At 39.6% G+C, this 134,999-nt stretch overlaps 7 protein-coding genes, 1 non-coding gene and 2 pseudogenes across 12 annotated transcripts; 3 read left to right on the plus strand and 7 right to left on the minus strand.

The window, feature by feature from the left end:
* Positions 1 to 622: 622 nt before the first annotated feature.
* Positions 623 to 6,497, minus strand: LOC139133021 (rRNA-processing protein UTP23 homolog). Its single transcript, XM_070699404.1, has 3 exons — positions 6,031 to 6,497; positions 4,392 to 4,580; positions 623 to 3,255 (listed from the first exon to the last, which is right to left on the minus strand). The coding sequence occupies exons 1-3, from the start codon at positions 6,202 to 6,204 to the stop codon at positions 2,866 to 2,868; spliced, it is 753 nt and encodes a 250-aa protein (XP_070555505.1). The 5' UTR covers positions 6,205 to 6,497; the 3' UTR covers positions 623 to 2,865.
* A 301-nt stretch (positions 6,498 to 6,798) lies between these two features.
* LOC139133020 (eukaryotic translation initiation factor 3 subunit H-like) lies at positions 6,799 to 22,436 on the plus strand. Its single transcript, XM_070699403.1, has 7 exons — positions 6,799 to 6,919; positions 13,535 to 13,691; positions 15,672 to 15,839; positions 16,223 to 16,322; positions 18,794 to 18,940; positions 20,669 to 20,804; positions 21,564 to 22,436. Exons 1-7 carry the CDS (start codon positions 6,869 to 6,871, stop codon positions 21,777 to 21,779), a joined length of 975 nt encoding a protein of 324 aa, XP_070555504.1. The 5' UTR covers positions 6,799 to 6,868; the 3' UTR covers positions 21,780 to 22,436.
* An 8,891-nt stretch (positions 22,437 to 31,327) lies between these two features.
* LOC139133023 (SPRY domain-containing SOCS box protein 3-like) lies at positions 31,328 to 33,308 on the minus strand. Its single transcript, XM_070699405.1, has one exon. The coding sequence runs from the start codon at positions 33,116 to 33,118 to the stop codon at positions 32,444 to 32,446; it is 675 nt and encodes a 224-aa protein (XP_070555506.1). The 5' UTR covers positions 33,119 to 33,308; the 3' UTR covers positions 31,328 to 32,443.
* A 12,342-nt stretch (positions 33,309 to 45,650) lies between these two features.
* Positions 45,651 to 45,847, minus strand: LOC139134173 (U2 spliceosomal RNA). The gene has a single exon (XR_011552748.1). It is a non-coding gene; the product is annotated as a U2 spliceosomal RNA (small nuclear RNA).
* Positions 45,848 to 47,538: 1,691 nt separating this feature from the next.
* Positions 47,539 to 47,742, minus strand: LOC139134170 (U2 spliceosomal RNA; annotated as a pseudogene).
* Positions 47,743 to 49,179: 1,437 nt separating this feature from the next.
* Positions 49,180 to 49,383, minus strand: LOC139134171 (U2 spliceosomal RNA; annotated as a pseudogene).
* A 2,368-nt stretch (positions 49,384 to 51,751) lies between these two features.
* Positions 51,752 to 64,391, plus strand: LOC139133024 (uncharacterized). 5 transcript variants are annotated; one of them, XM_070699410.1, is made up of 8 exons: positions 51,752 to 51,848; positions 52,805 to 52,884; positions 53,093 to 53,411; positions 58,637 to 58,782; positions 60,835 to 60,977; positions 62,315 to 62,564; positions 63,233 to 63,303; positions 63,590 to 64,391. In XM_070699410.1, exons 3-8 carry the CDS (start codon positions 53,257 to 53,259, stop codon positions 63,860 to 63,862), a joined length of 1,038 nt encoding a protein of 345 aa, XP_070555511.1. In that variant the 5' UTR covers positions 51,752 to 51,848; positions 52,805 to 52,884; positions 53,093 to 53,256; the 3' UTR covers positions 63,863 to 64,391. The 5 variants fall into 5 exon arrangements, with proteins under 5 accessions (XP_070555511.1, XP_070555508.1, XP_070555510.1 ...); XM_070699407.1 differs by having other exon boundaries at positions 52,805 to 53,411; XM_070699409.1 differs by lacking the exon at positions 51,752 to 51,848 and having other exon boundaries at positions 52,686 to 52,884.
* A 13,950-nt stretch (positions 64,392 to 78,341) lies between these two features.
* LOC139133025 (zinc finger protein 729-like) lies at positions 78,342 to 85,370 on the plus strand. The gene is made up of 2 exons (XM_070699412.1): positions 78,342 to 79,303; positions 81,031 to 85,370. The coding sequence occupies exons 1-2, from the start codon at positions 78,566 to 78,568 to the stop codon at positions 85,228 to 85,230; spliced, it is 4,938 nt and encodes a 1,645-aa protein (XP_070555513.1). The 5' UTR covers positions 78,342 to 78,565; the 3' UTR covers positions 85,231 to 85,370.
* A 5,978-nt stretch (positions 85,371 to 91,348) lies between these two features.
* LOC139133026 (disks large-associated protein 5-like) lies at positions 91,349 to 120,761 on the minus strand. Its single transcript, XM_070699413.1, has 19 exons — positions 120,468 to 120,761; positions 118,210 to 118,430; positions 117,620 to 117,736; positions 117,327 to 117,431; positions 117,026 to 117,077; positions 114,650 to 114,884; positions 110,678 to 110,784; positions 107,557 to 107,775; positions 106,793 to 106,942; positions 105,554 to 105,994; positions 104,387 to 104,527; positions 103,849 to 104,009; positions 102,278 to 102,388; positions 101,453 to 101,660; positions 97,170 to 97,375; positions 96,564 to 96,777; positions 95,796 to 95,872; positions 94,003 to 94,111; positions 91,349 to 92,497 (listed from the first exon to the last, which is right to left on the minus strand). Exons 1-19 carry the CDS (start codon positions 120,667 to 120,669, stop codon positions 92,352 to 92,354), a joined length of 3,222 nt encoding a protein of 1,073 aa, XP_070555514.1. The 5' UTR covers positions 120,670 to 120,761; the 3' UTR covers positions 91,349 to 92,351.
* An 11,255-nt stretch (positions 120,762 to 132,016) lies between these two features.
* LOC139132702 (submandibular gland secretory Glx-rich protein CA-like) lies at positions 132,017 to 133,511 on the minus strand. Its single transcript, XM_070698969.1, has 2 exons — positions 133,366 to 133,511; positions 132,017 to 133,088 (listed from the first exon to the last, which is right to left on the minus strand). The coding sequence occupies exons 1-2, from the start codon at positions 133,509 to 133,511 to the stop codon at positions 132,017 to 132,019; spliced, it is 1,218 nt and encodes a 405-aa protein (XP_070555070.1).
* Positions 133,512 to 134,999: the final 1,488 nt, after the last annotated feature.

The following is a 134,999-nucleotide window of genomic DNA, read 5'->3' on the forward strand; positions in this document are numbered from 1 at the left end:
TCTGAACAAGACTGAATAAGAGTAACACAACTATGACTTTTTAAACGTGTTTAAAGCCCATACATGGCGTGATCATACATCAATACGGCAACTCAATCCATCATGTTTAATTTGTCGAAGAGATGAGTTGTTGAGAACGGGCGGCTTTGAACTGCTTGATCCCGAAATTCACCAACTATGCCATCCCTTTTGGCCTCTGTGTTTTTCAACGTAGTCCGGCAGGTTGGTTTACCGTAGGTGGCGCTATGACAGCGAACCACCATAAACAACGATGCTGAAGTTGGACTCAGTTTCGGATTCGGTTTCGGATTCGGATTCGGATTCGGTTTCGGATTCGAATAACTGAGAATAGTTTTATATTTCCAGCTTAAGTTATTATTTTTTCGAAGGATATGTTAACTACTGATGCACAAGGAGATATTTTAACTAGATCACCTTACTGCACATGTAGCATGTATTTCATGACATTATTGTTGCGCACATAATCATAATTTATACAGTTTAAAAAACAAAATACTTTTGGCAGTAGAGCAAGAAACTATAGTGCATGAATACACCAGACAAAACTGCTGAAAAACTAGTCAAAAGTTACAACTTATGAGCAATAATGGGCATTATGCAGTTTAGACTATTCAATGCAATCTTTATTATACAACCTATTAACTGATAGTTTAGTCCTGCAGTTTAGTATTGTACATTCAAAATGAAATCTATGTAGAACAACATCAACCAAAACATCAAAGTAATACAACACATTAGCATTACACCACGTGACACACATTGTGACATATAAAGAAATTAAAGTATAAATTGTTTTTGTAAACGTTTTCCTTGCTCGACACTTCCTTTCGACTTCGAATTGAAGTGCTTTGGAGTTTTCTGTAATTTCTATTTTTTACCTATTTTAATTGTGAACATGCACAGAATTTATGCTTTAAAATATATACTACATTTGCCAGCAGGTAATCCAGTAAAAACTTGTTCTCGACAACACCTATTTATCTTTGCATACGAAAGTACTGCGGACTATATTTTATTTTCACTGGAATTTATGTTAACTGAAAACAGATTTCTTGCGTCTTATTTTCACTTCTTCTAGTCTGATTGGATTTTATTATAGCTGAAAAGAGTCTAGCGAAAGTAACGAAAATAAATTCCAAGAGAAAATAAAGGATTCCACAGTATAATTAAATTGGCTGTAAATACAAAATTTCTTTGTCACTCGAATCCGAAACCGAATCCGAAACCGAGTCTAACTTCAGCATCGTCATAAACATGGAAAGCACCTCTGCATTTATAAATTTGCATATTTAACTCCAAAAGCAGTTTCTCCTCGACAATTGGTCAACTGCTGTTTTAAGAACAAGTTCCGTATTATAAAAAATTTTGTTTATTTATCTCTTTGTTATGACAAGAAGAAAATCGAAATCATGCATTCTTTTTGAAATCAAATTGCAAGTTTTGAGGCACCCTCATTAAAATGAACATATTAATTTATCTCTGGAATGAAAAATTAACAAGTAGTCATTTCAATTATGGATAAGTTTTCAAGCAGCGCTTATAATGGAATACATAACTGCCTGTTCTAATATGATTTGCGATAGAGAGGGTGACAGTGGGGATGAAATTGGAATGAAATATCAAAACATTGTACTTTATACCTCTTTCAGTTCACTTTTCTGATCATTTGAACTTTATTTTTATTCCTTAAAGACTGTCATGACATGCCATATCCTTCACTGATATGGCTTCTTTTTCGCTACCAGCACTTTATTAGACAAATACAAAACCTAGAAAAGTAAAACCAGGGAAAACCTAACCAAAGTTGTCATTTTAACTTTTTTCCACAGTGCTGTTAAACGTTAACCAAAAACAAAAGGTGCTTCAGAAAATAAAGTTAAAATTTTACCTTTAGAGTTGAGGTCAATTACCAAGAACGAATTAATATATCAATGTGACATTTTGTGGAGAAGACCAAAGTCTGTTTTGAGGTAAATACAACTTAAACTTCTCATACGAGCAAACATGCACATACACACATACACAGACAGAGAGACAGATAGATAGACATATTGACCCTAGTATCACCCTCCTATGTTGTTTGATGAAGCATCCAGGTGCCTGAAATGTGAACTACGCCTTTGGAAAATATGCAGGGCTAAGATATGGGTTGGGAGGTCAACTACTGTACCGTCACTGAGAAAATATTTTTTCTTGGGTAGGGCAAGTGCAGGATGGTTATTCAAGGCATATTGCACCATTGACAGACTGCATTGCCAGGTACGTCTCTTGCCATGAAACAAACTTTGTCATTTGTAACAACAAACTTTCATTTTCCCTGGAAAGGAAAAATGGTTCAAGGATTTCCAACAAATGCACAATCAAAGTCGAAACTATCCCTTCCCTAAATTTATTTCAGACAGTGCAGATAAAGTTGGCAACAGATTCACAAATTCATTTTCATGGTGATTTTAAATATAATTGTGTGAAATTCTGATCAAAGATAGTAAGTTCACAGCTGTTTGTGTTACAGTACAGATGAAGTTAGACTCACAGACGTAGACTCTCCATAGGTACTGCTGGCATCTCTGACTCCTCAATAGGTTGTAGTGAAGAATTGTTCTGTACGTATCAACCAGGTAGAGGTGACGATACAGTCAGACAGATCATTACAGTCTGAGATGCTATGAATATTCATGTTAAGAGTGCCTGTCACATAAGACACTCCAAAACTACCTGGAATACAACAAACACGGAGTTTGTTTACAGAATGGACAAGACTCTGTTAGCTTTGTCTTTTTTCAGAAGTGCTTGCCTAACGTATGTTCATATATTTAAGTTTTGGTGGTTAGATAACCACATATCCTATGTAGTTTCAGTCCTGCTAATTCCAAAGTGTTCTTTGACATGCTCGGCAACGTGAACACGTTTCCGTCTCTTCCTTTTTCTCTTTCCCTCTGTGGCTTTTGAACTTTCCGGGTTGAGTTTCACTTTCTTCTTTTTGCAAGACAGGGGATTAGGACCTCCTTTTCTCTTCCGTTTCTTTCTTTTCACTTCTTCCTCGATTCCAACTGCTTTCTTGAGTTTTTCGATTGTCTCTTTCTCCTGCTCTGAAGGTTTAATTTTCTGGCTGACGTTCTTCTCAGCAATCTCCGTACTTTTCGTAGACGGCTTCTCCAGGACGATGGCGTTGAAATTGATGTACAGCACAGGTAGACCTGGAATTCTGTGGATTTTAACAGTCAACTCTGGATCCTTTAAAAAAAGATATGACAAATATGTTTTATCAAAAAAGTACAGTCTTCAAGTATCATAAGCTGTATCTTCTGATGTATTTAAACTGTATTTTCTTTCAGTTATACTGTATAGTTTCCTATTCTACTCCCCAAACAATGTGAAAATTCCTGTTGTTCAACCTGTCCAGATTACCTGTATGAGAGAAATATCCAACACTAAATAGGGCATTTTGCACATGATGTCATTGTTCTCTCATTAATATGCAAAAATAAATATTTTCCCGCATTTTTAGGAAATATTTTTGGAAATTATGCATGCATGAATGAAAAAATACAACTTAGTGGGTGTCTGCTAGTGTTAAAGTGAATACTAAAAGCCATATTTAAGTACAACACTCTTTGAAGGTGTTACATGTGCAGGCCATGAAGGCACGTGCTGGAGGAGGGGATTTGACTATTTTACAACTTTTCATAAATATGCACTTTGTTGTCAGCTTACAACCAGACATGCAATAACACAGATTGCGGCATAGAATTCTCCGATGCATTTTTTATTCACATTCTGGTTTCATAAACATCAACCAATTTTAATGACAACATCAGTGTCTATGCATGTTCATGGAAGGGAACATTATGCCCTCCATTCATCAATTCAAAATTGAAAGTTTCAGGGGAAGTTACAATTCCATTATTGATACAATGTTTCAAGTTGTGTTTTCAAACTTTACTGCTATCAAAATATGAACATAAAATTGCACCAGTGCCTATGGAAGCCAAACCACAAGTATAATACTGTTATTTTGAGTGTGTACACTCGAGATGACGTACGTCATCAAAGCAGAATGACAGGCAATATATTGACTTTTGAGTGATGGGCAGTGATACCACCAGAGACAACAGCAAATTCACAGTTTTTACACATTTATAGATCACCACTTCATATGGGCTTTTACTTGCTGGCTGTGGTTTTATGTAAAATTCTGCACTTTGGTAACTTTTGAAAGGCAGACAATAGCCTGAAACATGCAATTAGTGCGATCGCACTTTGGAGACAAAACACTGCAACGTTAATTTTATAATACATGTACATACATTTGATATAAAAGTACACATAACTGTTGGAAAGAGTACCAGCAGATCTGCAGGATAACTCACCTGCGTTGCTATGAAATACCGATTACTATTATTTTTGCCGACCAAGCTGAGAAAACAATCAGCTGCAGCCACTGGATTATTTCTGTGCCCACACATTCTGGGTTGAAATCTCTGCAGGATCAGCATGGCACCATAGGCTTCTTGACCGATGGACTCTGCTTCCCTGATGCAGCATTGAGTTGTAAGGAGCTGTAGGGGAATCATTATGAATACAGTTGTTTGAGGTGTTAACAGGTCTTGCAACTCAAGGCAATCTGTTGAATGGCAGAGCAATTGTTTTCCAGATTGCAAGAATTCTATAAGTGTTTTTGCAAAGGCTTGGGACCGTAGATACAATGCTACATGGTTTTTGTAACCATTATTAATTATATGCTTGCATTGGTATACAGTGTACCATTGGGAACCCCAGGAACATGACTTGGGAACCCCTGAAGTCAAATTTTCCTAAGTACTACCCTTGACCAAAACACTTGTAAATACTGAATGCTTCTGCCATTGCTCAGTGTTTTCATAAGCACAACTGGGTATTGATACTTTAATCCACTACAGGTCACCACAAACTAGATTTTCCAAAGAGCTAGCACCATTGTTACTCTATTATCTGAAAGCATATAATTTTAAACATTTTATGATAAATACACATGTAAGTATGCAATGCATTTGAAGCAAATTCTTTGTCGCATTATGTCAAACTGGGCAAACAGTCTTCATGCTGCTCCTGAAAATTGAAGTTTCAAAGAACCCTCTGAGTATCTGCTTGCCGAGAGCAAGGACAGTGCAAGGGTCTCCTTGCAGAAAGAGTGCCAAATGATATTTATAACATTCACTTGTTTACTTATGCTATCTTCTATAAAAGGGGTACCGTGGGAAGAATGTTCATTTCGTCAAACAACATGCTTTTGTAGGCAGACTACAGAATGTTTGTCCTATATCCTCTTGATTCCGCAATGTTTCTGATCCATGTGTATCAGAACTGTACAGACAAATTATGTGAATATGTGAAGGTTTGGCCACAGTCCCTGTGGTTTGGGTTTTATTCTGATGTTCATAAGATTTTATTCTATAGAAAATGTGCTTTGGAAAGGCTTTCATCAAAGTTTGGCCTAATATTTAAAATTGCACACAGAAAATGTCCTTTCAGTTCAAAATTGTAATTTATTAAGAGAGGGACTTTGGGTAGAATATACCTTTGAGTCAGGCATGAACTTAGCACTAGTAATCAGTAATCCGAAATAAATATCATCATCTATTGTACGTGCTAGCTGCAGTACAGTAGCTCAACGTTCTGCCTGGGTATTTGAGTCGGACGGCAAAACCAGTACTGCAGCTAGGAACGTGCATGCTTTACATCTCACCATCAAACCAACATTTGTTGGAATAGGGGTATCAAGGAGCTGTTTCTCAATGACTTAATTCGGTTGTATAATAGATCCCTAGCCGGGTCACATGTCAAGGGTGCATATCCGCATGTACCCACATCCCTCACCATGCATGATGGCTATGCTATTGAGGTGGGAGGTAGAATATTCGAGTAGTACCGGAGGTAACGCTCTACCTCCAAGCATGGAGATGATAGACGGATTCTTTTCTTACTCCACGTCATGACAACCGTCCGATATGAAAGGTTTACATCATATACCTGCACTTCGCCATCAAGATATTTCGGAAGCTGCTCCCTGATGTTGATTTTGTACTTGAGCGCAGCTGTGCAAAACGTGCCATCGATGAGGACTTGGTGGGGTTCCCTGAAGCTAAAGTTGTTGCGGTAAAAACTCAGATATCGCCTTGCATGTTTGTACCGCCTTATCTTCATGATAGTACGTAGGACAAACACATGAAATTTGAGACGATCGATGATCACTAGTGTCTATATAGTACAGTGTATAAACACGTGTTCCACCCCTTCGCGATTGTTTTGAGAAGGTGGCAAGATCGGATAGACTTTCGGAGACGTATAGACGGTTGTTCGTATGCTTGGTTATCGGCTTTTTGCCAAAAGTATATGCTTCGAAAGAAATATTTCCATAATTACGACAAAAACCTATGATCGTTGCGTTGCGTCGACATCTGCCAGGGCGCTGACATATTGAATGTGGACTTGTGGGTAATGAAAAGAATTTAGGACGGGAAAGTGCAACATTTCGCAATAATAGGCAAATGGAATGCTTTGCAGACAATCAGCAGATTGAAGAACACCGAAATCGTATTCACTGACCAACCTCAAGGAATAAAACTTGCATTTTTTTAGAAAAAGGGAACCGATCTTCACCCTTACCCTCGTACAATAGTCCTGACTTGATATGTCAGCCTGGTCTCATATCGCTTTCAATTTAATCAAGATTTCAGAAATATCTACTTTAATAAAATAATAAAATCCACCAATCATAAAAACAAATGTCTTTTGAAGGTCTCTCATCGAAGAATAACATAAGTGATTAAGTGTGCAACGCGAACGAGGCTGAATAAGAACACACAAAATGGCGGCCAGAGATGTTTCCCCAGTTGCACGTGTGCAGATTGACGGCTTGGTAAGCTTGATCTTCACTATTATTTCGCCTGCGATGTGGTTCACAGAATCTTTAGACTGTATATTACGAGAAAAATTCGATTGTGTTTCCGTTAATCGAATATTTCTGAAGCGATTTCGATTAACCGCCTGAGAGCTCCCTGACAGATGTATGAAGTCAAGGCTTGTGTTCAGCTCACCATGGAGGTCTCTACTACCTCCATGAGCTCACAGACGCTGTCTATCGATGTTCAAGCCTTGGTCTATGGTTTTAAAACATAGATGTTGAAGCGGAAGACTTCTATGGTTAAAATTGTTGTACCGGCACCTGTACTCGATGACAAATAATTTTCGAGTTGATCCTTGTTATAAGCAGTTACTTTACTACAGTCCAGAGCACAGCCCCTTGGTGGGCTATTCAGCTCTGGGACTATTCGCCCCATAGACGAGTGTACAGAAGCGAGAAACAACCCAAGTCAGGAAATGAAATGGCTATTTCGTATAGGGATTGTGCCACCATGTCATCTTCGACGTTCGATTTTACCGTGAAAAGTAGCAAGTTCATCTATCATGTAACCGTCGACCGTTCACTATCATTCTCAAAATTCATACCTGGTACTTAATTTGCTTCAAAACGCTCGTTTCGTGTGATTTTCGGCCGAATTCGACGGACACATCGTCAAAAAATAAGCGTGAGCAACATTCCGGTCACCTCACAGTGGACGTTGGGCACCTCCACTTTACTGACGTTAGCGCCGCGTACCCATGAGGGGTGATTGGAAGGTTGTTCATGCCTTATGTTTTGGCGACGTGTCTTCTGAACTCGGCCGAAAATCACACGAAAATTGACAGGGCTTGACAATTTTTCTTCCAGTTCACTTGTCCGTCGGACAAGTGGATTTTCAATTTCACTTGTCCTCTCAAAAATTTTACTTGTCCTCCATTTGTAATAATCAAGACTAAAATACTTGCGACGAATTCCGTTGCGGCTTTCAGGGCTTTCATATTTTGGTACTTTTCGCCGATGTTGACGCCGATTTTTCTCAAAAGTTTACATTGAAGTAGCCTGCGTACGGTCTGTGTGTTCCCGGCGTTATACGGCCTCCACCACAATAGGCCGTATTACACCGGGAACACACAGACCTATACGCAGGGCTAGCATTGAATTTGAAGGTACATATCATACATGGGCTTCCCGTGTTTGGCAAGCATAAATGCCGTCGTAAGTTTCTGTCACTGGTCGTCGTCATTCGGTTCACGCATTGCGAGTGCATGCGAGCGGGGTGTTGGCAAGTGAAACCGTATCGGGCTCAGCGGAACCAACAAAATTTCCACAATCATTGTCCCCGTCACGATCTCATCTGCGATGCGCCAAACAGTCCAAATGCGGTTGACTGAACTCGTGAGACCTTATGGATTCAACGCAAAACATGTCACATCCGTCAAGAAAAGCATTCGCTTTCCAAGTGGTTTAGCAATGGTGGCTATTTGAGACACGAAGTACAGAACATTTTGGAACCGTCATATTTCAACCAAGGCCACTGTGCTTTCCATTTCGGGAGATAACATCTACGGCATTTTTCCTCAACGCTTATGTTTAGGTCTTTTGTCAGAAACATCGTTCTAATCATCACATCAAGTCGTCGATTCTCAGACGATCCCACTCACGCTGGCCCTCGTAACGCCATCGTAAATCATCACAACGTCGTTTCTCAGAGTTACACAATGCCCATCGTCGTAAACTACGCGCCTCTTTACGGCAACAGCTTTGCTTGATTTTTGCGTAAGGTCTGCGGAGCGGAAATTACGCTCTGGCTCACGAAAATGCACAATGCCTTGTTTGCGTTAGTGGAAATATTATCGTAAAATACTCGTATTTACAGCGATCACTCCACAAACTATCTGCCAAAATGTTCGTCTACCTCGCGAGACCGCATAAATGATTTTGAAGTACTGCACGTTCGATCGCCGATAAGCAATATGATTGGGTTTTGCAATTTTTTACCTAATTTGTTGGGGCGGAGCAGTCAGCATACAACAAAGAAATGCTGTTTACGCCAAATTTTAAGCGACTTTTTGAATTGGACGATTAAACAATTTCATGTCGATCATCGAGAAATTGCAACATTGTGTAAGTCGGCAAGTGAATCGCAGAAGAACATCACAATTGTCTCTAAAAAAAGTCAGTGATTGACATTTATTTTGTGTGAACGACGACGCAAATCGGGCGAAACGGGCACAAACCGCAACTTAGGTTCGCGTTGATTGCGCCAGAAGTTGTACAAACAACTTGTCCGGCGGGCGACCAGATTTTATTTTTGACTTGCCCGAACGTAAATTTCACTTGTCCCGGGCGTCGGGCGATAGGAATTGTCAAGCCCTGCTTCATACCTGATACTTCATCTGCTTACAAAATGCTCATTTCGTGTGATTTTCGGCCGAGTTCGAGAGACACCTCGCCAAAACATAAGCGTGAGCAACATTCAAGTCACCCCACATGGATAGGCGGCGCCACCGTCAATAAAGTAGGGGTGCCCAGCATTCAGCGCGAGGTGACCGGAATGTTGCTCACCCCCAGGTTTTGGCGAGGTGTCCGTCGCATTCGGCTGAAAATCACACGAAACGAGCGTTTTTGAAACAGATAAAGTATCAGGTATGAAATTTTAGAATGATAGGAAACGATCGACGGTTGCATGATAGATGAACTTGCTAATTTTCACAGTGAAATTGGACATGGAATGTGTCATGGCGTGGTTTTTATAGCCATTCTGATTCCAGACTTGAAGTGTTTCTCGCTCCTGTACACTCGTCTATGGGGCGAATAGTCCCAGAGCTGAATAGCCCACCAAGGGACTGTGTCCAGAGTAAGGTTATGCGGCAGTCAATGTCAACCCCAGTAGCGCTACTGTGAGGCGGTCGGTGAGAAGATTTTTGGTTTTTGCGACTTCGCTCACCAGTAGCGCTACAATGCCGATGGCCCTGTAGAGGGTAAAATAAGTGCATCCCACTGGACCAGGCGTGTTGATGTGAAATGCTACATATATACTGCATTTGGTCGTACCGATTTATCACTACTGAAGACTAAACAGTAGACTGCTCTAACCTTGTCGTTTATGGGGTTTTGAAATTGTTCAAACACGTTGATCGTGTTCTGAAAACATTTCTGGGAGCCGCCGCCATTACCAACTTCCAGTAATGGCGGCTCCAAGAAACATGGATGCCCCACGCTCACTGTTTATGGAACGCGATCAACATGTTTGAACATTTCGCATCAACACGCCTGGTCCAGTGGGATGCGCTTATTTTACCCTCTACAGGGCCATCGGCAATGTAGCGCTACTGGTGAGCGAAGTCGCAAAAACCAAAAATCACCAACCGCCTCACTGTAGCGCTACAATTTTGCAGCTACCCCCACCCCCACCCTGGGGCATAGTGGAGGATTTGGAAATTAATCTTATGAAATATGTCAAATGCCCCACCCCTGGAGCAAGACAATCTGGAAAATCCCCACCAAAAGCAGGTAAATTCCTCACCCCAATGGATGGGGCATTCTTATATTGTGTATGAAAGTGACTAGGGGATCAATATGAGGCAATTGCCCCACCCCTCGGGCATAATTTCATGGCAAACACTATCTAATTCCCAACGTTTGTCCCATTTCGCCCGACGTGGGCTCGCTCAGGGGATACATTGACTGTTGCATTAGCATTTTACGATGGCAAGATAGCTAGAACATAGTAAAGCAAGTGTATCTGCTGATTTTCTGTTTTAAATATGGTGTGGCAATACTACGCCATCATCAATACAATAGTGGAATATTAAATTGCCTAGGGTTTCCAGTTACATGTGTTGGCACTCAAATGGCCCATAGCATCACCTCTAGCTGTGATTATGCAGCGGTGCTGTGGCGTACAGATCGCGCTCGGGTCAAGGATCAGTGCCACAGAAACCCTTCAAGCCAACCCATAGACTTTTTTGTAGTTTACTACAACAGGGATTGGTGTCGCTGATTTATCTCACTAATTATCTACGACTCATCTCTGACTTCTACTCCTGCTTACTATTTTGACAGTGACAGCATGCATTTTCAACCATTTTTCAGTGAGCTATCCACGGTTTCTGCTTGAATCTGAACTTTTGACCTCCAACGTATTCAATACATTTTACGAGAGAGGGCAAACAGCACGCATTCATTGACGGCTCTCGGGAAAATGGTTGAAAACACATGTTCTTATTGTTTAGGTACATGTAGCTACATGTAGCAGGAGTAGAGAATTAGTCATAAATGATAAAGTGGATACAAATTGATTTATTCAAAGACTAATATATTTCATTATTTTGTGAGCTAAATCAGCAACACCAATCGGTGTCGTAGTAAACTACCAAAAAAGTCTATTGGGTGGCTCGCAGTGGTTCTGTAGTGCTGACCATTGACCCGAGCGTGATCTATACGCCACAGCACCGCTGCATAATCACAGCTACATCACCTCCTGCATGTCTACAGAGTCCTGCATGAATTCGACTAGCGGTGCTGTAGCTTGAGGTTTTGCCTGGGTATGTGGGTCGGACGGTTTTGCTGTCTGACCCACATGCCAAGGCAAAACATGGAGCTACACCACAGCAGCTAGAGTCTGACATTCATGAAGCTAGCCCATTGCCAGTCTTCATGAAAGAATGATGAAGCTTCTCATTTCAAAATCTTTGAAGAACACGATATTTAAGTGTTTGCCCAGGCATGGGAACTAATATACACTCACTGTGGCAGGGTACAGTATACTTGGTGTTAAAGGACTGGCAGTAGTGTATTGTTGATACACTTTTTAGACTACCCCCTTGCAGACCAGCTTTGTCATAAAACCAGTCTCCCTTTCTCCACACTTTTTTGATATTGTCCAGGGCTCGAAATATTACTTGTCTGCCTGTCCCGGACAAGTGAAATTTGGCCTGGGACAAGTAGTTTTGAAAAGTACTTGTCCAAGTGGACAGGTAGGTTTTTTCAGCCTGCAACCAGTATTTCAACCTATTGACTACAGCAAATATTCATAAGTTTAAATTTATATAACAGCGTTTCCGTTACAATTTCAAAACTTGCGTACGATTTTACGCAACTTGGTTCTTATTTGCGTAAAATGTATCGGTGTCGGTGGGAATCGGTATCTGAAGTGAGTTGGGCAGTCTTTTCTGTCGAACTAGGGGGTTTCCTTTAATGCGCATGCTCTATTAACAAAAAACAATAACGTGGGGGGCTTCAAGGTATAGTAGCTGAACGCTTGCAATGCCGTGATGCATGTCTCGTATATGATCGTTGAGCAGCCTAATGACTTCATGTTCAAAGTTTCAAAGAAAATACTTTCTGGCAATGAAATTAGTGTTTTCAAAGGGCCAACAAAAAGCAGATACTGATCAAAGTCCAGCGGGACCTCTCAAGATGCAACCCTACGGAGTGTAAATCATCACCCGTACACACTTTCCAAATAACATGCGACCTAATGACCATGATTAACTGTATTGTGTTACCAACAACGTAGACTCGATGGATTCTCGAATTTTTTGCATCTGTAGTGTCATTGTCTATACAGAACTGATTGACACGATGCTTTGTGATGATGAAATACAAGGTTTCATAAAGAGTTGCCGTCCGCTAAAGTCTAAAATGTTGCAATATCATGATAAATGTCACTTGCAAGCAGGTGCATATGTTCTATTTTTGTCCTGCATTGAACCACGTTGAGGCAATGTAGTGTGAGCCAAGTACGTCCGTGTCATGGGGCGGCATTTCTCAAGGCGTATTAATTAGTTTACGCAGTCATGATTTTTTTTGCGTATTGCAGACTATTTTGCGTAAAATACGCAGGATTTTACGTTAACGGAAACGCTGTTACAGCATATACCTTTTACAATTTGAAAATCATTATTTGGATATTTACCTGTCAGAAAAAAAGTAAAAGAAAATTCGATAATATCTAATCACTGTTTACAGGAGGCAGCCATATTGATTTATCTAAGGTCATATCTCAAATCTCTTAGATTGGGAGATTATCAGAGCTATCTTGACACCGCTGTTACGCCAGTTTGCATATGATACAGGCATGAGTTTGTTGAATTGAATTGAAACTAGTATTGTTTCTTAGAATAAATTATGCCATATTGGACAGGTACTTTTCTCACTGGGACAGGTACTTTTTATTTTGACTTGTCCAGTGGACAGGTGGTTGAAAAAAAGTATTTCGAGCCCTGTTGTCTAAATGGTGACTGATAAGTTGCACGAACAGTGTGCCCTGTAAGCCATTATGACACGCAACAACGCAAACAAATTGCACGTGACGCAAGCAAAGTTTTTGGTTTACATGTAAAGATAGCAAAGCACTGTCCACCAAACATTGACGCATAATTCGGAGAAAGACGTGCTTGTTAGAGGGCACACTGTACACGACTGCAGTGCAGTACGTTACATTCTCTGCTACATTCACCGCTCGCACAATCTTAAGATTGCCCAAAATAGGCTCATATCATTTGCGACATGATAAAAACAAGCATTTTCCGTGTGAAGAAGATTGACAACACAGTAGAAGTGTTAAAGAGCTAGCAGAAGTGAGTTGTTTGTGACAACAGTGTTTCTTTAAAACTCTATTTGCAGGTTGTTCTTAAAATAGTGAAGCATTGTGAGGAGGAAGGTACAGGATGTACGGAACTTGTACAGGGTGTTTTACTGGGATTGGTCGTAGACAATACACTAGAAATCACAAACTGTTTTCCGTTTCCAAGACACACAGACGATGAAGACTTTGATGAAGGTAATGATCACATTATTTGCCGTGGACAATGGTGCGCGTAATTTTTGTGTTTGACCTCTAATCTTCTCATCTCATCTTCTAAATGAGGTGTGGAAGAGTGAAAACATGACAGTGAAATTACGATTTGAACATTCCCTAACATGATAAATCATTAGTTTAAATCTGAGAATTGATTGAGTATCACATACATATATGCAGTTTTCATGGTGTAATTGTGGCAAACAAGTTTTACTTTACACTCAAAAGAGAGCTAAACCCCCGCCCCTCTATCATGCAATCAGTGTTGTTTGCCATGTGCCTTGACCAATCATCCATCATGGCCACTTTGTCCTTTCATCGTTATTATCTGGGGACCAAGGGTCCTCTAACCCTTCCATAACCAGACATTGGTACACTTCCCTTGTTTTCAGTGGCTTTGATGGAACAATGTACAGGCTACGGGGAATTTGAGAGATAAAAGTGTAAAAAACAGCCAATGCCCTACATTACCAAACGCAACAGCAATAATTTTAGGTGTTTCCACCGTTGTTCATGTTTTATTTTGACCTGCTGAAAAATCAATTATATTCTGAATAAATCCTACAAAGAAACAGTTAAACAAAGGCAGCAATATTTTGACAACTGTCATTTCAGATGAAATCACGAGTTTCCTTCAAAGTCAATACTGCAACAAAATTTTGGCATTTCTGTCAATAAAGAGAACTTAATGTTTAAATATAATGGTTAAACTGAAAGATTATCACTGTGTACAGTTTTGATTCTGTAGAAACAAATCATCTAAAATGTACCAAGATTTGAAATCAAAATGGCTCAATTCAATTCGGTTTATTTCAGTACTTATGGCCTCCGGCCAATATGTACAAATAGTAGCAGTAATGTTGCTTACAGATCGCTAGTCAATGTAATAATTGCATCCACAAAAAGAGAGGGAAAAAATGTACCAAGATTTGAAATTCAAAATGGCTCAATACCTAGTGTTACCCCCTATTATGAAAAATGAGATATCCTACATTCAAAAAAACAAGAGATTGAAAAACTTCATTTGCTATGGTGCCTTTGAAATGAATCCAGACGAGCAGTAGACCAGAAAAGTACTGTAATAGTGTGAGTGTCTGAAAAACAGTCCCTCAAGGTTCATTCTACCGTACATCTAGTGTTCAAATTGAAAGCAGACATGATTATTACATTTTGTATGTTATCTAATTAATAGTAGCGCCAGCAGCTTACTGACTACGCAGGCGTATATTCATAATATACTATGTGAGTAACCGGAAGTGTACCCTACTTTCATGGGCGCCGCCATGTTTTTTTGAGTAATCGTAAATAAACAAATATGAAACATGCAAATTATTATTCTATAACATGCCATTTATAAAATGTATCTCTTTTATTAGCCAGTAAGTGTTATTATTCACCTTGTCGTTGATACAAAATATCGTTAATATCATGCATAAAAAATAGAAAAGGGAGAAATCTGTAGTGCATATGAACGGGGGGGGGGGGGGGGGGGGGGGGGGGGCATACGCAAAGAATGCTGGGATTGAATTTTAGAAAAAGCGCCCCTGTGTCAATAACCAGATGTAAAAATTGCCAGTTTTTAGACGGACTGCTATAGTTTTCAGCTTGCAAGTGGAAGGTGGGCAGTGAGGTTACCATTGCAATGATAATGATGGCATAATCCGTCCCTTGTTTAACGCAATAGGCTGTTATCATGGTAAAAATTGCCAATTTTTGTCCAACATTTTTACACATTATAGAAAATCTATACCTGCACTGCTGCAGGGTTTGACGTTGTGTACGTACGGGAACTGCTCAGAGGGAAACTGGGCATAGTTGTCATGAAACTGGGCATAGTTGTCATACAAACGTATATAGCAAGTAACAATTAATTCTTTTTTTCAATACAAATAACATGCGCGACACCAAGGGCTGAGCCCTATATAGTATTATCTTTCTATCATTTATCATGTACCCTTGCAGTACAATACCAGATGGAGATGATGCGGAATCTACGACACGTCAACATCGATCATCTTCACGTCGGCTGGTATCAGTCTACCCTCTACGGTTCATTCATGAACAAAGCGTTGTTAGATTCACAGTTCAACTACCAGCATTCAATAGAAGAGTCAGTTGTCCTTATATACGGTGAGTGGCCCTAGCAGTGACAGATGTCACAAACTTGTCATGACATGGACGTATATGAATAGTCAGTACACCAAACCAGGGGTGAGCAGATCGTTTTCAGATCCAGAAGCTAGTAACCCGAAAGATCACTTGCTCAGACTCAGTGTCCACCCTCCAACTAGTACATATTCATCACAACCTGAATAATTCACCAGTCCATATTTTGCCAGTACAAGCAAAAAAACTACTTGTTATAAAATTACTAGCCCAAGAACTGGTGCTAGTTCATCTTCTCATTCTTATGAGCAGTACCATAGTAATGCCAAAATGGCTTTTTGACAAAGAAGAAAATGTGAACTTTTCTCCACTCTTCACTCAGAGGAATTCTCTGCATTGTTTTTCAGATCCAATCAAAACCAGCAGGGGTACTCTATGTCTGCGTGCGTACAGACTCACACCATTGCTGATGCACATGTACAAAGATGGAGACTTCACTCCTGACAGGTAAATATTTAAAAGGTCACCATTGGTTGGCTGACATTGTTATATCATCCAGGGTTTCCAAGTTTTCAACCAGTCAGGTGGATTGAAACAAATGTTATGGCTTCATTAGTATCTTTCCATGACAAGACATTGAAGTACAAAAGGGAGGGTAGTACTCACATGTACAGATATCAGAGAAAGTATATTGTGCACAGTGGCACTTCCATTACATTTCACACATAAAGGCCCTCTAGAGAACAGCCACCTGTCTTATGTGGTTAGTGGCCACATGTAATCACTCCAGTTTGGTACAAAACCTGTGTTTAATGGTCAGCATATCTGAATCTGAATGACTCTATCAAAAAATTGAGAGTGAAAAAAGGAACAAGTCTATTTTGACAGATTTTATATCTGTGTCATTTATTGTTTCAGAAATGAATGCAGATGTCATAATTTTCAAGAGGTTAATGATACTGAATTCTTATTCACTGTTATCTGTACTTCAATTCACCACTCAGCACATCAAATTTAACCCTTTTCCTGCCGAGCGCCCTTGTCCGTTATCCTCCCAAGTCAGTAGAAAACCGCCCCATAATATGTGCCTGCAAAAGATTGGCTCTCCTGCATGTTATCCTGCCAGGCATTTTGGCAGAAATCGCCCATTTTCAGGGTAGTTTTAGCCGTACTTATACGTGTTAGACTTCGATAATTTCTACATGCCCGTAGACAGGGGAAGGAGCTCAAGGGTTGCTGCAGAAAAAAATTGAGGTCACCGGCTTTGTTTGCCCCTGGGAGTGCGTCATTTTATTGCCGTTTCATGTTTATTTTTTCTGAAATAAACTCCTTCAGTATTACGCACGTCCGCTAGGCACAAACATCACCTCACTCGTCTGTTAGTCAGAGACCCTGAGGGTCGTGCTAGGGGTGCAGCAGCACCGTCAAACCTGTCCTGTTTCCCCAGGGTAGGGTCAATTGAATACGTACCTCCAACGACTTGGCAGTGTAGCACAAAAACTACGTTTTTGCCGTTGTATTAACGACATGGCTGAGCCATTGAAGCACAGCTCAACGTAGTTTAGCCAGCTCAGTTGGGAGTTGGCTTACGAGTGTTACCGTTCATTACTGACTTAATCGAGTGGTCCTCAGTCAGGTACGGGTTTGTACCGACATGGCTTGGGCTGCAGCTAACCAGTGATAACCAGTCACTACCACCAAGTCTTCAGTTCACTTTTGCGATGCACGGGTGCAACGCAATATGCTTCCATTGTTCTAGCCATCGACGTGTCCACATGCCTGGCAGCCATATTGTACTGCTAGCTGGTTTGCATAACAAAAGCAGTCCCTGCTAACTGCAGGCGGTATCCCCGTAGCATATTGACCTTATGTCACTTTTGAATTCTCTGTACGCAAACAGCGTACGTAGTTACTAATGCGTCGGCAAGAGGATACGTTTGCCTGCAAACCAGAGCCAATACTTCGGACGATGGAATAAATAAAAAATCCAAAGCTACGTCCATTGAATGGCACGGCCAGGCGTGAAGGACGTTGCCTGGCTTGAACTTGCAGAGCTGAAGCCCAGCTTAGTACGTCGGACACCAGTTTGTAATGGTATTTCCGAGTCGTTCATATCCGTTCCATCGGAGGAACAAGTCGAGCCGTCCCGTCAAAAATACGTTCTCATTTTCAGTCACGCACAACTGAATAAGTGACTTTCGTCTCGCACCATCGGCATATCTGCCAAGTCGTTTGCAAGAGGTAGCCTTCTAGATTAGCATTGCCGAGTTGGTCAAGTTCGGCAGCAATCTCTATAGTGCCAGGCAGCCAAGTACGTCCAACTCCGCCAGAAAACGTCACCATGCTATCCTGCCAAGTCCGCTAAAAAGCGGGTAAAAAAAACAGCCCCCCTCGGGTGTGGGGGACTGGCGGACAGGTTTCTGCACCTTTCCCTGTCTATCGACTCCCTGCGAACCCATTTCGAGGGGAAAAGGCGTTCCTTGTCAGAAAACCTCTCCTCGGATGACCCCTAAACGCACAGGGGATAGCAAAACGTAGTGCCGTCGACTTGGCAGGAAAGGGGGTACCCAAAAAGGGCCCGATTTCCACCGGGTTGGGAGAATAACGGTCACCAGTGCTTAGATTCTGGCTACACCGAATTTCAAGCGGATTTTCACCGACTTGGCAGGAAAAGGGTTAATACCACACCCACCACCCTCTATAGAAAGGCCACCTCCATATAGGGGCTAATGTGCAGTGTCTTGGAAGCTGTTATCCAATTGGTTGGCTGAATCTTACCGTTGTAATTGAATAATACAAACAGACCGTTGCTGTGAATAGTGACAATCGACCAATCAGGTATAACCTTTCAAGCACGCTTCACATCAGCAGCCTCATATTGGCAACTCTTTCTTGGTTCCATGTGTGACCATTATACACAGGTTTGACTGTATACAATTACAAAAGTTTATGTAACGCACATATTTTTCCTCTGCCAGCATAAGGAAAGCAAACCTCAGCTTCCAACAGATGTTTGAAGAAATTCCGATCGTAATCCGGAACTCGCATCTGATCAATGCCATGCTGTGTGAGATACAGAGCACACAGACTTCACAGCCTGATAATTTCCTGAGTCTGACCACAGGGTAAGTGATATGTAGGCTGAAAACATTTGAACAGATAAACCCTTTGCAAAATCATGGTTTGGCCCAAAGCTTTTTTTTTCAATGGTGGGCATGGACTTTGATACACTGAAATGGGGGTCTGTTTCAGTAGAGAGAGGGGCAGAATGTCTGGTTCAGGGTTCCAGTGAGGAGGAAAGCAGTTTATAAGCCAAAAGAAACTCTTGTAATTTCTCACTAATGCAGGGAAATGTTACATATTAGGCAAGCATTGGTATAGGACTTATGCAAAGAAATATCCTGAAATTCCTAAATGTGCTTTGCTATTTCATTTGTACTGGTACCTGCATATCTTCTGTGCAAACATGGAAGATTTTGAAGATTTGACGTCTGTTTTTGTCACAAATATATACATGTATACAGCGTTATGCAGTGACATTTGTATGTAAATTTTCAGTGAAAAGTGGCAAGTTTTTGATGTGTGTCTGTGCTGTGTGTGAGAGTGTGTTCCAAGAGTGAATTTGTGAAGACATCTCAGTATACCCACTGTCTTTGTCTTACAACTTCCGTTCAGAAATTATTCTCAAAATTTCCAAGATCAGCCCTACTGAAAATTTTCTTTGATCAAAAAGAACACCCCAAGTAGGCTTAACCCTTTGAGCACCAACGTCAATTTTTCTCACCTTTATGAAATATATCACAGTCAATTGTTTTCAGATTTTTGCCAAAATTTTGATAAAAAACTGTAGCCAATAAAACATGATGTCCATTTGGTCTGAATTATGAAAAAAATTCAGAAAAATTTATAAAAGATTTGTAAAATGTGGCACAAAATTTTGGTGGGAAAAATTACAGCACTCAAAGGGTTAGAAGTCACACTGGTAACATGCATGTTTGCTCAGGGGGTGGCCACAAGATTTTGAGGCGTGGTCAAAATTTTTGACAATATTTGCGGCGCAAAAACTGCAACCAAAAACCATGCTGAAACATTCACCTGAAAGTCAGCCAACGAAATTGTGCGTAAATTTAGGAAAGAGTATACATGTTATCTGAAATCTGAAAAAATAATGGTCAAATATTAAAATGTGCAAAAAAAAGTGCCAAGCAGAATCCTGTCTAACCCTTCTAAAGTTCTAAAAGCCCATCCCTTAGTTAGCCATCAAAAATTACATGTTGAAATGATAACATCTACAGTATGAATTGTTGACCAGTAACTTCAGTTTGTTCAAATTAAGTCAAATCTTTCAAATGTGCAATATTAACCCTTTTCCTGCCACACAGTATCACTTCCCCATCAACCAACTCAGTGAAAAGCGGTATTGAGCCAAAACCATACGTATTTCCACCCATTTGGCTTGGTCTGTTTTCCAACAGTTTTAGTCCATAAAAAGTACAGTACTGGTATCATTATTTCAGGGTCCTTCAAATGTTCATTTTTTTGTTAAAATGCACCATATGGGACGTGTTTTGCTTCACTAGTTTTAACAAAATTTACCTGATGGTGAAATATGAACTTGGCAGGATAAGGGTTACGGCTTGTCCCAATTCCAATGCCCAATTCCCTCTGGGACTATCTCTCTAAAGTGTGGAAAATTCATGGAACCTTGCTTCATGCTACAGCTTCTATTTGCCATACTACTGCATGTGTAACTCATTATTTGGTGTGAAGATGCATCATTGGTTGTCGGTTGAGTTTTGTTGATTTACGTTATTATTTTGTCACCAGAGCATCTTTCTGTCTTTTCTTTCCAGTCCTGTCCTTGCCAAGCAGCTACGTCTGTTGATGGACAGTGTGGATGAAGCTAACCAAGACAACAACAAATACATGAATTATCTGAGAAATGTTGCCAAGCAGGAATCGGCCAAGCAACAATACAAATACAAGAGGGTAAGTCACCAGTATGATTTTAGAACTCCTACATTGATGTTATTTAAAGACTGACCCTGCCACCCCCCACTTTTCCATCTTTGGTTCCAACCATCCTGTTAAATACTTCCAGGTCAAAGTAAACGATGGTGGGGAAAGAGTCATAGACTTCTCTGTAATATTGGGACATACGTTCATTCCATAGCAGTGTTTTGCTTAAGATTTTTTGAAGATAACTACATGTAAACGGTGTGGGAACCTCAATACATATCTGTCATTGCGTTGACATTAATAAGAGGAACCCTGGTAAAATTTATCAAAATGTGTGTCTTCAATCTCTCTATACAAATAAGTTACTTGACAATCTAGCCACTGCCACCTATTGTAACAAATTGCATCAATTTTGGTGGCAGTAACCGACTGATTCAGAGTGAGTGAACAGTACACATTGACATACATCTTGTCCCTGATTTTGGACACAAATTCCCTCATGGTTTCAATCGAGAGCTGGATTGTCTGACATTTTCATCAAAAGAAGCAGGGGAATGTCGATTTCATTGAGGTCAAAATGTACTGTTTTGCTGCCCCTGAATATCAACCCTTGATTGAATTTCGGAAAAATTGTTTGTAAACAGAAAAATCGAGAAGTGAAAATGTTCATCCACACATGTAAAGGATAAAGAGAACAACTAAGACTTGTAGTTAACCACCCCCACCCCACCCCGTAAGGCGTTCTAGCCTCTATATCTCTATTTCACCTAAGTTCATTTGTCTCAACAGCAACAAGAGAATGCTGCCAGACAGTCCAGAGGGGAACCACCTCTACCGGAGGAGGACATCACCAAGATCTTCAAACCCATTCAGGTTCCAGCCAGATTAGACGGCCTCCTAATAGCCGGGCAGATCAACCACCACACAGATCAGATCAAACAGTTTGCCGGTCAGAGTTTTGGTAAACTGTTCATGGCAGAAGCTGTACAGATGAAACCTGAATGAAAAAGTTGTAAATGTAAATTATGAATAATGAAATTCAAAAAAAAATGAATGAAGTACCTCTCCCTCCTCCCCCTCTTTGCTGAAATTTGTAAATTCAGAAACAAATACTGTTTTTGTTTCAGCCTATGTTTAACCCTTTCACCACCATGGTTTGTCCCAAATCCATTGTTTTCTATGGTAAAGTTGGACCTGTATACAGGGAACTGGGGGTGAAAGGGTTAAAACGTTCATATTGATATGTCCAATCATTGGACTCCAATGGGTCTACTCCAGAATAAAAAGGAGGCGTACCGGTAGTGTTCTACTTGCTCAGTATTTCAAAGAGATCACATGATGGCGGTACAAACAAACCCACGTGTACAAATGCGTATGGAAATACACGTATTTATGTGTGCATGTGGGTTTGTTTTCACCATGGTTCATTCAAATTCAGGGTTTAACCCATTGATATCAAGCAGTAGACGTCATCTCAGTTCTCGCCGTCCACTCGCTCTGAAAACTTTACACAGGAGGTACACCTGATACTCTCTGCACTGTGGATAGCTACGGCAAGTCCTGCTTTGTTTTGTTCACAATTTTATGGCAAACACCACTCACTCTTTATGTATGAAATGTTACTTCCAAAGGTAAATAAAATGACTAATCATCAACCAAGAATTGGTGTGCATTCAAATTGTCTGCAAATTTTACGCCTATGAATGATAGCATGTGGCTTGGAACTGAGTGATTTAAAAATTTTGCCTCCAAATGTCTTCAGAGAAACTATAAATGTTTCTCTTCCAAAATTAATAATGAAAATCAGTGGTCACAATGCAAATGTTGATATTAGATTAGAGAAACAAATTACTTAAAATATATCAGTATTTGGTATGCAAAATGGCTGCTATTTGTATGTTAACTCGATTGAAAAAAATTTTCTCTTGTCACAAAAATAAGAGTAAGAATTTTACATACTCCCACATGCTCCTTTTTCTGACTGACAAGATGTTTCATATTTCATATTATTGAACACGATTTAGTAAAAGTTGTTAGTAGTAAGTAGTAGCATTACTAGTAGTAGTAAAGTAAAAGTGGTTATATTGGTTATGAATGTCGCGAATGTCAGACGAGGAAAGCCCCCTCTTTAAATATTCCGAGTATTGCTTCTCTTAAACTCATAACAATAGCCTTAACTTCATAATGTACATCAAAGGCTGTAAAGTCTTCCTCCCATCTGCATCAATCAACTTGATATTACATTAGCTTATGTGAAATTCTGGACAGAAATGAAACCGCACTATCATCCCTTCATTGTGGCCTTCTGAGAAAAGATAATATTTCAATGAGTTACGTCTTAGTGATATGTTTCCTGTTATATGCATAACCCAACATTAGAGAGTATAATATTGTATTTTTCGCAGTTCTTGTGATCTGTGGCCTCTCTCCAAGTCATTCATGAAACGACCGAGGCCACGGTAAAGACCTCGTGTCCAACGACATTGAAAGAACTGTCCGTATAAAGAGCGCAAACACAGTGGTAAATTTTACAATTCCCTTCTCTCTCGGAAAAGACACAGTTCACACATTTCCTCTGAAAGGCGCAGAAGTTGTAGCTACCGAGAGATACCATCTTTTCCTTCAAAGAGACCCAATTCAGTGGCAAAGTGCAAAATGGCGAACTCTCTCCATCTATTCAAGTGTGGCTCGTGCGACTGGCCGTGCAGCTGACGAGTTTCCCACAAACCCTGTAACCGATATGTGCAATGCAAGTACAAGGCCCAGACAAAGTTATCGAGTTACAAAGAACAAACGGCAAATTGCCTTGGAGGTGAGCTTCTCTTAGCCCTACACTACATCAAGATTGTCTCGCTAATACACAAATACATGTACAACATTTGCTCAAAGGTAATATCGAACACCGTATCCACGTTGAGTGTGCAAACTTAAAGGGCCAGTAGCTGTAACTTTTGATGGTTTTTCTCTATTTTTTGTTTTTAAAGTTAAGGTATAGATCGCGCCTCGGGGACAGATATATATATCAAACTTTTACAATTCTTTTCTGATCTACCACTTCCGGGGGTTCATTTTGAAGCTCTGGGTGTAAGAAAACTTTTTATAGGCTTAATTTTTCTTAATTCGAAAATTTTATTTTTCTCCATAGAATTAACACAGGGATGACGGCCATTTTGAATTTTAAATATCGGTAAATCTTGGGCTATTTGTTTCTCTAGTACTAAAATTTGCACGGTGACCCCCGATTTTTATCGTTGATTTTGAAAGAGTAAGTAAGTAATTTATTGCGTTTCAAGGCCTTGGGCCCAAATGCAAGGAGAACACCTAGCTCTCAATAAAGTTATCCATCACACAAATACAGACATGAAATAAATGATACAATATTTACAAAATACTCACAAAAATAAATTGAAGATTAAATTCTTCATACTAATAGTTGCAGATGGCTGCTGTTTTCACAGCCATGGCTTTGTAGATATATTTACAAGTATTCATTAATACCTGGGGATCTTTAGAACTCATAAGCCATTTGAATTTATCATAGTTTGGATCAAGAAAGGTACATGGTGGTAAAAACTTAACTCTTATGCTGTCGTAAAGTGAACAAATTAACAAAAAGTGATACTCGTCCTCAACGTCACCGGAGTTACAGATTTTGAAAGAGAATGGTCGAAAGATTCATTAAGGAAAGTTTGAGCAAAAGTTAAAGTCTTTCACTTTCGAGGCGCATAATACCTTAACTACAGTTTCTTGTTCTAGCCCCGGGAACGTCGAGATACACAGTATTCAGTATGTCAACTGCAGTCTGTACATGTGTAGACTGCAACATTATTGTTAACAAGTGAATTCTGGTCCGGTCTAGAATTCAAATGTGAACAATAACAGCTGGTGTATTTTACATGTATAGACACTGTGTTGTCACAAACTGAATAGTAGGTATTTCTACATGTTTCGGAGGGTAGAACAAGAATTTGCAATAGTATTGCAAAAAAAATAGTGAAAAATTCATAAACTGTTACCGCTATGAAGTCGATATACGATCACCACGATTCACTTGCAAGCGCACAAGGGATCGTGGACCATTCTAATACGCCATGACACGCGAAACTTCAATGCGCAAGGAGATGGGGGTTATAGCTCGTATTTCGGTTAACGTACGCCAAACTTGCGCCGAACATATACACCACCGTTGTGCCAATCATAGTTCAGATTCTGCTTGTTGTTCAAACACTAGTCAGCACTTGTCCCACAACCTATTGTAATTTATCATTTTCGTAAGTTGTCGGAGTTTCACACTCCCAAACTTCGTCGATGTTCGTCAATCACGATGTGTTTCACCTGCCATGCGCTTTTTAACAGCCCCTGAGATTGCACTTGAAAATGAAACTGTCCGTGAATCTCAAATAATTCTCGACTCACCCATCGATATCTTCAGTGGGGCTACAATGAAGTTTGCGCACGATATGTTCGTGTTGTGTAATCCCTCTGTATTTCATGGTTCCTTCACCGTACAGCGTTGAAGCCGTCTTACGTGCCGATCCTTCTAGCCCCTAGAATTGTCATCATTATGGTTCCTCTATTAAACACTTAAAAACTAGTTTTTGGTATCAGATTGTAAGCGGGGGATTTCATCCTTCTTCTCTCAGAAGAAGAGACCCATGGACGGGCAGGCAGTGTGATTCGGTGGTTCGAAAAAGTGCCAGTCGGGATTTTGTACTACTTGGGAGCGGGCAACGCGGGTTTTGTTTTGTTGTTGTTGTTGTTTTTTTTTTGGGGGGGGGGGGTTAGCGAAGGGAGGTTAGCTGGGAGATTTCCTGGCTGGTAGGGAAATTTATTTAAAATCGAAGCGGGATGTCAGTTACCGTAGCAACTATGATTTTCCCCTCTAAAATTTGTCGTTCAAAAACACGTTAAATTGTTTCATTTATATGTAACACACCAAATTGGTCATATTTCTCAAAATCGGCTTGTTAACTGCCCCCATGACAGCAAAGAGAGTCGTATAACATGAGAAAGTAGGTATCAAAAACAGCATTTTCGTTTCATACTTCTTCTCTCCCGCTGCTTTCCATACCACATACAACACATTCACACTGACAGCTGCCAGTATACTCTACGCTCAAATTCACCAGTTTAGTGTCCACGATAAACCTATCGCCCTACGCAATGGTGACTGCAGGACAAGGATAAAGGGACCACCCCTTGTTCTGAAGCGTTACATCTCCATTAGAAATAACTTTTTATATACTTTGTTATATTATTATTATTATTATTGTTCTGGTTATTCTGTATTACTTTTGTTCTTGATTGATTATGTACATTCTCAAGATAGTGTCACAGCGCTAACCATGTTCAACTTGCCAACATATAGCCTGCAAGACTAGTAGTGTAAAGTTGAACACTGCATTTGGGTTCTATTGACAACAATAAAGTTTCATCTTGTAGACAATGCGTTGTGCCTGCAAGGCCTTAGTGCCTTGTATTTTCAACAAACTTTAAGGGAAAAAGAAGTAGCTTTTTTTGGATCACAAATATTGAAAATATCATCAAAAGTTACAGTTATTATCCTTTTACGCAGGGCGGACGTCCTCGCTCCCTCGTGGGACTGTAAAATATACACGTGACCCCTGTCCCTCCAATGATCGTCGGACAATAGAGCTGCAATGAATATTCGGAACTTGTAAGGGAAACACCGCAACCACAAATTCGCCGTTACCGTAGTGAACGCACGACATGGGAATTTTCAACGTACCATACATCATACAACGTTAAAATTAGCTGTATTATAGTAAATAAAAAACGTATTTATTTTAAAACGTTTCAAAAGCTGTACTTTTTTTTTGTTCAAGAAAGAACAAAGTCTGGAGTTAAGTAAATGATTGACTTCCCCTTTTCGAGCACCGTATGCTCTCGCAGAGTGTTTTTTTTTCTTTCCCACATTATCAAAGTCCGAATTTATGGTCCTTGAACTCAAAAAGAGGTACTTATGTCCTAATCAAAGCGCCCAATTTATCAACAGCGGGGTTTCCGTGATTCACGTACCTAACACGCGCTGTGCAGCGGCGGGCGAAGCATGGCAGGATAATAAATTGAACAGACTGCTAGCTGTTCAAGCACCTCATTATGCACACATGATATATATATGGCATGAATCACATCAATGTAGTCTAGTGACGAGGTCAAATATTCATAATTCATAGTAATTGCATGACGGGAGTTAGCCTCTTGCAGATTTGCGCAGGGAACTGAATCAATAATCTCCAGTCCTATCCCATTCAAAACAACACAAGTGACCGTGACTGCGTATATAGCAGAATCATGATTTCCTATGAGCGTAGGTTGCAACCCATTTAAATGATAAACATGTTCCTCTACAATCGATATCTTTATTCGGGTTGGTGAGGATCATTTCGTAAACCTTTTAACCTGTACACTTTCATGGTTTAGCGTATACTTATGTTTCTTTTTAATAGTGAGTTTGGGTCTGTGTATGGGGAAATGGGTGGTGTAGAAGGCGTGAGTCTAGGATTCCGATGATAATGTATCAAAAGTTACCGTGTCAGGAGACGGCATCAAACTTTGGCATGATTTTGGTAGTAGCAACATTAAGTACCCCTCTTCTCTATACGTCCACCACCTGCCAATTCCCGTGTTACATGCATTGCCGTGGCGGGTTGAAAACCATCTGGTGTCAAATGTGTACTTGACTGATTCTTGACCCTTGACCTGGTCGAGATATACAGAGAGTGTCATGCGTGTACAATGATGGCATAAGGAGGCTAACCTTTGCAGGAGTTATCCGATATCAAGGAGCGCTAACAGATGGAACCGAAACTCGTTTCCCACATGGATATAGTGGTACTTGTAGACCGAATGATTCGCCTGTGTATGTGTCTCCGCCGGCCCCAACCCCCACTGGGGCTGGAGTTGGTGGATCTTTCGGTCTGGGGTAAATGAAGCTGTTAGCATTCCCCGAAAGCTGAAAATTCAGATGACAAACTCTTACACAGTGATTTAAGGCGGCAATAAATCGATAGTGTCATGGAAGACCGTCAGAAATGAACGACAAACATGGTTATCGTAATGCAAAGATTATCGAGAAACAAAATACATGAGTGATGTTTGTTGACAGATAACCGTTGCCAATGAACCAACCCATGTTTCTGTACACAAAATACGATATCAGACAAGGGTCGCATTCACCACTATGTTGCGATGCAGGCACCCCTTTCCTGGCTTTAAGCGCTCTCTCTCTATCTCTATCTCTCTCTCGTCGTGATGGTTACACCTTGAGTTACAAACACCTTTACTTTAACCTCATTTTGACCTTTTAATACATCATCTAACCAAAATTGTACGATGACTTGTGCATGAAGTATATAACCACCTGTTGATTTGGCTTAATGAGCCGACATGGATAATTTAGCAACTCAAGCTCTACTCAGAGATGCAGATGGGCAGACGACCTTATACGGAGAATTTGTCAATTACAACTTTGTTAAGATACAGCAATAATTATAAACTTAAAGGACCAATGTTTTATCTGTTAATCGTTTGTCCTTGGGAAAGATAAAACAAGAAAGTCTATGAGAACGCGTAAAGTTGTGAATTATTATAAAGCCAATGAACTTGCAATGTTGTGTCAAGTGGTGACGTGGTCTCCAAGTGATTACGCAGAATGAGAAAGCACTCAGAGTTTAAGCATTCACGGCAAAAATACAGCTTATTTGTCACTATAACGGCTAACGCATGGTTTCAGGGCTTGAATTGGCCTTTTAGTAATCTGTGTACTGCAGTGACATATTAATTGGGTGTACAAATCAAGCTCCATTCACTTTACAGGTATCATCACACTTACAATGTGTAGATATTTTGGTTGGAACTGAAATTCCAAGAGGGGAGGGCACTTTCTTCTTGGCGTTATATATATGTTATATATATATGTGTGCATGGGTGTGTATATATATATATATATATATATATATATATATATATATATATATATATATATATATATATATATATATATATATATACACACACACCCATGCACACACATACACACAATTAAAATTTATATTCCGCCCCATGGTGCTAAAACCAATGATTTTTACTTTTCACACGGTGCTATAATACAAACAAGCGTTCTTAAACTGTTTCCATGGTCTTCCCAACCAATTTCTGCCCAGCAACTTCTAGTCGTTGTTTGGTGTCGGGTATTGGGATATCCGTCAAATCGTGGGGTAACCCATTGAGCCAGTGAGATTTTACCTTCATAAGTAAACTTATAGTAACCCCCATAGCAACCTACACTTTCATAGCCAGATCGGGGAGTTCATCACCCTACCAGGGCGACACGGTGTTTGATGACCCCCATACCTAGCGATGTATAGCGGTGCATCGGTCCCCCCCCCCCCGCCCCGTAGCCTGCCGGCCTCTGTCTCCGCTGAGACTGTCCCGCATGGATGCGTTGCGGTAGCTTAGTACACTCGCACCGGAAGAATAACATATTATGCATTCAGCATTGCTGGGGCTCTGTTGAGGCAAGACACGCAAGAGGCCGGGGTATGACGGGACGGATTAAGCCAAGCAAGAAAAAGTGACCAAATAACGTCGATGAAGATAGACACAGGCCTTTATGTTCTCTTCTTTATCTGTCTCTTTGTCCCCTTTTGTTTACACATTACGATTTTCCTGTCGCATTGACATAATAATGGCCTTGGTTTCCGCTTTGGAATACGTGAACCTTTGCCTTCCCTTTATTACCGCGCTTTAGTATCGCATAATGTGTGCATTGTAGTGTGGACGAACTTTTTATTCAGATTGCGGAAGTGAACATGCCCGACGCGACACGTATTCCTATTCAACGGCCCCGCAGATCCAGTGAATACGGACGTTGTCATGGGAGATGCGGACTGTGACATGTTTGTCTGTCGTCTTTGTTATGGAACAACTCGGACAGAGACTCGGCCTACATACCACCTCGGCCTGTATTTAAAAGCTCCATAATAGCTGTAACATTTTTTTATGTATTTCCTTGTTGTTGTTGTTGTTGTTGTTGTTGTTGTTGTTGTTGTTGTTGTTGTTGTTGTTGTGTTTGTGTATGTGTTGAAATGTACTATCTTGTTCTTCTCCTATAAACCATGTCAAAACGCCGCATGTACAACTAGTCGATATAAATATTCACACGTGAGTTGGAGTTCGGAATAAACTTATTTATGAACGTTAACAATAATATTGCATATTTTACACCATGCATTTGTAGGACGTGTTCAATGTGTTACAACATGGAGAAGAAGAAATGATCTTGCTGTACAGAACAAACACGGAAAAAAAAGTAAGAACAGTATAAAGGTTCCGCTGCCTGATCTGCCCACTTTCAATATAATTATCAGTTCCAATGGAAGAGTTATACGACATATCCAGACAAGTCAAAGCCGCTCACAAATTGACAAACTGATGAACTGAGAGGCTAAAACCACACCATCTCACGCTTCGAGAGTGTCTGTGTAACGGTCACGTTGCTTAATTTCGCATCAGCCAAATAAGCAACGAATATTTGAGATTGGGTTACCCGCCGTCCCTCAATGGAGTAAACCATATACTAGGGAGTCGGAAGTACTTCTGTCTGAAGGGGAACTGTGTGTTAGCAAATCAGCATAGTCGGAAACGTTGTAAGCGCTGATCTTTCAGGTCCATCAGTTTGTCTAAACCACGGTTCCTCCACAAAGGAGGGACCGTGCCTGAGCCTTACAAACACTACACATCCCGCAAAAGCTAGGCAGTCACAGACTGTGAAAAGCGTTTCAGTGAGCGCGATTTTATTCTAACTTTATAGTACAATAATTTCGAACACAGGGTCGCTCTTTTGTCGTATTATTATATTCAGGATGACCGTTGGCTAGGGCTCGGTTTCGCCTTCTCGACCAAAGCCATGGTACGCATATAAGCCTCCAGAAATAATCTGAAGCTCCGGACGTTTTACAGACCAAAATTGTTGTCTGGTGTTTCGTGTTTTTGTCAGTTAATTCGAAGTGAGCGTGTATGATCTTGTCGCGTGATTTGCATCACAACAAGAGCAGCGTGCATACGAAATTTTCGTGAGGATCCACTCTCCCGAAACAAAAAACTTACCGGATCGGAGTGAACTCTATGAAATGATTGGCTTCTTTCTCTAAAGAATGACCAAAAAAATTATCTGAAGCTATAGGGGAAAGATATGCTCAAATTTAAACGTCTCCAAAGATCTGATATCAGGGAATTTCATCGCTTACGCCTGGCCTTTGTTTGCCGGGCCATTGTAAAGTATCTGTTCCTTTTGTTGTCAGGATTGCCGTTGGAGGAAAGTAGCGTCAAACAATTACACACGACAAGTGCCATTCTGGTGATACTGACGGAACAAAAGGCAGAGGGTTTTTCTCATGGCTGAATATAGTCGGAGAAGTGATAGGTAAGCCTTTTTGAGCATGCGTACTGAAGGAGAAAGAAGCATTAATGTTTCAGAGAAGGACATGACAGCTTGCACAGTGGAAATAAAGTCAGAAAAGTGGGTTGCGTTTGTTTTCGATTTGCATTTATTCACTTCGGTGAAAGGTTAAAACAAATATAACGGTACAGACAGAACACCGAATTCTGAGATAACGCACGATTTCAAAAACCGTAAGCTTAAATAAATAAATAAATGAAGTACAAAGTTCACAGAAAAACAGGATCTTGTGAGGTAAATGCACAGCGAAATTAAGCTTAAGTGCCAATAATAGAGCATACATAATCGCTCTCAGACTTTAATAAATTGCCGGTCACGTGGTACAATAAATAGGCTCATTAAATATTCAACTGGCATTTAAATGTTATTGAAATGAGGAGTGCTAGATTTGCAGCCCGATCATGACACAGAAACGATTTAGCGTTGTTCTAAATAAAAAGGCACAAAATATATATAAAAACTCTTTGAATCTAGATATCTCTTCTTTGAAAAGTCGGCAGTACAATGTTAGCTTTGGTTGAACCGGTTTATCACAACCGAGGTTTAAAAAGATGAAAAAAATTGAGGAAAAACGAACAAAAGACTGAGCTCAATATGGCGGACGTCGATCGACGCCTGAGCCAAGAGCCTAGATTGTAGTATTAGGTAGAATTTTCGGATTTGGACAGCATGGATGAAGAAGAAAAATGATGAAAATCTCTCAAAGACTCTTGAAAAGTGAAAGCACAGGTAAATACTAGTATAAAAATACAAATTAATGCACGGATGTGGGGCAAATACGGCGTTAACCGTTCACAATAAATACACAAATATATACACTGCTACTCTAAAAGGTTACACTGAAAAATGTTGACTAAAATTGACTTCACAAAATCGGAAAAAATTTGAGATTTTGTTCTTCGTCATATTGCACGTCGTGGGCCTGACAGAGATATGCGACACGAAAGCGCATCTCTTGTTCTTGATAAAAGACATCGATCTTGAAATAATCTATACTAGACAGAAAAAAGGACTATAGTCAAACTGTTCTTGCTAGTCTACGACTACAAAGCTGAGAGCAAAACATGTTTGGTCACATCTGCGCCATATTGGTTCGTCTAGTGTTTTGTCCATCATGTCGGGGATGTTATTTTTAGCCGGGCGCAATATGGTGAGTTGTACAGAAATTTTCAAGTCATAGTTACCATTATTCCATGGCTTCTCTGATGAATTCTACCAGCCTGTTCGGAAGGAAAAGTTCATCGAGTGATTTTTCGTCAGCGATGTTCCTTATAATGACTGCGCGGCAGCGATCTTGTAGCGATGAGTAGCTGCGTCGTCGACGACCGAGCGACATTTCCGTCTTCGCCGCCGTGGAGCAGATAATCGGGTACAGTTCGGAGTCAATTTTTTTGAAGACGTCGAAGGCAACGCCTAGGGGTTCGCCGTCTTTAAAGTAGCTCAGAGTTCCCTGGTTGCTGTCGAAAAGGATGCCGATGGTGGTGGATTCGTTTTCGATAAACGGTTTTGTGTAGTTCTTACTGTCGCCCCTGTGCCAGAGGAGTCCTTTGTGAGACATACCCCAACTCTGGTCGTCTTCTCCCAACATATTGAGGAAAGCATCGATATGGAGACGGGACCGCTTGGTACCGATGCCGAACATCATACTGGTGCCAAAAATCCGCTGCGACACCTTCACTTCCCAGTAATGACGGCCGTCGTTGATATTTCTCGTGCCACGGACACCGGCTGTTCCGTTCGACCAGTTGGGATGGAAAAGAGCTGTCCGGTTCCTCTTGCCGAGCAACTTCACCTCATGCGACTTCTCTCTCTTGCTCCAGCTCCAGTTGTCGTTACAGCTATCCGGCAGTTCGTAAGGCATCCTTCGGTGGTCAGACGCGGCTGGATCACGCACGACGATCTAGCAGCGAAGAGAGACGCTACTGGTCTTCGCTCCTCGTTCATCGATACTGCGATCTCGTTGCCCGGGTGTCTGTACACAGAGGCTGCGCCGCCAGGCACCCGTCGGCACAGGTTGCCTCTCTCATGTGCGTTCAGTGCGCAAGGTGCCTCCCTCTTATAGGGTCTACGTTTCCGTCAGGGCTTTGTTATTCAATCGTTTTCCATTTGTTATTATTGTTTACACTTTTATTGTCAAGTTTGATCGTGGCGTGTGGCAGGCACGCGTCACTGTGTACACATCTCTCTCTGATTGGCCAGACTCGACAATGCAATCAACCAACAAAAGAAAGTGCGGCATACGGGCAATCTCTTTACCTGCTCGCCTAAACAGCTGTTACCCGACCTCGTTCAGGAAAAATCTTGCAAACGAGTAAAAATAACCCTTATCCGTTACTTTATATTTACTCAAGTCAAATGCCCTGTACTTTGTATATTTGCAAAAGTAAAATTCAAAGACCGACTCTGAAATACCAAAAATTTAGCCGGACCGACCGAATATGTAGTGTTGGCGGCCACTAAAGACCAACTAGTAAGCGAACGAGGTGATAACAGTTTGACGGGCTGTGACTCCGTCACTAATAAGGGTTTCAGAAAAGTGAACGATGGAAAAACAAAAACTCGCGTGGCAGTAATAATTGAAATGCTAATTTCACGCCATAATCAACTAACACACAATATTTAAAAATCCGTACTTGTCACAATGGACCGAGCGAAGGGAGCCCGAGCCCCGAACGTCTTTTGCTTTTCTTTCTTCAAACTTTAACACAGTGGACGCAACAGTATTGAACAGGTGCAGGGTCAGAGATTTGCTCAGCGAACCTCATGTTTGTTCTGGGTAAACTAAAACACTTAATAATTGTAGACTTTTGTTTCATATTTGGCCCCCTTCTTCAACTGTGCGGTGTTCCGCTGAGATCTGGCTTCGGCCACACAGGTGCGGGCTATGCGATTGGTCGTGCCCCGAAAACCACCAACTGTTCCCCCTCCCCGTACACACTTACAACACGCAACACGTTGAGTCCAATTTTTTCTGTCGTGGTGACATTTGAACGCATTGAGTGACGCTACCTTCAAATAAATAATGTATGCACGGGGGTGCACCACAGGGCCATCTTCATTTTACCGGCAAATTGATCCGCAATTATTGCTTTCCCTTGGCCCTACATGGCTCCCTCAAACTGTCAGCGATACACGAAAATGTCATACCAACTTTAAGTCAGAACAAAGTGCGCACTTGACTCTACTAAGTAAAAGCCGAGGGTTCATTTAACAGTGTAAAAACATGCAATTTACTTACAGAAAGAAGTTTTGAAGATTCTCACAACTTTTAAAAATTTAGCCTGAGCAGTGAATGTGTAAAATTTACCGAATATCTTTGTATTGAAATTAGTAAGGTTGTCAAATCATGGAGGTAAGTCGGTCTATCACCTGCATGGTCGAATACTATATGTCTTTGTGTTTTTCTCCAATGGGAGAATATAGTCAATTTCCCACTAAAAGTTGTGTACAACTTTCCCCAAATGAAAACAATTTATCAAACACTCTGGCCAAGGGAATCTTTACTGAGCCAGATGACACACATTATCCCTGGCCTCTTCGAACGGTCAGCACGCAAAGGGTAGGGGGTGATCCTCGATAATGGGGCTGAAAACAGGGGTTGTCTCAACTGCATGGAACTCAACAAAGATTGGAGATTATGTGCAGAGTACGTCTAGACACACACGAACGTTTGCAAGGAATTAACGCGATTATTATATTCGTGGGAAGGTTGGCGACGCGGCTTTCCCCAAACAGTTTCTTAGTCTGACACCTGCCCTTTATAAGAAAAATATTTTTACGACGAAATCCTTTCATTTTTCCTTGCACTGCTCGGTTAAGCACAACTATCACGCATTTTAACAACCCTACGTGTCTTTTAGAGCTCATCCCTGTGCCGTCTTCGGACACCTGCCAAAGCAGACTCTATATCCTTCAACTTTTCAAGGAGGTGCTAGCATTTCTTAATCACCTATTATCATCAATGGTGGCACGTGCCACTCTCTGGAATGTTTTCACACCTATTCGATGTTGTCCCGCACTCCGCTGAGGTTTTGTCCCTCGATGTGACATCCGGCGCGGTACTTTCTCGTCCGTTTAACGAACCCGAACAAAAGAGAGAAATTTGAACGTGGTTTCCCACTGGGTATCAATAGTTCGGACAAAAATATCCATAACCGCTACATATGAAATTGTTGCTTCTACACACCGAGGTTTAGACGCTGTGCTCTTGAGTTTCGACCAAAAACCAATGTAGTTGAATTCTCTGTCTCTTTCTCTATCCTGTTTCTTAGCTGCGTTCGCAACTTCTTTTGATGTAAGGCTTTGCATCTATAGCTGTGGACGCGTTGCGCTAAAGCTTGCTATCAAAGCCAGCAATCCATGTTCGCGTTTGACGACAATTTCGGTCAGATGGACTCAACGCCCCTCTTGACTGAAGAAAGGACTTTTGTAAATGTGCTCTTGCCAAACTCGATTGTTTTATTCAGTGAAAGTTTGCCGATCCTGCTCTGTGTATGTATGGTGCGGACAGTAGACATGTCTGATAGTGTGTCGTCGGCTGTCGGCTTGTCTTTTGTCTCCCGGCGACTTCGAATATCGCAGTCAAGTGCTCTCAAAGGCACAAAATGTGATTTCTATTGACCAACTAAGCGACGCCAGGTATCTCAATGGTTAGAACAAGAAGGTATGAAGGTACTACCTCCTTGGTACGAGTCTGTGGTCAAGTCTCTCTTTTGCAAAGTCTTTCAAAGAGTCTTTCAAAGAATTGAAAAATCGGCATCCAAGACTCGGAAAATCTGGTTGTTTGAGACACATGAGGCAGAGTGGATTTGCTCTCTCAGTTACTGTAGACATCTCGGTTACTATAGCATCTCGGCTATAGTAACCGAGATTTACATCTCGGCTACTATAGCATCTCGGTTACTCTACCCGTGATAGCATGGAGCACAGCGGTTTGAGGGATTTTGAAGACACTTCCATGGGCCATGGGCATAATTTCTTAATTTGGACAATGAGTGTACTTGTCAACAGAAACCTTCTGTCAAGATTTTGACAAGAGCTTGCTGTGCTCTGGCGATTCTAGAGCTACGTACACGCAGTGTACTACAGGAGTGTAGAGTGCAAACGTCGGCGAGAAAAAACGGTCGTTTTAATTGAGTGTTTCGACTGCATTAAACCCCGTAGAATTATTAAAAGTCGCACAGTTCCTTTTTTCTGGAACGTAAAAAATGATTGAAAGTACCAAGGAGCGAGAAAAGCGAGATTGGTTCGTCAAGCCTTGGGCGCCTGACAGACAAAGGGAGTCCATAGTGCTCTTTGTCTTCGGTGCCTGCAGCAATTGGAGGACAAAGACGCTTGACGACATAATTCTGAACGACCAATATATCTTTCGAGACGCTTGTTATTTTTCAGCCAGTTTACGGCTTGGCGTGTATCCCGTTGAAAGCGCGAAATGGGCCCCGGAACGTTCTTTCACGTCAGCTAATTATAAGGAGAGAAGAATTTATTTTCGCCGGCTTGAAGATGCAGACTGTTACAATAGATGGACACCCTTGAACGCTACATTGTTTACCTTTGTCACGACTGAGTGGATTTGGGTCATGTCACTGAACTTGACCTGTCAAAAGTGTTCTCCCATGTTGTCGCATTTCACTAAATACTCACGGAGACACGCAGATAATCAAAGTATTTTCACATCTATTAATCACCGTGACATGACTAAGTGTTTTTTTTTTCACTGAATTTTTGAAAATCTTCGCTTTCCTCACGAAGTTTTCGTAACTAATACTTTTTGTCTAGAAGTATTGGGTAACCAAAAGTGTATTCCATCGAATATGGTATGAATGTCCTACCCACATTAATAAAGATGTAATTACTTGACATGTAAAAATTTAATGACACTCACGTTTCGAAATGATGCAGTATAATTAACTTATTTGAGGGTGGGGGGACAGATCTTAATATAGGAAAGCGTACAGTTGAGTGATTTGTTGTCGGGGTGTCTCTGACGTTGAACTGATACAGTTGTCAAATACCTTAGAGCCGGCAGATAAAGGGAAACAACTTATTACCAGGACAACAAAAACGTCTCACAATCTGGTATTAAATAATTGAACTTTCGCCTGGGTTTCTTCTTTATATTTCAGACACAAAGACCCCGCCATCCTTCCATCCACCGTTCAAGATTAGTTGACTACCTCTTCGTGTCACCGTGACTCAACCGTGCTTGAACAAAACTCTCCATACAAGAGCTATTTTAATATTCAATTTGTACTGTTTAATTTTAAACGGTAAATAGCATTTTGTTTGAAGACGAATGTTTTCTTCTTGCCGTTGTGTAACCATGGCAAACAATGAGTGGAGGTTCAAGTAGCTGCCATGGCGACGCGACATTAATGAATTTCTTTGTTCCTCCTGGATGGGTGCGGTTTAAAAATGATGTCACGCGCGGAAATCATTTTGTCAAAGAGACTCAGCAACACTCAAATTAGCCATCACAAATATTGTGAATTTCCTCGTCCTTGTACGGTTTCTAGTACCAACGTACTTTACAGCTAGGTTCTGTCAGACAGTGGAGGTAGCGCACAGACTCGTGGTCTGATTTAAATGGTTTTCGTGTTGTTTATTTGTCCGTTAGCGGACAGTTAGCAAAATAAAGAGACAAGCTGATATCTGCAAACTATGACGTCATATGGCTTCAGCCTGGTTGCAGAAAATCTAGTGATACCTGTACATACACGACTCTTACAGATTTATCTTAGAAGTCGAGAAAAGGTCTTATAACGCCTGCGGCGGAAAGCGGAAGATCGGAAATGGCTGTAGCGACTCAACAATCATAATTATCAAGAGCGACAGAGACAAAAGACAAAAGAGAAGAACGGTACGTTTATCCATAGACAGTGGAGGGGTTCCCCCCTCCACTGTCTATGCTTTATCAAGACTAGGGACAGAGTGAAAGAGAAGACGTTAGAATTCAGTGGTTCAGAATAAAGACCCGTTCTCTCCTTCTTTGTCCAAGATGCGAGCCTGGCGGAAGTGTCCGGAAGACGGAGTACAAAACGCGAGGCAAGCAGAGACACGCCCCGTTGAACGACAACACCGCCGTCGGAAGTTTTTGCGTCATTTGTGGTCCGATTTTTCCATTGTTGTCGCTTTTATGCCCTATTTTCGTCACAACATGTTAGTTAGAAATTAGTTCTTTAACTTCAGACGAGTAACTTGTCTAAGCTGCAGCTTCATAGTATAACTGCTAGGCCTCTTAATTCGGCGTTTACTGTTTTTGTTTAAAACGCCATATCATATAATAGACTAATACCCTGCAAAAAGTTTCCGCAAATCACGTTGGTAAACACTGCGGGTCAGTTTTAATTAAAACTCATTGTTCTGGTATGTAAATTACCATTGACTATTTCTCATGCTACGGGTCAAAGGTTAGTTGCTTATTGCAAAGTGAGTTGTAATAATTCTTTTTACAGTCTCGTGTGCGATGTAAAATCTGGAAAAAGAAGAGAAATCGAGCTCCTCAGCACATTTCCCATATTTGCCAATTCGTCTCTGGAATCTGTATTGAGTGATATCATGCTCAGTGTTTTTGTTCTCCATTGTTACCATACTGCAAATTTTAAATCAAAAACCCGTAACGTAAACGACAGACTGCCTTTAAAATAGATTTTCAGAGATCGATAATTTTGTATAAAAAGGTTTTATTTGGTTTTACCAGACATCTTCGTCAGTGAGTCATGTCTTCTTGGCTGACACCGACGTTGTTCTGTCCAGTGAATATATAGTTTCGATTTCGCTTCTATCTCCATAGTCGGTACAGAGAGATCACAGTGTTCATTGCTGCACCACGCACTAACAAAAATAATCGTGATCGAATTTCAAAAGACCAATGTGGCAAAAACCCGTTATATAGAAAATGACGCAGAATATCTTCTCCAATTTAAGTAGGATTATTCTTGCTGCCATCATAGAGTCGGACAGTAACTAGTCCACTAGGCTACTGTATCGAGACCCTAACATCAATAATTGCTGTGTTCACGGAATTGACAGTAGTTGGCTCGTGGAACCATGGAGCTCCTTTTTTAGCTCCATGGTGGAACAAAGAAGCTCAAGGGAAACTTAAAGAATCGTCACGCCAAAACACAGACGTACCAAAGCATTTTTCGTGAATTGTCTCGCACCTTCAACTTTTCTCGAAAAAAATTGGTCAGGAAGGGTTACTCTAACCAAAAGGAGACCGAAAAGCCAGAGGGGAAAGAAAACTTATGTCAAGACACGTTTGTGGAGAGACCATAGTTACGACCAACAGTGGTTTCTTTGTAATGCATGCCGAATCGGCAATGTTTCAGATTATTCCTTTATAAAAATAGAAAGAAAACCCAGAACTTGATATAAGAGCAAATGACAATACGGTCTGGACTTCTGGCACGAATCTGAGTCAAGGCGAAGTGTCTAACATGAAAATAGAAATGAGTTAGTGGGTCAGTTTCCAGTTGCAGAGAAAGCGTAAGTTTCATATCATGTTATTTGTGAAGCAAACCGGTGCACGGCTAACAATATTCGCTAGAAGTCCGGCCCGGGTGGAGATGTTATCGCTTATGGAAATGGATAGCGACTTGGGGCATATCCTGGACTCCCTTGTCCAGATTTGTGGGGTTTTTTTCCTCGTATATAGGGAGAGCATTTGCGTTTTATCGATCGGGCCTGGTCAGCAGGCGCTCGCGCTGGTGCACAAAGGGGTAAGGACGTATTGTGATGCCGGCCTTTGTGAGAGACCGGTCGTTCTTGTCTTAACGATTAGATCTTTTGGAGCTGAGTATAATTACCATTTGCTGCCTTTGTCCCTTCTTAACATGCAAAAGCCCAAGCCCCTACAAGATGGGGGTTAGGGTTTCCTTTGTTTCAGAGTTGACAATGTGTTTAGACGCGTCGCCCCATCTGTCCCTTTAAATATGGCGGCTACCCCCACACGCTGTCTTCAGGTCGCCTGCGTCGTGGCTGGAACGGCCGATTCGAAATCTGATCCTTTGAATCGAGAAACGCCGTTTTTATAACGACGGGTAAAGAGAAAACAAAGCAACATGGAATATTACGATCGATCTAGCAACGTTGAATTTAGGAGAGTTTGTAAGTCCAATTAACCGAGACTCCCATCAGAACAAAGCAGATATTGGCTGTAAATGGCATTTTTCCCAAATCATACGGCAGTTTGTAAAATCTAGTTAGGGTCAGTGCTGAAGTGGGTCATTACACTTAACGACCTTATATCAAAGTATATGTATAGCGTATCGAACAAACGCGCCGTTTTGATTGGTCCATTTTCCATGTCATATTTCACTGTTACACTTGTACTGCGTGCTTTAACGACAATTATTCTATTGTGCAAGGAGACAAAGGGATTGCAAAGTTGTGTTTTGCGATTAAATTTTTTTCCGTTCATTGCTTAGACGTCGTTCGACAAGTCAGTCTAATAATTGTAAAATCGCACAAGGAATTAGAGCTAGGAAAGTTTTCTCTGGAAAGTTCCTTAGAAAATCAAAACCCGTTAAGATTTTTAAAAATCGACAGTGTTAATGCCAGTGCAAGACGACACACCCGAGGACGGCCGGCACACAATAGTTCTATTGTTACAAAGAACAACTTTAATGCCTGTCTCTTTATTATAAAAATATATTGTTGATTCGGATCAAATTATAGAATGATGGTGATGAAATGTGTTATGTATTTCTATAGGTACAATAGATATTACATTTGATAATATTTTCGTCAGTTCTCGACGACAAGATAATTTTCTTAATATCTCCTCCCTTTCTTAGAGTATACTGAAATACAAAGCACGAGTCTTGCAAACTGAATGCGTTGAGTACATAAGGACATTACTTTCATACATACCGTGCTGAAAATTGAAGACAAGACATTTGAGAGCTGTACAACAAGAAAATGTGTTTTAAAAACAGAACAAAAATGATAATTTGGCCTGCACCTTAATGGTTTTTAATGTAGAATGCATCCGAGAACTTTTTTTCGGACCCAATATTTTGCAATACACAATGATCGGTCTGCTGCTGTGAACCCATTTTAAAGCTTGTAGGGTATATGGAATTTTTTACAACCTCGCTTTCGAAAATTTGTGAGTTTCCCAAGAGAGTTAACACAGAAAATGGCGGCTATTTGGAAATGTACATGTGTGGATAAATTTAAGGTTGTTGATTCTCCAATCGCAAACACCGCACATTTTCACTATTTCCATTTATCGATTCTGAAATTTAATGTTTGAAAGTTCCTAAAACGTTTAGTACTTTCTCTTTCTTAGTTTTGTATCACCTAAAATAAAATTAACCCTTTGAGTGCCGTATTTTTTCCCACCAAGATTTCAGTGCAACATTTTACCAATTTTTATGAATTTTTCTGTAATTTTTCTGATAATTTTGGACCAAATGGACACAACATTTCATTGGCCACAGCTTTTTATCAAAATTTCGGCAAAAATATGACAAAAATTGACTTCGGTATATTTTATAAGAGTGACAAAAATTGACTTTGGCGCTCAAAGGGTTAAAGAGAAACGGATTTGCTTTTTATCCCCTCGCGCTTCAATCAAGTCTAGCTGCGCTGCAACTTTTTAGTTTCACGTTCGTTCGAGAAAAGTCTTATGGGTAAAAACGACGACAGCACTGTATGCATGATGGCACAAACTATTGGATGTGTAGGATCAAGTGTACGCACTTTGCAATTATGAACAGTGACTTTACCTTCGTCATATTGCTGCGACAAGCGAATATTCCTGTTTTTGTTATTTTCATATCTACCTCTATAATTGGATCTTGTGCGTTAACAAACACGGACAATACCCCGCGTCTAGGCCTTATATTTGCAAATGGATCTAGGGTCAGAAAAAAAAATCACGTTTTGCCTAACTTTATAGTTTAATGAACCATATAATATGATAGCACCATATAATATGATAGCACCATCATGGATCTACCCACTTCGATTTCGCTATATAGGGGCCGCTCGCGACCGGGTGCAGGGGGCAGCCGTTCATTGTGAGGCGCAACTTTAGAAACAAGCAACAAATTTAATGACTTCACTTAAATTCGTCACGAATCCACCGTACGATATATACCTATACACCATTATCTCAGGACATTTAAAGACATGAAATATTGAGACAGTCACTGACTTCTGCCAAGAATAAACTTTAACTGTTATAAGTTTATTTTCAGCGGAACAGAGTATACGTGTATATATATATATATATATATATATATATATATATATATATATATATATATATATATATATATATATCTGGTGTTTTATTTGTTCATTCGTTTGTTAGTTTATGAATATTTTTAGCATTGAATATTCTTCACTTTTCAATAACTTGGGCAACTCATTAACATGTTCCTCAGATTCGCCGCTTCTATTTTAGCCGATTTTTGATATTTGTTTTGAAATTGCGGCAAATGTATACGTCCGTATTGTAAATTTTATGGCATTTTTATTGTGGTGCATATTTTTTTCACTTTTTGGTTTTATTCTTAGAGCATGTGGAGCTGCTCAGATTTTTTTCTCTCAACACTGCCTGTGTATGTTATGCTTCTGATATTGCCGACAGTTTGTAAAATCTAGACTCCAAGTCATCAGTAACAATGTAACTTTTGGAAGATTCTGCTGATTGGTAAAGAATTAAAAGAAAATGAATCACTCATCGCCTCTGTAGCTTTGCCAAAAATCCGAGGAAGAATAATTTTGTCTCAAGCCTAAAGGAAGATTACGCATTAAAACTGATTTCACGAAACAATAAATTATGAAGTTCATCATTTGCTAAATTACAGCTTACCTTGAATAATTTGAAAACTCATGAAAATATTGCTTTTCACTATCTCATTTTCACGGAAATCCATCATTAACAAGTTCTGTAGACAGTAGGAGTGGTACAATGGCCGGGAATATCAAGTTCAGATTAAGTTTCGGCCACCACAATGTTCGTTATTTTGTCACTGTAGCACCTGTCGCACATGATTAGGTTTGTTGCTAAATATCGCATCCCATGCGCGATACTCGTCGCTGCCGCGAATCAGACAAATCTTATCATTTAACTGCCTGTATTAATCGATGATATCTTTCAGTCAGAGACCCCGATGTGTGAGTTTGCACTGTCAAAAATTTCTGACAAAAATATTCATTTTTGTATATTAGGTCTAACGGAGAAATGCCGTCAGTAGGAATACTATTACAATAAGAACGGCACAGCGTTCATCTCACCAAAAGTGATATAGCTTCTTAGTAATAATGAACCACCGATAACGTGAATGGTTATATGAGCAATATTTCATACATTATAATGTATACATATAGAGGTAAGAATTTGTCAAAGCAACTGAATATCATTTCTGACATATACACAGAAATGTATGTCCTCGCTAACATATATGTTCTATCTGTTAACAGGCAGCTATTACACTGACCGAAAACGGAGACTATCCGCGAATCTGAGCCCGGTCCGGAGACCCGTAAAGTTGAAGTAAACCTGGCCAACTTGCCTCTTTTTATACTGGGCAAGCAACAGCTTATTAAGACGAATCCTTGAGTAATACAGCCTATATGTCGTTTTCATACGGACAACACAGTCATAAATGAAACATTAATGTGTCAGCTTTCATTTTTGGAACAAGAGCCCGGAGTTATCACTTCATGCACAGAGCCGAAATTTCAATTTTCTTAAGTTCCAGAGAGCTCAAGTTGTGTATCATAATTTGGCATCTTTCACAGAGACTAGCCGACGAATACACTAGAAAATTTTGATAAACAGTTGAAGATAGACTTGGTTCAAGTCTGTGATTTGTTAATGTTTGAGTGGAGTGAACGCAATAATATATATTTTGCTTTCATGTGAAACGCGCGCGAGAGTGGAGTGGACGCGATGAGTCGGATGAACGCTATACAGGGGAGTTTCACCCGGTGAATCCGGCAGAAACTAACTCACTATACTGCGCAGACTCAAAGGTAATGCATTCAATCGCTGTGAAAACCTGGCCTGCGCTACCAAATTCCGAATAGGTTTGTACGAAATAGGGGAGACACAAGAGAAACTATTATAAATGATTTTATTTTTTTTTAAATTCACCGACTTGAACCAAGTCTAAGTTGAAGAGTGTATGTCTTCCCAAGTAAAATAACGGCGATGAACGCCTCAGACTCTGGCTTGATTCAACCAGTGTGACTCAGAGGAACGTAAAGTGCGGAGGACAGGAGTATACATACGCTGTACAGTATGGCGGCCGCGGCCGAATATTAAAGGTATACAGCTGTCACCTGTTCCAACTTTGTCATAGTTACCATGGAAAGAGAAAATCTAACCAATCGCAGATTTTACTCGGGTGGCCGCTTTTTAAAAACAGCGCCCTCACATGGATATTTTGAATACCAAGGAACGCCCCTTTGACAATATAAGGGCATATTTAGATTACAGGTGACTGTATACCTTTAATATGCATGCTTCTTCGACGGCAGGTATTACTGCGCATGCGCACGTCTGTTAAGTGAGAACGTGTCGGTAACGTTGCTCATAAACCCTGCATTTACCCATAGACAGTAGCGACGTTTCTCTACTGTCCATGATTTACACACTGAATAAAAATACGTTATATTCCAATACGTGAATTAAAATGAGATTTTATTTCACACATTGCCGACACACCTCTACACGTTTTTCATAAACTATGACAATACAAAACGAAGAAGTGACAACTTGTTTTTAGTGGGGTAACTTCGCAAATTTTATTCTGTTAAAAAGTGTTTTTCTTTGAAAAAAAAACACACCCAGCTTTGCACGTTCAAATCTAACCCAAAGATCACTAATATTTCGTCAAAAACGTCTCCATAACAAGTCTCTGCTGTTACAACACTTTTAATACGGCGATGTCTATGCTTACAAGAAATTCCAAAAATGACTTCTGCAGTAGCTCTGATCATAGAAACACCCGTACCGTCCATGAATGTACAGGTCGAAGAAGGCAACTATGTGGACTGACTGTCTCGCTTCTTCATTGCAAGTCAATTTGAAAGGCAAAAATTGTACATGCTGAATATTAATCTATGACAAAAACAGCGTGCAACAACAAAGTTGATCAACTCACTTAAACAAAAGTATTTCATGAGAGATTTCACGACTTGTCATTCTGGGGAAAATACTGACAATATGCTAATTGAAATGTACCAAACCTGAAGCTTATGTCATAATTTGTGGTATGTAATAAACGAAAAGTTCGACGCACCGAAGTACGACCGTTATTTTTAAATACCATCATGTGTAAATATGGCAAGAATATTATCCTCTCTCGTGTGCGTTACACACGTTGTCGGATAGACACTCACATTGTACCAGAATTCTATTCTTTGATTGCAATGTTTGGGCCAATATCCCAGAAGTAGTGCAAAACTGGGCTGACCCGTTCCAGTCTGCGTAGAAGCAAGCTTCTACAGTGAGACCGAAATATGGCAAAAATTCACTAGAAACGTGTTGCCATGGCAATACCGGCAGTTACGCTGACCGAGAACAGATACTACGTCACGATCTGAGCCTGAAGGCCCGTGAAGCATAACTGAAGGAAGAACTTGTCCCTATTTATACCAGACGAACACCGACATGGTCAGCGGTTACGACGACGTGGTAACGACATATCAGTGAGTCACAGAGATTACATTATCCTCAAAGGTACACGACAGGTGAAAAGGAAATTCATGGTGTCAGCATTATTTTTTGAAATTGAGAGCTCGAGATTTCGTTGAGGGGGTGTCACTTCATGCATGAATCCCCAATATTTAAATCATTTCAATCTTACAGATTTACAGTGAACTAATTTTAGCATTTATAGCTTTGCCATCATGAATTAGACGGAGTTGAAAATACTGTACGGGGCTCATCTATACTTCCATTTGTAATGGCCTATTGTCATCAGACTTGCATATGTAAACAATGCCGTGAATTCACTTTGATAAAAACGAATACTTAATATTGTGCTCTGAGCATGAGCTTATGCAAAGTGCTCATTTCCGTATTTTGCAGAGGCACGAGTTAGGTGACGTCAAATCATTTGCGGATGCGCATGCGCACAAACTAATTGGGAAATCAACGCTCCAGTGACGTCGCTCGTAAGCCTATTTGCTGTCACCACAAACAAAGAATACACAGTATCCTTTCTTTTTGTATGGAAGGATGTTTTATTCCTACGCTATCTAAGCAATACACATTTATAACAAATATATTCTAATGTATACAATAAAGCAAACATACGAAGAACTCACTGCATCTCAACCTTTGAAAAAAGACCACCTCGGCAAATGAGGGATGCACGGATACGCTACTGTTCCAAAACAAAGCCTCCTTTGCACGTTTTTACCCTTTAGTGACTTGTTGTATGGGGATTTACTTTCTACTATTTTGTCTCGATAAGAAATTCAAACGGTGACATTCCAAAATCGCTGAGAACATTCAGTCACGTCCATGGACGTGTCAGGCAACCTGATTCCTTCAAGTTGTCTGACTTCTCGTGGCACGATAATTTCAAAGAAAACAGTCCGATTATTCTATCTGTCACAAATAGGCCTATACGAAAAAATTAACTAAATAAGAGAATAATGCTTACTTTTTGAAAAATTTTATGACTCGCCATTAATGAAAATATTGAAATCATTGTCAATATATGAAGTGTATGACTGATTACACTATCTATTTGTTCGGAATATATAACGATTAAGAGTAATAAAATCTATAAATAAGACGAATAAAGTAAAAAAAATAAGTAAATGAATATAGATACTTATATAAAGATGACAGGAGTTTGTTTCATTTCCGAAACGCCACATTATGGGGACAAATACTGAATGTATGGGTGACCATGCATATATTCAACCCCGGTTTTAGACACGATACACGAAATCAACGAGTAAATCATGAATTAATGGTCATAACCATTAATTGATTTTGCCATGATTTCATGTATCGTGTCTAAATGTCGCATATGCATGGTCACCTATACATTCAGTATCTTTCAACATGTCAAGCAATATAAGTAGTATCTCGCATCAAACAAAAGTCATAAAAATGGCCGACTTTGTCTCTTTAAGGTTACAAATATTGGCAAATACCAAGATTTCATTAGACTGATAGGAAATCGAGTTCAATTGAAAATATGGCGACACCTTTGAGGTAAGGGACACCTTAGAGGCAGACGCAGGTTACTATAGACAGGTTGGTATTCACATCGTGCCAGAATTCTATTCTTTAATTACAATGTTTGGGCCAATATCCCAGAAGTAGTGCAATACTGGGCTGACCCGTTCCAGTCTGCGTAGAAGCAAGCTTCTACAATGAGACCGGAATGTGGCAAAAATTCAGGTAACAGAAACGTGTTGCCGTGGCAACTCCGGCAGCTGTTACGCTGACCGAGAACAGATACTACATCATGATCTAAGCCCAAAGGCCCGTGAAGCATAACTGAAGGGGACGAACTTGTCGCTATTTATACTAGACGAACACCGGCATGGTCAGCGGGTCCAACAACGTAGTAAAGACGTCGTGTCAGTGAGTCACAGGACACGGCAGAATATACAATGAAGGTATAGTGTCAGCATTATTTGCAGCAATTGGAGCTCGAGGTTTCGTGGAGGGGGTGTGATTTCATGTACGGAACTCAAACATTTAATTATTGAAATTCTATAATTTCATTTTGAACTGAAGTTAGCATATAGTTTGGCCATTTACTATAAATAATCTTCAAGTTCGAATATCGGAGTTGAAATACCTTTCAGTGGGCTATCCTCGGCGCATCATAAAAATAATGTTCTCCACTGATAATAATGCATTGTCATCGACTTTCATATGTTAACAATGTCGTGAAGTCACTTTGACAAAAATGAATACTTTATGTTACGCTTCAAGCATTGTAGGATCTGGAATACACAATGAGGTATTTCTGAAGATAATGACTTCGTAAAGGTTACTTACTGATGCGCATGCGTCAGAGATTATTGAAAAATAAAGCTGCAGATGTGACGTCCTTGGTACGTCCGGCTATTCATCCTAGCAACGAAACAATTACTTTACTGATTTAATAAAAAAAGAAACAACAATAAAAATTCGGTCTTCCACCTTACGTTGAAGGATATTTGATCCCAAGCTACAAAAGCACCTCCAACCATGTGACATATTTATCCAAATACGAAAAACAAACGAAGAGAGTAATAATAAGTTATTTATGTTTTGTTCTGTGGGGAATCTTTATCTTAAAATAACGTGAAAAATTATTGCCTTGCAAACTCAAATTTCGGCCCTAGGGATACGAACATGCCTTCATCGTTTCTACAAATCCTCCCTTGTTTGTGTTTACTATTATATTATATGAAGTACGGAGATCTCTTTCCTTCTGCAAGTGTCCTCTAACAATTTGAAAATAGTCAGTCCCGTCCATGCTCCAACTAAGAGTAATTGCCATTCCGTTTCCTCAGTGATTTATTTCGTGAAAGGAAGCGGTGTTATCATAAAGAATCAGTCCGAAAAGGAAAAGAAATTTCCAAAAGAAAAAGGAAAAAAAGGAAAAGGAAAACTTCAAAGGTATTAGTGGTTACTTTATAAAAGATTACATAACTTTCCTAAGTTGACGAAAATACAAAAAAGTAAATATATGAAGTTTACTGATTGTGACGATGGAATTTTTAACAGAATGATGAAATAAATAAATACTCAAATGCATTATAAAGAAAGAAAGAAAGAAGGATAGAAAGAAAAACAGCTGCAAAAGTCGGTTTTTGAAAACGCCATGTTCTGGCTGCTACAGATATATTACCTAACCCCACACTTGTTATACGTGCTGTGGGATAGGCGACACAGAGTTGATATTCACAATGCGCCGGAATATTCTATTCTTGAATTGAAATGTTTGGGCCAACATCCCAGAAGTAGTGCAATACTGGACTGACCCGTTCCAGTCTGCGTAGAAGCAAGCTTCTACAGTGAGACCGGAATGTGGCAAAAATTCAGGTAACAGAAACGTGTTGCCGTGGCAACACCGGCAGCTGTTACGCTGACCGAGAACAGATACTACATCATGATCTGAGCCCGAAGGCCCGTGAAGCATAACTAACACTGGCGATCTTTACCGTATTTATACCCGCTGAGTACCAGTTTCTCCGACGGTTTTAGTGACGTTGTTCACACGCATGAGTGAGTCAGCAGAATTTCAAGCTGAGCTTGCACTTCACATACGGGAACTAAGAGGCTGTGCGTGACGTCATCACATCAGTTGGTCCGTCAAAGCGACATCTTCAAAATGTCTCAACACATGTAAAATACAGTGTATCATAACAAACTTTTAAAGCGTGTTACGTAAATTCAAATTTTGGGATTTTTTTGGCAAATGTTCACAAAATCACTGCGCATGTTGCATGAATTCAAATTTCTCCAAACGTTGGCACCAGACACCTCAAGGCACTTCAAATAAACAAATTAATGTCTCGAAAGCATCAATCTTATCTTCTATGTCGTCGGTTTTGCATGTGTTATTCCGGACATTCAAGACGCTCCTACCAAGTTATCTGACTCATACCTATCGCAGGGTGCAGTATTTTCCCCATATAATTTTATCATAGTGGCCTTCGACATCGAAATTATAAAGCATGTACAACAATAGCATGATATAAGGGACCGTTCAGTTTTTACGGCTGGGGGGGGGCCGGCAAAATCTTGTCGCCGGTGTTCAAAAAAATGATGACCCCCCCCCTGAATTTTTCGAGAAAAAATGATGACCCCCCCTTTGTCAGACGAAAAAATTTGATGACCCCCCCCCCCCCCCCCCCGCTGAAAAATAACCAAAACCCATATGTCAAATTTACCCGCACGGTTTGGATTTGAACTCCGGTACGCGGCGCACTTTATTCGTGTAGCAGAGATGAAAGTGCACAAACTTCTCAGCCACATCCATGCAAACGTCTGTTAATCAGGACAACTGTAAGGCAATTTTGAACTTCATTTCCATGGACAACTTATGTCCATGGACATTGTACAAAGTAAACTTTATTTGAGTGGTTTACCAAAGGCAGCCCTCCGGTTAAGAGGGTCATGGGCCACTATGTAAAGTCAACTTTATTCTAGTGGGCAACCAAAGGTGGCCCGCTGGTAAAAAGAGGGTCGATCATGGCCATTGCACGAAGTAAACTTTACTGACCATGCATGGCCGCTGAAGGCGTCCGGCGTTAAGATGGTCATGCGGTATTACAATAAAGTCAATTTATTGTAGGCAGGGCCGCCGCAGGCGGCCAGCCGGTAACGAGGGTCGATCATGGCCATTGCATGAAGTAAACCTTCTTGGAGTGGGCCACCAAAGGCGTCTGCCCGTTAAGAGGGTCATGGGTAATACATAAAGTATATATTTATTGTAGTGGGCCGCCGAAGGCGGCCCGCCGGTAAAGAGGGTCGATCATGGCCATGGCATAAAGTGAACTTTATTGTAGGTATTATGTTTTTGAAAATGTGGTGACCCCCCCTTTCCTACCAGTGAAAAAGTGATGACCCCCCCTTCGTGGATTCCAAAATTATGATGACCCCCCCCTGGATTTTGCCGGCCCCCCCAGCCGTAAAAACTGAACGGTCCCTAAAGTTACATATCTTGACTTCTTATAATGTCGAGTCTAATATTACTGTTGATTTGGGAGAGGTGACGAATTAATGTATTTTATGGCCACTCAGAGGAGTAGAGTATGTGCCGATAATTTTATATCTACACTTGAGTTGTAATGTTTGAGCCAATATCGCAATACAACACTTGACTGACCCGTGCCAGGCTGTGCAGAAGCTGGCTTTTTACAATGTGACCGGATCTGGACCATGGCGAAAATTCAGGTGACAGAAGCGTGTTGCCATGGCAGCACTGGCAGCTGTAACGCTGACTGAAAATGGAGACAGTCACGATCTGGACTGAAGGCCCGTTGAACATAACCAAAAGTAACGAACTTGTCCTTATTTACACTATACGATTCAGAACTTTAACCAATTAAATTCTATGACTTTTTGTTTCACCAACCATAGACCCTAAAAACGTTTTTAGGGTCTATGCACCAACGAAGGAAAAATGTAAGATTCGAGTGGCCACGGCAATGGAGTAACATGCAGGTAAACAGTTGTTGAAGTGTGAACTGTACATACAGTAACATACATGACCGATTGACCTTGAGGTCATAATTATTCTCTACAAGTATAGGCCCTACAAGGTGTAATTTCTGTGTCATAAATCACAAACACTCGAAAATGCTTCGAGTTTTAAGTAAAAAGGGAGGCATGGCGGCGCTAAGTTTCCGCTCCTTATAAAACATTTTTGTGATATTAACTTCCTCATTATACCCCTTTATAGCGTCCACAAAGTTATCGCGAAATGAGGAAAGAATAGCCGACGATTATCTTATACACTGCAGGTGGAGAGATAAAACAGCCGTGTTGAATGTATGTACAGAGCTACACCTGTCGACCATATCGTAGTTACGTCATGGAAGCCAACACAACCCGGAAGCTCTGCGCGTAAAAATAGGTGCTAGCAAAGGTTTCTCGGCAGGTGGGTGAGGTTTTTTGATGGTATCAGCGGGCGGGGAAAGGACGGGACGGACCGGTAGCCTATCATCAACAGGTGGGGAAGTTCTTTCTCTTGCTCAGCGGACAACTTGGCAAAAATCCAGCTTGTGGGTAGGGAGTAGGATTCGGCTGTCAGCGGGGGGGGGGCACGCAACCTGGGGAGGAGGGTAAAGCAAATGGTGGGGCCCGGGAGATGGCAGCGGAGAGCTTTCCCTTTGGTAAACTGTTAGACGGGGGAGATTTTCAAGTTGCGGCGCACATGAATAGGCCTACTTCTGTGGTTGTGGGCCTATGTGAAATACCGAAATGTTGAAACTTGTTCAACCTGGCCGTTTTATTGTAATGGTAGCTTACTATGGGGCATTGTCATGTCAGTCACGGCCGCGCCGCGGTCTAATGTTATAAAACAAATTTGATTTAAATAAGAGCGAGTAACACCTTAACCCGAAAATTCTCGCCTATTTTAATCATTTTTTTGAGTTTATAACCATCCACAGCTTTCCGATATGCGATCTAAATTTCGACCTTTGACTATGTAAGCTCTTAACAATTGAACATGAGCCAAGCAAAAATGCACGAAACAGAATTTTTTTGTATCGACACTTCTAAAATAAAACACTACTACGATTATAACTAAAATATGAGCGCTGTACTGCTAAGCTCAGAGAACTAGAGCACGTTTCAGTAGAAAGTCTGTTTGTGTTTTCGATATTCGGCAGTGGGTAGCATTATTTGCGATAGGCCTACTTTATATGCTGGTGTTATCGTGGTGAACTCTACGCACAAAAGTTAATTTCCAGCGTGCCGTAGAGGGCGCTTTTGGCAGTAAGCAAATGACGTCAAAACAAGACTTCCGGCCTCCCCCGAATTAGGATTTGCCGCTTCCCGTAATTCATGAACATATGACTCACACCAACTACTTTGGAATGACTTTTGCAGACAGCGAAGCAGCGACCGACCCACGCCGGTTTCCGATTGGACAGCCGGGTCTGTTTGTGTTGGCAGTGTGTTACGGTCGGGTACGTACTTTCTTGCGTCTGAACGTCACTCAACCATTTCCGAGAAAGATGAGCTGATGTACGTACAAAATTCTATTTTTGTACATCTATGATATAATATAAGCAAAGGCAAGAGAGACCGGGCATACTCAACTCGCACTGTTTTGGGGCGCTTGCTTCGTATTTTTAAAAGTGGAATTCTCGGCTACATCCAATTCTAACTTTACAGGCCAACCCAAGAACATAACCTTGACACAAAGGAACCGCAGGAAGACGGTAACCCAAGAACTCACTGTACTGTCTTAAAAGTCGTGGAAGCGGAACAGACCAGACAACCGGTCAGCCGACAACCGTCTTTCAAATTTACATAAACCGCCTACCGATCTCCACGACATGGGCTCTCTTATTGTCGACCGCCTTGACATCAGTGCCGAAGACGTCGATGCTGTCTCGTACAACAGCTCGGATAATCCGTCCAAAACTTTGAAGTTTGATATCGCTATCGAGGCAGACATGTTCAAGAACAAGGCTACGCAACCACACATAGGGTAAGACAATGATCAAATTAATTAATATGAGCATTTTACATTAAGTATTCCCCAAATACAGGCATATCCAAGGGAAATGTTCGACTATTGCACAGGAAATGTTATTGTTGTCGCTTGCAGCGTTTATCCAACGTTCTACATGTATTTAGTATTTTGTTAGGATGTTTTTCGTAGCATTTTTGCACGAAATCGTCCCATAGTATCCATTTTAATGCACCAGCTGTGATACCGCAATTCAATTCAGTCGTAGAGACGAGGGGAGGATCCGAGGCGCCTTTCACGTTGTTCAACTTCAAGTCTGTTGTTATCTTTAATATAAAGCGGAATCTTGGGTATAAAGGATAGTGCAGTGCCCTGGCTTTCAACTCGCGATCAAGATCAAAATGTAGAAAGAGATATCATTTGTCGTCTCCCAGAACTGAAAGACACCGACATACACACACACACACACACACACACACACACACACACACACACACACACACACACACACACACACATATACCTGATGAGAGTTCTTTTGTAGCCATGCGCCTAGAGCTCTGCGAGATTAGGCACACAATAAATATCCTTTATTATTATTATATATATATATATATATATATATATATATATATATATATATATATATATATATATATATATATATATATGAACATGAACTGTAACTTTCCATGCATTTTGCCAGTATCATTTGCAGTTTACAAAATACAACTTTCACTTCCCCCATATTTAATTCCGTTATTTTCAAATCATCAACACAATCTGTATGATGTGTTTATTTAGTCCAGATTAGCTTTGGTTTGTCAACAATAGCCTTACATTTTTGCCAAGAATTGTAATCTATTTTAGGGAGAGGATTAAGAAAATGTATTTGTTGCCATAAACATAGTTGATGAAAATATGATCAAATATGTGACAGCCACTGTCCCAGAAAAGAGTGAAATCATTAACAGCATATATCAATTGGCTTGATGACAACACTCATTGCATTGTGCAACAGGAAATCCAATCAATCAAATCTTGTGACATCTCTATGTCATGTCATGTAAATAAAACAGGATTTTCCCAGATTGCCCCCAGCTTTAATCTACACTATTGTCTTACCAGCAAGACTGAAATAACAGAGAATTATGTCATCATGATAACAGGTCTAAATGAAAAAAGGATTTAAATTATCATTTGTGTTTACGTTTTCCTTTAGTTTTATAATTGAAACATGCGGTAAATTTTCTAAATACCTTGTGAACAGTGTAAGGGAAATGATTATGGTGAAATAATCATAAAGTTAACCCTCTCACCACCATGGTTTGGCCCAAACCTATTGTTGTCAGTGGTTAGTGTGGACCTGTTTACAGAAATTTGGGGAGAACAAGTCTTAGAGGCTAAATACGAGGAAACTTCCTCGCCAAGTAATTGAACACTCCCGTTTGTCTTGACCATCATATAGATACTATATATATTTCATAACAGTGGCTAATGACTGTACTGATTGGTATTTTTATAAACATTTTATTTTAATTATCATTAATGAAACATAACATGACTGTCATCAATGATAAAATAATTTTACAATTTTGAGTCTACAAATGTAGATTTTTTCAAAATACATGTAATTTAATGTCTGATGGCTGTCAGATATTTTTTTACATGGATATCCAAGTTTCCTTTCCTATCAACAATAGACTATTCAGTGTTCACAGACTGTAAGTCTGTCACAATCGCAGAAGGTTGGAAAGTTTGATGGGTGGAATCATTTGGGAAGGGTGACGCTCGTCATCAATATATTGTGTGTGTAGCTTTCTTTTGAAATTCATAAAGTCACAAATCATCAAATTTCTGTAATTTGACTTCAGCTGAATCTGATGAAAAATTGAAATGACAGTGCTCTGATTTTATGTAGTACTGTATCTGCTTCATATTCACAGCAGATCTAATGAATGTGTAACTGACTCCTTCCTTGTCAGCACACATTTATAGAATGAATGTATACCAAGATTTCACCAGTTGCATACACAGTCAACCTAATACATTCATGCCTTTCAGTGCCAGACAACATAATTGAATCGGCGTAGGCATGATCTAGTTCAGGTTATCAAATAGGCCAACCCACAGTCATTGGAGGACACAGAGGTCAAAGTTCATTCACCTCTGAATGTGGGTGTGTCAGGTGATTGTCCCGTAGTTCATTCCACTTGGTGATAAATTACTCACTAATTTGATCTGCTTGTTGTTAGGGTACTTGATACAAGGAGGGGTATAGTGCTTAATGAGACATATTACTGTAATTTTTGATAATATGTTTAATTTTTTTCTTGAAAATGAGTACATTTATTTCTACTATTTTCCAAAAGTATGTTGAAATACAAGGGTATTACCAGCCTTAAAAACAAATTCTGTAAAAAAAGCCATTGTTGCTTTTGACAAGTGAACAATTTAAGTCCAGACTGAAATTCAGTCGTCTTCAATAAAATTTGACATCTCACATACAGGCTGTGTTTACAAGTCTGGCACTGGATATTTTGACATGATATTTGAAATAGATTAAAAACCTGTATCTTTAATACAAACAATACAATTTTCAGAAAATACATCTAAAGTTACAGATAGTGGAGGTTTAATTGTTGTCATAAAATACTACACCTGATCACAGTGCCCCTCAACAATATCACTTTACATAATTTACACACTCACCATATTTTTGGAAATTTATTTCTTCACACTATGGAAGGAGTTTAATATACTTTGCATTCAGCTCTGAGAATTCCTGCTGTTTTATCAGTTATTATAACAATAACCTTGATCATTACTTAAATTGACATTAGCATACGCAATTGATTTATAAGAACATTGCATGTAATTCTATATGTTTAACATATGCTTTGGCTCGTAAGGGAGAGCGGTGTATATGGTAATTACAATTTTTTATAGTTTTTTAAAAAAGTAACGATTGAATTATGCTGGTCAAGAACATATGTAAGGGAAAATGAAACTTTCACCCAAACAACCCAAACACCCTCAATATGAAATAACATATTGTACTTGATGATGTAATTGGACCACTGCATTTAGTTTAGGGATGAAAAAGTTGAGGTAGCTTGTCTGCACTGCTATGTAGTATATTTATATTCACAATAATATTAATTTTATGTTGTTATTGACTTTATATTACTTTTTTTAATTATGAAAATTGATAAATATAAAAATTATTTTGCAAATGACGCTTGCTTTAATTTTTTGCCTACAGAAGTTAAAATCATATTTTTTTATTCAATCCCCTGATATGGTTAATACTCCACAATTCTGGTAATCGCCCATTTTTAAAGATTATAATAACAAAGAAAGTCCAAATCTATATAACTGTACAATGTATGCTAAATAAACAAATAAAACACAAAGTACAGGTCTTAAAAAGTAGCCATTTAGCTGGAAAGATGAGAAAAGAAATATCAATAGAGTAATATCATTATGCAAATACATCATTTGCCTTTAGTTCTAACGAGGCATGAAAACTTGGTCATAAACATAATAAACTTTGTTCATCATGGTGTAAATAAAATACATTGTATCCATCTGGAAAGATAGCATTTGAGTTGTATATCATAGAATCAAGAGTAACTGAATTTCTAATATTCCAAATTGTATTTCAAATAGGAAGTGATGCAGCAGATAATATCTGATCATCAGATAATATCATCAGATAATATCTGATGTTACATTGTTGTCAATTTCAGTTCCTGCTTGCAGTAATCTAATCACTGTTTTGATTTTGATACTTATGTACTACGCCCTCTAAGTCAGTGCAATACAGAAAACCTGTGGAGGGGCTTGTTAAGGGGCAGGCATTGATTTAAAGTTCCGGTAACTTGAGAAGAAATATAAAGTTACTGAGACCAGGAAAGGATAGGTCCTACTGTGAGCAAGGCACTCAAAATAAACATTAGCTGTTTTAATATTTCCTGGGATTTGCCTTCAAGAGATTTTCCAAAATTTTCCTAAACGTTGGAAAGCGCCGGGAGGGAGAAAATTCTGTAATATTGTTATGATTTCTGGCAGCCTTCTTGCTGCCAGTTGTGAAAAACTTGATGTCAACTCAGTGTTCAATTCCATCTTGAAAATGAAGGGTGATGCATATTGCACACATCTGCCTTGTACATTTGTTAGAGTCGAGACCCTCATAACCTTTAATAATGCTTTAACTTGAGTGGTCTTGAAAATATAATTGTTATTGTTAAGGGGCCAGTGGCTGTGTAACTGTTGATGATTTTTTCGCTATGCTTGTTTTTGATGTCAACTACAGTTTCTTATCCTACTCCCAAAAGTATGTTGAAACTTTCACCGCACATCAACAAAGGATCTGTTATTGTTTACATTTGAATTCTAGTCTGGACCAGAATTCACTTGTCAACAATAACAATGCAGTCAATGTCATGTACAGGCTGAGTTAACAAGCTATGCTATGTGTATCTCAATATTCTTTGAGGAACAGAACAAGTCACTGTAGTGTATATTAAAGATAAAAATAGTGAATAAAATCATCAACAGCTATAGTAACTGGCCGTTTAATGCATTGCATATGTTTATCACATAGGTCACGATATCTGACATTTTTCATGGCAGCGGCATATTTACATAATGACAAATTTCACATTTGTTATGCAGAATCTGACATCATTGGCGGAGAGCTGCATTTACTTAATACTTTAAATAGAATATCCATACACGAATTCAGTGCACTGCACTAAGGAATTCTCCGGCTCTCAGTTACAAAAGTCTGTTTGTTTTTTTATTGAGGAGATTAATTTTCCGGGGACAGCTGGTCATGTGAAAGGTTTGTGAGCGTTGACGTAATGAGGAAACTTAAACCGCTCTGGATTTTCTCACAGGGTGCAGGCGTTGTGCTTTCATTTTGACATTAATATGCTTTGTAAGTAAGAGCTGCTTCTTAGTGTTCTTACTGATGTATGTAGCTTGGGCACAAAATCTTTACAAATTCTCAAAAATTTGTTTTCCTCTGTTGCTGTGCCTTTCACTTTGCCACAGGTCCACTGAAGTTTTTGTTTAAAGTTTTTGCAGATACCGGTGTTGTCTCTGCTTAGCTATTTCTACTCACTTCCTGGTGTATAGCGATTGATAAATTGGTGCGGCTCAGCTCTCGTATAACAATCAAGCCAAAGTTAAATTGTGTCTCATCTCGCCATTTATTGTATTTATTTTGTTTCCAGTTATTGGCTACGTCAACAAGACTTTGTCCCAAGTCGACCTCCGACCTACACAATGAGCCGAATTCAAGACATCCGTGAAGGAGACAAAGTTAATGCCACCCGGAGGACAGAGAGATATAAGAAAATTTTGAACATGTCTATTGATGGTAAGTGCCAGACCTGTGAAGGATAGCATAGCACATGTGTTGAAAATGAAAGTTTTAAACTTTTAGTCAAATTTCCTGAAGAAACATAGTCCCTTTTGCCAGGGTCTATTTTTAAAACTATCCTCTTTCATAGAAGAGAATAAATATCTGGGATCATAACTTTATTTTTTGTTTATTTAGATGATTGAATTACCGTAACTATACTAATATTTGAAAATCAAAAGGACTGCTAGTCAATAGACTCACTCTGTTGCAAAAAAAATTAAATGTATGATTTTTGCAAAAATAAGCCATGGCAAAGAAGAACTGTAACAATTAAAAAGTTCAAATATATGTGCCCAAGATGCATTCTGTCCTAATCCTGTGTTGCTATGGATACAACTTATTCTGTTTACTATGTTGTTGTAATCTGAGGGGAAAACATTGTCACTGTTTTGACCGTTATTCAATTCTATTTTCAATTCAAATAACTAGTGATTTATTGTTTGTTTTGTTCACATCAAACCATACCTGCATGGTCATCAACTGCCTCTTTAATCTATGACACCGACAACACCTATTGCCATTGTGTTTTGCTGAAAATGGCACCACGCACAAGTGACATGACTTCTGCTGACAGAACTTGGGACAATATTTGTCATTTTATGTATGTACATGTATTGTTCCAGCTTGTGGTCTGATCTCTTGATGTATGATTTTATATTTTCAACCATAAAATAGTAGCAAAGTACAAATTTTACAGTTATTTTACAGGTACATGCAGAAGTCTAATAAAAAAATTATGACAGATATTTCCTTGTGCATATTTATGATGAACTGTGACATCACAAGAAATAATCCCTGTACATTTATCATACAATTTCTTATTTGATCCTGAAGTTATGTAATCAAATTACTTACATGCCTGGCCAGTCATCATAGTTCAGTTGACACAATGCCTTGGAATACACAACTCTATGGAAAATTCAGAGATTCATTATTTTTACTAGATTATTTATAAAATGCTGAAAATTTTTGCCGTGAATGTGTCTTGGTGTATCTGTTGATCAGATGGTGTGGAAATGGCACTTTCGTAACTGTATTCACCCCCTTTCTCCATGTAGAGGTCCAATTTGACATAGAAAACAATAGGGTTGTACCATTATTTTGTGGTGAAAGGGTTGAAACAGAGTGTGCGTTGTGTTTCCTCAATGACATTGCAGCCTCACAAATATCCAAATTCCAAAGAAAACCAAATTATCGTACATTTAATTTAATTCTCACTAGCATAGAGTTATCCTATGACTTTCTGACTTGTCATGTGACTTTCTTGGCTTGAAGTGTCAATTTTCTTTTTGTCTGAAAAACTGTCCGTAAAGCATATTCTACTTGAGACTTTATGCAAATGCTACATGACTGGCAAGAATTTCTTTTGAGCCTAGGGCCAGCGTAGAAATCACTCTTCATCCTCAGACACAAGTGACTCAGTATTATGATTTCTACACAGTCTCCATTGATATGAATATTCATGACTACAGTGAGTGCAGGGTGAAATGTTCAAAACGTTTGTAGATTATTTAAGACAGACACCGAGGTGGTATTTCCTGAGAGTATTTTCAGAATGGACTTGATGTAATGATCATACAGCATCGTATTCCATGACTTTACAAGCACATACACGTGAATCAAAGCTTGGAGAAAAACTACTGGGCTGATTTGTGGTGATGTCAAACTCCCCTCATTAATATTCAAAAATAAATATTTGTCTGAAAATTTTGGCAAAACTGTTTGAAGTTAATGTTACAGGAATCATGAAAATGTTACTTTGTTTGACACCATATAGCCAGTGTTCTGAATGAAACTCAAAAAAAATTAAAATGCCTAAGGACAGACCACAGGTAGCTTACACAAATACAGGATTACAATGTTTGTTGGAGTTTCTGTCAACAGCAGAAAAATGTCACATGCATTGATTTATTTTGTGACAAACCCTCAATCGCGATCTTGAGAAAAGTTTCCCACAAAAGATAATATTTGTAATACTTCTAAATCAATATTCATCTTTGATCTCAGAACTAGAGCAGGAGATTGAAGAGAGCTTGGTTCCTCTCGTCACTGACACACACTGTGTAGTATGGAGAGACTGTCTTACTCATGCCGTGCAGTTTTCACTTCAAGATACACTGGTGGCCATCATCAAATACTTTCAACATCTGGTAAGTGTAAACATTCATTACACATTACTTGGTATTGTAATTAGAATATGGAGAGCTTAACAGAGATGTGAAGGGTGATGATTACTTTCCTATGTCACCATACTGGTCGTGGATTAACTTCGAATTCCTTTTCAGTCTGCAATCTATACATGGGTTTTAGAATATGTGGCACTACCAATGAACATAATGCTCTTGGTTTTGACATTTGAGCAGAAATTGTAAATTTCCAGAAGAACCCCAACTTTGATGCCATGGTAACAAATGAATAACTGTATTCTATAGAGAATCAGGCACAGATTTTCACTGTTCAGTGATTGGTGGAAAATCTGATGGCAGGACTCTGTCACTTCTCATCCCATGTGATTATTACACAATCTATTTCACAACGAATATAATTATAGGTGTCAACCCTATGCATCACTGTTCTGTTTTGGGTGGAATTCCTCCCATGCAAATTTAACCTGTTCACCCCTGATTCCCTGTGAACAGGTCCAGGCTCACCATTGATAACAATGGGTTGGGGCCAAACCATTGCAATGAAAGGGTGAACTATCTCTGTGTTATTTGCATTTCAAATGCACAAAGCATGGTAGCACCTAGGGATATGCAGTGCATTGAACAAACTATATGGACACTTGACTAACCTTTTCTGATACCAAGACAGAAATACAAAACAACATTAATTTATAGAATGTGATTAATGTCTGTTGTTGATTGTTAAAACAAGTTTAGGGGTGAGCTTTTCAATGAACATGGACCAATTTTTGGCATAATCATCAGAGTTCACCTGCAATCAATATCTCTTGTCATTTAAAAACCAAAATGTTCTGCTTGTGTTATCTGTCACAACTTATCACAAGATTAAATATAGCCATCATCACGAGGCTGATAAGAAACTTTTATATTGATCAACTATTTTAGAGAGGTCATGGGTCAAAGGTCATAGGTGGATGTAAATATCGGAACACAATTTGAGACTGTAAAGCTGGTGCAGATTACTTGAGTGGGGATTTAAGGTCAACATAACTTGACCTCTGACGTAAGGTCATAATATGATACGTCACATATGTCTGTGTTCTACATGAACTCTGCACCTGTTGTGAACGACATTCTGTTTTCCTATCCAATGATACAGTGTTCCAAGCTCTCTGAATCAGAATTCAAAATTGTACACAAAAACAGCTTTTTTTGTCCAATTTCACTAAAGGCGGACTTCTTTCAAATCTGAAATGTTGAAGTTTGAGAAGAAATGGTGTGATAATTGATAGGTTTAGAAGAACAGAAATTTCAGATAACTGTATGACTGATGAAATTTTTCTGTGTCTGTCATTGCATAGATTTCGACAGCCATACACGTACATGATGTTGATCCAAGTAGACCCCATGAGATACCACTAGAATCACTGGACATGGCCAAGCCTGCCAACCTGAGTTCTGAGCAGTGGAGGAAACTTGTGCTGGCATTGAACTTGGAAATTGAAGAGCCCGACTCCAACTTTGATTTGAGATTCACCACGGTGATTGTGCCAAAAGACCTTAGCAGGGCTGCCCTTGAAGGATATCTGTTAACTCTGCAGGCACTTTTAGGTAAGTCTCTCCCTCTCTCTCTCTCTCTCTCTCTCTCTCTCTCTCTCTCTCTCTCTCTCTCTCTCTCCACCCCACCACCCCCCACTCAGTCTCCAGAAAAAGGAAGTATTCTTCCTGTTCCCATTCTCACATCAGAACAGGAAGTACGCTCCAGTCCCTGAAGAATCATGGAATGACCCAGCTTCCTGTATTAGGTTTCCAAAACAAACATCAAGACAAGTGGATGTTTGAGTCGGAATATTTCCAAGATGTGTAGTAGAGGAAAGTGGCCGCTCTATTTATTTTGCCAGTGATGGTTTTACTGTTGTTAAAAACAATCTGATGAACAGTGCAGCCACATGGCATTGTACTACCTTGCTGCGAAAACGAGCCCTGCCACTCCTTGACGTGTTCTGCTGGGAGTGGGGCTCCAATGACCAACCTACCCGAGTGGTAGAGGCTACGGATTCGCAGCAATGTACTACCATACATAATCGGAAAAAAATTCCTAAGATAAGAAATACAAAAATATGGTTGTCGTAAATTTATAGATGAATGTTTTGCTTCCACAAAGCATTTCTATGTTCCCATTGACCAAAAGGGCATTTTGAAGTTTTCAGTGTCAAATATTAGTCAAGATATATCCTGCACTTTGTGTCCTAAGGTAGAATTTCCAATCATTTTTTCAGATGTAGGAGTTGGTCATCCTAAATCACTATGTCAGTTGAATATGGACGAAGGACAAAATATTTATGCATTGGTAAGTATTAAAGATTGCCACACACCAGCAGGTGTAGTATCATAAAAACAAAAGTAAAATCATGTAAAACTGTAGGTGGCGCTATTAGTAAAAGTGTCATCAGGAAGAGGAGCGCAGGTGTTGCAAGACTGCTGTCATTTCGCATGATATTGCGTGCAGCAGATGGAGTTTTGAGTGTCTTCCATCATGCACAGATTGACCTTTAACCTTGCATATTCCATGCAGATGTATATCAGAAAGCCTTATTGTGATATATTAAATCTATTTTCTTTTCCATTCCTAACAGTTGCATCAAGTCCTGCCAAATAAGATCATTGAATTGCCTCACCGCCATCCCATCTTAGTCCCAGTGTGGGCCAAATACACCAGAACCAGGGATTTATTGGAGTCCTTTGGAGTAAAGCAACAGAAAACACACGGACTGAAAGTTGTCACTTTCCCATCAGAAGGCGAAATCTACCAAAGGCTGCAACTGGCATATTTCCTCTCAGCAGCTCTCTTCAGTGACTTTCAAGGCAAGGGACAACAACAACAATCTGTCATAGTTTCAGCCTTATAGTGCTTTATTCTTTGGTTTTTCATTTTCTTTGACAAAGTACAGACAAAAACAGGGACATAAAAGATGTGATGCACTACAATTCATGGGATTCATTTGATAAGTCAACCAAAGATATTTCCTGAACCAAAATTTAAAAGTTACACCAATTTTCATTTTCTATCAGGGTATGACATGAGACAATGCTCATTCTATTTATTAAATTCTTTTCAACAAAACTCGATATTTAAACAATTTCAGGCTGTCTATCACTTTGACAAATATTTCATAAAAATTCACCTCTATTCCATTAGTATTGGGTTTTGATTTTTTGGTAGCTTTTAGGAGAAGGCTGCAATTCCAAGCAACAGATTAGGTAGAACCAGAAACTAGTTTAGAGTTTAGTAAAATTATTCTTTAAGTAAAAAAGGTGTTTTCACGTTTTTGTTGAGAGTAAATTTCTATACATGTTTTTTTGTCATTTTATTCCAGTCGTTTTCAGAGACAAACCTTTTATACCAGTGCAATAAACAGACTATTTTTCAAAGTGAAAGGATGTTTGTAGTTTCATTCTATTGTGTGACAAAAATCTTAAGAGTGCGTGGTTTTGATTCAGTTCAGGTGGTTCAACCTGATCTGAAGTGTCTTCCCAAGCCATCTGATGTGGTATCCGATATCTATGCCAGGTGTCCGGCTTATCATCATGTATCATCTATCCTAGCCAGGTGTATTCCGGGGAACAAGGGGGCCCTCTGTCTGCACGGATGGTTGGGCTCGAATACCCTATTAAATCTGTACCTCTTGAAGTGGTCTAATCAAATGCACAAATGTAAACACCTGGGATCACAAAAGTCCATTGAATATCACCACAGCCTTGAAGAGGCTTTACTTTTTCAAGCCATTCTTCCCCGTTTCCGAGTGTTGCGGTCCAACATTGATACAGAAAGCAATGGGACAAGGACAAAGTGTATTGAGGAAATGGGTGGTAACACCAAGGCTTTATCATGTGAATTCCGTTCTCACCTCATGGATCAAACTCTAATAACGATTTTCTTATGTTTCCTTGATGATCATTCAAGTTTCAGTTGTTTAATAGCCCAGTTTGATCTCAAGTTTTTTCCATAATCATTGTATCGTTACCATAAATCTACACTCACAACACTTATCCACTGCATGTCAATGATTTCAAATGCCAGAGTTACAACTATGCAAGTACCTTTCACCACCAAAATGGAAATTGACTGAGTCACGACAATTTATGCTTTACAGAAACTGATAAACACAAGTATATATACTGGTATATAGGACTTATTCCCCGTGTAATCATTATTGTAGGTTATTTAGAATTCGTAAAAGATATCATTTTCACATCACAACAAAAAAGGAACAATGAGCCATGCTATTGCAATTTCAAAAGTCTTTGAAAACTCATTAAAGTTTAATCAAATGGCGCCAGCGCATTATTGAATGAAAAGAATCTCAAAATTTGAAGTTGTAAAAAGACATCACAATCTTCCACACATTATCCAGTATGAATGGATAATGCTAGGCTAGTGAAAAATGAAAGATAGTGTGTTCGAATTTGGTTTCTGAATGATACCCAAATTAGAGAAAATATATCAGATGTATATTTCACCATAGTTAATAATTTCCATTTTGTTGATTTCACATAGAATATAGTACTTTGTCAGTTTCCGACATGTGAAATTTGCATTACGACTTATCTCACACAATTACCAGTGTCACTTATGTATATTTCGCCGCCAAGAAAGACATCTTTCTAAATGCACTAACTATGATGTGAAAACAGCGTGGGCTGCAGTTAATAAGGAAATCAAAGTTAAAAATAGCCAGAGTCAACACGAAAGAAGATGTCTGGCCGATGTGCACATATTGCCGGATAACAAATTATAACAGATGAGCAACTCTTTGCAACCATTCTCCCTCGCCTTGATATGTAACAAAGCTTCGAAAGTACAAAATGAAGAGACAGACATAAAAAATGGACTTCACTTACGAAATATTGCAAGTCGCATTTATTAACTTCCATTTACCTAAATGAGCAAGTATTTCAGAATTTAGAGAATCGATTTACTCTGGAATTTCAGCCTGATAATTACCCATCATTCATTTTGATTTTCGATAAGATTGTTATGTATCAGTACTGAAAAACAAGGGAGAAATTCCCTCCAAATTAGAACAAAGGTATGCTTAGAAATCTCTTTTCGGTGCTATTAGCAGCTTTTAAAAATCATGAACAGATCCACATGGTGCCGTGTGTTTGCACTCTTTCTCATCGGCGCCGTTTGATGTTTCCAGAACGGCACTGCAAATGCTCTCCGTGCAAATCAATAGTCGGGAGGCGATTACCCAGAATGCCTCTGGCAATGGGGGGGGGGGGGGGACACTATGAAAGATCAGTTTCAAAGGACCGTGCATATCTGCCGACTGCAGAGTCATTGCCGGTGAAATTACAAGCTGCCTGAAATCTTTTTTCCAGTCTAAACAAAAGGAAGTGTTTAATATGGTTAAAATGGGAAAGCATACTTGCTCTCATTTTCTTTTTTATTACAGCGTTATTGATTTGCTGTGCGTCGCTGATTTGATTACTGTGGGATATTTGAAGCTGTCTGTTTGCATTTCACATTGTACTCTCAACCGTTTTCGTCAGAATCTCAAAAAATAGGTCAAAAGTGCTTACTAAGTAAGAAGTCAGTGAAAGAGCCTTGTCAATTAAAAGGTCAATAGCTGTCACTTTGATTAATGTTTTCATTTTAGTCTTTCTTCTAGAAAAGATTTATATTTCTGCTTCTCCTTACCAAAGAATTTTGAATTACAAAGTGTAAGCATTGCCAAAGCAAAGATACTATTTACGTACAGGCTGTCTTGATTAGTCAAATACAGAGCAATTTTCATGTGACTTTGGAACTAAAAGAAGAGGCTCTATCATACAGATTGGACACAAAAACTGTAGATATACAAAAGTTACTGCTAATTAGTTGGAGATAGCAGTTGTAGATGATCGCAACATGTGTACAATAGACTCTGACATTGGTCTGGCTTTTTTTGCTGCAAATCTGAGGCTGCATGTCCTTGATGACGTCTTAGCTAAATCCCCTCTGACATGGCAGCAAGCCCCCCAGGCTGTGATCAACTCAATCAGTACTGTATGTTTTCTTTCACCGGTTTCTGGAGCGAAAAAAATCACCCTGTTTTATATCAAAACTGGAAAAAGAATGGTGCCCTTGAACAACACTGGGTCAAATCTTCATTATGAAAACAATCGGATTTTCTTAGGGGGCCTTCCTAGCTTTCTGAAGCAACTTGACTCCCTAAGATTACCACTATTTGAAAACTTGCCTAGTGCGGGCCCAGTGTTCTGCAGTCTTGACCCAAATATGCCTTTCAGTCTAATTGGCTGTCTCCTTCTTTCAATGAAAAACCTTCAAAAGAAAACAGCAATATTTTCCAGTTGTTACATTTCCTCTTAATATGCGTGAAATGACATCAGCATGTGAAATACCACATTGCAAAGATTCCAACACTGTCAATGTTTGTGTGCAGATCATAAGGAAATAAAAATATTCCCAGCACAAATTAAAAAATGGGATATCAAAAACGTTTCTAATCGATAGTTGTCATATTCATCGAGCTCGAGGATATTAGTATTCAGAAACATCGCTCATACGTGATCTTTCAATCAGATGGATAATATGAAAAAAAAAAACAAGAATCAAATTTTTGCTTCAGCAGCATTTGAATATTTTGAAAGAAAATCTGTCAAACTGTAAATTGGGAGCATAGATGAATCCATGTTTTCTACACAAGATTTAAAGTAGTTCCATGTGTTCCTGAAAATCTAGTGGGTCAGTTCATTTTAGAGACAAGTAGGTCTATTTTATTGCAGACTTTGACATCTACGAAAATCTATATTACATAAGTAAATCAGACAATGAGAGAGAGAGAGAGAGAGAGAGAGAGAGAGAGAGAGAGAGAGAGAGAGAGAGAGAGAGAGAGAGAGAGAGAGAGAGAGAGAGGTGGACAGGCAGAGACAGAGAGACAGGGAGAAAGAAAAAGTGGATCCCCAGTCTTTGAATATTCATGGCAATAATAACAATTTCCACAGTTTACCCTTGCATTTGTTTCCTAGTCCAATAATTTCCACGACAACATTTTAGTTAGATAATTTGTTCATTCATTTATCATGAAAGACATTCAAATTTCCAAAGCAAAGTTTGTTTACAGAGACCTGAAAGGCATACCAATTTGTTTGTTTCTTTAAATGTCACCAATTGTGATTTCTGGTATAGGTTAATTATTAATATAAAAAAAACATACAGAGAGAGAGAGAGAGAGAGAGAGAGAGAGAGAGAGAGAGAGAGAGAGAGAGAGAGAGAGAGAGAGAGAGAGAGAGAGAATGTGAAAACATGAAAGCAGTGACTGCGCATAACTCTCATGGGATTAGCTTTTACCCAGAAAAAGGAAAGAAATATATGATCAAGACATAGCCTGTAGGGTATAACAACATATCTATTTTCTAAGCATAGCAAATCCATGTTCAAGGCTACACACACAGTCTTTTTTATCTTAATTGCCTTCCTCGGAAGACTCTTTGAATATCTGGGATGTTACAGAGCCATATCGCAATTCAACATTATCCTGGGGATTGTGTGCCTATTAATTTATTAGGAAAGGTCCTCTTAGACGAGGAGATTAATGCCATAAGTAGGGGCCCAGTATTGTGCAGTGCACCTAAGGCCACCTACAAAAACCTCATTCAAGCATTTCAACTCCAAGTTGTTATATACATACACACATGCCTACCTACTTACATACCTACTACCTACCATATTCATCCATCCATCCATCCATCCATCCATCCATCCATTCATCCGGCCATCCATCATCCATCCATCCATCCATCCATCCATCCATCCATCCATCCATACATACATACATACATACATACATACATACATACATACATACCTGGGAATATGTAGATGCCATTGTAAGATTTAATATGCGTTCGTCTTCTGTGAGAACGCGACAGAAATGGGAATACAAGAAAACGGAATGACAGAGGTGCCAATAGATTGGTGAGAAAAGGAGAAATAAATTCCGCTAAAGAACGACTTTCCTAGTATATTTTTAAAGCAAGAAGAGTCGGTGCCTTAAAAGACAAAAGGGGGAAAACACGCCTTAGCTTTGTATCCTTCCCATATGTGTAGGATTAAAGTCTCGGAAACTAAATGCACTTTAAAATGTAAGCTTACATTGTTGAAATCAGCCATGCGGGAAACAAATGCAGAATCTGGCTTAATGGCCATAGCACTGCTAGAATTGGAATCTTGGCTTCTATAAAGGCAGTCGGTATTGTTCAAAGATTTGTACCATCCAAGTGTTGAGATGCCCTTTCTTAACTCACATGTAAGAGGGAGACTATGCTTTTGGTCAGAGGACCCTCCTTTGAAGGGCAGTACTTCGTTTAGCTGTGTGTATACATTCTCCCTGGGGCGATCTTTCTGTCGCCGTATTTTTTTGCGTTGTTCACCGGTGATACACGTGAGCTCAAGAGCTGGAATTGATACATTTTTAAAGCGATCGGTATGCGACCGTCCCTCGGTGTTTTTTTATCGGCGCTAAAATGCGGAGGAAGAGCCCTTTCAAAGGAGCCGTGGTGCTCGGCGCTTTTGATGCCGTATCGAGTTTCCCTATAGGATGTGCGGAGTTGAGTGCTGCGCCGGGTCCCTATCGGGGTCATGTCATTCCGATCAACAAGTCTGAAACAGACAAGCTCTGATCATGAATTTGCATATACTTTTTCGGAGACCAATCAAACGCTAAAAATCGAGGCACACAAAAAGGAAACCATACTGATTCTTTTTAGCAATTTCCTTACGGGTTCTGACTATTTTAACAATATTTTGTTCATGATTAACAGACTCACCCGAGAAAGTCGGTTTTCATACAAAGGCACTTAGGGAGACCTTCATTATATATGCATGGTTTCATTGCTAAGTGGATAATGAAATCAACATCAGTCAGAACATTGCACTCTATTTGTTAAAATAACCACTCTTTGATATCCTTCATGAAAATCTGAAATTTACAGCTGTAATTGACTAACACGAACACAAGCAACAAATCTGCTCATTTTTCCGACAGACATCTGAACCATAGAATTCACAAATAGTGCGAATTACATGTAAAGTTCACCGAGGTTACAAATTCGTCGCTCAGCGAAGTTTCAATATTAATGTCCTTTATCGAGTCGTTCGTAGGTGACGATATCATTTTATCATTTTAAAGTCGAAAATTGCAAGATAAAACTTTCTGGTTTACCATGCACTTCACCTCACCCTACCCCACCTTACTAGACGAAAAAGACACCCTTTTATACCAATCTTGGTGAAAATCAGATCGGAAATAATACTCTTGTACAAAACCTAGTTTTCGTAGGTTAAATATATTAAAATCACTTCACGAACACTTGTTATCATTTCATGAAGCAATCGAAATCGGTGAGAAAAACATCTTTCTCCCAAAAAGGGACCACCCATTGGTGAAACTTTTCCAGTAGAGTACCACAGTCAGGTCACAGACCCTCAAACTATGTCCAGGTGAAAGGTGAACGAACTAAGAAACTGTCAAGTGTATACGCGAAGCCTGTGTGAAATTTTCCACGGTACATTTAACCGATGACAAACCCATCGAAATCCGACCATGTACTGTCCCAAGACAATGGCCAGGAAGCTCTCTCTCACACAAAGGGCAGGAATTTAAACGTTAAGTAAATGTCTTTCCGAAAATAGAGTTGTCTCCCTGAAGAGTTTGAGAACATACCTGCAACAGACGAAGGATAAACAATATGAGAAAGGGGTTTAATTGGCTAACGAAAGGACCTTGTCCAAGAAAGTTTATGGAACCACTCTTCCTGCCTATGAAACAAAGGCTATACTGGCGCTGAGTCGCTGTCATCTAGGAATGGAGTACACGGTTCATACAAATAAAAAAAATCGTTCAAGCAAACTTGACTTTTCAGGCTGATTTCAATTCACCTGCATGAAACTCTGATGCGACTTGTGTTTTATTTTGCCTCGTAAATGATATGTTTTCTTGTGTTGAGTTTCGTTTTCACCATATTTCTCACCACAACCGGTTCATTTGTATGTTGTCAATACTTTGATTCAACCGACTGGCACCTTTTTTTGAATCTAGCAAAAATTACAGTGGTATGGTTTGTACATAAACGAAGAAAAGGACATCCGAATCGACTGTACACATCTCTCAAAAATATAATATTTATTCTCCTCAAATCAGTAGATTTACCCCCTCGGCTGTGTATATTACCCCGAAACTGGAAACACTCAAACATCATCAAAAAACTGTCAAGCCTTAGGTGAAATATTGACACACATCTGTTGGCTAGGATTGTGGCAGTTTTTTGTCCGCTATGTATACATATACACATATGTTGTGTACTTTCCTTTGAGTCGAGTGGTTAATGTCAACGACAATTTTGAATCCCCTGAAAGGCAAGAAAAGATACCGCTGATATCAGCTGCGTTCATGACTTGGTTATCAATTTCTTAGGATTAGCTTAGTCTTATCAACAGTATTATATCAATTTCATCAATGAATTACTTTTGTATTTTCCGCATTGTTTCAGCATTATGTGATTTGCGCGCACCTATACGACTGCGTCAGCTATTGTCAGTAATCCTTTTGAATGACCGTGAATTTCGTCGACCAGTTCTTTGTCTCGTTGTTGCGACGTGCCCGCCTACACAAATGTTCATATCACCCCATTGTTTCTGAAATGGACTTGAGTTTGTTTAGCTGTGTTTTGTGTGCTCATTTCTGACGATTACCCGATTAATAATGGGTCACCTTTCCGAGTGCTGACCACATCTGCGGTCATCACGACCGTTCAAGTGGATAAAGCCGCTTACAACTGGACATTCTCACAGCCAAATAATGCTTCACAGATATTTTTCGCATACATTTTTGTTATTGTTATTTTATAATCAGGGGCATAAACCCAGATTTTTCGCCTGAAAGCTTTTCACAACAAAGCTGATTTTTATCAAATAATGAAAAACATGTCACATTTGGGGTTGGCCAAATTACCTTTTATCTTTTTTTAGTTCACGGTTCAACTACCTCGCCCGGTGTGGTGGAGGGACTATAACCTTTGTTGCGAATCAGTTTAGTAACAGATTCTCGCAAATATGAAGAAAAAGTCTCACAAAGTAAATATAGGCCAAATGCCACGATTGAAAAGAAAGAAAACATATAAACTTTGTGTTCTGTTTTTCTCATACTTCCGTTTTCTTCTTTGAAGCATTCAGGACTGGTATTTATTTCACTGAAACGAGACATTCTTTACACTGTACACTATTGAACCATAGTTTTTACATCAGCAAACTGTATTCACAAAACTGTAAAGGGAGGAAAACTTTATTGTAAACCTTAAATCGCGGTTGTTCTGAGATGTGCTTTTCAAAGTGTATGGCTTTACGCACAGCTGATTATGCCCCTATGTGTTTAAAGTATTTACATAGGTGAAATGTGACAATCTTTTACTGATAATTACAATCTAAAGTTATTAAAGTCCGATAGAGAAAATGGATATATAAACGAACTAATAGAATATAACAACAATTTTAAGCTTTTTTGTGAATTCTTAACAATTTCAAATTTGCTATGATCTACACTTCTGTATGTTTTAATACTGTTGAACAGATTTCAAGGTGTTAGAAAATAGCGTCCCTTATGAAGTTTAAATTGCAAAATGCATTTATAATGAGGGGATGGCCAGCATTAAAATATCAATACAGTTACTGTTAGATTTTATGTTGACAAGGCTATCATTGAGTCAAAAGTAACCTTAATATACTCAAAAGAAAACTCTAGGATCTATACTAGACGTATACATTTTCTGCAAACAATGACAGCCTGTTAATGTTTTGGGAGTTCAAGTGATCATAAATACAATTTTGCAGAACAACAATTACTCCGATTACTATGTTTAGTCACTAACTAGAAACATTCTAATCATCTAGGCTAGCCTACCCGTTGATTCAGAAATACTTGCCCGTCAAAGCTCGACGGAGCTGGGGGTGGATAACGCAATGATTTGCCTAACCCTTCTTGGAAGCGTGCATTGCTGTTTCTTGTCGACTCCTGCCTAACTACTCATCGAGGAACACGCACAGAACGGCTTTTTCAGCGGCCTCCCGACTTTTGCCTAACTCTCCGTTCGTTCATCAGGAAACTCCAGTTACGCATGCGCTGACCCAACCCTGATTACAACAGTTGTCTCAGAAAAATCTGCGCGCTTAACGCGCTTGTGCAGGGAAAGGAGTTGGTAAGGGGTGTTGGCCAGTTTAAACTACATGTATTTGTATACTGTGCAAAATTTGCACGAAATTTTCGCTCATACGTGTTAAAGTTGAAATATCCCACCTATGATAAGGTTGGATCACTCTACAATGATACAAATAATTCGGATTTTTATCGCTATGAACTTTTGCCAAATCTCACGTTTGCACTCAAATAAAGGGTTTCATCTTGACTACAAAAATGACATAAAAGCTTTATGCCATACTTCATTTGATTATGACTACGTGGAATATCTTCCAATTTAAATTACATTGCTCACAATTCTAGTAAAAGTTTTGGAATTGCAGGTGAGGGCGGCCTTGAATCATGCAATTTCTCATCAACCGATTTCCAGACAAGTACAGTAATTAGGCTTTGACATGATCGTGCTTTGTTAGACAGTGACTACATATTAACTCTCTTCAGTTTGTTGTTTGATCTGATGATTGATTTCTGCTAATCTGGAACATAATTTAGCAGAATTATATGTCTACTTCTACCTCTTCTATTGTCGCACTTATTTCCAACTGTTTAAACCAGTAATTTCTGCTATCATTCTAAATATTTTAAGCATTGTGATATCACTCTTCGACCATTTTTAATAGAACGGTAGGAAATATGTCCAAGCGACTTCCAGTTAGGGAATGATCGGCTTCTTCAGTCGGCATAGGGATGATGGAGTGGTGGGGAGGTGTTGCCTATATTCTGATTTTGGTGATGGAAAGTCAATATGTTTCGGAAGTGCTAACAAAACGACAACTGTTTCGCAAAAATTACCGAAAACAAATCAGTGAAAAGACGCCGGTTCATTTCAAGTTCATGCAGTGATTGAAATTTGACATTCTAATCGTACATCAGTACAAAAAATAAAAGTTCTTAACTTACAAGAAGAAAATGTGTAAACGAAAGGAATATTATCAATTTTGCTATAAGTACAACCAAAATTTCAGCGATTTGAACTTTTATTTGATTAAATATTACAACCCTCTAATATTGTCAATTTTGTCAAGCGTGTAGAAATGTTAGCTCTTGTCAAAAACACAATCTTTTTGGCAGGTCTGATTTGGCGACTCTCTCAAAATCGCCGTTTCGGGCGCTCTTCAGATGGTCGAAGCTGACCTCCTAGACCAGCCGGTTATGCTATAGGGGGTCCGACAGACTCGTACTGTTGCATCCAAAACCGCTTGCACATGCATTCACAGTAGACTAAAAGGAGTGAACGTTTCTCCTTAAAAGAATCTTGAATCAATTTGAACTTGTATAAGGATTTACGGCTCCACAAACCTCTGACAACATCTTTATAAAGCACCAAATAATTTCCTACCCTTGTCGTGAAAATGTAGCGTCGAATATCTGCGCTCACATGGAACTAGTTTTTTTTAATTTACTGCGATTTCGTCCTTAACATATAAGATGTTTACAAAGACTGTCTAGCGAATAGTACAAATCTTGATGAAATTTGCAATTTACGTACAAGGTATAAAAAACCCTGATCCTTGATTTTTTCTCCATGACAACTCTGTGTGAGAAAACAACATACTCTAAGATTTCACAATACATTGATACAATCATAAATACTACATAGGAAAAGATGGCAAGATATATGTTTCATTCTCATTGATGCTCCTGGAAGGGGAACAGTGTTTTTCCCTGTGTAAGGTTTCAGAGTTAGAGTGCCACGGTGACGTCTCTTATCATAGCTGTGTTTCTTAATATGGTCTCAACGTTAAAAGAAAAGTCAACTGTGCACGTCAGATTTTGCTAAAACTTCAGTGAAATACCTCATTATCTACGAATGGTAATTATGTATTTCATTTAGATCAACTACTTTCGTAATAAGCATTTGTCTATGTGTATGTGTGTGTTAACATAGATGCATACATAGATACACAGATACGTACTCAGTTACATGCATAGATACATAATAATTAAAATATGGGGTCATCCTATTTTCGAAAATTTGCGTGTTAGCACAGGGGAGGATCACCTTTTGCGATGGGGTTTCCACGGGGGAGCGTCAGCCACTTTATGATGTCAACTCATCAATTTTTTGTAAAATTTTTGGTGCAAGGGGTCTAGTGAGGTTCACCTATTTTGACTGACGCGCAGGAAGAATTTGCCGGCCCACCCCCGGCCATAATAACTGAACGCTCCCTTATGAGATAATTTTAAATAAATTTGGAGTGTTTTTATTTATTCATTTTGCACAAAGTGATACAAAATTGTGCATGGATTACTCAGAAAAGTCTAAAGACTTATTTCCACTGTGGTCCATATTGACAAAAGACTGAAAAGAATGAAAAAAAAATACAAAGTGAGAAATCCGACAACAGAGAGTAAAACAAGCACTTCCAAAAGATAAATTAAACAGACTAAAACCCTCTGAAAAATCACAACGAAGATTAAATTAAATCTCTCCTGATACGACATAAGAATCTTGCAAATGCCGATTTAGCTTTTTTTTTAAAAATTGTTATTGGAATCAATATTCCTTATACTACGTGGAAGACAATTCCATAACTGCGAAGCTGAGTACAAAAAAAACTTGTTTGAAATAATTTAGCTCCTCCTTGGATAAAAACTGAGTTATTGCCAGAACGTGTATTAGGGACTGGTCAGTTTCTTCAGCCTGGGGGGGGGGCGGTGGATTCATGGGGGGGTCACCCTGTTTTTGACTTTGGTGATAGGGGGGGTCACCATGTTTTTGAAATGCCCAATAGGGGGGGGTCAGTGTGTTTTTGAATTTTGACACAGGCTCATCATTGCCTAAAATACTAGTGTCAGCCACAAAATTCATCATTCAGTTGTATTTTTCGGCGCGCCCTTCGGGCGCGTAACTTTAATGATCAGTCATATTTTTCAGCACGCCCAACTTTAACATATCAAGCATACATACATCAGAGATATCTGTATGTTCAATATTTTTCAGCGTGCTCTTCAAGCTCATTACTTTAATATATCATACATCTTTCAGCATGCCCTTCAGGTGCATGACTTTAATATACAAGGCATATATATCAGAGATATCAGGATGTTTCATATTTTTTGGCGCGCCCTTCGGGCGCCATACTTTCAGAGATATCTTGATGTTTGCTAAGTGAAAGTGTACCATTATGAAATCTGCATTTCATATGAAAAGGATGACAAATTCCTGATACTTTTCTGTTCTCTCTGTGAGAATTCAGTATGAGAAAGCAACATGCACAAATATTTCACAATATATATTTGATACAGTGACTTATTTTAGAGATAGAAAAATGACAAGATATCTTTCCTTCTCATTGATGCAATTATTTTCCTTTGTTTCATAGGTTTTCTGTAGAAAGATGCTTTTTTGTGAACAAAATAACAGTTAAAAAAGGCAGTTTTTGTCATTATTAGCTGTGCTTTTATGGTTTCAATGTTACACAAGAAAAGGTCCTCTCAGACACTGTACACATCAGATTTGGCTAAAAAAGCTCTCTATGGCTCCTCAGTAGATTTAATTGGATGGTTGGCAAGTCTTAACACCCATCAAAGTTTTTGATTCACTGCTTTTTCCTCTTTGATATTAATGATTGACATCCATTTCTGTACAACAGTTCAGGACATCCAGTGGTTAAGCAGAGAAAGTGTGAAATACATTCACAGCTCATTCAAAATACAGCTCATTCAAAATGTACTGTATTTAAACTTTAAGATTGACACTTTGAAATTCCTATCTTACAACTGACATGTCAACAATTTCACTAAAACATAGAATGACTATTTAAAATAATATATGTAAAATGTAAAATATAATATATATATATATATATATATATATATATATATATATATATATATATATATATATATATATATATATATATACACAAAATGTATACAATGTGCCCTCCCGGTTATCACCATAATGGCTTTATGGCAACCTCTGAACTTGGGCACAGAGAGTACGGTTACACATTGTTGAGAATTGAAAATATGGACTCACCAGAGTGCTCCAACGGCAATACATACCATGAGCGAAGCATAGTGCCAACAGTGAACGCCCCTTATATTACGCAAGAGGCTGCCCAACAATCTCAGAGTGCTCTAACTACTATTAAAGCAGTGAGCGAAATACACAAAATGTATACAATGTGCCCTCCCGGTTATCACCATAATGGCTTTATGGCAACCTCTGAACTTGGGCACAGAGAGTACGGTTACACATTGTTGAGAATTGAAAATATGGACTCACCAGAGTGCTCCAACGGCAATACATACCATGAGCGAAGCATAGTGCCTATATATAGTATATATATATATATATATATATATATATATATATATATATATATATATATATATATATATATATATATATATAATTTATGTCCATCTTTTGTTTTACCTTTGTCGCGCCAGGGGGGGGGGTCACCCTGTTTTAGAAATTTGGAATAGGGGGGGGTCACCCTGTTTTCAAAATTTGGAATAGGGGGGTCAGCCACTTTTTGACGTCGGCAAAAAATAATCCACCGCCCCCCCCCCCCAGGCCGAAGAAACTGACCAGTTCCCTTATGATTGTGTACATTTTGTCTGTAAAATTTGATGCTGGGTAGGATAGAGCTTAACCCCTTATTATTTTATGCATTAGATTCAGTTTCAGATACTACACTCTTTGCTCTTCACAAAACCACCCAAGTTTTCATGTTTTCAAAGTGAGCTGGCCCATAATATCTAGAACAACCTTATTATTTTATTTTGTGTTGTTTGTAGTCTATGTTTACTGACAACCTTCAAACCTTGATACCAGTAGGCACAGGCATAATCAAAAAGACAATTAAATGAGACTGTTGGCAAGAAGTTTACGTGTGTTCCCGCCCGTTGCCTTCTGAATTATTTCAATTTTTGTGTGGCCATACTCTCTCCTGATAGTGTTTGATCCAAATCGGCACCCAAATAATTAACGATATCCTAGGCGATGACATTGATATTGTTATATTTTAAGTTGTGGGCGAATTTTATCAAATTATCCGTCATCAGGTAGTGTAACTTCGGCAATCTTCGCTCAGTAGCGTCATGTCAGCGTCAGCTGGAAGTTCCGCTGAAGATGAGGATGACGCCAACTTTACGCTCGTTTTACTTATGATGCGAGGAAGGTCATCGGTCATCAGGTTATGAGGTGCGGTGTCATCTGTGCGAGCTGAATCGCGGACCGTGCGAAGCACGGCACGGGTTTGTTGAGCGACCGTGTCCGTGGCACCTTAGGTGAGCTACTTTAGTATTGCACGTTTCATAAGAAACCTGGATTCCATATCGGGAGCTATACAACTCAACCCAGACCAACTCAGCGCAGCACAACTGCTCAGCGACACCAAAATGGCGGAGCGGGCCTTACAAGTTGTGAGAGAGCTGGACAAAATGAGGTCAAGAGCCGAACTCTGTGATTTGAACATCTTTGTGGGCCCAGCGAAGTTCTCGGTACACAAGGTTGTCATGTCAGCGTACAGCAAAATCCTTAAAGATCAGTTGCTATCTTTTCAGCGGGAGAAAATATCGACGGTAGTTCTTCAGAACATATCTGTTGAGACGTTTGAAGTGGTTCTCAGATTTGCATATTGCAGTGACAGCAAAGATCTTATCTCACTGGAGAATGCTCAAGGCCTAATGTCTGCTTCAAAGTTGCTCCACATGCAGGCTTTACAAGATGCGTGCATTGCATTCCTTGCTCAAAATCTTACTGTCTCAAATTTTCTGCGCATCACGAAGATCGCCTCCACTGTGAAATGTGAGCAATTCTCAAAGACACTGAAGGACTTCATGTTAGAGAATTTAATCTCCATCAGCAGCGAGCAGGCATTTCTTGAACTCGAAATTGAAGAATTTATCAAATACATGTGCGATGAAAAGTTGTTGGCGGCAATACCAAACGAACTGGCAAACGCTACTGAGAAATGGGTTTGCCACAATGAAGAACGCAGGAGACCCCTTCTAAATACAATTTCAGAGTTGTCGATGCAAGCGAGAGTGAAGGAGATAAAACGTGAATTTCTGGATGTAGATCATTGGACAGGTACCGGGCGTGACTACAGTAAGATGGCGACAGGAGAAATTCTGGTGTGTATTATTTAAACCCTGTTTTGGCTTGCTGAGTTTTTATTTTATGATAGTGTCAGTTTCACTTATAATGTCATTTAATGACATTTCAAAACAATTCCTGACAAATTTAAGTCCAAACTTCCATGATCAATATTCGAAAAATAATCATTTTCACACTTGATTTGAGATGGTTTAAAAAGCAAATTCATGAAACTTTGGCATTCTTTCGGCCATTTTTATTCTGGTAACACTAACTGACAGTGATACAGGGGCAGTCAGCCAGCTAAATTTCACCACAGGTGTTCAACATGAGAACTTATCCTTGTTTTTTTTCTCGAAATCAAATGTTTACTAGAAACATGAAAGCTATTTACGCCTGGCCAAGACAGCATCATTTGAAAATTTAAACATAAGAATAATTGAAGAACTGACTTTGTTTTAAAGTTGTAATACTTGGCAAATTGAATCAAAGTAACACTGAACATAACACACATACAAGGCTGTCTTTACAAGCTGAAAGTCCAGTACATTTAAGTTTAACTTGTTTTGGAAGTAGAATGAGATACAGAATTTTACAAACAGAAATAAAAACTCGAAAATATTCAAGAGCTGCCTGAATTGCCCTTTGGCCAAGTAGTAATGCAACAGTGTTTTCTCCAGGTTTTCTCACAAGGGGCAATGTCACCCCTCACTTGAATTTTTTTGTGGGGAGAGGTGGATGGATGGGTGGATGGGGGAGATCTAGTTCTGATTCAGAGGACTATAATTATGCAAATGTAAGTGACGCAAATTGAGATTTTTAAGGTATGAGCAAATTAAGGCTATAACATTGATTATTATTTTGCCATCCAGTAAATTTTGCATAAATTAAAAGCGTACACAAATCATTCATACTAAATTCATTTCATTTCAAAAGCAGTTTCGTGATTTCAGGCAAACCCTAGTTGATAATCTTTCAACTTAAAGGCACTGTTCGTGATCCCTGGGATCGCCTTTTGTTCTGGTCTGTAAGAGGATTATGTATGTAGGTGTGATCTAGCCTTTTGTTTTCCATTGAAATTGTAATCTGGTGGGTAAATTCTCTGATGAGGCAATCTGGTGCCAACACAGGCCTGACTCTACTACAAAAATTGCTAAGTGAGTGGGCTAAAGAGAGCAATGCTCTACTTAGCCTACTCACTTCCTCAGAGCAAAAGAGAGTTAAATCATGAAATGGAATGCTACTATATGTACTCTGTGTAAATCATAATCTTAAACCTCATTGTAGGACAAATTGCAGTCTTTGTGATTATTTTGAGGGGTATTTTGATAAGATTGTTGGGGATTTGTCTCACATTTTGGAGAAAGCACTGATATTCTGGTAAATAGTTCATTGTGAAAAAGTGACAAACACCATTCTTCATTGACAAACGTGAACACAAATACAACTTTATTGGTTCTTTATTGTATATGGAAATAATCATAGGTAACAAATAAACACTTAAACAAACAAACAGACAAGGAACCAGAGTTTCCTGTGTTCATACTTATGGATTTATATGTCAGCCAAATGCATATGATTTTGATGAGTGTTTATATTCAATGATAGATCTGTTATTATTGACAGATAGATAATGCACACAATGGGTACAGCCAGTGTGGATTTGCAAATCCAGAGTAATTCAACATGCTGCCTGGAGTATGTAGACAGCTACATTGGTCTATGCTTTCAAAATGTTTATGGATTCTGTATTATTATCTTTCAGTTTGAGATGACGTGTGATGACGATCAGGGAAACCCCAGCTCTCAGATGGGACAGAAAACCAAGTTTCGTCAGAAATTGGTCTCTGTTCAGCCTGCTGGTGAAAACAATGTCAATTTGGCTTCTGAAAAAAGTGCGTATGAGACAACGGGTGGAAGCTCTGAAGACCGCATTGAGTCAGTGTACCCAGAGAGTATATCAGAAATTCCGGCGCAGAATCTAGTCAAAACCACAACAGCATCAAGTGCAACAGACAGATTGCTTGAAATCATCTCCCAATTCACCGATGATCAATCCAAACCTTCAGAGAAAAAAACAAGGGTTCCACGGGGAGATACCTCTGCATGCACAACAAGAAATCCACCCATCAAGAGAAGGAAAAACCGTCACTATCCACGCATGTGTCCTGTATGTGGAATTGAGTACTCACGTGTTGACGAGCTAGATGGACACATGCAACGTATTCACGACATTGCCAAACAGCGGAAGCCTGAAGATGGAGAGAGTAAAGATCTGGTCTACAAATGTACTCTCAGATATTGCCGGATGAGGTTTGCTTCTGTCACGGAGTTGAAGCAACATCATGCCTCTGCTCATCATGGAAAATGGAAGTTCAAGTGCAAAATCTGCAGTAAAGGCTTCTGGAAACAGTTTCACCTGGATTGTCATATGAAAGGGCATACACAAAATGCAAGTGATGTGTTGAATGACAGCAGCAATGAAAAGTTGTCAGATGCGAATGCAAACCAAACTCTGAGCAGTGAGATCAATGAAGAAACTGCGGCCGTCATCACTAGTTCTGATTTGACTGAAAGTGACCAAGGCATGAGTATTTATGAAGAGCCTTCTCGAAAGAGAAATGCAACGGGGAATGTTGATGAAACAGAAATGGAAACAACAGAGGTCTCTGTGATTGACACTTCCGATGGTATGTTTGCTGACTGTGATACAGTAGCTGATCAGCAGGCATGTGTGAGAACTTATGAAAAGAGTGACCCTACTGATGGGGAGTCAGAAGATGAGTACGATGCAGCTGACGTTGACACAAGTGAAGCTGAGAATGACGAGAGCCCCACGAAACTAGAGCCTGCTGTTGAAGCTGAACCAGAAAGTCAAATTGGAATGTCAGAATTTGTCTCCTCAAACATTCCCCTAGAGATGGAGAAGGGAAATGCTCCCTGTAAAGTGAGAACTGAGTGCCCAGAGAGTATATCAGGGACTCAGCAGCAGATTCTGGACAAACCTGTGTCAGTGGCAGTTTCACCAAGCAACGTACCAGAAATCCTCAATGCTTGTGAAACAGAACACACAGGGGGAGAATCACAAAGTCCAGAGAGAAAACTAACTCAGAGCTCTGCGCGCTCAGGCGTGAAAAAGAAGAAACATTGCGTCATGCATTACAAGTGTGGCATATGTGGAATGGTATGCAAACGTATTAATAGTCTTGATAATCACATGCTACGGATTCATTTTATTTCCAAACAGCAAAAGATGGGAGACCATGGAGACGGAGGGAGGCTTTACAAATGCTTTTTCAGGCCATGCAAGGCAAGGTTTTCATCTACTGCAGAGTTGAGGAAACACCTGGCCTCCGTACATCACAAAAAATGGAAGTTAAAGTGCCATATCTGTGGGAGAGCATTCTTTAAACAGTTCAACTTAGATTGTCATATGAAAGGACATGCGGAAAATGTGAATGACATAGGAAATGACAGCAGAAATGGAGCATTGTTGGATGCTAACACCGATGAAACTCTGAAGTCTAACATCGTTGAGAGCAGTGATGAGAAAGCTGCAGTTGAAGTGGAGAGTGCTGATCCCACTGATGGTGAACCAAGCATTAATGTTGAGGAAGAGGCTTCCCACCACAGTTATGCCATAGGGAATGTCAATGGAATAGATAGGGAATCAACAATGATCTCCCAGACGAACGCTTCAGATGGTACGTTTTGTTACTTTGATACGGTGGCTGATAAGCTGATACGAGTAAAACCAACAAGAAAGAATAATCGTTCCGAAGACGACACAGCAGTGGTCACCTTGGGAAAAAGTGAAGCAGATAAGAAAGTGTGGCGCCAGAAATTGAAGCAGGCTATCAAGTTACTCGATGTAGTCTCTGAAAATGAGATTGAATCTGAACAAGGGACTTGTGACGGAATGGTTGGAAGAGAGGGAAGAAACGCTGCTGGCAAGGCAAACAACAAGAAAGGAGTATCACTCTTCCGATGCAAACTGTGTAAAAAAACTTACAGCGTAAAACAAAGTGCCAAGTTACATATAATGGTATCTCATTTTAAAATTAAGCATCACATTTGTTCATTTTGCAACGCTGCTTTCTCCAAGAGGGACGCTCTCGTTGATCATGCGTGGAACATCCATCATAAGAACATTGTGTCACAGAGATACAGGACAGCTGAAGGGAAGAGCAGTGGCGGCAGCACCGGTAAGTGGCCCTGCAGTAAATGCCCCGAGAGGTTCAGCAGCTATCGCAAACTGAAACAACATGGGAAAATTCACAACTATCACCTGTGGCGGCACAAGTGTACAGTCTGCGGCAAGAGGTTTAGTAAAATTACCCTGCTGATGATACACCTGAAGGGCTGCCGTGGGATGGATGTAGCTGGCGACACTGAGATACCAGCTTTTCAGGACACCCCGGTAGCAAAACCCAAGCAAAAGGAGCCACGGCAGGGAGCACACAAGTGCCATGAGTGCGGAAAGACATACGGTCAAATCCACTTCTTAGTAAAGCACATACGTGTTGTCCACAAAGGCATGAAGGCGCATGAGTGTGATCACTGCCATTTGCAGTTTTCAGACAGGCTGGCTTTAATCGGCCACATTCACCAGGTCCACGCAGAAAGCAGCACGCTACAGTGTGGTGAGTGCAAGCTGGAATTCAATGACACGCAATCTTTTGAAACTCACCGCCAATTCCACTGCTGGAGGCAATGTTACGTTTGCTCAGAAAGTTTCTCTGACAAAATGCAGTTCCTTGTGCATCAAGAGCAAACGCATCACCAACAGGCACCAACTGATCAGGTGGATGGAAAGGGAGTTAATGAGTTCACAAAAGACGCAGGACCTCCCTTGCGTAAGGAAGCTGAAATCAAGAAGCCAGAAAAATCGGAGAGTACCGGAAAGGAGACTGAGCCACAGAAGCATTATGTCACACATCAGGAAGAAGTATTCAACTGTTATACTTGTGACTTATCATTTGCAAGTAGAGAGCACTTGACGGCACATGTGAAACAAGAACATGAATTTGTTTTGCTGCAGACTGCAGGTGGTGAGGAGGAGAAACAAAGCCAAAATGAAAGAACCAGTGCAAATACATACAGCGATGCCAATGACACCAATGTTGAAGAAACAAATAATGAGAGAGGAAAAGTGGAGGAGGCCAGTGTACCAGGTTTAGTCTTTACAGACCAGGACACAAACTGTGGCAGTGAGAAGCATTCCATCAAACTTGATAAATTCAAACCATACCGCAAGGAAGATGAAAAAGACAGACCATTTAAGTGCAACAAGTGTCCCATAAGCTTCAGCCAACAGAGGTATCTCAATTATCATTACAAAACCCACTCAGGGAAAGAAGTCTACACATGTGACAAGTGTGGGAGAATGTTCAGACGGTCTACTCATAAACATACCTGTTTCTATAAGTGTAACAAGTGTGAAAAGGTCTTCAACCACCCATTCAGCTTCAACCAGCATAAATTCGAACACATGGATAGGCGTTTCTACCAGTGTGAAATTTGCGGGACGTTCAGCACGTCCAAGTCTTCTCTGCAGGTACACCTGTACATCCACCTGGGCATCAAGCCGCACAAGTGCAGATTCTGTGACAAAACCTTCGTTCAACATAGTTCACGGATGATGCATGAGCGAACGCATACTGGAGAGAAACCAAATTTGTGTGAACTCTGCGGCAAGAGATTTCTCTCACCCCATGAGCTGCGCATACACAAGAAAAGGAATCACCCAGATGCATCCGATGTACCGCAGACTTCATTCAAGTGCAAGATCTGTGGCAAGGTCTTCTCGTCAGCATATGGCCTCTGTGGGCACTCCGGATCACACATGTCAGGGACACCCTTGCCGTGCACTATTTGTGGGAAGACCTTCGTTAGGAAAAAAAGCCTGTACAAGCACGTTGAGGCACACAAGCGAGAGTCGGATGTTACAACAACTAACAACTAAAAAGGAAGTGTTTCCATAAAACTAACTAGAGAGAGAAATATTCAAGCAACAGACATGCACCAACCAAAATAAAAAAATGTAAAACTACAGACGGAGAAGTGCAAAGTGCTCTTGAAATGACAAGTGCTGGGAGAGAGACTTTACAGCAAGGAGATATTGACCATTATTCTCCAACATTGGAAGATGCAGTGTTTAATCTTATAGGCCCCCAGCAACATGACACAACTGCTGCTCATCCACAACAAATTTCTTAGTTAGTTCAGGATACGTGTGCACAATAGAGAACAGTGTAGCATAATGAGAAACAGTGTAACACAATGAGAAAAATTGTAGCAGAACTTGAAATATACCCTGTTCAGATTGACCACTTTGCGTCGGTGTAGGGCAGGTTCTGGCCGGTGCCGACGTAAAATAACCAATATTGACACGCTTCGTCGGCCTTGGGCCTACACAGTTTGGTCCCGGTGAGAAGGGGGAGGGGTTCAGGGCCGACGCAGGGCTGACGCAAAATTTGGTCTGACGCAAATCACCTGTGTGGACACGTTACATCAGCCCTGTTCCCAGTTGACGCCCTCACATGTTCATTTTAAGTAACGCATTGGCGCGTAGAATATGGTCGGACTAACTGGAGCTGGAGCACGGAGGAGACGTAAAATGATGAGTGGTAGTCATATTTGCCCTTCTTGTGCGTAAAAAACGCCGGAAAATCATGGACAGTAGAAACAGCGTGCCAGTATTCAAATCCGCCATCTTGAACCTTGACAGGTCAGAGGTCACAAAGGACGGCAAATTTACGTCGGCCCGAATTCAGGTACCGGTAAGTGCAGACACGGACCAAATCTGTTCCCAAAAGGAGGATTATTTTGCATCAGCCCAAATTCATTTGGGTTGCCAATGTGAACAAGGCATTAGTGTAGAAGTAGAAACATTGTAGCAAAACTAGGACAATGTAGCAAAAGAAGAAACAGTAAAGCAGTATTATAAGATAGGACAATGTTTTTTCAGGGTAAACAGGAAAAATTTTAAAAAACTGGTATTTAGATGAACTTTGTTCTGATTTTTGGTCATTGTAAGTCGCTAATAACCAGGCTATCAATTAGTGTTGGCTTATTTGTGAATGAGATGTGAAACTGTCAAACTGTGCATGGTTCCTCATCTATGGAAAGTACCATAGCTGTGGTAGTGGGGTGAAAAGTCATGGAAGTCAAAAACCAGCAAGCAAAAGGTAGAGAACTCATCAGAAAACCACCAGCACAGCTATAGACCCATAGCTATGTACTTCCCTGCCTATGAAGTAATGTAGGAGATGAATCGGAAACCCTCGCCAAACATCATGGTCTCAAAAAGAGAATTGAAAAGTACAAAACAAATATTAAACTAATTTTTATCCACTCGAACACAATTGCTTATTTTTATAAAATCATAAAGAGAGTTGAAACACTCATTGACAATAGTCATGAATCTAAATTTTGTACAAAATTAAGGAACAAAAGTTTTATCAAATCAAGCACATTTGCAAATTTTTATGAAGTTTTGAAGACCGGTAATGTAATCGAATGAGTTTTATTGCTTATTTTAAATTTTAGACTTCCATTGTCAGGGACATGGAGCTTTTATAGAATAGGTGGTTGTCTATCATCTTTTTTGCATTGCTTCTCTGAAACCGCTTGTCTGATTGTTTGAAATTTGGTAATCATGTTGCTAGTGGTGATTTTAGTATTTTTTTCCTTTCAAGTTGTAGTGAAATATGCATATTTGTAATTTGGGGAAATTATTTTAAGTTTTCGGTCATAAATCATCTTCTCTGAAGCTGCTTGTCAGATTCTATTGAAATTTGTCATGTAGGATGCTAGGGGTGACCATAGGCATGTTGTGTGTAACCCTTTGAGTGCTGTAATATTTTCCTACCAAAAGTTGAGTACAACATTTTGCAAATTTTTATGAAATTTTTCTGTAGTTGTTTGATAATTTTGGAACAAATGGACATAACATTTCATTGGCTAGAGTTTTTTATCAAAATTTTGGCAAAAATCTGAAAAAAATTGACTGGGTTACATTTTATAAAAGCAACAAAAATTGACTTTGGCGCTCAAAGGGTTAAATCATGCAGGAAATGACATACATGTATTTATATTTTGGGGAAGTTTTGGTATATGTATAAATACCATAGATTTTAGTAAATCAGTCTCATTTTCATCTCATTGCATGTCTGTATTGTATGTCCGTCTACATCAAAAACTCAAACACTGAAGACCTAGCATCTTTTGATTTGGTGTACAGGTGCCATCCAGGGATAGAGATGTGAATTTGTTTAAATGAACATGTTAGTGTCAAAAATATGCAAATGCGGTAAAAGAAAGCAAAACCCTCCAATTGCAAGAGTTCTGTAACCAAAGGCCAGATTTGGTGGAAACTTAGTATGTAGGTTTCTTATTACTGTAAGGTAAAGTTACATTTGATTAAATTATGGCGCCATTTTCAAAATAGTATTTTTTGAGTCAATTTTTAGCTCCCATAGCCATATGTATATATGGCAATGGAAGCTATTCTTATAGGCTAGGGAAATGTCTGTATGTCTGTATGTCTGTATGTCTGTATGTCTGTCCGTCAACATCAAAAACTCCAAAACCGCTGTACATTTCATCTTGATATTTGGTGTGTACATGGATGATGGGCTGTAGATGAAATTTTGTTCAAATGAAGTTGTCATTGCCAAAAATATGCAAATTAAGTGAAAAAATGTAAAAACAGTCAAAATTGAAAAAACTCAATAACCACTGAGCAGATTACATGAAAAATTAGCATGTAAGTACTTTGGGCTGACATGAAATGATTGTGCACATCTTGGGTCAGTATCTTGGACTTGCTATTTTTCATGAATTTTTTTGTAATTTTCTCCCATTTTTGGTCAAAAAATCTCCTGCTCTGAAACCACAAGTCCGATTGATTTGAAACTTGGTATGGAAGTGCATAGGAGTGACCTTTCCCAAATTTGGGCAAATCGTGGTGAAATTTGCATATTTTTAGTTTACACGTCCATAGACTCCCATGTATAAGGCAGATCTCCATAGACTCCCATGTATAAGGCCACGAAAAATAAAATTTAGTTTCTCATCGTATTCATATTGCAAAAAGGATGCAGTGACACAATTTTTAGTCCCCACGGATGAAGTCCAGTGAGCTTATAGATTGGGTCATGTCCGTCTGTTCGTCCATCCGTGAGTCCATCCGTTCACGCAGATATCTCGGATATTTTGACAAAATGTCATGTGACCTTGATGACCTTTGATCTCAAATATACATATTTGTCCATAACTCAGTAACCACAAGTGCTACAGCCTTCATGTATGGTATGATGGGACACCTTATGACGCCACATATTGTACCTCATTAATTATGCGCATATCTAATTTTGAGCGAGCCAATAGAGCTAGAGGTCTGATTTTTGGTATATAGGGATAACTTAGTAAAACAATTTTTTTGACAAAATGTCACGTGACCTCGGTGACCTTTGACCTCAAATATACATATTTGTCCATAACTCAGTAACCACAAGTGCTACAGCCTTCATGTATGGTATGATGGGACACCTTATGACGCCACATATTGTACCTCATTAAATATGCGCATATCTAATTTTGAGCGAGCCAATAGAGCTAGAGGTCTGATTTTTGGTATATAGGGATAACTTAGCAATACAATTTTTTGACAAAATGTCACGTGCTCGATGACCTTTGACCTCAAATATACATATTTGTCCATAACTCAGTAACCACAAGTGCTACAGCCTTCATGTATGGTATGATGGGACACCTTATGACGCCACATATTGTACCTCATTAATTATGCACATATCTAATTTTGAGCGAGCCAACAGAGCTAGAGGTCTGATTTTTGGTATATAGGGATAACTTAGCAAAACAATTTTTTGACAAAATGTCACGTGACCTCGGTGACCTTTGACCTCAAATATACATATTTTTCCATAACTCGGTAACCACAAGTGCTACACCCTTCATGTTTGGTATGATTGGACACCTTATGACGCCACATACTGTACCTCAATAATGTGCGCATATCTCATTCTGAGCGAGCCAATAGAGCTGGATGTCAGATTTTTGGTATATAGGGATAACTATAGGAGAAATTTTTGACCTAATGTCATGTGACCTCGATGACCTTTTACCTAAAATATATGTTTATGTCAATAAATAAGTAACCACAAGTGCTATGTCCTTTGTATTTAGTAGGATGGGAGACCTTATGACAACACACGCTTTACCTCATTAATTATGTACACATCTAATTCTGGGCAAGCGAATAGAGCTAGAGATCTGATTTTTTGGCATATAGGGATTAATTAGCAATATAATTTTTTTTTTCAAAATGTCATGTGACCTCGATGACCTTTGACCTTGACCCTCCAATTTTGATAGGATATTAGACCTTAAGATGTCACATCTTGTACCTCATTTATAATACGCATATGTATTTCTTGGCTGGCCAATACTGCTAGAGGTCTGATCTTTTTTCCCGATTTAGAACCATAACTTAGACATGCCTCATGTGTTTCAAATTGGGAACAACGACATAGACCTATGTGCCCATAGATCTCAACATATACACTCCAGTGATACTTCTTAATGACCACATTTTCCTGCCCCATCAAGACTAATACTCCTATTACAAGTGGGGACTATGTCATTGTAAATGACTTGTTGAGTTAATGGTTGTATCACAGTATTCGATATATCTAATTCTGTATTTTTACCATTTTATATTCTGAAATATTTTTTCCATTTTATATTCTGAATAATTACATTAAACATATTTCACTGTCTCCAGTACATTACATTTAAGTATTTTCACTTCATGCACTTTATCCCTTTCACACATGTTCAAATATCTGACCAGAGAACAAACACTAAATAGTCCAGGATGGGAGCTACAGTGTCATTGAGTCAATTTTTCCCTATCAGTATAGCTAATAAAGTGTGGCCAAGCAAAAAACACAAAGTACATGTCACAGTTATACATATCAGAACTTTTATTGAAAAAAAAATCTAATTATACATGTAAACAAACAACATCACACTGAATGGAGGTGTCCCTTAGTTTGCATTACCAATAGTTCTGCCATGTTATGGCCTGAGAACTACAACAAAATTTAAGTGACTCTGATCTGAACAATTTATGTAGAGTTCCAACCATGGTTGAACACAATGGGGTCATACCAAGGACACACAGACTTGAACTGGCCACCTCAAGTGGTGTCATACTGAGATTGCCATTTACTTGTCGTACGGACATTCCCATGTAATTTCAAGTTGATGAGCTTCTGAATATTGAGTCTGTTGGGATCAGTGATGCAATAAAAATCATAAAACTTGTGTAAATTTTTGAAAGGAAAAAAAAGAAGATAGAATAAAGAACTCTGTAAAATATTTCTACAAAATGGCAGTGAAAAGTTTCTGTGGATTGTAATCAAGCATTGATTTGTACAGAAGAATAGATACAGGAAATGCAATGCAACACACAAACCAAACTAAACGAATTTTAGTTGCAGCAAATCAAAAATATTTTGCAAAAAGTAAAGTTTAAAGGACCGGTAGATGTAACTTTCAATTCTTGTTTTGTATGCCTAATGCAAGTTCTTATTCTACTTCCCAAAGCACGTTGAAACACCAACTATTTACCTTATCAAAATAGCTATCTATATGACTGTGTAAAATGCACTGTTACTGTTTACATTTGAATTCTAGCCTGGACCAGAAATTCACTTGTTAACAATATTAACGGTCTATACATTATAATGCAGTCTATAGATGTACACGTCGAGTTGACAAGCTGTATGCTGTGTATATCAACATGCTTGTGGGAGTAGAAGAAATTATAGTTGACATACAAAAAAATTGTGAAAAATCTGTAAGTTACATCAACTGGCCTTCGAAGGATACAGACAGTTGTGTATTGATCATTAGTAACCTAGGGGGTCATTAGAGAGTGAAGGACAGAATAAGAGACACCAATGAAAAACGTCTTTCATTAATTTTCAAAGGTTTGAATCCCCTCATATTTGCTTTTGCTCAGTTTTGATGTTTTTAAAGTTTACATTCCAAAGTGGGTGATTGAAATTTATGCCAAAGGACAGCACTCTCAACTTCAACATTCAAAGTACGGTAAATGGGATGAAATTATATTTACAAAACACGTATTCATATGGCAGTGTCATCTCTTCCAGAATGGTTTCACTACACTCACAGTTCACTCCGTCACATAGTATACTCTTGGAGAATGTGAAATGTAAGGATATAAAAATGCTGTTCATTTGATAGCGACTTTCCGTCCAAAATCTGGACAACTTTCCAAGAAAATGTATGAATACTAACAAAAGACATGGGCAGTGAAGTTAACAAGCATTAGGCTGACGCATTAGTGATTTCTGGTAGAGGTCAAAGGTTACATAAACACTCATCCAATCAGCAATCATTGTTGAAAGTGTTAGAATGCACACAGGTCCCTAACACTGTAAAGTGAACTTCAAAAAAAAAACCCTGTATCTAAAAATATGAAATTTACAATAAATAAGACTTTCTTCCATGATTATATATATTTATAGGTTATTTATATCATCTAACATTACTAAGATTTTTTCCACAAGGATAAAAACTATCAAGTTTTTGATTGTAGAGGTGTATTTAGAGGGAATTTTTGGTAATGAAACTGTATTTTCATGACATGCAGACTAAAGTTGAGCTTCAAGAAATTGATGAATTCAGCATACAATCTGAATAGCAAAGTGAATATTATGAATGTTGTCAACTCTAAAATGAGATAAAAGTGAACATCTTGTTCAAATACAGATATTCTTCACTTTTCTTCAATTCAGATGCAGTATCCAAAACGCCGCTCAGTTTTGGATTGAAACTGTTCCATGCTTCAGTTTTTGTTTTTGCAAATTGATAAATACATTTTGAGCTCTAAGTTTCAGTCTTTCTGAATTAAAAATACAAGGTATACAAACAGTAAAACAATAAAGGAATGGCAGTCAAGGTTTGAAAATATTAAACACGGTAAAGATAAATTGTCTCAACATGGATGAATGGCGTATGGTATAAAATTTACAACGGAGAAAAGAGTGCAGGATTGGGGTTTGGATTGGCAGTGCTTCGTCTGGTGGAACGTCTCACTGGGCCAGTTTGCAGTGGTGAAAATAATCCATTCATCAAGGAACTGGTGGAGATTGTCCCGATTTGCTTCGGTTGTCCTGAAAGTGCATGGGGATAAAAACCGGGTATTGAATATTGAGATATTTCTGATTCCTGGTTTTGATTTTAAATTGACCACTGGATGGCGATGGAAAATTCTGGTACTGTGGAAAATTTAAAGTAAAGTACTAATCGTCATTTGTCAAATCAAACCAAAAATTTGGTATGAAAATTATGTGGAAGAGGCATGTTATAAAAATAATATAGCCCCAAAACTGGCTACCCTAGAGGCTAGGCACGAAACCATTTGCATTTGATTAAAGCAATGATCACCGCCCCTTATGGCTATGATATAGTACACTGTTCCATTCTTTACACGGCACTAGTCTTAACAAAATTTCACAGAGACATATCATCAACTCAGAAACTAGTGTATTCTAAAACTTTGTGAAAGAAGAAATGTCATGCATTATCATCAATACTGATTTTATTATGTCTTATGAATTCCTTTTCAGAGACTAAGTCTAAATGATGACAGCCACTCAGATTTATCAAGACAATACAATATTAACAGAGTGAAAAAAAATTGTGTAAACATCTCACTGTTACAGTTGGATAACAAGTTATTCTTTATCAACTGACTGGAAATTCTGAGCCATAAAAATTGGTTTGAAATTGACAAATGTGTATGTGGTTACAGAATTGAAAGAGGTGGCTGTACACATATCTAAGAGTGTCAGAAAAGTCCGTTCAAAGAGCTTTGCTGGTTGATTGGCTAGCAGTATCAATTTCACATCTGTATAAATCCGTGAATATTGAATGACATTGACAAATGTCTGTGGTAGACCACTATCTATGTCATCATCTCAGATGAACTTCAGTGATGCATTTCTGTTATTACTTTCAATTATTCTGACAGTGGGGACTGACAATCACACTTAAATAGACCTGTATCAGATAACAATCTGATGTTGTGTGTAATCAACTGACAAGATAATCATTAACACACCAAATGACTCTGTGATTAAATGATGATTATCAAATATGACAAGCATCTACAGGACTGCTCAGTAACTAGCGTTTTGAATCAAATATTGACAGCTGTCAATCAAAGGATGTACTGACAGGTGTCAATCAAATGACAAAGCAATCGCACATTGCAGTTTTGTTCTGCTCTGGAGTCTAAGAAGATATGATACGAATGCTTGTACTTTGTGCTCATGGAACCCACTGTAGATGTGCCATGAATCAGACAGTCATGTGTTTTCATGAACGTCTCATATATATATACCATTTTACCAAAAACTTGTATACTTAAAGGCCCCTGAACACCAAGATAATATAAATTTGAGTTTTACTGACCAAATCTGCTACATCATACCAAGCCAAGTACATGTAGGTGAAACTACGTACAGATTTGACTCAATAATGCTTTTTAGGAACTTGGAAAATGATACTATCTGGTAGGGTTAATAGACAAGTAAAATGCTGTTCAAATCTATCACTGACTGAGAGATGTCCTGACTATTGTGGTGTCAGTAAAGACAGCTTTCACTGTACTCACCTGATGGTGAATCAAAAGACATCAGGTTGACAGAATCATTCATTGTGTTGCTATGGATACTGGACTTCTCAAACGGTGTGAACAGATAATTTTCAGTGTCAATTTTTTCCTGAGAAAACAAGAACGGTAACAAAGAACTGTACATTATATACATTGATAGAAATTTTTGCAAAGCCTGTTTTATTCAGCCAAACAAATTTTGTTGCAACGTTGTCACAACTTGGCAATCTTCAGTCGAACCAAAGAGCTATGAATAACTATGTCCAATTTGTGTCACATTCAACAGTATCTCTACCTCATGTGCTGGATTTTGTTTCTTTGAAACAAAATAGTTCTTCATCCCCTTTGATGATAGAAAACCACTCTGCATAATGTAAAACACCTCTACTCCATCTATTTTAATTATTGTAACACTGACAAACACTGCCCTGGATTACAGGGTGGACTTGATTGGGACGACCGGTGTAGACCGGTGCACCCCGGCCAAGTAAGGTTCGTACTTGATTGGGTCGGGGATTCTGCGCGCGCGCATCTATTCGGGGATCCCCGAATAGCCCGATCGATTTTGGTCGGGGCAGACGACGAATACAATATGGCGGCCACTTGATTGGAGAATCCACCGGACGACCCCGACCATGTGACGGCAAGAACCGGTCATACTCCGGTCACATGAACCGGGGCGTCCCAATCAAGTCCACCCACACTCTTGAAATGCTATACTGGCTGGCTACACCTATACACAATATTGAAACACTATACCAACTTATTGTAACATTTTACCATGTATGCAGTATATACGTTTTACTGCAAAAGTTTTCCATCGATACATTAGCTATCTAACATTGTGTGTATGCAACAAGACAATGTTACATTTGACCCTCAATCAGTACAACAACCTCACAATGTCAAGTTGAATCAATTCCGGTAACATTGTAACATTGTAAAGTACACTTACAACCCTTTTCAGAATTAGAGCGCGAAGCCACTGCAGTGAACTGCAATAAAATTGCTTACCCTAATTAGTTTCAGCTGTAGCCGTGGCAACTTTGGTGTTGAACAAGGCTACTTGATAAAGACCAAAAAGTCTGCGTGTACAAGGCAAAACTAGCTCTGTCTGAGGCTCGAGTTGTAAATGAGAGTTTACGATTGGCACCCTGTGTTCAAGATTAAGATACAATGTAACATTACCATGCACTGGTCCATGTACAAATCTTTTTTATTTCAACTTCCCCAGACAAACTGTCTGCATGGGATATACAATGTTGTCGACTTTGCCAGCTGGCTACAGCTGAAACTAATTAGTGTGAGCAGTTTTATTGCAGTTCACGGCAGTGGCTTCGCGCTCTAATTCTGAAAGGGTTGTATTTCTGATTTCATCACTTTCTAGTTACTACTGCAGCAATAATTGTGCACACTTCAGTGCAAACCTCAAAAGACAACACCATGCAAACTGAAACCAGGCAAGGTTCACCTGTTGCATAAATATTGTTGAGAATGACAAGGGTCCATACACTCAAGTCACTTCAAATTCAAGGACTTTCAAGAATTGTTTCTGCAATTTTCAAGGACCTTTCCAAGTCCAAGAAACGATTTTCCAAGTTTCATTTTTATGACATGTTAAATCTACATCCATATCATATTGTGATTTTGAAGATCATTGGTGGCTAATCCATTTTCCAAGACTCTCCATGACTTGATTTCATTTTCAGTGACTTTTAAAGACTTCCCAGGAGGCTTAGACTTTTCAGTAGCATACAGACCCTGGAATTCTGATCAAAGCAAGACAGTCTCACCTGTCCAGGAGTGTTGGACATCAAGCTTATCTTGGAGAAGTTGTTGGACAGAGATTTGGCAGAAACGGGACTGTTGCCTGAAACACAGAGAAAGTGAAGAAAATCAAGCTTAGTAATTACATGACAGATGTTTTGCACTGACTGTGACCCTACCCATACACTGCCACACAAATCAAGAGACAAACCGCTTGGTCCTTGTATCTAAATTTTTTTTTGGTATGAAAAGTGCTCTTTTCTTTTTTTTGCGGATTTCTTTTCCTCGGTAAAAATATGTATGACCATCAACACTCTCACTATCAGTGGTTTTGTTGAAGGAGGTAAGAGGCTATGTTAGTTGGGTTCTCCAGTTATTTTACTGAGATTCCCCCTTGGTATATCAATGCAGTCAGATTAGGGGACAGTAGAAATGGTACCAGTGTTCCCAAATCATTCACCAGTGTTCCAAAATCTTAGTAAAAAACTGTGACTACGCACACAACACAGTACTAAGCCATGGTTTAACTTTTCAAGAATTTTAGAAGTAAGGACACAGTCATCCACTTTCTTGGCTTGAGAAAAAGTTTAAAAATATGAGCTAAAAATTATCTCCAAGTAGATTTTGATCATCCAGAATTATACAGGCAATATATGGCATGTAACACACATACCCCGGGACATTTGTTAGAAGATATAAACTTTGGTCATTTTGAAAGTTTGCATACTATCACAACTGCCAGATGTACAAAGTATGAATACTGACTAATGTCAAGGTATAAGGCCCAAACTCACTGTACTGGGCAGCCTGTCTGGTTTTCAGTGGACTTCTCATCGTCAAATCCTGCAGCTGCCGTGACGGCTCCGTCTTCATAAACTCCTCGGCCTGCATGTTCAAGTCCACCACGTTGACATTGGACGTGTCCGGGGAGTCAATCAATGGTGCTGGGCTGTCCACTGGTTGGGTCGGCATCAGATACTTGGAAAAATCAAATGTACTCTGGATATTCTGGAATGGTTTTGAAGACAAAGAGATTCATTACATCACTGCCAATGTGACAACATCTACATTGAATTTCAATTACAGAAGTACACATATTAGGCACTTTAAATAACATTTTTTGTTTGCTGTCGGCGTGCTGGTAGGTTTTCAGAGAAAATTAAGAAAACAAACACAATGTTAACACTATTACAAATGAAAATATTTTTCCAAAAGAAACCAAATAAAAATTTACCTTATGTCAATACACTTCTGTTTTTTGTCTGTGTTTGCTTTTTCCCTGGCTGGCTGCTAAGTTTTTCAAAATTCCAAGGACGGCAAACAAAGAATTTTCTTTAAATGGACTTATGATACAATTTACACTTGTCAGCAAAGTCCACTTATCAGAATTCTGTACTTACATCTCCCTTGTCAGTTTTTTCAACACCTGGCGTATTCTTCTGGCAGAGGGATCGACGTAACCTGGTTGTGTGGTTCTTTGGGGTGGCGGTCTTGGTTGCCAGCGGTGACTGCTGTAGCCTTGCAATAGCTGGGCTTAACACTTTACTTGTCAATGAAGAGTTGGCCACTCTGCTCCCAGAGGGGGTGGCCTTGGATGGTGTACCAGCTGTACAATGAAAAACATGATTTCCATACATCAATTATGAAAATTTCAATCAAATGCCCTATACCCCTTTTCCTGCCAAGTCGGTGAAAATCCGCTTGAAATTCGGTGTAGCCAGAATCTAAGCACTGGTGACCATTATTCTCCCAACCCGGTGGAAATCTGGCCCTTTTTGGGTACCCCCTTTCCTGCCAAGTCAACGGCACTACGTTTTGCTATCCCCTGTGCGTTTAGGGGTCATCCGAGGAGACGTTTTCTGACAAGGAACGCCTTTTCCCCTCGAAATGGGTTCGCAGGGAGTCGATAGACAGGGAAAGGTGCAGAAACCTGTCCGCCAGTCCCCCACACCCGAGGGGGGCTGGGTTTTTTTACCGCTTTTTAGCGGACTTGGCAGGATAGCATGGTGACGTTTTCTGGCGGAGTTGGACGTACTTGGCTGCCTGGCACTATAGAGATTGCTGCCGAACTTGACCAACTCGGCAATGCTAATCTAGAAGGCTACCTCTTGCAAACGACTTGGCAGATATGCCGATGGTGCGAGACGAAAGTCACTTATTCAGTTGTGCGTGACTGAAAATGAGAACGTATTTTTGACGGGACGGCTCGACTTGTTCCTCCGATGGAACGGATATGAACGACTCGGAAATACCATTACAAACTGGTGTCCGACGTACTAAGCTGGGCTTCAGCTCTGCAAGTTCAAGCCAGGCAACGTCCTTCACCGCCTTGGCCGTGCCATTCAATGGACGTAGCTTTGGATTTTTTATTTATTCCATCGTCCGAAGTATTGGCTCTGGTTTGCAGGCAAACGTATCCTCTTGCCGACGCATTGGTAACTACGTACGCTGTTTGCGTACAGAGAATTCAAAAGGTGACATAAGGTCAATATGCTACGGGGATACCGCCTGCATTTAGCAGGGACTGCTTTTGTTATGCAAACCAGCTAGCAGTACAATATGGCTGCCAGGCATGTGGACACGTCGATGGCTAGAACAATGGAAGCATATTGCGTTGTACCCATGCATCGCAAAAGTGAGACTGACGACTTGGGTGTAGTGACTGGTTATCACTGGTTAGCTGCAGCCCAAGCCATGTCGGTACAAACCGTACCTGACTGAGGACCACTCGATTAAGTCAGTAATGAACGGTAACACTCGTAAACCAACTCCCAACTGAGCTGGCTAAACTACGTGGAGCTGTGCTTCAATGGCTCAGCCATGTCGTTAATACAACGGCAAAAACGTAGTTTTTGTGCTACACTGCCTAGTCGTTGAAGGTACGTATTCAATTGACCCTACCCTGGGGAAACAGGACAGGTTTGCCGGTGCTGCTGCACCCCTAGCACGACCCTCAGGGTCTCTGACTAACAGACGAGTGAGGTGATGTTTGTGCCTAGCGGACGTGCCTAATACTGAAGGAGTTTATTTCCGAAAAAATAAACATGAAACGGCAATAAAATGATGCACTCCCAGGGGCAAACAAAGCCGGTGACCTCAATTTTTTTCTGCAGTTACCCTTGAGCTCCTTCCCCTGTCTAAGGGCATGTAGAAATTATCGAAGTCTAACACGTACCGGATTTTTCTGAGAGTACGCCCACTCGAAAAACCGCCCATGGGCGGTTATTTGGGGGGTGGGCCGTTATTAAGAATTTTAAATTTCATCTCAACCTTTGTCTACGGCATTTCAACTTGACTCCCCTTGAAAAAAATTACCTACGCAAAGGTCAAAAAGTTTTATATAGCGTACAAAATAAAATAAGTTACACTTCTAAGATAATTACTTCGGCGATATATGTCCGTATCCCCCTATTTACGCTACTAAAATGCAGGTGGAATGATCCAGAAGAACGCAAAGTCAACGTTAGAGTTTGCACACAATGCCGACTATGATTGACAGATGAAGCAGGAGCCAGGAATTTTCCATTCTGCACAATGGGGATCATGAAATAAATAAAATGACTATCATAAAAAATAACTCTGTTTCATTATTTTTTTATTTAATGTACATCATTACTTTTCAAGTTTTTTTCGCTTTGATACAAAAATCTGATGATTTTCTTCGCGTAAATTTGTTGCATTCACAAACGTAACAGTAGTAGTATTCCCTAGTAGAAATGGTATGATCCACAATTGTTTACGATTATTGACCTCTTTGCGTGCAACGAATGTGAAACACTGTATCTATTTTCACAAGTTCGCACACTTACAAACTAGGTCAACCTCAGAACACGTGCACACGTCAAAATCTGATCGATGATTTTCTTCGCTTAAATTTGAATGCGTTCGACAAACCATGGAGGTAGTAGAGAAGGAGTCACAACTGAGATAATTACGTTTATTACTATTGTGCACCATTGTTTAACACCCCTTTCCCGCCATCTGCGTTGCCGACGGTACCTTTGCAACCGAACCAAGTGAAATTAACCTGGGTTTGCTCATGCGACTCAGTTTCTCCACAGTGTCGTAACGCATGCGCAAAGACTGTATTTGCGTAGCTTGGGTCAAGTGCGTCATGATAGTGTGAGAACCGACACGTTCCGTCCACGAAAAGTGAAGTTACAAGGAATTTAAGTTTTTCATTCTCAAAATCTTGGTAATTTTAACGTCTTTTTTTATATACTTTACATTCGATCGCAGGAACCCTTCCTTGTTAGAATGAAAGTTCTGATCACGAACTTTTCAATCATGTACTGAGTATGGTGCAGCGGACTGCAGCACTGCCGTGAGCGTGGGTTAAACTTGTAGCGTTTCCCGGGTGTTTAATGATGCGACGCGACGCCAGCGACGCTGCGACGCTTTGTTTCAATGCATCGTACGTGTTGTTTGTATATCGCGACCATTCATTAAAGTCATAGACGTAGCAGTTAAAAGCTATGCTTTCTTATTTAACCTTAAATATCATTAATGCCAGTACAACATGATAAAACACGGCAAGAACCAAGAACTGGATTTGGAAAAAGTTGGCGTGTTAACAATGCTGCTCTACGATGTATGGCATGAAAACATTTTTTTTGTAATCGCATGCTATCATCAACTCAGTCTCCGCGCCTTTGCAGATACAAAAGCTCCCTTCCTCAATTATCTGTTCCTCGACCTCTTTAACATCGTGTACATCAAAATCAGTGGAACGACTCGAACTTCCCGACGCGACGCTTGGACACGTGACGCCATGTTTGAAGATCAACTGCCGAGGGACGGCCGAAACACCGAACAACCCCGAACGAACTTAATCTTGATAACTCCTAGATTTTTTAGATAATAATTGGCGGTAAATTTTTACCGAATTACGGCCCTGGGCCGTTATTTAGCTACAGGTGTGAAGCAGACAATGTAGCCATTTTCTGTTTAACGGCCCTGGGCGTACTCTCGGAAAATCCGGTATAAGTACGGCTAAAACAACCCTGAAAATGGGCGATTTCTGCCAAAATGCCTTGCTAGATAACATGCAGGAGAGCCAATCTTTTGCAGGCACATATTATGGGGCTTTTTCTACTGACTTGGCAGGATAACGGACAAGGGCGCTTGGCAGGAAAAGGGATACAGTATAGAGATGGTATTACATACCGAGCAATAAGAGGTCAAATCAGTCAAACAATGTCAAACAAAGTCTCAGTGCCCAGAAGATCACAGCGACACAAGCCGCTGTAACATATACACTATCACTGTTCACTACCAGGACAAGTCAGAAAACGTCATAAAATTTACGCATGTCATTTCACAAATTTTTTGAAGAGGTCATCACTTGGTCTGTTAAAATACTGTATATAGAACATGTTATACTTGTATTAGCAATTTGAAATCATAGCGATTGATGAAACTTGCTAAAAAGGTCAAGGGGTCAGTATTTCTATTGTGGACAGTTACCAACCATTGGGCTGATCAATCTTCCAGGACTTATTTCATTTGTAAAGACTTTTCAAGATTTTTCAGGAGGCTTTAAAATTCAGGGACTTAAAAGGATTTTCCAGGGTTGTACAAACCCTGTGTATAAATCACTTTTCACATGTACATCTTCAACTGGCAAGCAAGCTTTTGAAACCTGTCCTCTGACAAAAAGGAAATAAAATGCACACAATAGTACCTTCACAGTGTTTTCCCGGTGTCCTGACAGGACTCGAGACTTTAAAGAAACCAGCATCAAAGGTCTTCACTTCCTCAGCTCTGGATTTCTCAGATGTTTCCTCGGCAAACTTGGCCTTCATGGCGGCCTTGGCCTCGGCTAGCCTCTTCCTGGCTGCTGCCCTAGCATCATTGGCTTTGCTGGACTTTGCGACCACTGGTTTGGTCTTCTGATTACCAAAAAAATATAAAATGATTTTCTAAAATTAAAATTCTAAAATTACGGTGTTGCCTTTTAAAAAGTATTGCCATAGTTGTTGCAGTGATATTGTACATGATGAAAAATTAAGAAAATATCATATAGAGAAGCGTTTTTGTTTAACATATGACATACATAATTATAAACATTAACCCTTATCCTGCTAAGTTCATATTTCACCATCATTCAAGTTGGTTAAAACTAGTAAGGCACAACACGCATGTCCTATTTGTAGCATTTCAACTAAGACTTGAACATTTGAAGGCCAGAATAAACAAAGATACTGTAAACATGATTTTTAGAGACTAAACATGGTATAAAACAAATGCAAAATAGGTATAAATACATGTAGGTTTCACTCAATACCGCTTTTAACTTACTTGGCAGATGGGGGAACTGACACGCCTGGCAGGAAATGGGTCAAAATTGTTAAAGAACACCACAAGGGCAAATCAAAGCTCATGATTAGTTGTACGAAAATCATTTTGATACCAGGTAGGTCTGAAATACAGAGAGGGAAGGAAACCATACCTTGATTGCTATGGTTATGATAATAAAGATGAAATAAACCCAAAAATCAATGGTTACCTTGACAACTTTTTTCTGTGGCTGTGGTTTGACCACCTTAGTCTCTTCTTTCTTCCAGCTGTTGTTTTTCAGTTTTTCAAGTTCATCAAACATGGCTTGTACGTTGTCAACCTGCGATATGAATGGTGTAATCATCAATCAGTGTCTATAGGATAGTTAATAACTATGAGAACTTAACCAAACACTACATCAACTGCTCATTTTAACATTTTCCCAAGGATAAATGTAGAATTTTGGCTGATTCTAAATGTACGGCTTCATAAAGTCACCATTAACCTCTTGAACAATATTTTCAAAGGCTATGAGAGCAGGGAATTCTATGGCTCAAGATAGCTATAAGCAATATTAGTGGAACTAACTAGACTGATAAATGCCATGATTACTCTTTGCTTGAATCTCTGAATTTGTTTTCTATTCTTTCAAGTTAGGGGCCGTCGATAATAAAAGCTGACGCACGAGAAACGTAATTCTTTCGTTTACGGGGGGAGGGGGAGAGAGCTCATTTCGTTTTGTGTGCGTCAAAATCGCATAAGGATTTCGTATGTTGATTTCTACATCATGACCACTTGTGCTTGTTGCAAAAATCATGCGGAGCTGAATTTAAAAAGCGAAAAAAAAGTTTAAAAAATCAAAATTGTATTACAACAGAGACACTGTCGTAATCTTAGTTTTGAATTGAAAATTGATACTTTTCTGTATGGAGCTATGCAGTGCAGTGACAGGTGCGATGCGCGGTGCAGTCAGACGACATTTTGAGCGTGCGTCACCCACGTGAGACTGAAAGGACAAACTACCCTGTTCGGAACTCAAGTCTTTCAGCTGTTTGACAGAAGAAAGTGTGACTTTGCAGAACGCAATACTACCTTCGCGTTGACAATAAAATACGGAGACAAAAAAGACAACGAAAAGACACATAACGTGAAATAAAAACTTGTATGCTTTCTCAACGTGAACTGTGTACGTTTAAACATTTTGCTATGTGCGAAATACATTAAAATGTTCTGTATCTTTGAATGCGAATCGCGTATTAGTAGAGGTTTCTTATGTACTTACGGTATTTTTGCATGGGCCTGCCGATCGGAGAGGTGCGTGTGGGTTTGTCAGAAACGGCGTAAATATGAAACTGATTTCGCATAAGAACTTTCGTTTTGAGGGGGAGGGAGGGGGTTTGGGGTAAAACGAAGGAATTACGTTTCTCGTGGCGTCAGCTTTTATTATCGACGGCCCCTTAGGGAATGCATTTAGCTCTTAGCGGTCTACTTGACCAATAATCAAGGGCACACACAACACATACTGGTGCACGGCGTCCTAAATATAATTTTTTTATCATAAAGTCCAAAACTAATCGTGTTTTGGATTAGTAAAAATATAATACCCACTGGTCCATGCATATGAATGAGCAAGCCAGAATCCTTGACCTTTGATTTTGCATGACCTCTGATTTACATCATTGCAAAATTACCACTTTGTTGCAAATCAGACTTCCTCTAGCTTCCACTGGTAACTGTCAGAGGCCGAGTATTTGTTTGAAAAAAACTTAACTATGAAAAAAGCATGCAGAGTTTACTTGCCTGTATAGCTACCATATCCCAGAATCCTTGCAAGTCCATACAGGTGATTTCTTTCTCACCTCGGTTGAATTCAGAATCGTCGATCAGACCACTGAACTGGCCAAAGCGTTCCTTCATCAAGAGATGAGCTTTGCCAATGGCAGCGAATATCTGACCCACCACTGTGAATGTTTCGGGGAAACAAGTATATTAGTTAGTGTGTTCCTTTGCGATGACAGAAAAATCTAGACTTTAGTGTTTGATATTAAAAACTGATGATTGGAACTGTCTTCATAGAGTTCCACCATAATAATGTCTGGCTGCTACAGGCGAGTATATTGTCTATCATTTTGACTAAAAATATTGGATGTAAAGACAAAGTTTCTTTTTGTGGCGAGGATTCCCTACTCAGATTCTGCAAAAGGATCATGAGCCAACACAGAGATATCTGTATCATGGTGACCTATAGGCATTGCATATTTAACAATCAATCTTGAATCGATTATATTTGGTAATTTTCAGTAATGATTTGACTCGGTTCATCTTCAGATGCACTTACCATCTTCAGTTATGTCTTCCTTCTTCTTTACTTCATCCCATTTATTGCACAAACTCATCAACCTCCCACTTTCACTCTGCACCAGTCTCCTGAAGTAAGGTACATCATGCTTCTCCACAGCATCAGTCTGAGTTTCCATGGCTACAGAAAATGAAAGTTGTAGAGAAAGCGCTAATGTTTCATCATTTTTAGCATGTATTATGATTTACAAATCCTTTGAAAAATATCTGCAAAATTATTGCACTAAAACATGGACTTAATCTGTTGAACCACACAAAACATACAAGCAATAACAGCAAATCACTTTGATGCAAGGGCCAGTGTCTGTATCTTTTGATGGTTTTTTCGCCATTTTTGTTTTTGATTTCATCTACAGGTTCTTGTTCTACTTCCCCAAAGCATGTTGAGATACACATTATTCAGCTTGTGAATTCAGCCTGTACATGTGTAGACTGCATTTATATTGTTGACAAACAAATTTAGGTTCAGACTAAATTCAAAAGCACACAATAACACTGCATTACACTTTATAGACGCTGTGTTGATGGGTCGAACAAGTGTCATCTTGCTTTTGGAGAGTAGACCAATGCAGACACACAAAACCACAATAGTTACAAATATCACCAAAACCATAAACCCTAGTTTTTTTCTAGGGTCTATGTTAAAAGTTACAGCTTATTTCATTTATTTCCAGTGTGAACCTACCAAGTAGTAATTAAGATATCACAGAGTAGGATTATGAAGGATTATACTGTTTCAGAGCGTTGTTTGCTGTGTGATATATTTCAAATGCTTTCACCCCTGCATTTCAGTAGACAGTTCAATCTACACTGCTAGACAGACTAAAGCTATTCCAATATGTAAGGGAGACAGGGTGAGTGTGATTCTGAGGGACTTCTACTGTTACAAGAGATCTAACCCTTTGAGTGCTTTAATTTTTTCCCACCAAAATTTGAGTACAAGATTTTACAAATTTCTATGAATTTTCTGTAATTGTTTGATAATTTTGGACCAAATGGATATAAAATTTCACTGGCTGCAGTTTTGTATAAAAATTTTCGCAAAAATCTGCAAAAAAATTGACTGGGGTACATTTTATAAAGGTGACAAAAATTGACTTTGGCGCTCAAAGGGTTAATGCCACATGTGTGTAAATTTCAGTCTAACCTTTCTGTTCTTGATTATCAGTTTCTTGTTTGTTGGTACGTTCAATCTGCTTGTCTTGTGTCAATGGTGTTGCAACTCTCCCTGAAATGCGTCTGGATCTTCTTGGGGAGGACACGTCCATCTCCTCAGCACTTGCTAGTTTGGGTGCAGGGGTGAGTCTGCGACCGGAAGGTCTCCTGGATCTGCCTGTTGGGGTTTGCTTCTCGTTTTCCATGATGTGTCCTTGCTTTGCTGCGCTGGGGCGAGGGGTCCCCTTCTTACCAGATGCATTGCCGGATAGGGCTGAAGACGATGCATCACCTTCCTCAGACTGAGACTTGGGTGCCCTTGACCTTGGAGTATCACCGTCGTCATCGGACATCATGCAGTCACGGAGTACGACGGCCGGCGTGGCTTTCCGTTCAGATATCTTGCGTGTCCTTGTCATCACTGGGGTGATACCTATGGTCAGAGTAGCAGAGAGACAAGAGAGACGCTACTTTACAGGGCAGCAAGGAAAAAATTTGACAACGAGATATAGCTACATGTATATATTGGGTAATTAATAAATAATGTTCAGCTCCTAAATGTACCGTATCAGTCATGAACATTACAGAGTTGGCAGCAACATCTTATGGTCTAAAACAACGACATAAAACAGCTTGCCACTCTGTAGAAGCATATAGAAATCTTTAGTATCTCTTTCAAAGACTCCCATACTCAACAATAATTGTAAGCACTACAATGTCCAAGCTCCAACAAGATACAGTGAAGATTTGTTGAGGAATGAATGGTATATAAAAATAACCATGAAATGCAACATGGGCACTCTCTGTACTTGGGAAACGCATGGCATGGCATTCGGCATGACACAACTATATTGGCATTTTCATGACACAAGGGTTTGACATACTTGGAAAGGTGTGTGAGATATCATGGTTATTATTTTCACAATATATCTGTTTCATATATAATTTTACATATCATATTTACAATATCGAGGCTGATCATCTTGTCATTTTTGAAAATTTCAACTAGATAAATTTAAAGGAGGCTTTTAATTTCAGGACTTCCAAGTAGCATATGGATGCTTACTTTAGGGCTTAAATTTTGAGAATACCATAACAACCAGCCAAAGAGCCAGAGCACAGTCCCACTAAGTAACTTCCAGGCTCTTTTCAAAATTGATAGTTTCGATGACTGAGTGGTAAGCACGACTCCTCCACAAAAGCGGCTGGATTGAATTTTTAAAGCACTTACTTTCAGACTGTTCAACTTCCATTTCTCCCAGGCTCTGGTCCATGACATCCATGATACGCACTCTCTTCTCGGATGATTTCACGTATGGCGTTGATTTACGACCGGACAGACGACTGATCCGTGGAGTCTTCACTGCTGGCTCATCAGGATCTGGGAAAACGTTGACAATTTGTGAGCTGTAAGTATTGACCCTTTCAACACTATGGCTTGACCCAATACCATTGTTATCAATGCTGATAGTGGACCTGTCCACAGAAAACTGGGGGTGAACAGGTTAAAGGAGAGTCTCCAAAATGTTAGTTTTACTCTTTCACCAACACCCTTGTCATTGGATATATCACAAAAACCCATCAGCTCTTGTGACTTTCTCTACAAATGACAAGTGAAAGTATCGACAAAGGGAATAAAAGAATTTACAGAGAAAAAGTTTAGATTATTTATGGGTGGTACAAGGGCAAACATGATTGAAGCATCTCTTTGTGGAATATGGATACAAAAACACTAACACAAGCTAATCAAAGACATACAATGAAATAATTACTGTATTTTTTTCACCCCTAGACATAAGAATTGGCAGGAGAGTTCAGATCAGAATGATGTTCACCACTGGAGGCAAGCTGATTATTGGATAGAAACAATATGTCTGTCTCGAATAGCTGGGAAAGAAGCACTGTCACACAGATGTGCACAAGTTCAAACAGCCAACCAAGATGTTTGCACTATCCAATTCAATAAATTTGCATGTTAACCGGGTGAATACCTACCAGAGGCAAATGATACAGATCTCCGGGTCACTCTCTTTGCACTATTGGTCTCCTGGTCCATATCATTATCATCAGAGCTGGAACTTGACGAGTGCCTAGGTTTGTTATCGGACTGATTGCTGAATCTGACAGATCTTCTGTTCTTGCGTTTACCACCAGACGACTTTGTAGCAGAACCATCGTTGATTGATTGGGCCCTAAACAACTTTTCAACTGGAGCTGAAATTGCATGTATTGTGATAATTTGTCATGTATCCATTTATAAAAGAACTGCGTTTGAATAATCACCGTACTAGGAGTCAGCATATGAAAGTAGTATAGGATGGTTCCCGCTACAACTGCCAAACTGAATCCAGTGAAAGGGCAGCTTGACAATGGATGGGGTAAGGAGGGTGTCGTACTGTGTTCCTGCTTCATTGTCACAGGTAACTGTGTAACAATAGTAATGTATTGTTCTATGGAAAATGGACAACTGACAAAGTCATGCTATTGTGGTACAAAAATACACCTTGAGGATAAAATCATTCAAAAACCATACATTTTTGAAAATGGTAAAACACACATGGTTCCAGGTTTCACCTATTGCATATTCATGTACAGTTTAGATGGGATGGCTAAATTTACAAATGCACAGAACCCAGTGAAAACTTTGATGACCCTGAATCACAGACCACTGGATTTGCTAACCCTGCATACATTACATGCAATAGCATACATATACCTGGTGTTGTCACACTTTGTTATCATCAGGGTTCAGTATAGACTGAAAGATCCATCGCCTGAGGGCGCTCTCTATGCTCCCGATAAGAGGGGGAGCATAGAGCAACAGATCTTTCAGTCTAGGTTCAGTATTGATGATTGTTGCTGAAAATGTTTACATCAACTCAAAAATTACATGCGACCTAAATTTTGATCTCTTGATCTAGCCAAAAGGAATAATAAAGGGAAGAGGTTGTTGGAACTGCACCTGTGCAACTTTCTTGTTCATGCACAATATCTGGATTCGTTATGTCAAAAAAGCTGTAACATGTAAATTTTATGATGTACAGTACGACAAACATGTTTTAACTTTCATCAATAACCAACGTACCTTGGATACAGAGTTTATATTGGTCTTTGAGTCTCATGCTACCTTTGAACGCTGTTTGAATGACCCCTTACTTTCACTACATGTACCTGTTTCAATATTTCCTCCACTGTATTAAAATCTACCTTTACACGTAGCTCTCAGTTGAATGTGAATAAATCAGTGTAAAAAAATTGTTGTTCAAAGTCATGAAAGCCAAAACTAGTAACTTGCTGTACTGCCAATGTGAAGAAAATCTGCATTTTTCAGTGTTGTACTTTCAATCAGAGAAAACTGAGAATTAAAGGTCTGGTGAAATGCCCATGTTGCAAAATCACAAAAATACAGTTGATGGTCTATAAAACAGTTGCATTCATTTCTTTTTTCGTTTAGCGCGCGTGATTATGAAATATGGCAAAAGAAAAATGCAATGTGGGCGTGTCCCCCGAGCCTCTCCAGTCGACTTTTTTCGGCTTTCCGAAGTTTGCCCGACGTCGTATCTCATAACGGGAATTAAAGTATTTCACACCTCCGTAAGCTCCCCATGGGGGTAACTTCTAGGGTTTCCGCTTACATGATCAGGACAGTGTCCTCCTTCACTTTGGGAAGACGTTGTTCTTTTGGTGGCTGTGACAGCGGCAAGAACATGAACGGCTCAACTGTAAACTTTTTCAAGTTCCCGTCAAGTGTGGAGTGTTTGAACCATAATGTGCTTGTCTCGGCTGGTTCGTACGATCGGCCACGGTCCCTCGGCTGAGCCTGCCTCGCTACTCGCTACACAGAAGGTTGGGACCGCAATGCAAGTCAACTGCTGAACACCAACACTGAACGTTGTGACTGCCATTAAAATGCAATAGTCTACAACACGGAACGTCGTGACCGCAATGCAAATCGACAGTAAAAAACGTAAATGGGACCGTGATTAAAATGCACTACAACTACGACACGGAAGGTTGGAACCACGATGCAAATCAGCTGCATGAACAGCAACACTGAACGTTGAGACTACCATTAAAAACGAACAACAACACGGAACGTAGAGATCATGATAAAAATCATGGTGGTAGAGTCCTCCATGATACAAATCGACAGCAACACGGAACGCGTCGTTGGGACGGCAATTACTTAGGCTAAATTGAAGAACAACGGGGAATACCGGACCACGAGGAACGCGATGCAACTCGACCACAACATGGAATGTTTAAGACCGTGATTAAATGCACAACACAGAACATCTAGACCGCAATCAGTGTAAATCAACATAACACCGAACCTTGTTGCCTCGACTAAAATGCGTATGTCTGCTATGTATAGCAAAAGTTTCAATTCTCGCGAGCGAGCGTTCCTATGCCCACTGTACACAGGACAAAATGACGTCAAATTTATCACAAGGGCTCGATTGCGTGTGTGTAAGTTTCAATTCTCGCGAGAGCCATTTATGCATGCTGTACACTAGACTAGATGACGTCAAATCTCTCGCGAGACTTGGCTCGATTGCAAATACGTACGACGCGACGGAAAGAACGCAATAATACGGAAGTAGACACAGTTTTTGCGAATCGCCGAGAGAGAAGCGCAGATTAAACAAAAGACTAAAACCCCCATGTTTTTTCTTTATTAACCATATTTTTTAAACAAAATCAGTTTCGCCACTGTGGCGAATTAGGATCGATTTTTTTTCGCCACTTCGGATTTCGATTCGCATTGGCGAACGTGGCGAATGGGCAGCGCGAAGCCTGTTTTGTTAGCGGATACCGGGCAGAGATAAGGCGGCGTTGGACCGCTATTCGATGTAAATGAACACACCTGTGACGTCACAGACGGCCAACCTTGACTCCCACTGAGGGCGTGACCTGAGTGTCGCAAAATGACCCCATTAAAGCCGCGCATAGAAATATCAAAAAAATTAACACTTGCGCGTACTTTTAGGTTGCAATTTTGTTGCGAGTGTAATAGTATTGACCTCCTGGAAGATATTCTGTCACACGACCGGGACCATTTCACCAGACCTTTAAATGACTTTGTTCTACGCTTCGAGAGTGAGGGCGCCCTTACCTGGTGGTGCATTGTCATCTGATTGGCTGTCACTGCTTCCTTTGATAACCGATACGTCAGGTTCAAACAATGACAGGTTGATATTCTGCTTGTGTGGAGTTGATATCCTAGGGGAAAAATCGAGGTGGATAATTCAAATAAATATATCAATTTACAGCTGAATAAACATCTGTTTTTCACAAGGATAACCCAATCAACATTGGGTGGACTTGATTGGGACAACCGGTGTAGACTGGTGCATGTAGTTTGTACTTGATTGGTTCGGGGATTGTGCGCTCTCATCTATTAGGGGATCCTCGATTAGCCCGATTGATTTTGGTCAGGAGCAGATGAATACAATATGGCGGCCACTTGATTGGAAAATCCGCCAGATGACCCTGACCATGTGATGGAGAAAAGCGGTCACGCTCTGGTCAGGTTAACCAGGGCGCCTCAATCAAGCCCACCCACTATCATCACAAGTTTGTTTGTGGAGTTATAATAATAATAATAATAATGGTTTATTAAAACATTATGGTGACCGTCATTAAAAGTGGTCAAATTATTTGAGTTCACAGATCAATGAAGAATAAAGCATGTTAAAACAAAGGAAAACAGAATAAAAACAAAGCCTTACTAAGCAAAAGTCATAAAAGTCATAAAAATGAAAACATTAAGAACAGGGAAGATAGATAGTAACAAGCTGCAGCTAAAATAACTAATAAACTCAGACATACATGAACAAGTAAACCACTCTACAAAAGGGGGACAAACACAGAAAAAAAAAAGAAAAAAGTAAAAACAACAACAAATTAAAACAAAATTACTCAACCAGTCTGATGCTATACACCACAGGACTGTTTTCCCTACGTTTTGTCCTACATTTGAAAGAAACTTTCCCATTGAATCACGTAGAATACTTGTGATGGTTTGGAGATGGAACAAGATGGTGAAGTCTGTGATTGTCCTCTAGAATCGATGATGCAAACAACTTGTAAATATTGTTACGCCTAGTGTCAAGAGTATCAATATTAACTAACTCAAGAGCCCGGTTATATGAATGGAATGGGTAGATGATACGGAGAGCCCTCTTTTAAACACTCTCCAATGTCGACCTCAATTTGTCTGACAGCCCACCTTGCCAAACAACACTGGAGAATTCGAGGCAGGAGCGAACTAAAGATATGTAAATACTGTGCTCTCGCTGTCGCTCGTAACTTTCGTAAATTACGAACGAACAAAAATGAAAATTTACGAAAAAAAATGAATGCCCGATCGGCCATTTACGAACGATTTCGTTATTTTTGAAGCCTGATTTTCGGTCAAGATTGTGAATTCCGGGGAAATACTGTCATATCTCGTCTTTCAAAACCTACGCTGCCCCTATCATCGGCGCATCGACACATGGTGATAGCTGGCTTTGGACTTTGACCTGTAATAACATGAGCATGCGCGAAAAGGTTTCAAGATCCCCGGGTCTTGTAATCTCATAGTGGTGTGTCATGCATTACCACCCCATTACGGTAGTTTCGAGACACCCAAACACTCACATGCTGTCAACTTTCCGAATGGACTGTTGAAGCGGATCGAGGGAAGCGGGCAGTTACAAATACTTTGGATTGATAGTATCCAGTTGGGAAAGAAAGTTGGACATAAAAACGGCAACTGATATGAAAAAAATATGAAACAATGAAACCACCGAGCTAGAAGAGATCAAGAACAGTCAGCCTGAAAGACAGTCGAACTACAGCAGAACTGCAGTCCGGGCCGCGCATGGTTGAACATGTACTGCACAGTGTTTTCTGTGCATGGAGGTGGAAGCGAGCCGGAAATCTTAGATGTCATAGATTTGTCATTTGACGATCTGCAAATTGAATTTTTCAGTCAGCTTGCCAATTTTTATAGGTTTCCTTCAAATATTTACAAGAAACTGTCTCAGCAAATGTTATGAATACTGATAGTTTTCTATGATCCAGAGAAAATGCTGTGCACAGTCCCATGACCAAAAAGTTTATCCAGACACAAAAATAAATGACGATCGTCTGCAGCATTTTAAAAGTGTAACTGTCTCTAAGAAAACATTAGCAGGATCACCAGTCTCAGTTTGCGTACTTAAATTTGATTGAGATGAGACAAAATTTGTGCGAAACCACAGACTGCCAAATGTTCTGATCAGTGGTTGTTTAAAAAGAATTTTAGAGATGAACATGGCATAATGACTGCAGCTATAGAGGCACCACCTAGTACCTATGGATGACGTGCATACTTTCAAAGTAACAGAGCTTTCCAAATATGAAAAACAGGGGACAGATTTTCTAGCATCTAAAACTTGTGCAAACACTGATAATATTTGATAATATTAATGACCGCTTCATAAATTAATATATATAATCATCAACCACTGACTACACACACAAAGGGAGTTATGATTTGTGTCACAATATACTTGAACATGTTATGTTGTGTAATAAAGATAGAGTAATTGAATAACATTCATTGGCCGTTGACCAAAATTACACACTTTATTGAGACAAGGAAGAAATTTCAATATTGAGACAAGGAAGAAATTTCAATGTTACAAGCATTCATGACCCATGATGTACTGTGTTATTCAATAAATCTTTTGAAAATGCATATCAAAATATGAGTGTTCACTGTCAAAAAACTAAAAAGGGATTTTTCATTTTCTTTTGTCTATAATGAAATCATTCATCATTTCTATCCCCTTAAAATCATCTATTGAGTACCAGAAGTGCTTGTTGAAAGTTGGTGGGTTCAGAATAACATAATTTGTGCTTACTAATATTTTTTGAACCCAATTCGTAAATTTACTAACAATTTCGAAAGGCCAGGGAGAGCACAGAAATAAGCTTTAGATCCTCGTTGCTGGCACCATATCTGTTCAAGATTCTCATGATGTGAACGCGTTTCGAAGCTTTCCTTACTATTTCATTGACATGTGAATCCCATTTTAAATTATGCCTTACATTAAGACCTAAGCATTTATAAACATTTACAATTTCTAAGGTCGATTGACCAATTACAAGAGGAGGTAGATGTACATCAGACTTTGAAAAACACAATCTAATTTCTTTGCACTTTTTCGGGTTTAAACTCATATTGTTGTTGGAGGACCACTCATAAATTCTATCAAGATCTGCTTGTAAACAAAACTTGCTGACATCGTTGCAGTGAAAATGTTCAGATATTGTCGTATCGTCCATGAAAATAAAGTGAGAGTTTACAGTGGGGACCCAGATGTCATTAATCATCAAAATGAAAAGGATAGGGCCCAGTTTTGTACCTTGTGGTACCCCAGCATTGACATATTGCCAAGCTGAGCATGAATTGTTCAGAACAGTCCTCTGTTTTCTTTCCTTGAGAAAGTGAGCCACCCATTTCACAAGGCTTGGGTTGATATTCAAGGTGATCATTTTCGACATTAAAATGTTGTGATCAATTTTGTCGAATGCCTTGCTGAAATCTAAGAAGCAGACTCTAACCATATGACCGGGATTTTCCAGTTGATCAACCCAGGATTGTATCATGTCCACCATTGCAAGTGGAGGAGAAGTTTACACTAGTCAAGTGGTTGTGTTCAACTGATGAAATTTTAAGAAGTTGAAATTCAGCAGTCAAACACAATTACCTGACGAGTGTAGCCAGCTTCACTGACTATACAAAACAACTTTAGTGGGAGTGTAAACTGTATACTTGTAAAAATAGCTGTAGATATACATGTGGTTTCCACCTCAATGTGTTTTTGGCTGTCATTTTTCCATAGAAATTTTGAACAACCATTTGCATTTCCTTGCAAAGATAAAGCCATTGTAAAAATATTGTGGTTGAATTTTAAAGAGTAACCTGTACAAAAAATCTGTAGCATTTCTGCTGCCTACAAAAGCCTACAACCTGATGCCAGATATAATGCGCAAAACTCTACATTGTTCAAATATACAAGGATGAATGTTCTACAATCGATGTTTTTCTCACCTTCTCTTCGATTCAATTCCAAGGAATGCACCGGTAGACGCTGGACTCAGTGGCTTGAAGATAAAGCTTGAGACGTTAGACGGAGCGCAGAACTTGAATCCCTTTGGTGCAAAGGACTCCTCCTGTAAAGATGAGCCATCTCCACGTTTGGTGGACACACGTCCAAAATCCAAACTGAAAGGGTTTTGTGCTGCAGCAGGCTTCTTTTTTGCATCAGCGGCAGTGACCTTTTTTCCTGAAAACATCACACGGGAAATTGAATGTGAATTGTTAGATTGCATTAGAAATGTTTACAAGACATATGATGGGAATAAAAACCATACCATACATGTTACGGAATTTTCATTGCATTCCTATGAAAATCATTTTTGCTGGTAAGAAAATACATTGACAGGCTTTTTCAATAAAAAAAATTACCAATCGACAGTAACTGAAATTATATCCCTTTGTTACTGCTTTTAGCCCTTTCATTCCTACATTTTTGTTTTCAAGAGCAATGTTGGACCACTATGGAGGTCAGTTGAGACAGTACGTAACTACATTTGAAATTTTTGCTGCTTTTACACAGCATATGCGTCTAGGCAACTGGAGCAAACACCCAACCTCTAGGTTTCTGTTATATATCAGTGTTCTCCCCAGGCCGTTTAACAGGATCGGCCCCGATCCTTTATTTTTTCGCCCGATCCTTTATTTTTCATGCCGACCCTGTTTCATGTCCGCTGATTCTCTTTAAATGTGGCTGAAGACCTATTGTTTCTCGGCGGTGATTTTGTCACTTTTATTTCAGCGAGCGTATCAAGTGTGAAACGGTTCTAATGTGGCGATAACACGACGTGCCAGATGATTAAAAGGTTTATTCCATCGCCAAAATGTGTGAAATGGTTAGACTGTTCTCCTTTCATGTCGATGCTTTAGGTGTTTTACACACAATGAGGCAGGGTTATCGGGTGCAAAGCACCCAAAGTCGCGCTTGTCCGCTTGTCTGTGAGGAGAATAAATAGGCCGGCCGTATTGCAAATGAACATCGGCTAAGACGGATGAAACTTAAATTCAAAAAGCATGAAATGTGTTACGCTGCCGATCGTACAGATAACGGCCATTTTATACTACGGACATGGAGTATACTCAACGAAAGGCTCGGTGTTGCATCTTTGCCAGCGGGCACTCAGTCAAAGCATGGAGGTAGTTCGATGGTCAAAGCATCTATACTATAGGCAACTGGTTGAACTGCCTGCCGTTGCAACCAATGTCTCGCACTGGTAAGAATCCGAAGATCAGGAAAGTGATATCGATCAGAAGTGGCTGAAATCGTACGATTGATTGAGACAAAAATCAGATGCAAAAATGTATGGTACTGCCGCGTGTTCAGATCGTTGCGTGTCCGAGTTAGCCATTTCGAGATCTGTGTAGCAGTACGTCAACATGACGTTGAAGCCATGTGTGTCACCTCGTGTCACGCATTCGTAACTTGCATGGATTTGTTCGATTGACTTTATGAAACAATTGCACTTGATCCAGTTTCAAACCCCATGACCCGTTTTACAATATTCAAGGCACCACGAAATGAAAAAAAAGGAACTACATGAGCTAAAATAATCATTCATGTGATCATCTGAATACAGCAGCTATGTACGTACGGTTAGGGTATACAGTATAGGTTCAAAGGTCGCGTGTGTTCAAGTGTGCTCCACACAATGCATGGCCGCAGCCGATGCTACGCAGTTGTCAAAGTTTCCTACGTTTGTCGAAGTAGAGTCGATGTAATTTCAAATCTTGTTCTTGAAAATACCTGGTATCAATATTTTCGGGCTTCTCTTTATTATGAATTGAGTTTTAAAGTCAACATATTTCTCTGCAGGCATGCTCCTGACTCCGAATTGAAAGTGCAATATTCAGTCCCATATGAACTTGTCCGTGTGACTGTTTTGCCATGGACGTTTAAAAAAGACGTCCATGGTTTTAGAATAGCAATCTGGCTACAGACAAACATGTACCGGTTGTAACAGAGGATCACATAAAACGTCTGATTTTGAATGTTATTCTAGAAAGAACTGGAAGACTTTGAATGAAAATATGGATGTAATATATGAAGTGCTTAAAGTGCATGAAAGATCTTACTTTATCCTTTTATTGTGGGAATTTTTCTGATGCTATGAAGTGACTTTTGTATTGCATAATTAACATAAAATTTACATAGTTATTGTTATGCAAATTAGCCGATCTCGTTTCAGTAATTTCTGGGGAGAATACTGCATATATACACCATTCAGATCAACGTCACTGTAAACTCAAATTAAACTGTCAGGTGAAATTATTATGCCACATGTTTCCCCTACAAGGACTAAACTAAAGAAATCCATGTAATAACATGCCTACCTTGTGTAGTGGCAGCTTTACTAGATGGTTCTTCTCTTGTAACAGGTTGTCTCTGAAAAGGTGATTAGGTTCAATTTGTTGTGAATTCTCTGATGCCGGCCATATACAGAGTAATTCGTAGATGGAAACTTTCGACTGAATTCAACTCTGATTCCTCAGATTCACTGAACCCTACAGTACATCCACTGTACACAAGAAATTTTGACCTTGGTCGCTCAGATCTTACATGTACATAATATCATTTCAAAAGTCAGCATTGCAGTAAAAATAAAGAAAGTGTCTGAAGCATACTATGGCATACCTTGGTGTTATCTTTAGCTCTCCTAGATGTTGGAGCTGTGGCAGTGACAGTTGGAGCTTTACTCGCTATCCTGGTTGAAGACCTGGCAGGTTTCCTCTCGTTGGCCTAGAAATGAGCAAATTTAGTACATAATGATTTACTCAGGTGTACGTACCTCACCCATGCAACCAAATTCTTTAATTAACGATGGCACTGCCACTAAAAGTCAACCTAACACTACAAATGGATAAAACACTTGAGTTGTATCTATTGGCAGAGATAGGAGTTAAGATGCCGGTGTAACTGTGACCAACCTTATTGCTACTTGCAGCGGACACTGTCTTCTTTGCAACAGGATGACTTTTATCTTCAGCAAGCTTGTTAGCTAGCCTGGCAGAAGACCTTGTCACTGGACGAGCTGGAACTGTTGCCTGTCAATAGAAACCAACAAAATTGGGATGTGCAACAGGTTACAGCACTGATGAGGGTGAATGAAGCCCAATCAAATATGATACAACAATGACACATTACCATAGGGTGCCTACAGTCCCTTTAAAAAGGAAGATTTTTTTTTCAAATGTGTTGGGGTACAGGGGTAGATCAGTTTACCAAAGACTGTGCATCTTACAAATTGTAGCAAATTGGATGAACAAACTAGAGATCTGAGACAAAGAAGACAACCTCTTCTATGTATGACCATCACTAACAATCTCAATGCCTTATTTCTGTGATCACTGTAACAGTCTTGAATAAAGACTGATCAGGACTGAACTAAATCACCTGAGATGGTTACCATACCTTTGTCACACTGCTGTCTTTACAGCAGAGTTACATTTATGTTGTCTAGACGATGTGTGCTCTGGTGAACTTACTCAATTTGTGATTGGCTACTCAGAACACTAACCTTAGGTTCCGGTTTCTTCTTTGCAGCACCTCCAGTTTTGGAGTATAGTTTGGTATCTTTGTGTTCAACGTGACAAACTTTGAACGTTCTCTTTTTAGCAGCTTTCTCTTTTTCTATTTTCTTCTTCAATTCTTTCTCTTCCTTCCACTTCTTCAGCATTTCTCGTCGGCTATTTTTAGCTGGTTCTGGTTGTGTTGGGGAAGCCGGTTTGGTTGTTTGACCTGGGGCATATAAATTTCCCATATTAGTAAGTTACTTATAAAAAAGGATGAAGGTGACTGCTAATATGAATGCTAATTACTAATATTGGGAGATGAGTGAATAATTGACTGGATAACTATGGGCTTTCATCTTCACCAGTTACTGACCTCAGAACAATAGAGACAGTAATGTGCACTGCCCTCAGGGCTTCAGAGGCTCCAAGCAGCAGCAGCACTGGCACTACATGGAGCTGCTGTGATCCATGGCCCTCACTCCTCTGGCTGTGTTGTGCCCTACACACAACACAACTCCAAATGTAGGGCTACAAATCACAGCAAGAGGCTCCATGACTCACTCATGGGATGTTGTGTTATAAAAATTTACTAAAATAGTACAAATAGGTAATCTGTCTATACCATACACACAAGACAGCTGTGGATGTGCATATTAAACTTGTCTTGTCAATGCTTTCCTTTCTTTTGATCATTTCATCTACTACAAGGGGCATTTCGATTTACCCTATCCATATGATGAGTCTCTGTTATCTCCATGACCTATCCATGGAAATATGATTAAAATCAGATGCAGAGATGGTGATGTTTCAACCGGACACCTTTGCGTGTTTGAGCGAGGCTATTATCGTTTAACGATAATATCTCATAGAATGACTCAGCTAACAAGGACAACAAAGAGCATGTAAAGGTGAAAACGTTGCCATTTCCACATCTGGTTTTAATCAGATTGTGTACCTCCATTCCACTATCCATCCATGTCCCTCTGCCTCGTTATGGAGCAAATGAAGGTAACTGGTCGTTTCGGCACCAAGTCGTTTCGGCCTCCCAATTTCCGGCCCCAAGTCACTTCGGCACCGCAACCCAAGACGTTTTGGCATCTGTGTTCCGATTTTTTTTCAAACTATTTAGTAATTGGCTGATCCTTCATATTCGTAAGCGTGACTTTTGCGTTCTGACCAGTACTTTTATCTGCATTTTGTGTGAATTTTGCCGTGCTGTTTCGTCACTGCTTTTAAACTTTTGCCGTGTCAGCGGCTATTGATATCGATAAAATTGTGTCACAGATTTGAAAATGATATGAAGTTTTTTCTTACGGTCTCTTCCCATGTTCTCACAAAGATTAAAGCATGTAAAAGTTAGTTGACAGTCTTTTTAGTACTTTGATTTGCAACATTACGCCCTCCAGAACTAGTTCCCACTGGTAGCCTTCAGCGGTGCCGAAACGTCTTGGGGCCTGAAATTTGGAGGCCGAAACGTCTTGGGCCGAAACGACTTGGTGCCGAAACGTCCAGAAACCCAAATGAATGACAGTGCTCTGACATCTCCAATTTGATGACATTGACAATCACGATCCTGGAGAGACCGTGTGACAATAGTGGGAAGAGGTCACTTTAGCAGCAGTTATATAGAGCCCGGTTTTCTCAATGTTTATGTAAAGGGAAACTACATGTAGTTTCTGCCCCTCACAAATACCCAAGGGAAATCCGTATATATCCTTGAGACAGCACTGGCAGTTGCGGCTAGCAAACGTCATCTGCCTTCATCCATAGACCCACATACCCAGGCAAAACCTCAAGCTACATTACTGCATGCTGCAGCTACGAGATGGCAGCTACCTTCAGATGTCTACGTTCTAGCTCAGTCCCTCCACACACACGTGCGTAGGGACTGAGCTTTGACTCTTGAGACCGATCAAACGGTCGGTCATAGCGTTATTTGGTCATTTGCGATCAGCCTATTTGTAGGTGACACAGACAGTTAGATTTGGGGCGTTTTTTCTTTCATAAAAGAAAACCGATAATCGGGAACATTTTGTTTTCATGAACCTCGCACCATTGCTTGTTACATGGAAGCTATGACATCACGGTCCCTCCACAATCATGAACCGTGCCGCGCCGTGATGACATCTTCATCATCCATGACCATTCCATTCAGGTCACGTAGTTTGTATTCTGACATTCTGGTATTGACAAAGTTATCAATAGATACCCTTGGTACGAAATTATTACTTGTGACAAAAGAAAGCCTATTTCCTAACCCTACCTTTCACAGCAATCCCTCGCTTTGACTGCGAAATTCTTGCAACGGCGGACTCGTCCAGAAGAGGGGACAACTGCAGATTTCTCCTACGGTCAAAAGTCTCTTCCCTGGCCGTTTTCTGTAGAATCGACCTCCGATGTAATCTGCGAGCCTTTGCATCGATATTTCCAACCGCAGCACTCCTAGATTTATACCTTGATTCCATTCTCTCGAATAAACACAAACTTTTAGAGAACTATGACAGCGGATAATATAAAGGTGTTGCACTTTAAAAACACAGTTTCAAATATGGCAGCACGAACTGTGATTGGCTAAATTGTACGCATGCGTATACGATCGACTAGCGTCTTCCGAAAGAAGCGCTTGGTCAGTCCCGAGATTCTTTTTATATATATTGCAGTGCAGAGAACGGAATTGTGGTGAAGGACAGTGAGAGTGAGATCACGAAAGGACACTTGAAGCAAAGTAATTGTATGTGTTTTTCTTTGGTCTAAAACTGTTCAATCACAAAGTGTCGCGCTCTTTTTGTATTAAACTTTTTAGACGAAAGAATAAAAAGGATCACCGGTGGCGGCGTTTTTATACCCACTTATTCCGACAAGTTTTGTGCGTAGTCCAGAGACTGTCCAAAGCTGCAATAGGAAGACACGCCTTGCATCTCAGAACAGCTAAAAGTTAAGCTTAAATCTACCGAGAAGCATTACCTGTATTACAGCCATGTTTATCTTTTCTGCTGTCCAGGATTGACTTTCAAGGAAGAGTGTGTTGCGATGAAGAGCAGATAAAAAAGTTTAAAAAGTGTCATTTTAGCATCTCAGTACCCGATCAATCAATAATACATCGATTTTGCAGAGGCAGCTTTGCATGTCGCATTTGTTGGTGAGTCTTTGTTTCCAATTGCGCAGTTAATAAATGTTGATGGACAAAAGTGTCATATATTTGGTTTACTTTATTCCTACAGTGATTTCTATGCAAATGCTCACGGTTTCTTTGAGAAAAAGAACATGAGAAATGCATTGCAAATAGTAACATTTAACCTCGCTGGTAAAGCATTAGAGTGGGGAGAGTTTTTCTACCAAATTCTCTGCATTTGCGTCATTTGAAGTTTAAGAAAAGACTCTTAGGGTAGTATGCACTTTCTCATCGAAAGCCTTAACTTTTGCCCAATCTTTTCCGGGAGAAACTCAGCGATTCTTGTTCAAAGTCAAGAATAAAAATCGGGATCACCGTGCACATTTTGGCACTATGACAAAAATTGCCTTAAATTTGTCAATAGTTGTAAATTCAAAATAACCCCAATACCTGTGTTATCTCTCGTGGGGAAAAATCTGAAGTTGTTTAAGATAATACGTAGTGTGAATGACTGTTCAATGTTACAAGAAGATATCAATTACTTGTCCACATGCACATGGTCTGAGAAATGGAAAATGTACCGTAATTATGCCAAATGTGTAGTACTTCCTCATTCATTGAAAAGATTGCCAATTGAGATGGATTATAATATTGATGCTCACAACTTGAAGACTGTTTATAGTTACAGTGACCTAGGCGTGACACTAGACACAAAGTTAACTTTTTCAACTCACGTTGTTTCAATTGTCACTGATGCTCGAAGACTACTTGGCATGCTAAAAAGGTTTGGCAAACGGTTGTCAGTGGATGCATTGCTCGTGGTTTACAAAACATTCTCTAGAACTAAACTCGAGTATGCATCAGTTGTTTGGAACAGCATTGACAAAGTGTACTCAGACAAACTAGAAGCTGTACAGCGTAACTTTGTTAAATATTTGTGTTATCTTGTAAAAGTAAGGTTTGATATGATGATCTGTGTGTTATGTTTAATTTGCCAATGCTGTCTAAAAGGCGCGCTTATTTTGATCTTGTTTTTCTTCACAAATCAATTAATGCCCTTCTTGATTGCCAACCAATTTTTAATTTACACATTCCTGGGCGATCAACTAGACAGAAACGGACATTTCATGAGCCTGGTGGTAGAGTTAAATTTACTAGCAATTCAATTTTTGATCGCATTACAAAGCTGTATAATAGTTTTTATCAATGTCTGCCAATTTTTAACATTTCTGTTTCGAGTTTTAAAAGAAAAGCTAAAAGCGTTTGTTTTTGAATTTTTACTTTGTCCTTGTTGTGCATGTCATTTGTTTTAACTTGCTTACTTGTCCTGTAACATCATGTTATTTGTATTTTTTACTAAAATCCTCCTGTAAGTGCGGATGTATATGGTTTTTAACTGTATCATATCTGTGTTGGAGTTCGAAATAAATAAATAAATAAATAAAATAAAAATGAATTTGCGATTTTCACAAAATAAGACTCTTGAAACTTTACTTGCTTCAAGAGCTCAAAATGAGGCCACACCAAGCGATAGATCGGAAGAGCATTGTATGGATTTGAGAGTCCGACCTCAAACATGACGAACCGATAATGATGAAAAACACCCTTGCAATTACTGTCGATATTCGCTTTTACCAACACAAAATGTATCGCTTCAAATATAATATTGAAGTCGATCGTCATTTAAAAAGAAAGCAATACTTAGAGGGGCAATATGCGTAAATCTTGTTAATATGTTCGAGATCTATTAAACAGTAAAGGGTTACACATTCTAGCTTCCTGTCCGTCAAATATGTTGAAATACAAAGACGACACACTACATGCAATACTGACGTTATTGTTCAGACATTATGAATCGGTGTGCGGACTAACATTCAGCTGTGGACAGTTTGCCACAGGACGTCACACCAGGCTTTGTTTACAATTTGAATGCAAACTGTGTTGACAATTTGAACACTCACTGGGTATTTCAACACGGATTTTGAAGTAGAGTAAGAAACTTCAGGGTAAAGACAGAACAATAATATTGGAAAGTTAAAGCTAATGGATCTGTAATTGAAACATTAAATTTCTTTGAACGAAAGTGTTGCATAACTAAGAAAATAAAAGTAAGCAAAATAGAAAGGCTTTTAATTTGGATGACGTCAAGGTGCCCGATCAAGGGGTGGGAATATGAGTATCACAACATTATGACAGGCGTATTGAAATTAATTAACGACATTTTATACTACACATAATCATTAAAAGCGTCTCTCAATCGATCCGACCCATCGTTTATTTGTTCTCCAATCATGACCACATCTAACGCCATTTGCTCTTACTTGTGACGTCATGGGGAGGACAGAGATTTGTTGTCGTTATTTTACTTTTAATTCTGGCTGTAAACACAAATCATTGAGGGTTGAAAACCTTCTTTGTATTGTAATCAGGTCACCATCGATGAATGCACATGCACTGCGTATTTCAGACATAAATATCACGTACAACAACATCGGTTTCCGACGTCATTTCTAAATAACCTTTCTTCAAAACAATGTCTTAACATTGTAGAAAATTAAGAACTCTGATTCTGAAAATGTTATCTCTCTTCACGAAGCATACTTGATCGATCAACCTCAGTGCAAAACCATAAATACTTATTTTAGTTGATGCTGATTACATTGATTACTTTGAGCGAGGAAAAATTGCTTATATTATGAAGTACTGTACCACTTTAAAAATTGATTTCTCTGACATTGTTACTGCAATTCTTCACATCTGGTGTTTCACATTAATGTCCTTACTAGAATCACTTGTCGATCAGTGACCTTGGACGACTGGAAGTGTCACTCAGACTTGAGCTCAGAACAACTACGACAATTCCAGGCGCCGGTGGGCATGTGGGGAAAAGAGCTACCTAACCGAAAACAATATTTGTCGGAGTTCATCGCTTCAACGCGGACACATTAAGAACAATAACTTCTGGAATGTTCAGTTAAAAGACTGGCACAACTCAATGCTAAGACGTTTTCTCAGCTCGACAATCGATTTAATTGGAGTCTGCAATTGACGTCATCCTTCTCCCACATTTAAATTTATTTCATTTGAAACCGTGTGCACGTGCACGTGGTTGCAATGAACAGAGTGCAGCAAAGTTAAATTGAAAAAGAGTATTGTAATTGGCATTCGTTCAGTTGACTCTACAAAACTCATGGTAAAGCGTTTGTCAAAGGCTTTCACTTTTCAGCACAATCACATTGAATAATCAGAGAGAGAAAGAAAAAGTGTTGAAAAAGACTTCATTTTCAAAATACACCAACTCGAAACAAAGTACATCATAAATGCAATTGCCATCACCGTCTGGTACTCACACTGGGATACAACAGTCTTGACGGAGACACAGGTGTGTCGCTGAATCAGCATACTTTATTCACAAGGTCAATTGCAAGTTACACGGTACAGGCTCTAGGGCTAGGATAGCTACTATTTAAAGCTCATACATTAACTGTATCATTTGATGTATTCTTCAGTAAGTTTTCATTTGACTGTAGATCCAGTTTCTTATTCTACGTATATTCAAAATAGCGTCGAAGAGATCACCCAGGTGCTAAGTTTGTTTGTTTATGTGTCTTTCTCTGTTTTCCTGCTTCTCTCTCTCTCTCTCTCTCTCTCTCTCTCTCTCTCTCTCTCTCTCTCTCTCTCACAACATTCAGGAAATCAGAGGAAATGTGAAACGTACACACTGAAATGACAAAAATCAGGCATGAACACTTTCCGATTGCAATTTTCCTTGCATCTTTCATAATGCTGTAATTACTGAAGACGTCAGTTGGAAACAATATGTTCTCTTATCTTAATGTTTGTTTGTTTTGATCCTGTGAAATGTACTTGCAGTGACAAGACATTCAGTGTTACAAGATTATTGGCGGCATGCTGCTTCGTAAAAATCGCTTTGTGCCAAGAAACTCAAAGGAACAACGTTTTCTTTCTGAGAGTACACTTGGAACAGAAAAGAACAGAACAGAAACTTGTACAGAAAAGAAAGATATTGCTGGGGCTTTGAACCTCTGACAGTCAAGGTTGACCAACTTCTTAAACCTCCTTAAAACCTGCACGTATTGTTCACAGCCCCGGAACAAGGATTTCTTTAAGATAGAGAGATGTACGTGTCCCTTGATGATTGAAACTTATTGTCTATGGCCATGAGATAAACTATGAAAGGCATTGATCGATAATTCTTCTCCAATTAAAAGTACTACCTAACAAAACTTACAGTCAATGTAGAAGCGGCGTGATCGATTAATTGTTGTAAACGAGTCACGAACGAATAAACTGCAGCCACCCCCGATTTGTAATAGCTCTGTCATCGAGATGGTTACATAAATTTGACATGGCCACTGGCTAATAGTCTCGCACTTTATGGCAGTTGCCATTCACTTCAGGCCTCGATGGACTGTATCTTGTCTGCAGAACAATAGACTTCGCGATTGATTTGACCCTATGTACGCATGAACACTCACATGTTGCAGTGTCACGATGCTCTTTCAAATTTGTATGTTCACCCGCAGGTGTTTTTCATTCCTGCACTCTTACAAGACCCAGCAAGGCCGCCAATGCTGAGGTTTGCCAGTAGTTTGCGCTTGTTTTAATATGTCGTCAGTTTGCATTCAACGTTGCTACTTGCTGAGCGGCTTATTACTTATTATATCATGATATTGTCAAATGTATACATGTTCAATTTATCTGAACAATTAGTTTCAGAGGAAAATTAGTACTTAGTTAACGAGAATATTATATCAAACAAATTGAAATGATCATTAAATATGTATGTATGTATGTATGTATGTATGTATGTATGTATGTATGTATGTATGTATGTATGTATGTATGTATGTATGTATGTATGTATGTATGTATGTATGTATGTGTGTGTGATGTATGTATGTATGTATGTATGTATGTATGTATGTATGTATGTATGTATATATGTATGTATGTATGTATGTATGTATGCATGCATGCATGTAACATGTATGTATGTATGTATGTATGTATGTATGTATGTATGTATGTATGTATGTATGTATGTATGTATGTATGTATGTATGTATGTATGTATGTATGTGTATTTATAGATGGACGGACGGTTTGATGGATGGGCGTATATGTGTCGATATCGTATGTCACGAACAGTAACTGCGCAGATGAAGAAAAGGTAATCTCTAAACGTTTTTCCTTAATTAATCTTAAAATTATAATGTATAATTTGGCAAATCTTTACCAGTACACCAATAAATATGGCAGCCAGTGCATAAAAGAATGCGGTAAATGTCGCCGTGCTGTTGTATGCTGTCGTCATGTCTGGCGCCGAAATGTTATCCCATGATCCCCGGCCAGTTGCAAGGAGATAGAATTGATCGATATGACTTTGAGTTGATCCCTCTATTGTGCATCTCCAGTAATTTGGACGACCGCTGAGAAAGGTCAAACCGCAGGTGAGGTATCACTTAAAATAGATCAACGTACAGTACATTATTGATCACCATAGACATTCGTCTACAATACAGAATGATTACAATGGGAGACCATAGACCCTTTATCCAGGGTCTATGGGGAGACTTTCATGGAAGCAGGTACTCGTCGAAGGCGGTAACCCGTAACCTTGACTGAAAGAAGAGTGTTGCATTGGACAAATTGCTCCGACGTATGTGTAACTACAGTTTACTTGTGAGGAGTGCTAAGAAGCAATGGAACCTCCTACAATACACTTCCTTTTGATCCATTGAAAAAAGTAATGCGTGTGGATTATAATAGTGTTGCGTTGTTTTCACTATACCCTTTTCTTCTAAAATCGATTTTCCGGCGCTGATGCTGCTCTATAATAAGAGAGCTAACGGTGCTATCAATGCCCACTTCTGCATTCATCATATTAGTCCGTCCTTTCTTTCGAAAAACAAATATACAAGCTTAAATAAAACGCGAACCGACACAATGCCGACGATAGTTTCATCTTAAGCCAGAAAGCGGCAAGATCGCTCGCTAAGCTCCGCTAGCCTATCTCAGCGATGCATCTGTGTGGACTCGGATAACGTCACGCGTCATTCAGTTTGGCTTTAAAGACGTTAAAATAGGTCTAGTGTTCCTGTCATGAGTGGAATCATTATGTTCTCCTCTGTACCACTTTAAATGGAGTTCTCTTTAGCGACGGTCAATAAACACAACGGCGGCCATAAGTGAAACACTTTGGTCTTGACAACTTTTCGAGAGTCCTGCTGGGATCACTCTTGAAGCTATTTTTTTTACATGTAAAGACACTTGTTTGTCGCGAACTCCCAGCCAGCGGCGTTAATGACAGAGACCGTGCTCTTTTATTTCTTTTCGTTGTTGAAAAGTTAGCAAGAATGGATCACGTCAGCTTACGCTCTCCTGCTTCTAAATGGTGTAGTGTGAAAAGTATTGTGTACTTGGCTAAAGTATTGTGGGTTTTTTTCTGCAAAAGACGGGAAGCGAACTCATTTATGTTTCTGACTGTTATATGTTAACAATGCAAGCAATTGTTTTGACGTACTTTGGCGACGTGGATTTGACAAGTCTTTCAGTGGCTTTGCTAAGTTATGACGTTTACTCTTGACTGTTTGTTGATTGTGTTTCTCCTCTCCGTTTTAAAGATGGTGTCGCCATCAAAGCATCAACGCCATCAAAGCATATCCGGTGATGTTGTCGAAACGCCTGAACTTGCTTTCACCAGTGGGGTTATCAACATAAACTTGTTTAGGGTCGACGCGGACCCATGGATCTTCGGAGAGATGGTCGACAGTATGGGGGAAAATCTGAACAGCACAAAGAGTTTTAGGGGAAATCGTAGCCGCGACGTTGTTTTGAAAAATATTCTCATGATGGTCTACTGAAATATAGCAAATGGATGGAGGGGGGGGGGGAGTATTCTTGCCATCATGCAAATTCATAAAAATGATATATTCTAGACCCCGAAAAAATGACTTCTGGGTATTTTCTGACTGGTTCCTCCAAAGATGTAACGGTCCATCCCTTAAATTCACCTTTACGACACATTGATATGGTAGACGCAGATCCCTTTCGCGTCTCAAAGCTATTTCCAACAGTCAAACATTTATAGTGCTCACTACGCAATCATAAACTTTAATTAATCTCATTGCTGGCATTATCACACAGTAATAAACTTACATAACTTAGATGAAGGTCGATCGGAAACATAAGACTTACCATAATTCTATATTTTGTTGAACAGGAACAATTAACAAATTGATTTTCACGAAAAATAATTTACCCATATAGAAAGAAATCTTGGACAATATATGCAACGTCATTCGCCGCTTCCAAGGGAAATTCTACTTCCATGAAGTGTACGATCCTGAGATAGGGAAACGGACGTATAATATTGGCGAATATCCGTGTTCAGGTCATTTTAATAAGTTGAAAACGCCATTTTACAGATGAATTGCAGCCAATTAAGAATGTTGGCATTCTGTTCCACTCGATAAAATTGTAATCGACGAGGCCAGACACGACTACTCAGTATGTTTAATTGGCTGACGAAGGAGGAAAGAAAGGGTCACGCGTTTACTAAATGGGCAGACAGGAAAACCTTATAAATACTGGAGGAGGGATATTAAAGATTTACCAGCCACTGTGTTGGTTTCTGTGCCTCTGGCCTTGGTTAGGGCAACCGTGCCTTTGGACACCGCTGAGGCAGAACGAAACAAAAGGGAACCAAATGAAAATTTAACGCGGTCATGTTTCTCAAGTTGCAATTGTTGTATTGTTGTCCAGACAGGGGAACAATTACTCGATATTGGGTTGACCCGACGTGAGGCTGGATCCGGTAACGCTTCAGAACAATAACATGTGGCGTGGTGTTGACATGCATATCGCCATGGCAACATCACATGTAATTTATTCTACCCTAAAGCGTTCAGACCTGTTATTGACACTACGACGGGCAGTGATAAAACATGCTTGGGGCCGGATTTCGGAATTTTTCTTGCTGACAGCTATGAATTTAGAGGTAATTCACCATTGTGATGTTATTCTGGTTATGCAAATTGAGTGCACAGCTGAAATGTGAGGCAATTGTGTATTGACATAGCCATAGGACGAGATGGTCTGACCAAATAACGAACGTACTGTTTACAATTCACATGTGAAACTGGCACACTGTCAAACGCAAAACAAAGCGTACCTAACCCTATCATCGAATTAATTAAATACTGGTCTCTATCCAAAACACGTTCCAGACAACTGTTTTTCACCAATCTAGTTTCCACACACCATCGTTTTCAATATTAGAGAAACAGACATGTCATGGTAAGAGTACAAAACTCTGACTGGCACACGCGTGACTGATAAAAAAGAATTTATGTTGTCAGAGTCTTTAGAACGAGAAAGAACGGCTCAACTGAGTAGACAGGTGTGTGGAATGAGTTTGTAGTGTACATGATACCTCTCATTGCAGAGCTAATGCTCAGGGCCCCGGACTTTGTTTTTGTTGTCGCTTGTCACTTCAAAATCCAAATCCTCGGTTAGAAAAAATTACTGACGTAGAAAGTCTCCCAATCTTCCGGGATTTTTTTTCGAAAGCGCCTAACATAAAAAAAATCATTTCGTTGGTTTGCTGTTTTAGTTTTCTCTCCTCTATAAGGGGTAAAGTCTCTTTCATACTATTTTGTCAATTTGGTATCATTTTAGAAATCACACTTGTACTTCCCTTGGCCATCTTGAAACACCTAGTGTTCACCGTGCTATTCTTGTCCATCTTAAGGTCAATGTTGATTTTTTTTTCAGTGCGGGTAATTTCTCGTTGACAACCTTTAAAAATAGCGACGTTGTCTCTTTAACGCCAGGTAAATGAAAAGTACAAGCTTCTATTTAGAGCTTCTCGTTCAATACAGTAAACACGTTCTTTTTTCATGTGTGCCTGCGCTAATAACGAATAATACCATCGTAATTACGGATAACTCACTACCAAGACTATGCAAATTACTATGGTTACTCCACTATATAAAGACAAAACAACATTATTCAGTAGAAAGGTCGTATATTTCATTGCAGAGGCATTGGAATACAAACAAAACATGTATGTTTCATTCACAAAACATATGTTAATGCATGGGCATAGGCTTACATACACGTAAAATCAGTTTGAACATACTTTTTAATCAGACGTGGTCAGAAAATTGTGAAAATTGCCAAAAATATGTTTTGCATTTGATTAAGCTGAAATTCATCATAATATATTACCTACGTCAGATCACGTGACCATAATCTATTATTTTCCCGCCAAAATTGTATATTGCAAATAACTGAATATTCCAACCGTTAAACATCAAAATATTTAAAATATTATGACCAATTAATGTAAAATGGGATAGGAACTTGTGTTAGAACTAGTGGCAGATGCAAAATTATTGAATTTTGAATAATATTTCTTCACAAAAAACAACAAATACAATATTTTTGACATTTTACATGAATATTTTGAATATCAGAAAGAAGTATAGATAGAGTTTCATGAGTGCCATGTATTTTTGGAAGAATATGATAGATGTTGTTTCCAAAAGTGCAGAGAAAATCAAGGAAATTTAACGGGTTACGGTTGGAATATCAAAATTAATAAAGACATAAATTTTGGCTGGAAAATATCAGATTTGGTCACGTGACTCAAACTCGTCAAGATTTAGGCAGACATTAATTTTAATGAATTTAATAATTCCAATAACTAGGCCAAATATCAATCAAATCGCGTGGTTTTTAAGATAACTGATCATTTTCTTACTTCTGGGCTTGATGGGTACAAACACCCATGCATTAACTTACTTGAGCATATGTTTACGCATTAGCTAAATGCATGATCCAATGACAAAATAGAAAAATTCACACTTACACGAAATGAAATTGACAACAAATCATATTTCCGCTTTTGTGGTAAAAAAAGTTACACAAAAGCACACAATATCTTTGATTGGACATAATTCACCTCTAAACGACGTAAGCGTATGAAATAGTTGGACGGAAATGTTGTAAAACTAACTTGACATTCAATATCCCCAACATACTCAAGTACTGCGGAAAAAAAAGTCTCGAAAGAGGACGGCACCATTTATCATCACTGAAGTCAAACTAGCATTACTAATAATTGCGTCATGATTGACATACGAAACATATTTCATTGTGTATTGCTACCCCCTGATGGAAAGTAAATTCCCAGTCCAATTTTGTCGATGAATTGTAAATCACACAAAGTTACAAAAAATTCTGTTGGTTTTTTCATGCAGTTTTTTTACTTGGCGGATGATTCGAGGTCACTGCATGACGGCTGTAACTTTTGATAATTAGTATTCTGACTATTTGTGTTTCCGAAAACGAGAGTACGTTTTTCTTCCTTTTTTCCTCAAAGGCATTTTGAAATACAAAGCGTGAACTTTACAAACTCGGTACTTCGTGCGCAATATACAATGTTATTGTTGATCGCTTTTGGTTGATCCGTATGTTGACAAATAAAATTATAGTAAACAACATTGACATAGGACTTTGCACACCAAGGGCCTTGTTGGTAAGTACTGCAACACAAAGTTGGAATTAGACAGAGAAACTCTAGTTTACAGACAGAACACATCATAAAGAAATTACAGCTAATGGACCCTTGAAGTTTCCAAATAGTTCACGATTACAGCCCAAGTTCTTGGCTATATTATCGGATGTGTCCTGATAGCAGCATTTGTACTGCAGCCGTGCAGCCATTCTCTGACCATCTGTTCTTTAGATTTGTACTCCGAGGCCAAACAGTACTGCGGTGGTTCGTCCAGGATGATTTTCTCTGGTTCTTTAGGTTCCTCAGGAGTTGCAACGTCATCTTTGTTTTCTTGCTCGACAGCGGCAGCGTCCCCAGCGTCGGGAGGTTTCTCCTGGTTTTGTTCCGGTTGGCTTTCAGTCTCAGAAGGCTCAGATGATGGAGTCGGTGATTTTTTACCTCCCTTTTTCTTTCCCTTTTTGTCGCCTTTCCCGGCCTTTCCACCTTTCTTTCCCGCAGCACTTTTCCCTTTCTTGCCCTTGGGACTTTTAGGCGACCTTGGAGTTGCCCTTTTCACTTCGGCTTCCTCGACGAAGGTGACCTTTTTGTCGCCCTTCTTCTTTTTACCTGATTTCGATTTTGAACTTTTGATAGATCTTTTACCGACGCTGGCTGTCTCGTCCTTCGACCCATCCTGTGGTGATGGACTCTCGTTTTGCTTTGAATTGTTTTCGCCTTCGTTCACATTCCCCTTGATCCCGTCTGTCTTCTGTTCCGATTGCCCTTGTAATGAAGTTGGCTGCCCTTCTTGACCGGTTGCCTGAGCAATGCTCGTATTCTTGTCCTCCTCACGAGGAACGTCATTTGTCTCGCTTGGTTGGTTTTCTCGCGCACTGCCTTTGTCGACGTCAGGGGCGACCTCGTTCACAACTAATTCATTGCCTTTGTCGTCCGTCCTGTCTCCGTCCGTAACAATATCGTTTGCATCACCTTGTCCTTGGCTTTCTGGTTGCCCGTCCGTAGGGTTCTGACCGTGGACGAGTTCATCGCTAGCCACAAGTCCCGATTCAATCAACCGCTGCGCGACTAATTCAGCTAAATTTCCTTCCGTCAAATCGACCTGATCCAGATTGAGTTCGCTCAGCACCTCGCTGGCAAATTCGTCGTCGATCAAGAGTTCCTGAGTTGGTGTTTTAATTTGATCATTTTCGTCGAGTTCAGATTGTTTCTTTAGCAGGGCTTTCTTCCTACTCACGGCGGTTGGGTCCAAACACCCGTTGATGATGTATTCCTCGAAACCGAAAGTCGTCCTCGTCTTCGGGAAGCAGCAGGAAGTGATCTATCGACGTTCTGTCAATACTTTTCCCGCGATCCGACAAAGCCGTGCCGCGGTATCTCTGATTGTACGAAGTGTTCGCCTGAGATGAAAGACCCGATCGGACGCTCGAGGCTGAGTTGACGCGGCTGTAGTGGCGCTCCGCTTTTTGCACGGCCCTCTCGAAGAAGGTCCGTCCGAGCTCGAACTGAAACTGCGACTCAATCTCCTGGATGGTGGATCCATCCGACGACACCATGCTGGCGCGACTGCTCTGTCGTCGCTGGTGTACCGGTGACGTGGCTACGTCCACTTTCGTCACCTCGTACTTCTCTGCTTTGCCTTTTCCCTTCATAGTTGACATAATATGCTTCCCCTCTACAACGAGTTCTCGAGCAAACGAAACCAGTCCAACGAGTCGCTTGAGTCACACCGAACACTGACCCGACGAAACCACAAACTTAAAAACTTCAATCCTTCAGTTCTGATAGCTCTGATCATTCCTCGGGATTCGAATTATTAATTCTATGCCTTTGAAAAGGCGCCGAGCCGTGAAACGTGACCAACTTTCACAAGTCTCTCTCTTACTTGTTGAGAAACGTTATATTCACAATCAATGGTGAACTATCGATCGGAGAAGTTTCTGTTTCGGGATCTTGGTAACCCGGTGTACAAATGTGAAAACTCAGTACTCACAGCACGCTATCCGTAAGTATCCTTGGTTGCTGACGTTATCGGTTACTTGTTATAATAATATCACAGGAGAGTTAATGTCGCAAAAGTTTCCAGTTAGAGTATAGTAGTATTGGTGTTCGCTGTATAGCAATGGAGTCTGGTCCGTACAGGTGGTCGTCTTGACACTCACAACACAAATTCCTTTCAGGTATTTCACGAGCGATCAGAGTTCAAGAATATCCACTTCGAGTAGCCATACTCGACGTTTTCGTGCTCCACATACCTTTGGTTATGAGCAGGCGCCGTCTACTGTACCAGTCCCAGGCGTTCAAGTCCGAGGCCAGACACCCCTAGAGCCGCTGAGGTGTCTGTTGGCAACGCATATCGTGGCGGGCTTTGTTATGAACGAAAACAACAGACACACAGACAGGCAGACCAGCCTCGGGGTGGCGTTGTCTCCACTCGATTTCTGTAATTAAAATATATTGATTCAGTGTTACAACAATTGTTCACACGATAGCTTAGCATTCATCACAACACCCTACGCTAGAACTGCGGATTGCGAGTCTCAAAATCACAAGTACAGGAGAACTTCATTTCCGCAGGAGAAATGCGCAAGAAATATGCGAACTATATTTGTCCTGCGCCAGATTAAAGGCGAATTGTCCTCGAGAACAGATTACCTTTGACTTACTTGCGTAACGTCATACCGAACGTTCTCATTGTTTATATTGTTTAACGGATGAAAGCACTGATGTTATTTTTGACAGGAAACCCGACATATCAAATCTGCGCACTCACGTCAGGTTACTGCAAACAAGCATTCAACAGGTTGCTAAACATACGTGCGCGGAATTCCACTCACGTAACCAGGCAAGGCACATGAGCGGTAACAATCTTATCTTGCCTCTTGTCAGTGTTTTTAATACAAAGGTCTTCCATACACATCTGCCACACGTGCCCTCATAATTTGGCGGGCGTCCTTGAACCTGGCTCAAAACTCCTTGGCAAAGCAAACACGAAGACCAATGATGATATTATTACGCCCTCACAATGAAGGTATTCAACAATGTTCAGGAGAGATATACAGAGAATAATGGCACTATAATTGAGGTCGCTTTCAGCCTAGTTTATCCGCTGCCTAGGTAGGATTCGAACGACATAGCGC

Source organism: Ptychodera flava, chromosome 5 (assembly GCF_041260155.1).
Source record: "Ptychodera flava strain L36383 chromosome 5, AS_Pfla_20210202, whole genome shotgun sequence".
NCBI classification, from domain to species: Eukaryota; Metazoa; Hemichordata; class Enteropneusta; family Ptychoderidae; genus Ptychodera; species Ptychodera flava.

Excerpts from the sequence above, each read along its gene's own strand:
- LOC139133021 (XM_070699404.1), bottom strand. The coding sequence starts at position 6,204 with ATGAAGATAAGGCGGTACAAACATGCAAGGCGATATCTGAGTTTTTAC. Across the intron at positions 4,581-6,030 it reads ATCTTGATGGCGAAGTGCAG|CTCCTTACAACTCAATGCTG; the intron begins GTATATGATGTA and ends ATTCCCCTACAG. Across the intron at positions 3,256-4,391 it reads GGTATTTCATAGCAACGCAG|GATCCAGAGTTGACTGTTAA; the intron begins GTGAGTTATCCT and ends CTTTTTTTAAAG.
- LOC139133020 (XM_070699403.1), top strand. The coding sequence starts at position 6,869 with ATGGCGGCCAGAGATGTTTCCCCAGTTGCACGTGTGCAGATTGACGGC. Across the intron at positions 6,920-13,534 it reads GTGTGCAGATTGACGGCTTG|GTTGTTCTTAAAATAGTGAA; the intron begins GTAAGCTTGATC and ends CTCTATTTGCAG. Across the intron at positions 20,805-21,563 it reads AACAATACAAATACAAGAGG|CAACAAGAGAATGCTGCCAG; the intron begins GTAAGTCACCAG and ends TTGTCTCAACAG.
- LOC139133023 (XM_070699405.1), bottom strand. The coding sequence starts at position 33,118 with ATGCCTTACGAACTGCCGGATAGCTGTAACGACAACTGGAGCTGGAGC.
- LOC139133024 (XM_070699407.1), top strand. The coding sequence starts at position 53,257 with ATGGGCTCTCTTATTGTCGACCGCCTTGACATCAGTGCCGAAGACGTC. Across the intron at positions 62,565-63,232 it reads AACTCTGCAGGCACTTTTAG|ATGTAGGAGTTGGTCATCCT; the intron begins GTAAGTCTCTCC and ends TCATTTTTTCAG. Across the intron at positions 63,304-63,589 it reads GACAAAATATTTATGCATTG|TTGCATCAAGTCCTGCCAAA; the intron begins GTAAGTATTAAA and ends CATTCCTAACAG.
- LOC139133025 (XM_070699412.1), top strand. The coding sequence starts at position 78,566 with ATGGCGGAGCGGGCCTTACAAGTTGTGAGAGAGCTGGACAAAATGAGG. Across the intron at positions 79,304-81,030 it reads TGGCGACAGGAGAAATTCTG|TTTGAGATGACGTGTGATGA; the intron begins GTGTGTATTATT and ends ATTATCTTTCAG.
- LOC139133026 (XM_070699413.1), bottom strand. The coding sequence starts at position 120,669 with ATGGAATCAAGGTATAAATCTAGGAGTGCTGCGGTTGGAAATATCGAT. Across the intron at positions 117,432-117,619 it reads CCGCTGCAAGTAGCAATAAG|GCCAACGAGAGGAAACCTGC; the intron begins GTTGGTCACAGT and ends GCTCATTTCTAG. Across the intron at positions 96,778-97,169 it reads AAAAAACTGACAAGGGAGAT|AATATCCAGAGTACATTTGA; the intron begins GTAAGTACAGAA and ends AAACCATTCCAG.
- LOC139132702 (XM_070698969.1), bottom strand. The coding sequence starts at position 133,511 with ATGAAGGGAAAAGGCAAAGCAGAGAAGTACGAGGTGACGAAAGTGGAC. Across the intron at positions 133,089-133,365 it reads GAGATTGAGTCGCAGTTTCA|GAAGAAAGCCCTGCTAAAGA; the intron begins GTTCGAGCTCGG and ends CGCCGTGAGTAG.